Here is a 144,179-nt window from a genome sequence, read left to right on the forward strand (position 1 = left end):
AATTATGAGGAAATATTAATATGTTTAAGAAGATTTTAATATCTGTTTTTACAATTGATCTATTTGGCAGTAGTAAGGTAATTACTGTGTGCAGGGAGCTAATGATTTCAGAAGTCATTTAAGAAAAATTGTTTGATCTTGCACAGAAGCAGATGAGGAGTGCTATAATGTGTTTTCCCCATAGATTTGCTATAGAGACAGTAAAAAAATCCTGGTAGATAATAACACCTTAAAATACAATTAAGTATCTCTTCTCCCTACTATATGACAGATCTCACCTTCATTAATTTTCATACTAAGCTTTATAAACAACAACAATCAGAACTATATGAGATTTTAAAAACAATGTTTCTCATTCAAAATGAATGTGATGTAATTATGTTTATGACACATCACCTGGAAGCTGGAAGGTTTTGGCCAGGAATACATAATAAGCAAAGTCAACACTGGTGCTTTGCAGGAGCATCGCCCAACAAAAACCAGTCTAAAAGTGAGCTACTCTGAGCCCTCCAGTGTCCTCTAACTGCAGATGTAGGGTGCTAGCAACAGTCAACATGATAGTTTTTTCCTGTATTGTTAATTTTTTGTGGATTTAGTTTAAAGCAAATGGCAAAAATCAAAGCAAATGAATCTTCTAGCATGTCAAACTGTACCTTTACTGAAAAGGGAGCAGAACAAAGGTTTTTACTGTCTAGGTCAGAACAATCCAGTTCACGTCCACTACACATTCTGCAGGCTATATCAGTATTTCAGAGAAAGGAAAAAGACCAAAGAAGTAATTTAAGACCGCAGCAATTTATAGGAAAACTCATGTATCTTCAAAGCTTTCCAGGTTGGCAGTATTTGCAGGATCAGTCCTGAAATCTGCTGCAGACTTATTTGGCAAAAGGGAGATAAATCCACTTGTGTGATTGAAATGCCATTTATTCACACAAAAGTAAACCAACCACACACACTTGCAAACCCATACTTAAGAAACACTTAAAAGAATTTTCTTGCAGGGTGGAGAAATTGGGGATTCAAATAAAGAGGTTAATTGTGCCCATTGGCAGGAGACCCTGTACAGGTGCCATCACCAGAGGGGAGCAGAGAATAGCCTCTGCCTAAAAGAACACAAACATTTTTATTAAAAATCCAAACACTAGAGATGGCACAAACAAGGAGAAATAAATCCAGGTCAAAGTCTTCCCAATGTCTGTGAGCTGGGAGCCTCCTCAATGCCCCCACCCAGAACTCTATCACTGCAGTTCCTATGGCAGTTTAGGATCTGAAATATCTCATATCTCAGAAGGCTTTTTTTTGGACCTTTTTTTTTTTTCTGGAAGCCGATGAATTAATTAACAAAATCATCATATGAGCTGTGAGATATTTACTCACTGACTCCTACTAAATGAGGCTTTCCTGCAGACTTGAGAGGATGGCTCTGTTGTCCCTCTTTCCTCTGCACCTGAGGCAGCTAAATGCACCATGAAGACCTTACTGAGTTCCTGCTCCAAGCCTCATCCTGGTCAACACAGAGATTCCTTTTGACCTTCCTGGAAGTTGGATTAGGCCTTTAAAAGTCATACATTTTAAAACATTCCATGAAGGTTATGTTTGCTTTAAAACCACGGTGAAGTAAATGCAAAACTGTATTAATATTTAACATTGGCTTATAAAAACTAGGAACTTGTAGTCAGGACAGCTGGCAAAAGTTTAATCCACATCTTCATTTCAAAATGAAAATGCAGAGGAGGATGAAATATCACATTTTCACTTTCAGAATCTATATGTTTTTCTTTCATATCCAGTTTTGTTATTTCCATAGCCATATCTGTTAAATAGCCATGAAAAATATTTTTCATTTATGCAATTTTTTAAAATTGCTTTTCTGATTTGGTGGTACTGGTTACACATATAGAAATCAAAACAGGAAAAAAGGGTCAGAGAGGAAAAAAAATAGAATAGATTAGTTAAAAGGAAAAAATCCCCACAAATATAGTGCTTGTGGACTGTATTTTGGAGTTAGCCAGAAGTCTAATGTCTTGATAGATGGTTCTGAGTGCACAGTTTTATTGCTGGTACACAGCACACTTTGTTCCTTTTGTTTGACTAAACTTGCCAACTTTGGAAATTAGTGACATGGGCATTCAAACTGTTGGACAAGTGGTCAGACTCTGATATACATATTCATACCCCAGCAGTAAATGATGTCAGGAAGTTTCAGATGCAGGAAAAATGCATTCTTTCGTTCAGCACAGCTTTAATATAAGTTTCATAAGTACTTTCACCATTTGAGCAAGAGTGCCTCTTAGATAGCACACAGGGGACACATCATTTACAGAAATGTTTCTTTGCTTGAACCAGAAGTCGAAATCTGCTCAGTTCATTTAAAATGTTTTTTTCCTCTAGAATAAATGAATAAGCAGTTCCTTTTGTGGTTTTTGCTTGGTGACTTGCTATTATTCTTCTAGCAGAAAAATAATTGGATTCTTATACGAACAGATGTGCTCCTCCTCCCTAGCCCCACACCCATTCTCTCCCTTTGGAAAATAGAGGTGAGGGGCCTGGTGTTTGACTAAGATTTATATCTTCTGGGGATATGCTGTTATATCTTTGCACATAAAAAGTACTGAGGAAGGGAAACGGGTTAAAGAGAAAAAAGTCTTTGTAATAAATCATACGCCGTACTTGCTTTTTAACCCTTAGAAGCACAGGGCTGCTTTAATAAATTGCCAGCGCAAAGATTCTTCTGCTTCTGGGCGGGCGGGAGTCAGGGGCGCGATCGGGAGCTGCCCGCACTCCCGTCCGCGCTTTTCTCGCAGGGGCCGGGCACAGCCAGCCGAGGAAGAGGCCGCGGAAAGCGAACGCTCATCTGGCCGCAGCCTCCCTCCCTCCCTCCGCGCCCGGCCCCGTCCGACCGACAGGTACGGAGCGGGACCGGCCGAGCCGCGGGGCCGGGCCCGGAGACGTGCGGGGCGATGCTGCGGGGCGCAGGAGGCGGCGGGAGCCGGGGGCGGCAGGTGAGCGGCGGGGGCGAGCCGTGTGAGTGTGAGTGTGAGAGTGTGTGTGTGTGTGAGTGTCAGTGAGTGAGAGTGAGTGTGTGAGTGTGTGTGTGAGTGTGTGTGTGACTGTGTGTGTGAGTATGAGTGTGTGTGAGTGTGTGTGTGAGTGTGTGAGGGTATGTGAGTGTGAGTGTGTGTGTTTGAGTGAGTGTGAGGCTATGTGAGGGTGTGCGGGTGTGTGAGTGTGAGTGTGTGTGTGTGAGTGAGTGTTGTGAGGCTATGTGAGGGTGTGCGGGTGGGTGTGTGTGAGGGTGTGTGAGGCTGTGCGTGTTGTGGGAGCTGCCTCCCAGCCCCCGGACGCGGCGCAGGAGGCCCCGCACGGCACCCGGGGCCGCCCCCTGCGCGCCCCGTCGGGGCGGGCGGGCGGCGGCGGTGGCGGGGAGATGGCGGGGCGGCGGCGGGCGCTGCCGCGGCTGCTGCTGCGCTGCCTCCTGCTGGGGCTGCTGGGCGGCGGCGGCGGGGGCCAGCCCGGCGGCGGCGAGTACTGCCACGGCTGGGTGGACGGGCAGGGGGGCTACCACGAGGGCTTCCAGTGCCCCGAGGGCTTCGACACGGCGGCCGCCACCATCTGCTGCGGCTCCTGCGCTCTGCGCTACTGCTGCGCCGCCGCCGAGGCTCGCCTGGAGCAGGGCGGCTGCACCAACGACCGGGAACCCTCGGAGCCGGGAGTCACCGCCCGTGAGTGCCCGGCCGCGGGTCCCGAGGCGGGCGGGGGCCGGTCCCCGCGGAGCATCCCCCGGGCCGAGCCCGGTGCGGGGTCCCTGTCCGCGCCGGCGGGTGGGCTGGAGGCGGGCGCGGCTCCAGGTGCGCTCAGGCGGTGGCGCCGGAGGTGCGGCTGCGGAGCGGCCTCGAGCCGGGACGGACCGGGAGCCCGGGGGGCGCAGCTCCGCGATCCCGAGGGCACCGGCAGTAGGATCCCTCCTGACTGCATGGTGCACTTGTATTTTTAGTTGGCATCGGCAAATTGTGCTGTGTCTAACTTTACTGCTCCTGGAGGTGTGAGTGCACGCACAGCCCACCGTGCTAGTGGCCGTCAGTTTCCCAAACAAAAGGAATCCGGCAGCGCGTACGGAGACTGGTATCCCAAGTCACACGCTCTGCGCTTATCTTCCACCTTAGGAAAGGAAGCGATTTAATAGCATCTGCAGCATTTGAGCTTCACCTGCAGATTCACGCTGTTACACGGCACAGTCCCGGCGATTTGGGGGATGAGGGAGGGGAGAGGAGTGAGATTCTTGAGCTATACCTAACAAGAACCAGTGAAGGGGACACGATGTAGACAGCTTTTACCTTTGGTAACTATTAAAACTGTAACAGAAATAAATTTTTACTGGAACCTACAGCGTTTAAATCTGATTTTGTTTCGATACTAATGTTGCTCTGTCTTCTGAGCAGATTGGTATGTTATTGGGACTGAAATAATGTGGGGCTTCATAAACACTGTGGAGTTTATTTCTACACAGAAGACCTGTTACTTAATTGGGCTAATGTGCATGGCTTTTCTTCTTCTTTCTTCTCCCAGAACCAATCTACGTTCCATTCCTCATTGTCGGATCAATATTTATTGCCTTCATTATCGTGGGCTCGCTGGTAGCAGTTTATTGTTGCACATGTTTAAGACCTAAACAGCCGTCACAGCCAATCCGATTTTCTCTGCGGAGCTATCAGACCGAGACTCTTCCCATGATCTTGGCCTCCACAAGCTTCAGGACCCCATCCAGGCAGTCCAGTACCGCCACGAGTTCCAGTTCGACCAGCAGCTCGGTTCGCAGGTTCTCCTTCCCCCGGGCAGAGCCAGGCTGCCTTGTGGCCTCCTCGCCTCCACCCTACACATCTGGCTGCTTCCAGACAGCCCACACAGTCCACCTGACCCAGCCATCAGGATTTGTGGTGTCTCCACCATACTTTGGGTATCCTCTCCAGCCAGAGCCTGCCCTGGTTGGGAAGAGCTGCTCTGATTTTACTCAGAGCTGAAAAGACTCGTGAAGAAGTAATGCAGCCTTTGCAACCACAGGGGCTGCTGCTGTTGGGTGTCACACTGATGTGCTCTGTGGCTGCAGAAGTCAGAACTGTTCCTGTGGGTGAGCTGCCCTTGAAAAGTGAGCGGTCTCGCTTGAGATTGCATTTCCCAAACTTGGATCACACTTACAAAGGAATTGTAAAACACTCCAAACAGTTGCTCTAAAACTGGACTGCTCTGCCTAATTTGTGCAGAATTTGTTCAGAGACAAGCAAAAGGACCATGTTGGGATGAAGGTACTCAGTGTTATAAATGACATTTTACCCTAATGCAGTTAACTTAGTTAACAAACAGTGGCTGCTTTCCACTGATAATAATCAGACTAGTTCTATAAAGCAGCAATAAGCCTGAGAGGTAAGACAGGAGTAATACTTACTAAAGAGGATCCTTGAAACATCTGACTGTTTACCACTTCCACCAGCAATGAAAGTAAGAGGAAGAATTTTATTAGATATCAAAATGCAGAGGTTTTTTTTTAAAAAAAAACACATAATCTACCTGAACTTACACTGCATATTTGTATTAGTGAACTTTAACGATGGTAGACAAAACTAGTAGTAATTAGGCTAGTTGAAGATCAGACAGTCTCACATAGCCAAATTATATGAGGAAAGCAGAATGTATTCAGCAATATCACCAATAACTTCTCCACATAAAATTCCAAAAATAGGGGTCTACTAAAGCATTCTTCAGAAGGAAGTATTTATTGTCAGCTTATTGCTCAGCAAGTGTAAGTTGGACAAACTGGTAATGAAGTTCTGTTTGTAAAATTAGCCATGTATAAAATGTAAAGACAAATTTGTAATTTAAAATGCATTTACACCATTGACATCACTAATTATTTAGTAGTAACACGCAAAAAAAATTACCAATAAACTGTGTGGTTGAAATGTCGTGTCATCAGTATGACTCTGTACAGGTAGTGTTTGTTGAATTTGGTTGGTGTAACTCTTTTGTATTTTTTTCTTGTTAAAATAGTTTATTCTGCTTTTTAAAATTATTTACAACTTTAACTGCACCTGTTGTGCAGATTTAATATAATACAAAATTCTGACTATATAGAAAATAAATAGATTCATTTATGTTTTATACATGCAGCTGCAGTGAAAAAGTGTTGAAAACGACACTGATTAGTTGGGTATTTTGGATTAAACATCCTGCGCTAGGAATAAATTCTGTTTGCCCTTCTACATTCCTTCACCTAAGTAAACCAACAAACCAAATGGAAGAAGAAAAAAAAGCATCTAAACCAAATACATGCAGTAAGCAAATGGAAAATACACAAGTAAAAAAATGCAGTCATTAAAGGGCTTCTCTGTGTACATATTTTTTGTGAAAAACTGAAGTCATTCTGTTGGTCAGAATCTACAGTATCAGAGGTTGAGCTTTCCTATTTTATCAGCCTCAAACTCCCCATGTGTAGGATCTGTTGAAGTACATTATAGCTGACCTATTTAACAAGTAGTTTAGAAAAACTTCATTGGTTCTTTCTGAAGAGTGAATAATTTTTTCCTAGCAAATACCTAGCAATCAGTAGTTATGACAAAAATTTTTCAAAATAACCCTTTTAATAAGTTTTTTACCACACAATTAACATTATAATCAAGCAAACAATACTGCTAGAAATGCAGAAAGACAAGTTCTATACAATGATGTTTTAAGTAATAGGCTCTAGTTTGAATGCTGTAATCATTAATTACAACCCAAATCATGATACACAGCTGTGTATATGTTTTGCAAGATACAAAAAATTAGGTTTTCAGTATTCAGGAAATGAATTGAAAATTTAGTGTTCTGGCCTGTAATTTTATTGTAGAAACAATCTTCGAGAAAGAAAATTTTTGCTTGCCTTTCGTAAGGTTTCACAGGACTCTTCACTGCATATTTTTAATGGCTATGGATGGGACTGTTGGTCAAGTAACTTTTTGGAAAAATCATTGAATATTTCAAGATGTATCAGTTGTCTTGTTCAGAAGCATACGGTGAGATGTACTGATCACTCCTGTATACAGCAGAAACAGCAAACCAGCTCCACAATTTTTCTACAAATTATCGTTAGTCTCCAATTAGAAGAAATCTTTGTCTAGTAAACCAAGGCAACACAGACCCATTCTGGAAGCAGAAGCTTGATCACTTTAAACTAAGAAGGGGCAATTTATGTACCTTTAAAGAGCAGTTAGTCATCAGAGCTACTGACACCCACTGACACAGGTGGTGAGTGGCTGAAATTCAGTGTTTTCCTGCAAGAAAGACGGTACACAGCAAAGTTGTGAGTTGGCTCAGTCACTGCCCCACTACCATTTGGTGCTGTACAGGCCAGGCTGCTTCGCTGCGATGGTCTCACAGGGCTCTGCAGTCAGTTATTAATGTTTTAACATGGGACAGATTTTTGCTACACTTGCATAGAGCCCTAAATTTTTATTATTCAGCTTAAGGAGAGCTGTGAAGTTTGCCATGCAGCAAGAAACTCGGCCTAGCAGGGAGGACCCCTCGGAGCCTCTTCCTTTCTTCCCCTGATGCTGCATATGGGTTTGTCCTCATGGAATGGTTGAAGAACTTGACACACAGGAATAATTTCATTGAATCAGACTTAGGTAAGTCTGTAAGTTTACAGAGTGCTAAGTACTTCACAGATCAGTAGCCAGACTGCAACAAATCCTGCAGATGTGGCTCCTAGGGTGGGAAAGATCAGTTGTAATGAAAATAGCTGTACTGTGCTACCTGTAAAACAGTCGAGGTGGGGATTATGCACCATCTGCAAATAGACAAAGAAGAAACTATAAACAAGCAAACAAAAAATCTACTATTGTTCATGTAGTTACAGTAGCAGTGACCCACATAGCTGAAGGGAGAGGAAGGGAGGTGGCCAGAATAAAACCCATGGATAGAAACAATTCTGCCTGTGCCAGTAGTTTCCGACCCAGATGGATTTGGTGTGCAGGCGAGAATGCTGAATTTCCTTCCTAATGGAAAGAGCCTTTTGGCACTAGATACTCCTATGATTTATAGGAACAGGAAATTTTCCTAAAACTTGCAGACAGAACAGAAATGACATTATGATAGCACTTTAATGACCAATGAAATGGTTTGAAGGGCTGGATGTATGCTTGAACGGAAAGCAATTGCTTACTATCAGAAGTAACATTTACAGGCAGTGCTTGCTTTAATGCCATGTTAACAAAGTAGATTTAACTATTTCTTTTGGAATTCTGAACTCAGTTCATACTCACTTTTACTAGCACAACAACAATCTAAAATCAAAATGAAAGAATATTCACACTCATTAAATTGATTACTGTCATTCACACACGGTGCCACAAATGCTTTGATTGCCATTAACTGGTAATGACTTAGATGAAACCCAAGCCTTCTGTGGATAATGAGCAACAGTGGCATGCCATTTGTTTTGTGTTTCCACAATTTGGGATTCTGAAGTGTGTATCTCCAAAATGCATCAAGACTTTCCAGTGCTAGGAAAAACATTACAAGTACTTGCAAGAATGTCTGAAGGATTCTGTTTGAAACTAGGTAAGCAGCATAGTATGTGGCTATGTAAACTCATGGATTATTTGTAATACTAATCCCACTGGAATAAAAAAAAAAAAGTGACAATTTCAAATGTATTTTTGTCATTACTGCTCAGTTACAGCTTGACATATGGACATTAAGGGACATTAAGGGACATTAAGGAGTTCAAGTTGGTTTTCAGTGCTGTTTTGTGCCTATTCCAATGTGCTGTCTGGACTTGAACTCATCTGAACAATGAGTCTGCTTTTAAGGGAGCCACTGCCCCACAATATCACATAAAGTTTTTGACTCACAGTTATACCAAGGCTATAATTCCATGCTATCCTCTTTTCATTAGCAAAGGCAGACAAGGAAATGCCTTTCTGTTCTTTTTTTTCTTTCCATCTATGGCTTGTGCAAATTCAGGAGGCTGTAGTGTAAATCAGGTTAGTGAAATGATTTTAACTTAAAAATATTGTTTGCTGTAAGAAAGAAGGGAAAGGATTTGAGAGGGAGCCTGGATCATTATAAACTGGGTTACAGAATGAATAATTTCAATGACCTCATAACTGCCAGTATAATAGAGATGCTAAAATATTATGAGGTGGAATATCCTTAAACCAGATCTGCTACTGGAGGCTGATCTTGTGAAACTAGCACTATCTAAGATGCATGTAATTATAGAACCTACTTGGACAGAATACAAAATAAATTCATTGTCTAGTGTATATATAAAAATCAGTCCCCCAGCTGCTACCAAAACTCAGTTAAAGTTTGGATATATTGATTTTTTTTCAGTGGTGGGCTCTGTTAGAGGAAAGAAATACCAGCTACTATCAAAGCCAAAGGATACAGTATTTACCACTGTTGTCTGAAAAGGGAGGTGATGTTTCCTTATTCCTACTCTTACCATTCTTGTACTACATACTTCTCTTTCAAAATAGGGTATCATCACCAGAGTATGTTAGGGCTTGGCTGGAAGTCACTAAATTGCAGACTCCTGTGCTCCTTAGTGTTTTTTTATTTTTAACTTTTCTAACTTTTTTTTAACTTTTCACATGAGAACTGAAAAAGACATCTCCAAATAGGTGTTCAAAAAAAACCCAAAAAAACCAAAAACCAACCCCAACAAACCTTAAACCAATTTTCTACTTTTTCAGTTTACCTTAAAAAATGCTTGAACTTGATGATATTTGTGAAATAGTATTTCTGGGATGTCTCATTTTAAAGAATTCAAACCCAAGAATATAGTATATGTTCCCTGGCATTTCCAACCAATCCCTAGCTTTTCCAACCAATAAAGTCAATAAAGCTTCTTAATTTAATGGCAAAGTTTATTCATTTTTAACAATTAAATGACAAAACATTTAAAATTTGCAGTTCAAAACATGCACATTCACCAAATGCCAAATGACATTTAACACTGCATAGAACTGAATGTGTTACTAAAAGAACTATTTAAAAAACACAGTGCATTTAACATCCAGTTAAAACTAAACCTGAGAAACTACCATAAACACCGAGTCAAAAAATCTTCATTCATGCAGCTTCATAATTTCCACAACAGTTTCAGCAGTAATGGCTTAGTGGAGCTGTAAAACCTCACTTCATCTTGAATGCAAATTTTGCTGTTTCAGACTGACCGCCTTCTGCAGCGGTTAATACACATCAAACACTGAAAATCGTTATGAAAAATTATGTTGAAGTAGAAAAACAATATTAATGCATTTATGGCTTCTATGCTACATTAAAAAAACACCATAAAATATGACTTTAAAAAAAAAACAACAAACTTGTTCTGGTCACAGCTTTGCAATTACAAATCACACTCTACAAGGAAATACTTTTATTTCAGTATCAACCCTCAAAAGTGCCCAACTTTGCACGTCATTGCTCAGATGAGTAGTCCCTATACTCACAAGCAGTCCAGTTGAACCCTATAAGAGTAGTGGTTTGCATAAGCAGGAACCAGGTTTGGAATGCTAAAATATTCCTTTGTTTAATAAAGATCTATTGGTTAACAGCGAGGAAACTGGGGGAGCGAGGACAGAGAGGGGGAAGGAGAAACTCATTTGTGGAGTTTTGTAACCAGTGAAAACATCCAGTACCAAGGAAGCTGAACTGACAAATTCATTTGCTTACACAGCACTAGCTTCTCAAAATATTATGAGCAGACTTTTAACGAAGGCATTAAAAAACAGGGATCAACAACCACCATGCATCGCCTCAGAACACTTAGAAATAGTGCCTCATGCAGACAGAATGATAAATTCATCAGAACTACAACTGCTTTAACACAATACACGAGAAAAAAAGGGAAAAACTTTTCTCCTTAAATTTAACATGTATTCCAAATTACTCATCATTCAAGATGGGTTCAAATGTCATGATACACATCTTAAGACACTTAATGCTCATCTTTGTAACAAGGTGAATTTTATGGATGCATGTGGACATATAAGAATCTTCAGCTATCTCTTAGTGTTTCAAAATATTTTATTTATCATTTTATACAAATAGAATGATGACTAAGTATAAATCTGTCGAAACTGCTTTGCAAAAATATGTGTAAAATTAGGAAATGGCAAGAAAAAATTCCAGATACAAATTGTCAATAGGTTTGTTAAAATTTTTTTCCAGTTACTCTTTTGAATAATTTCTATATATATGTATGTATATATTTAAAAATAATCAAGCAAAAGTATTTATATAAGATACCCGATTTTTAGTGGCACAGGTTCATCTTCTAGATGGAAATTTTTAATACTAACTTGCAGTGCCCATGAAGGAGATGGAACAGTCCACATGAACTCTCTATTTACTACACTTTTGAATTTTCGAACAGTAAGAACAGAGGCATTTTATGAGCATTTCCACCTTGTCTGTTCTTTTTTCCTTTAAACAAACATCAGCAGAATCCCCTTATTTTAACAAAGGTATGACATACTAACAGGATGGAACTAGATTATATTTCTGTGTACTTAACATGAAAATAAAGTGCATATTGGATACTTGGCCTGATTTAAAAATGGGGACCCATAAATAAGATAATCTTGTATTTTAAAATGGAATTGTATGAGCAATCAAAACCCACTGTTTTTGCCACATTTGTCTTTTTTGCTATTTTTACAAAGTGGTATCTTTCAACCACAAATTATCAGAGAAAGTACAAGACGGGAAAAACTCATCAGCAGTAGTAAAAAAATGCACTTTGTGAAATACTTCTTCAAATTCTGAAAAAATGTAAGCATGAAATGCTGTTATAAGATTATCCTACAAACCTTTAAATTAGTCTGAATTTAGGATCTTAGAGTTGTTTCAGTCCTTTTCTTCCTTTTTAAGGTAGTTAATTTGGGACGTACTGTGTGTTGTTTTCTTCAAACTGTATTACAATGGTAAAACAGAATTTTATTTCATAGGAAGAATAAGCGATCATGTAAATATCTCACTGTATCTATTTTACAGTGTATTCTAATCCATATCTGCATAATTAGCAATTCAACCAATTAGAACAGAAAAAAATTGCCCATGAAGAGACTATGTATAGATTAATTTTATTTGAATTAAGTACACAGAAACATTAAAAAGGAGCAACAGTGTCATGGTTAATTTCAGAAATGCTTTGAAGGTGGTCATTGTCCCTTGGATGACAGCAAATAGGGATCCCTGTTTTAGGAAAGGGGCATGCCCCCGAATTTTTTCTTGCCTTAGGTCAAGTGATTTGGCCCTCCCATATTGATCCATCTATTTATCTATGCCTGCAATGGCTTTCTGAAGGCAGTTCTTGTCTGCATGACTGACTGGCAGTACTGTTCCTAGTTCCCTTTCTCCTTGTGCCTGCTGTTTAAAGATCACTCCAGGCTAGTGAGAGAAGACACTGCATAGCACACACATGAAATGCAGACTGCCTTGCCACAGATAAACCTTCCTAAAGATGTACTTTCATATACTGCCTTCTGTTGGGCTTTCTCTCTGTATTTTTAAGTTTCTCTTAGAATGGAGGATGAGAAACTTGGATAGTGAGATTAATTGCATGTTAAGCATTTAGCTAGATGAAAGGCAAAGAGGTAAAGTCACCTTTAGTATATGACAAATGAAGGAGGGCAGAGAAAAGATGGGACTGGATGACTTGTTATGATTTGGAGAGCAAAGAAGAAATACCTAATTTAACAGATCACTGGGGATGCTGTTGTTCTGCTTTTCCATCTGATTGATCTCCATTGAAAGGAAAAAAGAGATCATTCCTATGCAATGCACAAAAATTTACTTATCAGTAAAACCAACTGCTACTATAGAAAATTGTATTTTTAATGTAATTGTGGTGGACTTTAAACCCAGAATTAAACAAGGACTAAAGAGTGGTAAGGATTAGCTAAATTTTAAAGTTCAAGTAGCCTTTCTTAGCTTGAAACCTGACAGTTGTTGGATGGTAAATTGAGAAATACCAAGTATAACTACTTAAAGCATGTATTACAATGTTCTCATTTAATACCACCCTCTTTTTTTTTCCCTCATACCAGGTGTGTATCTTTTTCTGCAGTCACTTCCTCTCCATTTTAATTAAATGTGAGAGTATATAAGTATTCTGCATGACCAATAAGTTGTAAAGAGACTGCTGCAATGTATTTCACACCTTTATAGGAAGTGACTTTAGTGCAAATAAACCAGTACATACCACAGACTAGCGAAGGGCATGCTTTGCTCTGTATTTCAATGTATGCATTTCAAATAATCCTAGTATAAAAATGTTGAAAATTTGATTAATTTTAAAAAATAAGTTTAAACAAACTTTCTTTTGAACCTACAGTATAAGCAGATACAACTAAGCATCACAAAAATAATTAAGTTTGCTAAAGGGAAGTAAGGCAGAGCAATTCTTAAAAATTGACTAAAGTATTACGTGTACTCCATTATACAAGTTGGCAGCCATATTTGACATACACAATACTAAATGAAAATAAGGGGAAAGCTTGTATAAGGCCAAAGGTGCAAAGACTTGCAGTTTTGAAAGCAAATGCCAAAAAGGCCACTCAAATTAGACTCACTATACCTTCTCCTCAAGTGTGGAGACTGAAGCATGCAGTTCTGAGATCAGGACTGGAGATAGTTTCCTTTCAAATTGTTTCTAACAGAAAACATTTATGGAACTTCTTTGGCAAATGTTTTTTGATTAGTTTGACACAAACATCTATGAGCATCTTGACTCAAAATCTTTCTTAAAGAAGGTGAATTAACACCATTAAGATACTGGGTTTTTTCAGCACTTGTTGAAATCAAAGGCTTGTTATCAAATGTATTTAAATATATTAACACATAAAAACCTTCACAGATGCTAGTTGACCTGTCAATGTAAAGTACATTTAGCAATCTGACCACTGCCCTTCTAGTGTATGACCAGTATTGATCCAATTTCATTGTAAAATAAGCAAGCTGGCAAGATACAAGGTAAATTCCAATCTGTTTACAAAGGCTAAGCAAATACTCGTTAAAAATTTAGAGATGGTGTGTTACAGTATAGTTGCACAGTGCTTATGTCTACTGAATACACAAATCCAAAATTTATGGAACAAGACCATCATAGATCTTTCAATGTCTGATAACTGGGCCACGGTCGCAGCTCCCAGCAAAGATCTAGCAGCCTGTCTCACAAAAGTAACAGCTAAGGCCTAGATGTCCAGCTGTGTTCCTTCACCATTCCTCAGGCCTTTGCTTTGTGGTATCGTAAGCTCTTATGACTTCAGACTGGGAAACAATCCCGTTTTCATCTTGAGAGAAGGCGTAGCCATCTGCAGATACAAAGCAAAATAGAAACAAATGAAGTTTTGACAGTGTTTATTTTTTTAAAGCTTTAATAAAAGCAACTTAACAAAGGTGAATAGAGGGGAATAAATTTCTTTTCAACAGTAAGTAAAATACTGTGCCATTTCTTACAGAATTTTGCAGTTATAAAACAGCAGAAAGAGCTCTGCACAGTACCTTAGGTATGAAGGGCAACAGAACCACAGAATATGGTCTAATGGGTTTAGAATACTGCACTTTTACTATACATAAATGCAATGAAAGGCAATTTTACTGCTGTTATTAATGGATATTAATATTTGTCAGTGAACACTTACGAAGCAAGTTTTGTTGCAAAGAGTCAGAGCGATACAAGTTCACATGGTTCTTCTTAAAAACATTCTTCAGTAGTTGGGCTCTTTCAGTTAAGCTAGAGAGAAAGTGACATGTGAAAAATATTTACTTACTAATTACCCTATCCCTTTATGTTTAATTCTGCTCAATAAGAATTAATTGTTAAATGAGAAGTGTCCACCCTCCTTTTTCTTTCTATATTGTGCCTAATGAATTATTAAGATGATGATTAAAAGCTTGCATGAGGACAGACAATTAAGTTCTGACCCCTGGTAATGATTTTACTTGTCACAGTGCAGGCAAAATATCTGTTTGAAACACTGCTGTGTGCTGACAACACAAATAAATGAATAATACTGTGAACCTTTGAGTGTGACTCCTTTAGAAACACACAATGTAAAGAGAAGGCACTGTCTCCCATAATGTAGCACAGCTTGAATAGTGCCAGGCTGAATTAGTCTTTTTTATCTTACATAGAAAGTGTTCCCAGCCTCTATTGACACAGTACCCCAAAGGGATGGGGAATGAGTGGAGGGAAAGCCATGTTCATGGTCATCAGCTGTGCATACAGAAACATTATTTCCATGAAAAGTGTTCTAGAAAGGAGCTTTCCCCAGAAAACTCTGGGAGGTGTTTTTCTGGAGATCATACCCAAATAACAGACTACTATTGCTGCTAAGGTTGGCCACTTCAGCCCATCGCCTTCCTTCCCAGCACTACTGAGTTTGTTGTGTGGTTGTGTACACACACTTGGGTACCTTTAATGTGACCCAAGGTACTCCCCATTTCAGCCCAAGTGGAAAACAGGAGCATTAAACATTTTTTAAATTGAGACTCCAGAGCAGCCAAATGCTGCAAACTGTAGTGAAACAAGTAGCAAAGGTATATTCTGTCTTTCTTACACTAAAATTCTAATAGGAACATACGTTACTAAATAAATACCAGGTAGCTGAGCCATAGCTAAGAAAAATTGCAAAATCTGACAGTTTTAATAACATATTAAATATGTGCAAGGGACTATATCAAAAAACCCCAAAAAAACTCTTCAGTGTCCTCTTGATTTGATATTCACTGTGAATTACAGCCTGTGTTTCAAGAAATACCAACCTATCACTTAAACACTTCAAATGCTGAAAAATCCAGCCCCCTCTCAATGTAAACTGGTCTAAAATTAGTTCAATTAAAAAAGAGACATATCTTATGTATAATGTGAGTATACAGTGATTTGATATTGCTACTGTTTGGCTAGATTAGCAAAGTTGTCTCTTGTGCAATGATGTAGTAAGAAAAACAGATTTCACACAGATTTCACTTATGTTAGCAAGTTTTGATTACTCAAATTACTTTTTAATATTTTTGTCAATTAGCTCAACAGACTTACCTTCCCAGGTTATCAACCAGACTAAGTGGTGCAAGGAAGGGAACTAGACTGCTTTCCTTACTAGATTACCATTCAAGCCACTACTATGTCCACACCCATAGAGGAATGCTAACTGGAAAATCTACAGGCTAAGGTGATAGGCAGGGGAAACTGCTTCTGTGGCCATGTTTTGAATGAAAAGATGGAATGAGACTTCCTTGTAAGAACAAAAATTAGGTACCAATTCCAGGAAGGTAGCTGGCATCTGCTGACTGAATCAAGAAAGGAGAGGCTGAAGTACTGAAACACATCTTACCCTCAGTGCTTTCCTAAGCTAGCTCTCTGGGGATTTTTTTAAATTTTGCTTGCTCCTCTGTGCGGTGTAGGAGCTTTCTTTTTTATTTCAGAGCTGTAAACTGTTTAAGTGACAACATTAATAAAAAATTAGGGACGGAAATCAGCTATTTAAGTATTAAATTCTGTTCCTTTTCTATACTTGAAATTCTGTGGGCTCTCTATTATAAATCACCCTGTTGCCATTCAAAAGCATATTTAATTATCTACATGCAAAGCCAAGAAAACATGGTTTCATAATTAACCAATGTTAGACCACAGACACTAAATGCCTGTGCTCATTATGTGTACCTATATGGACAAGCAGAATATTAACTATTTTTGAACATGAAATGTATACCTTTACAAGCAATTAGACACAGTTATAGAAAAAAAATTATTATTTTATGAATTTCTGTAACCCTCACAATAAAGAATTTCTTCCTAGTATCTACACTAAGCCTCCCCTCTTTCACTCCTCTCACTACATGCCCTTATAAAATCTCCTGGCTTTCTTGTAGGCCCCCTGTTCTCAGTAAACATTCAGATACACACTTTCTCACTGTTTCCCAGTTACCTTTTAATCATGCAGTGATTTATATATTCTTAGGTTATTTTGGCATTTAATGAGAACAAATCCCTTCTTCTGCTATAGGTACTCCCACAGATATGCACACACTAGAATAAGAAAGTCTCACGTACATATCTTAAACAGATGTAGAGGACATACCTCACCCATTTAGCTACTTAGTCTGTATTGGTAACTAATGAATCTGAGCTTCTGCAATTTAGGAGACTCAAAAGTGTTTACAAAAGCTGAATCAAATTTTTGTAGATGCAAGTAAGTCAGTTCATCAGACCATTTCTTTAACAATGAATACTTTCTCCATAAACGGTAAAGTTTTGGCTCTATCACCTGAATTTTAATACATTAAAAAAATAATGGAGGGAATAAAATCTTGAGAGATATTGACTTGTGTAACATCCAGTGATTTGCATACAAGGTGGATGCTTGTATCCTTCAGAAATACTGGTCTAAAAGTAGCTTCGTGGAGAAGAATGAGATCTAAGAAAGATATTCTGGCAGGTAACTAAACAGCTGTCATGGAGACCTCATAACTATTTAACTGCGGGATAAAAAGATAATTACAAAAGTGGTGGTGAAAGCACCAAGTTCATTTTACCTGTATAAGAAGGGATTTGGAAGACATGCTGTGTGTAGAATGAGGGAAAAGCATCCTGCCTAGACAGCTGAAGTTAAAGTAGCTGAACTGGGAATACAAGGGAAGCCTTGGGAATGCAAGTACGAAATATTAAAAAGGTAGGTTACCTTATTTTTTCTATACCCACAAGATGTTCCCCTTTTAGCACCATCCAGTACTAATGTCTGCTTTCTTTTCTGCAACTCATTCTTCTACAGCTTTTACTGTTTGCAGAAGAGCATACATTGCTTCAAAGCTCAGCACACTGACAGATGAGTTGGTTAATATACTGCCCTCAATCTGCCTTGAACGACCACTGCCACTGGAGAAAAGCATCTGAAACAATCAATTTACACTACCTCTAAAAGCAAGAGAACTTACTCTTGCAAGCAATGGTTAGGTCTGGCAAAGATGAAGGAAAAGTAAGCTTGAAGTAGGAACTGCCACCAACCAGGGGATTCTACAGTACTTCCAGTGTGAAGCTGCTGCCACAAAGACAGCACATAGAGCCCGAGAGGAGACTGCATGCAGGTGTGTCCTCTTCTGTAGCCCACCACACTAGACTAGGTGTTCCATGGGTGGCAGGATGAGCTTCCAGGCCTCTTGGAACCCCAGTTTCTTTTTACCAGGAAAGATGAACCCAACTAGAGACAAAACATTCTTGTGAAAGCTTTCATACAAGCAGGATACTGCCCCATTAAAAATGATGGTTATCACCTCGGTATCTGATGTAACTTGATCTCAACCTGGTAAACCCTTGTAAACTGATTCCCACTGAACTGGAAGAGGGATACAATAAGATTGTTAAAGTATCTTTATGAACAAAAGGTACCTTCTGAAAATTGAACCTATAGTAAAAGAAGTGTCTGTGTTTTTTCTGGTCTCTTTCTGTGCATAGCTGGGTAGGAAAAAAGCCTTCTTGGCTATGCTTTTTGCCATGAAGATACTGAAAGAACAGCAGTCCAAATAAAAGAAAGAACAGGAAAATCAAGTATCAGCAGTTTTGGCTTTTTTTTTTACACTTCACAAAACTCATGAAAATGAAGACAAGAAAAGAAAGCTCTAGCTCAGCCAGATGGCACTAATGAATTGGAAGGGGGGGAGAGGGGGATTTTGTCATCTCATACATTCAGCAACTGCTTGCTACAAGTTCAGTTTGGGGTTAAAAAGTCTGAAATACTTTAGTGAGTGCACACCTTTATGCTGAGTTTACAGGTAGAAAATGTCCAATTGTTCAGTTTTACCTTCTCCGTTTTCAAATTATCTGCCTGGTCCGTGAAAGAGGACGTAACAAGGGAATTCTTGTGGAGTCTTAAATTAAAAATTTTACATACTTCATATAGGTTAATCAAATTAGTTTGCTTTAGACTGGAATTAAATACAAAAGCAGCTTGTTATATTCAATTTCAGAAAATACTAGATACATTTTTTGTTTTTTCCTATGCTACTGAGCAGCTTTTATAGAATTTAATTTTTGTTTTTGTGCTTAGGCCCTGTTTACGGCTATACTAGAAAATAATGCAGATTTAAACTCATTTTGTTCTAAATAATTTTCTTCTTATTTTGTTTGTGAGTTAATTGTTAACACAGGCAAAAGTCACAGAATTAAAATTGCACCCCAAGCTTGTTCTATACATAAGAACCAGAAACCAGTCAGCTACAAAGAAACACATCGGTTAAAGCTTTTGGTAAAACCTCTATGTAAGCCTATGAAAAAACACATAGGTTCAGTAGACCTGAAGGTCCTTCACAGATGCTTTTCATTTGCACAGCTTTTGAAAAATAACCTTTTGTCATTGATACATGTATAAAGTTAAAAATATTTAGCTTTGTTTTTTAAGACAATGTTCTACAAACTTTTACTGTACCTCTTGCCATGCACAACTGCGCCAGGATCCTCAGACTTCGCTTCCAGCTCCTGAACTTCATCTACCAGTGTCTTGTAAGTAGCTCTCTTAACTCTGTAGGTACATACAAAATACTGCCAGACTTACTCTTCTTGAAAGTAGAATAACAGATACTTTTAATGCTTATATAAATATTCAATTTATAAATCCATTTTCCCCGACTTGAAACTAAGGAGAAATATCAAAAAACAAATCTAAAGAACATATTTTATCATCTGTTCTTGCAAATTAGAAACAAAAAATATTTATTAATAAAACACTACCGTTTTTTAAACATTTAAAATAGTAATAACTCTTGTAATAAAGTTTTTAAAAAACAAGGACAGTAAAAAAGAATTTTATAAAATCTCAAGAATTGATCTTAATTTGTTTTTTATTATATTAGTAATTAGAACACACATTTAAAAGTCAGTACTCTCTTCTGTAAACACTGGCATTTCCGTACTCACACTTTGTATACTATATCAAGAAGTAAAGCTGTCATAGGAATACACAGAAGTCCCATCCAAAACACTCCAGAGCTGAACATCATAGCTGCCTGAAGAGAAAATGCACAAAATGTGATGCCATGACAAGAACTAGCAAAAAAAAAATCTTATAAATATCAAGTGGTTTGTGGAGGCTATCAAAAGCAAATTTAAATGAATCATTCTAGTCTGAGTAATGCGAAATAGAACTTGAACTCCTTTCTAAAATCCCCTGAGTTGCAGCATAAATCCAGTAAATAGTAAGCACTATTTCATGTCAAGAAGCTGGTAGAAAGATACACTGCATAGCTCTTTGCATGGGGGTATCACCCCTCCACAATGCTGCTCTATACCACTGATTGCAGGCTTTTCCATTAAAAACAGATTTATCCAAAATTCACCCTTTTCCAACTTTCTCAACACATTATGAGCATAGTTTTTAAATTTGCAATCTACTCTAACAGGATATAACAGTTTCTGACCCTTCATTTGGATACTGGACAGTGTTACAATTATCCTGCAATATAACTTGGATCAAAGTTTTCTCCCACAGAACTCGCTGTACCACAGTTCCCACACTGCCAGAGACTCCTGTTAAACAGCTTGCTTAAAAGAGAGAAATAAGGAAACAACTATTTATGTAATTATGAAAATATGCCACATATTGTTAAATGAAGATCTAGCACATTAATACATGGTGAAATATTTGAAAACCACATAATTATTTTTATCTGTGTATTTGTTTTTTCTGTACACCGCTATATGTAATACATAGGAATTTATTCTGTTCACAACTTGGTTGTAGAAAAACAAAAACATATTGAATGGCCAAAACACACATCACAATATATGGACATCAAAGAAAAAATGTCTTTACCCTTGTAATTCACACTCACATGTCTACATCAATAAGATTATGGATGCAAAGAGTACGATAAATACTTACTGAAGCATATTACTAGAGGTTTGAATTGCAGTCAGTATTACAAATACTTTTATAATGTAATTTGATTGTAGAGAGGTTGCAACTAACATCACTACACAACAGTAGTGTAGTGTAGTTTCAAATCCTTTGTTTCAATACTTGGAAACGAATTTCTTTCACAGGTTAAGCCTCAGCATGTAAAATAAATAAGCCTAAATTTTACTAGCTTTAATTAGCTGAATAATAGTAGTTTGCAGTAGCTGAAGTCTAATTTCTTAACATGCATACATGAACATTTAAGGATTATATACAATATGTTGATAGATGAAAAAATAAGTGAATTATTTTCAGAAAAAAAAAACCCTGTAAGCAAAAAGTTCAATTTACCTTGTTTTTGTATCCAAATTCCTAATGACATTGATTCTTTGGAAAGCATTAGAATAGCATTAGAATGTACTTTAAAAATGTAGTAACCTTCCAATGGCTGTGTTAAAAGGATGTAGATATTGCCCTGAGATTCTTCTAACTACTTCTGTCAACAGCTGCCAGCAAAGGTGTAAACACTGAGCAGTGGCAGGTACAAAATAAAACAATTCATATTTTCAAAAGGGAGAAAAAATGAGAAAATTTTTTATCAGGAGGAAATGTATTAGAGAAAAAAAAATGTATTAGCACTCACTTTATGAGCAAAACCTGACTTGTGACATATTTGATGAAATACACATTTTCTAGAACAGGAGCTAATAGGAAATGTCTATCATAAATGCATTTTGCAAGACATTTTATAATTATGAAGCAATTAGATAGACAGTTCCCTTAAAACCAAGAAAAAAGCATAAAAATACATTATGAACTAATTACGATTATTACTTCCTATTATTAACAACATTTTTTTATTTATAAGAACATAGCAAAGAGCTGTCCTTGTGTTAGCCACCCGGTATTAAATGTTTGCTGGTGAAACAGCAAAAGTGATAATGTAGGTCTTAGGATGTTAATTCTGACCATTGTAATGCTAACTATGAATGAAGGAACAACTGGCGCCTACTATTCACTCCATCCAGCCTTTGGCTTTACAAATGAACAACATGAATTGAGGTAAAAAAAAAAGTTTTTCTGCGTCATATTTGAAAGCCTGTCAGATTTTTTTTCTTTTACAGAGTTAATCCAAACCTAAAAGATTTAAAGCCGACATTCGCATTAAAGACAGAGGCCCTCTTTGTATTTTTTGGATGAAGAGGGGAAAAAATAAAATCCCACAGAGGTATTTCCTTCCTTTCTGTACAAGAAAGCTCCCCCCTCACTCTGTAGAAAACATTTTTGTTTCTAACTTTTCACATCTCTCTACACATAGGCAGGTCATCTGGGAAATGGCAAACCAATCCCTTTCAGACAATGGCACTAACAGGAGCAGCCTGTTCTGGGGACGGACTCTGGCTGCCTCTGTTTGTGGTTTACAAATTGTTCCTAATGTGAGAGATTTGTGGTCTATGCCAAGTCTTCCCCCTTTAGGCCTTGTGAAACCAAATGGAATCTGCCACAAAAGTGGCTCCCAGGGGAATTCAGAAGTAATCCAAAATGAGAGCTGGGAAGCCCAGTTTATTGTAGGACTTACAAATCCTGCAGGGAAGATAAATAATTTGTTGTATGTGTAGTTCATGCTCAATATTAAGAGTTTCTAAAATAAATTAACATTTTTTAAAAAGTTAGATTGTTATATAGGTTCTCATTTTTCAAAAAAGAAAAAATTGCTGAGAAATACTCCTTTTCATGATTTAGTGGCACATAGAAATCCTGGCTGCAAAACATTTTTAAAGCACTGCTGAAGATGTAGTGTTAGGAAATTACATGTCAGAATGAACACAGAATATTCGCTTTTTCCTCATTATGAAATGATCTGCCAAAACAGCTGGCTCAGATTTTAAAAAGCCTTTACAAATAAGAAAAGAAAGTTGAAAACAGTGCTAAAATTCTTGCTGCAGAAAAGCTTACCCTGTTCAGTTTATCTATTTCAAGTACCATCTAGGTACACATTTCCTTCCTATAAACTACAAAGCTATAAAATGCCTCAACAGCATCAAACCAGCAAAAGTTTATCTTTTCAACTTACTGAAAAAACTACATTAGTAGTGGTTATGTGCATGGTTTGCCTTCATATATGCCAAAGTACTTACTGTTGTAGTACTAAAACAGATTTGCATTAACTTCCAGTGCAAAGAAGTTCCTACAAGTAAGTTTGTGTATTGCCTCTAGTCTTTCTTTGCTAATTAGAGTTGAAAAAACACCTTTTAGCTCCTTTTAATTAGGAACTGTGTAATTTAGAATTGCACTAAGAATTAAGTTCCTCTCTATTAGGATCTCTGGTTATTAGGTACATTAACCTAGACAGACCACTAGAAGCAGAGAAGATAAATTGGGCAGTTCAAAGATCAGCTCTGCTGTTCCTGTTTGAGAGAATGAGAATATAACTACTGAATATGGAGAAGGATCTTTGAAGTATATCTGGGAATCATCAATAAATCACTTCTTTTTTAAGTAATAATATTCTCCACAAATGTACACTGAAACTTTTTTTCCCTAAACAAGATGTTCACATAGGTATAGAAAGGAAGACATACAGATTACTGAGTTTTGTTTTGTAAAGACTCACAGGTCTCAAAAGTCAAGCTGGGAAAACTTGGAAGGGGGTTGAAAATGAATGTGCTAAAACTGTAGGATAATGCCTCTAAGGGCCTTCTGCTGAGGATGGGCTTGAGAAATATTTTGGACTGCGAAGGAAATGTCTAGCTTTTGTTGTTGAATTACTTCAATGTTCTTGAATATTTAGTACACCAGTTATTTCCCCTGAAATGAAGATGCAGATTTTGAATAATATTTTAATCCAGACTGGTAAAAAAGCAGTGCAACACAAAAAGAAAACCAAAACAAAAACAACTACCCTAGGTATTAGCCATTGAAGAATGACTATATTCCACAAGTTTTGTGATAATGAAGTGAGAATTGATAGACTTTGGTATTTTCTTACTATACAGAGCTCAAAGCAATTTTGTGAAATACAGATTGCCAACCCAAGTTATTTGCCAGGTTCCCTTAAAAGCATGGCACAGTAATTCTCTTGTTTGGAGGAATTTAGAGGAATCATTACTTCCCAAATTTTAGGGGCGTTATTTATAACTCCCTGCTAACACTGAGGAAAAGCACCATAGCAATTTTTCTTAAATATACAACCATTTAAATTTATTTATTCTGCTGCATTCTGCAAAAGTTATTAAAAAATATTCAGCTGTTTTTTAAAAGTGCAAGAGACAAGTATCCATTAATAGCACCTATTACAGCTGGAGGGACAACACAGCAGGGTGCAAGAGCTCTAACATCCTCACAGAGAAGCTGTAGATGTATGGGCTGGATGAAGAACTGTGAGATACACTGCAAATGGGCTGAATGGCAGCTGGTGATCATGTCAGGCTGGCTGGAGGCCAGTAACTGAAAGTATACCCCAGGGGTCAATACTGGGTCCAGTTTCATTTAACATCTTCATTAAAGATCTGGATGAGAGGCAACGCGCACCCTCAGGAAGTTTGCTAGAGACACAAAATGGGGGGAGGAGTGGCAAATGCAGTAGAGGATTGTGTTGCCATCCAGAGAAACCTCAAAGGGTTGAAGAAATGGGATGACAGGAACCTCATGCAGTTGAACAAGGAGGAATGCAAAATCCTGCACACGGGAAGGAACAACACCAGGCAGCAATATATCCTGGGGGCCACCCAGCTGGAAAGCAGCTTGGCAGAAAAGACTTGGTCCCAATGGACACCAAGTTGAAAATGAGCCAGAAATGGGCCCTTGTGACAAGGAAAGTGAATGGTATCTTTTGGCTTCATTAGGTAAAGTATTGCCAGCAGAGTGGAAGGCAGGTCCCCCTCTACTCAGCACTGGTGAAGTCACACCTAGGGAAGTCTCCAGTTCTGGGCTCCCCAGTACAAGAAACACAGATACACTGAAGTTAGTCCAGTAGTATCTCATACAGGAGAGAAACCTGAGATAATTGGCACTATAGCCTAAGAGAAGGCTTAGGGGGATCTCTCACCCTGAGTGGAGGGTGCAAAGACAGAGCCAGGCTATTTCCAGCGGAGCCCTGTCATGGCTCAAGAGGCAAGGAGAGCAAACTAAAACTTAAATCTGAACATTAAGAGAACCTTTCTTACTAGGAGGGTGACTGAACAGGGACACAGGTTGTTCAGAAATGTTGTAGCATCTCCATCCTTGGTAACACTCAAAAGCTGGCTGGACACAGTCTGGGGCAACTCGGAGTAGTGTCGGAAGTATTAGACCAAAAGACCTCCAAAGACCCATTCAACTGTTCCATGATTGTATTCTATCCTAAATACTTTGTTTTGTAGGCTTTATTCTACATTAGACTAAAACCAATTCCCACTTTTGGATCAAACTTTACACAAACATCCTAATCGAGAAGACCTTTTCATTAGAGACCGAAGGATCTACATTTTCAAAACAATTGTTTGGTGTTTTTGTGTAAAAAAAACCCCAATGTAGTAAAGGCATTAAGGGATGCATATCTAATATCTTAATAAGCATGATTTCATATAAGCAGGATACTTGGCATAATATAGAGAGAAGCAATATTTAAGAAACCAGTGCTGTCAATATAATATATTCTAATACACCTTTTCTACACAGTGCAGCTAAATCTTCCCAAAAGAAATATTACTGTTTTTCACAAGACTTCTGAAAACCTCAATCAAATGATCTTAAATTCTGTAAAATACATGCTTCTACCTTAACTCCAATTTCCGCCAGTAGTTTTATAAATCCCCTGGGTCAGACAGAGCAGAAACAGATGGTGCTCTGGAGAACTTTACAGTGCGTTGTCTACAGTATGACAATAAATTAAAAAGTTCTGTGGATACTGAACTTTTCCTTTAGTATCCATGTCATACTTCTTATTCAAGTTAAGTATTATTATTCTAAGCTATTTTATTAATCATATAGGTGTAAAAAAAAGAGGCTAACAATTCAGAGCACAAAAGAGTAACAAGGGGCATTACTAGTGTGAAATATACAACAGATTGATTTGTTTTTCACCCCTCCTCAATTACAGGTTTGCAACTCAGACTATAACCAGATTTTTTTCAAGAAAGAGATAATCCTGTTAGTTTAGAAACGTATCTATTTTTATAATTTAAAAGTTAGTCTGATTTTTTTTAAGAGGACTTAAAGGAAAAGTAGACCTTTTAACTGCAAGGATGGAAGCACTCATGGAAGGTTCTTACACCTTTACAGCCTACTGACACATGAATGGAGGCTGTTCTCATTAGGCGATGTAAGTTACAGAAATTACATTAGTTAAAGCAATAATTGTAAAAGGACTACACAGATATAAAAACATTGAACAATTTAATCACAGCTTCATTTATTTGTGCAGTCATTATAAATGATATGATAAAACATGGAAACTTCTGGCAATTCCCTAAAGATTAAAAATCCATTTTTTTCAGTGTCACAGAATAGTTTTCTGTGTATTGAAGAGTTTCAAAGAAAAAGATAATACACCTGCAAAGCATTTATCAAATATAAACAGACTTGGCACTGACTTTTAAAAATTTATGCAAACTTCATCTGGCTTAAACAGAAAATACTGTAAATGGTTTTAAATATTTTGAAGTATATTTCAATTGTTTATTTATTAATATTATACACAGAAGTATCAACCTAATTTACATCAATGTATTAGAAAGACCCAGGGAGTTTATTTTTTTCCCAAGTCCACAATAAAAATTTTCTTCTATTCTGTAATGACATCTTTTTCTGAAATGAAATGCAGCTTGTTTAATGCAATGGGTCAAAACATATGGTGTTAAACCTAACCAAAAAATGTCTACAAAGAATTCTATGTTGGTTTTTTTTTCATTTCTTTCCTGTGCATCTATATTTAAAAGCACAGTCTTTACTAGTAAAATATTAAGAAAAAGTTCCTTGTTCACATGCTTCCATACTGGACAGTACCAACAGAAAGCAAATGTATGAATAAACATTCCTGCAGACGTAATGCAAATTTTAATATAATAAAGACTATGCTACAGAAGATGCAAAATTGTTATAAAATCAATGAAAGCTTTTGAAATGTTTTTAGTATTTCTTGCTCATAAGCTGTCCATCCCCATTCCTTCTCACAGAAATAGTGTTTTGCTACTACTACCAAAATCCTCCTTGCAGAAAAGGTATTTTAATATTTTGTTGTAAGTAGATAGAAGTTAAATTCCTAGATTTTTAGGATGCGTGTCTAAGACTAGAAGAATATAGTCCCTAATTCTTAGTACAAACTAAAGGAAAGTAATTTTTAAATGAGTGATTTTAAAGTACAAGCAAAATAATATGAAAGTAAACAGTAAGTTCCTTAATTAGTGATAAAATATTTATGTCTTGATTCTACTAAAAGACTCATGAAGTTGATTTGCTACAGTACCTGAACTAGCTACACATACTATACTACATAATTAATTACTTAGGTTATCACCCCTTTTTATCACATATCCTTCTTAAGTTTTATGGCCTATATTTCCATTTTCTTCAGAGCTTCATAAAGCCCATTGCTTCTCTTGTAGTTTTCATCCATGTTTCCTTCTAGCCTCTGTCTGCCAAAAGACAATGGTGAACTGACAGTTTCCATCTGAACATCATCAATCAGGGAAAATGAATGAAGTTTTCTTCACTTGGAACTTTATTTCTTTAAGAAAAAAACCCCACAACTGGAATAGAAACTGCTTTAAGGTTGGCAAGATGTAACTGGTTTCAGAATTTTAATACGGAAAGCTACTATAACCCAGACACCTACTATAAATCTCTAACAGATAATCAGCTACAGAGCTGCCAGTTATTCATATCAGGAGAACACTTGTGCCAGGATACCTTACTAGTGTGAATCAAAAGTCAAATTGCAACTCTTCTGGTGCACTACCTGTTTGACAACAAGTTATCCTACTTACAGGACTTAGGACTACTGCCCCATGGAGAGCCATGTAGTTCCCACACTGTGAGAAACAGTACTGTACAGGTGGATGAGTTTGCCTAGTGCAGATCTACCAGTCCTGAAAAACCAGAAAACAAAGGTCTTGATGCCAGAATTGTCTCAGCATGCTAGATGAACTGGATATTTGGATCAAGGCGGGGGGGGGGGCTGTGTGTTTTTCTTCTGGGAAAACTCAGAGAGACAGAAAAATTGATTATACTATTAGGAACATGTCAAGGAAGGGGGTATAGTGGCCTAGACAACAGAGAAAAAATGCTGTAACTGTCATAATTTTTCATTTCACTACATTTTCTTTTAGAGCATGGCATTCTGCAATCTTTCCTTCTGTGATACCAACATACAGGAACCTGTATGTAAAGCCAGCTTTGATTATCCTCTGTATAATTGGAAAAATCCACAAAATTGTGGAAACAGTTAGTTAAAAACTCAGAAAAACTTGCAAAAATATGTGATATATTTGTTTCTTTATTCAGTAAGTGACTGGATGATGCCTGGATAGTAAAAGATGAACACAAACCAACTCTTATGCTTTAACTTTTGGCCACTAGCTTTAGGGCTCCAACATTAGAGTATTAGCAGCATGATCTGACTTTTCTTCTGTTACAGCTCAATATTTCTCACGTCATTACCTTACTGTGTTCTCCACTGAAATACATTTATCAGAGTTGAATATTTTATAGGAATGGATATAAAAAATTAGTTTCAAAATATTTAGATTAAACCTTCCTCTGCATCCAATGAATGAATTTTCCATCACCTCCATATGCTTTTTCTCTCCCCTTCAAGAGCAACAGAATTTTATTTTCTTGGAACAGAACCAGGAATAAGCATGAAGAATGTTACTATTTTCAGGACATTAATATGAAGAAAGACCGAATCCTTACCAGAATGTTTCATTAAGTGCTTTTCTATCTCAAAGAAGACATGAAAAATATGCTTGCAGAAGACATCATCTAGCTGGAACTTAATTGTTGGACAAATATTATGTCAAGAATACAGACTGGAAAGACTATAAACCTACTAAGACAGAATTGTTACCAGCTCTAAGAAGAAGAAAGAGAACACCTTTAAACTTTCTAAGGACTATAGTTATGTAACCTGCAACTATATATCCTTATAAATCTGAAGTTTATTAAAAAGAGGGAATTTTTAATGAACACATTTGGGAAAAAAATGCATGAAAATCCCCTTCAGCATAATTTCTCAGATCATACTAGCTAAAATTGACAAAAAGCTAAGAAGCAGACGTCAGCTTTTGACATACTCAAACTTTTGCCAAGTATAGTTGATGAATTTTTCAAGTCTGACTCACGTGTTTGAAGAAATCAGGCAAGCAGTATTTGCACATGCAAGTAGAATTGCTTAAATGGATTTGTTTCTGTCACATCACATTTTTTTGCACAGATGAATCCATGAATTCTTTAAGTTTCAATACTTTTGGAAGGCCTGATTTGCTACAGAGAAACTCAGTGAATTCTGCCCTGCCAGAGACCACTCAGTCAATAGAGGGGCTTCCAGGAAAGCTTACAAAAATCTTGCTTCCAGTCTGAGCAGTATGCATCAACAGGACTTTTAGCCACACAGAGTGCAGCACAAAAAGCTAGACCAGAGTTTTGAACATAAGCTTTAATGGCCTATGATGCTTTCAAAAGACTCTATTCTAACATCACAGACATTGAAATATATTCCTAGAAAGAAAACAGAACCAAACTCAGTCAACAACACCCCCCTTTGAACAACTTCATGTACATACAGACATCAAGACTACTGTATACACACACAGGCATAAGCAAACACACTAACAGAGTAAGACTACCCCTTTCAAGTACACATAAAGTTTCATTGCAATGAATAAATAATTTTAGGTTCATAAGTCAGACTACTTTGGCACACTGTTGAATTCAAAGCCTAAGAGTATTATTTTTGTTGACAGATCTCTTTGATGAAGAACCATTTCTAGAAGATCACAGGAATTACACTCCCTCAAAAACAGGTGTTTTCACAGTAACTTCAGGGTCTGAAAAGGTACTAACTAAAACATTGTTATTTCAGTAGTGAAGTATCCACCCTTATGTCATACCAGGTATAACACACCATTTTGTTTCCATTGTGCTTATCACCATTAAAGTGCTGCTGTCTAAAAAGCTACAAAGTTTTTACAAACTCTCTAAAACCAGAAAATTCCAAAACCATTTTTTCTTCTTTAAAATACCGTATATATGAAGAAAAATGCTGAAGTACAATAGTTTTGATTTCTTTAATTAAAAATAATATACAGAATTAGTTTTGAGTAGTGGAGGCAATGTGGTAATGTACAAGATCTACATATATACATAGGTAAGACATTATGATACAGAGGAAAACCAGTTAGAAATTGTGTAATTTCAAATTCTTTTCCTTAGGTGTCCAAGTATTTAAGGTAGCATCTTGTGCATTCCACTAAAATGTAGTAGTTATAGAAATGCCTATATACGATTTTTTCCTCTAATTGTTTAAATAGGAGGTTGGATTTATGAATCTTAATTACTTTCAAGAGAGAGAGAGATGCACCTACATTTGCCACATCCTACATAAATTTTTAAACTGCTGAATTATATCACAGTGTTGGTGGAGTTAAAGGGACTCACTCTTTTACTAGTGTAAGGCTTGATTTAGTTAATATGCTTTGAGAACCATTAGAAGAATATCTCTGTGACACAAGCAGGTATTCTCAGTTTCTGATTCCCACTGAGAATGCACATCAAACTTCTTAGCTCAGGAGGTACTGGTCATGCCCAGAAGCAGACATTAGTGTCTGGGAAATTAAATCTTCAGATGTTTCTGGAACTGAATGGTATTGAGAATTTGGGACTACAGTTCCAATTAACTCAGATAAGGTACCAAATAAGCATCTTTTACAGATTCAATCCAATCTGGAATATTCAGAGCAGGTTTACACAAATGCAATTAAAAATGAATGAGAAACCACTAATTACTGTCAAAAGGATAAAGATACGTTACAATAATGCATTCCAAGCAGCGCATTAATCAAAAAGGAAGTGTGCACGACAAGCAGTTCATGAAATTTTATGGCACCTCAAATTTTTTTAAGGCATTTTATGGAAGTACTTGGAAAATTTGTAAAACTCAAGATTAGAAACAGCCTTAACCAGGCTACTGCTGGTTACTTCATTATTAAAAAATGCTCCAGAAAAATAAGCACTGTAATTCTAAGAACTGCATTTGGTAAGACTTTTCTTCAGAAAATTAAAGCTTACCCAAGAACTGCAAAGCAGCTTACCTGTCTATTCTTTCTCATTAGACCATATGTTCACAGCCTGTTAGCTGAGCTCCATTTTCACAAGAGTAAAAATTTATTATATTTTAAATGAACATGGCTGCCATATTGGAGATATAGAAGACAGATAACATATGCACCTCTAGTTAGCAGAAGGATCCAATAAAGATTAGGTCTGTACTACAGACTGAAACAATATTTATTTCACACATTTGGATGTTAGTTAAAATATATTTTTACCTCTCCTGACATATCCGGTGCCATAGGTATGACTGGCCACAAAGAAGAGTAGATTCCAAAAAACACCACCCAAAGTGCAATGCTTCCCCAGATTGCTATATGGCTGAACTGTTAAAACAAACAAAAAAAGAACAATTATCACAGATGCATTATAACATAAAATAAGATCTTTGCTACCTAGTATTTATAATGCTGTTTTGATATATTGGATGAAATTTCCATGCCTTGTATTAATTTAACTCTACTACTTCAGTTAGCTATTTCTTAAAGGAAAATTATACTATCAGCAGGACTACTACTGCATTTTAAGTCAATTTAAATTCAGTTACAGTAAGTCCAGAGCAATTTGATTTTTCTAGTTCAAGTATTATATCTGTCATAATTTTCAATATTGAGCATTATTTTTGTATATAGATATTCTGTACTCCCACACAGTAACCACAGTTTGCTACTGAGAAACTCTTAAAGGCTGCAATATAACAAATAAGAAGAAACAATACAATTATTCATCCATCATATTTCACAGAAAATTTGAGAATACGGTAAAGACATTTGCTTACCAAAGTCCAATATGAGGTCTCTAATCCAGCCTTCAAACACACAGTCAGAACCACAAACTTCAGGAGAGAAAGAAAGAGAGATGATTCTTAATATGGGAATCTTAACACACAGAAATTATTAGTTTGGCTAAACTTTCAGGAGAAGACAAGAAAAAGTAAATTGCTCCTAGAAGATTTAAGGATACAACCCAGTAATAAGTTAATAATAGAACATTAAGAATTACTAGCTTCCATTAATAATGGCCACTCCCTTGATTTGGAAAATTCTTCTCTTGCATTAGAAATCTTATCCTTGCTTCTTAGAACTCTGTAAGTCTGGCTCTTACAAAGGTGTTAGCCTCTTTATTGACAGTATTTAGGTTACACAGAAAGGTTTGTGAAAAGTGTAGTAGTTCTCTTCAGCAGAGACTGAAGACACTCTAGTTACAGACAGGATGACTACAACTTTCTACACCAAGACTGATTTAGAAGATTGTTCAAGATTACATTAATCTAAACTTAAAAAGCAACCGAAAGTTTTGTTCACTTCATTAGTAAATAAGTCAGCTGCATCAAACCCTAAAAAGCCCCGGAGTTAAATTTTGGTAATATAAGACTTATGTTCTGCATATAAGTAACATATTGAGTAAGTCATTTTCATTATTCCCTCTGATCTTTACCCTTTTTTTATCCTTGTTATTTTTATAGAGCAGTCTCTGAAAACACCACGTTTGTAGGACATACTCTATTTTAGCTTACAGATGAGCAGCAGGAGAAAGTTTATAATCCCACAGCAAGGACTAGTTGATCCAGGAAAATTGTTTATCTCCTTCCTTTGAAATTCACTCAAGCAAGTTTTCTGTTTACCACAGAAATAGTTACGACATTTTGTAACTCACTCATGAATCTGCATCACAAGTTTTGCTTTACATGTAATCTGAAGAATATAAGGTTGACAAAAGGAGTCACAAAGACCAAGCTCCAACTCTAACAGCTATAGTTTAAATTCTAGCTTGTTGGACAGCTTGGCAGCACTGGTTGTCAGTGAGTCTGTTAGTATTGAACTTCAAGCAGCCTCAGAAATTCAGAAGAAGTGTACTTCAATCAGAGGCCGAAGCTTCTGATTGAACCAGTTTAATATTAAAGGACTAGGAAAATGTTAAATATGCATGACAAATCTTTCACTCTGTCTGGTGCACAGAAGGATACAAATACTGCCAGGAAGCTTTCACCTATAAGTTTATACTTTCAATTCTGAAATTCTGAAATCTCCTATTTCAACTGTGCTATTAAGGACAAAAAAAAAGAAAAAGAAAAAAAAAAGTCACACCACCACAATTTCATTATCTAAAACACATGTGAAATCTAATTAGAAGAAAATCAAGGATGATTGTGAGTATTATAATTTGCTTTGTCTATCCAGTTTGGGTTCTGTAGTTGTATGCATGAAAAAAAGTTATGGAAAAATAACCCAAACAACCTCCTTTGGAACACTTGTTTGCTACTTGGGTGAGTCATAAGAGAAGTAAACATCCTTCAGAATAAGATCAACCATTGATGCTGCATAGACAAAATGTATACACAAAACAAACACTGCAGATCTCTATAAAAGGAGATACACAGTTTGAGTATATAGCCTCTACTGACCTGTGATGGGATCAGATCTCATACCCCTAACAAAATCACCAACTATGCACAGACCTATTCCCTCAAGAATATGGGATTTATTGCTCCCTCCTCTGCTTCATCCAAACTTACAACAAATCCTACTCAAGAAGCAAGAACTCAAACTTGTCTTCTGTATAAAGACCGAGCTTTTTTTAAAAAAGACTCTCTATAATGGTCATACAGATATTTTCACAGCACTCCATTCCCATTTGGAATTTATGTTTAAAGAAATAATTCCAGGACATATTATGAATCATTGCATATTTCTGAATTTTATTTGTAGATCCAAAGAAACTAAACTATATCAACTTCTGAATTCCTTTCTTACTGACTTTTGCAGAACTGATGACTACAGACGTCTGAAAACCACATTGTAAACAGTATGAGGAATGAGAATTACCTTAGCCTCAGAATTTTGGTATGACTGACAACTGTTACTACTCATATACTTCACATGAACAGATTTTAAAAAAATAAAACTCTTCCCCCTAACTTTGAAAATCTCTCCAAAAATCACGTTTGTTCCAGATTTCCTTGCATTCCTGTGCAAGAGCAGGAAAACATCAATTTCAACTTCTGTATTTCCCCAGACTTTTAACCTAAAGTGAAGAAAAATAGTTTTTTTGCGATAAGATAAGATAACCACTCTGCAGGTTAGTAGCAAGAAAATAACCTCTCAAGATGGTCAAGTTTCAGCTCTCCTAGTTGAGAAGCAGTTGCAGAATGTGACATATGAGCAGCATTGCGACCTCTGTTTTAGCACACGTCTAGAATATTTTCCTTTTATTTCAGTTATGGTGTTTCCTTATTCCCCAAATAAGTGATTTTGATGTGAATTCATATTACAGCCCCCTTACTTTAATGGGAGAATTAATTTCTTTTTTGTACCTGCCAACAGTGAGGAACTTGAAAAATTAATTAAATTTTTAACATTGAAGAACAGAGGACAGTAAGCATAAATATAATTTTCTTCTAAGACAGATCTTGGAAAACCAGCTATTGAGTAACATTCATATCTAGTAAGTGAAAAACATATATTTAGCTTTACTAATTTATTCTAGGAGATAAAAGATTAAAAGGAAAAAAAACAATTATGACTACTATCTATGACAGCAACAGAAGTTTACAGTTAGGTATGGATCAGGTGTATTTCTGGTGGTTTGATTGCCTCTGAAAAGGCATCCCACAACCTTTATTCAGTATGGCTCAATGCCTCTTTTAAGGCCTCATGATAAATTAAGAGAGAGAGAACAGGACTGTATCATCAGAAGTCCACAAACCACTTCTATAATCAACAACCTGAGATTTCTCCAATGCAAGTGCTTAAACTAAATTAATAAGCATGCTAATTAGGGAATTAGAAGTCTCATTATTTAAAAAACCAGACAGTTAACAATAAAGAACAAATGTACCTTCTGCATCTTTATTAAACTGCTTTGTTTTAAAAACTGGAATTAGAACACAAAGTGCACTCCAAACCTTCTCAAAGAGTCATTCAAGACCCATTTCTCATGGCACTCTTTAAGGCACTGCACTGAATTAAGTCATCTATGAATAGGATTAATAGTAATAGTAGCAGCATATCTTTAAAGTAGTTAAGAGCCAATGTAGACTTACAGTGTATACAGTGTTACCCAGGAGCAGGTAATCAGAAGTTTTGCCATTGCCAAATACAGTACCTGGAAAAGGAAGCAGGGATAAAAATAAAAACATTTAAACATCCACAACAGGACTATATAATCTTAATTTTTATACAAAAGAGATGGCAGCACTTTCTACAGGGTACTAAGAGATTTCATCTTGAACTGCACTGAATGCCAGGGAACTATGACTTGTATCATGTTTAGTGCTCTAAAACTTTCAGTGACTTATGCAGGAAATAGGAAATTTTTGTGATACCATATACCAATAAGACCAACTTTGTATTCAGTAGAGTGCAATTAGAGTCTCTTTTAATATCAGAGATATAAAATCTTATCTTCAGAAAGATGTGAAATATAATGGTTATAGTACATATTGATTATAATATGTAAGTAAGCAGAAAGCTTAGAATCAGATTTTCATAAATTCTGTTATTTTTGGTATGGAAGCTTATCTTTACTCTTATCCATATTTCTGAATTCAACTTCAGTAAAAATACAGAATATACTCAGTTAAAATTCTTGAGATGCTTGTCATTCATAAAATTTTCAAAATTTACCCAACTCAAATATTTGCATTCATATAAATACATATCCATTTGGCATATATGGAAACACACACACACACACATCAGTTATGCAGAGGCAGAGCTCTCAAGAGACGCATTTTCATAAAAAATCGTATTTTCATAAAAACCACATGTTTCCTAAGCTTAAGATTCTAAAGCAGTGAATTTTCCATTCTTTATCAGAAGTTCATGACTATTTTTACAGCATAGGCTTTTCTGATCCCACTTCTGTCAAATTTATTTTTAGATATGGGATAATCAACAACTGAATTATTATGAAGAAATTCCTCATTCATAATTAAAAGTACTCAGGTGGCTGCATTTTCCCATGTTCAGTTTTGAAATGCTTTTATCATTCAAGACTGTTCATATACTGCAACTAAACCAACAAAATTTTAACACTCTTGCTGTGGAGTTTCTAACCACTGGGATATTGCTTTTTACTGCATTATACAGAGTGTAAGATACAGTGTATGTAATAAGTAAGGATAAAAGTAAAAGACAATAAGAAAAAGAGTAATAAAGAAGGATTTTTTAAAAGCTGTATTGGGGGTAAGATAAGAATGAAGGTATTTTTCTGTGAGGCGAATTAAGGGATGGATTTATAACTCCTCTGATTAGGCTGGACAGAGGAAGGTGACAAAAATGGTGATAAATTCTGATATAAACAGTTGGAAACACTTATTTTCCACTATCTCAGCTGGCATATGGTATATTAAACACTGCCAATTAAGTACATTCTCATATTTGTGTTGAATGTTTTTCCAGCCTTCATATCATCTTTATATATGCTTGAAATTAAGTCCATTTTGGTTGTGGATGAAGAACGCTCCTCTCTAAAAGCTTTTCAGGACTTGTGAAGGCAGTTTAACACTGAAAAAAATTATGTATTTACTGATATGCTGGAAGAGACATGAGGGGACAACTTCACACAAAAATACTAGGATAGAAGTCCTGCTTTAACCTAGCTGTCTCCCATTCCATGATGAGGAGCTCACAATGGCTGCATCCTTAGCTCTAGTGATGCTGGTTGCATTTCTGACATTTCCCCTATTTAACTTTCTCCCTGGACAGACTAGCACACCAAGAAGGACTACAGGAGCTGAAGCCTGAAAAAAAAAGGCTAAGACTATAGCTTATTTTAAAGATTATACAAAAGAGAGAGCACATGGTGAATTTACTAATACATGCCAGTCTGGCTTTTCCAATTTATGCTGACAAAGTTGCATCTGAAGAAGCTTCTGTGAAGATTGATGTGTCACTTTTTGTATCCATGTGACAGTACACTGAGTGTAAATTTTGTGTACTGTACAATGGTAAGGTCCATGGAGCCAATTCTGACAAATAATTCTTACAAATCCATACTTATTCTCTGATCACATATTTCTTGATGGAGTCTACTATGACATATGCAGTTTGAAATTTTCTACTTACAGATAAGAAACAGGTGGACAAGCAAGACTACGAGTAAACAGGAGAATTTGACCAACAGAAGGGTGCCAAGAGATTTTACTCATCTTCAAGATTTGGTTTTCAACATTCTAATAAATACCTGCTAATACAGCCCTGCACTGCTTTACAATATATACCTAGCAGTAAAGAGCATAGTGAGAATAAGACAGAGGAATAGGCAGGCAGATAAGCCTATTTCCACCAGAGTGCTGGGACTCAGCACTTCAATGCACAAAGCTAAGCTATAACTTCCATATTTCAGGATCTACCTGCACCTCTTCTTTGTTAAGAGAAGGTGGAAACAGGGACTTATTCTCAGAAGTTCCTGTCTCTGGTACTCCTTAGGAAACTAATAGCATTGCTTCCCTTTCCTCTTCACACTGCAGACACCAGTGATTTAATTAATAGCATATCTTTTTTTTGCACTTGTATCTCCTTCATGTAAAACTCTGAGCACCACCAGACCCATGCTAGGTACTGATTATATCACCTCATGATGTACACAATTCCCCCAAATCCCAGCTCTGCTCCCTTTACCCATCCTTTCTCTAGCAATGAAAAGGGAAGGTAGCAGGCAATTTGTTCAGACTCACAGAGGCCACTTGGCAGCAAGACAGTTTTAGCCCAGGGTTTGTGGAACGAGGAGGCTGAGCTCTCATAAGTGCTTGTACAGGTATCTCTGCCATTCACAAATGAACTCTACTCTGCATCACCACAGACACTCATTGAACATTTATCCTGATGTAATGCATAAATCTCTCACATGGATTTGCTACAGCTTTCAACAGGGATTTCAGTTTGAATTTGAGATTATGGTTTTAGAGTATGCACTGAAATTTTGGGAATTTCATTCCTCCTGGGCTGTCTAAACCTCTCCAATGCAAACTGTTGCCACTGAACTCACATTCAGTGTGATGTGAGTGGCCTTTCAGACAAAACAGGCGGCCACATCCATCCCTCTACCCATCAGGAATCACAGAGTGTTTTTTTCTTAAGCTTTTAGGGTATAAGCAGCTGTTACTCAGCTGAGCTGAGCTGCTAGTCTCAGCACTTTCAAAATTCCATGAGAACATTTAAGTCCCCTATGCCAGGGCAGACTGCTTGACTACATCGCCAAAACTGAAAAGAGACTAATTTTCAGAAAAGGTGTGAGGTACACAATTGTTTTTTTCTCCCCACAAACTGGACAAAACAAAATCCCCCCTTTATGAGAGCTCTTCCAGCCCCAAACAGTCCCATAAAATGGAAGCAGTGCTTTCAAGTTTCCTTTAATTAGCATCACTTTCCTCTCAACCACCCCATCTCCTTCTGCAGCTCAAGCATATACAACAGTTGAACTAGAACATGGACAGGACTGAGCAGTCCAAGATGTCTCTGTTCCTCGGCCACAATCCCACTCTTAGAAACATAAACTAGCAGGTTAGTATGGCCTTGAACAAACAGGACAGAATGTATACACAGTAAAACTAAATGCTGACAAAATGTAAGAGACAATACAAGGGACCGTGGCGTTTTAGGATTGTGTAGGTATTTACCATGGGAGTGTATTTCATAAAAATTAGCATAATTAATTAGAAATCTCTTTTTCTCCATCTTGTTTCAGATCACATCAACACTACTGAAATAATTAAATGTATATGTACATATTATTATTCCTGCTTTTACACAGATCTTAAATAAAAATTTTATGTATATGGCATCTGGTTTAGTTCTACAAATGGTATATTGAAATTTAATCACATTGAACTGCTATTATTTATAAAACTTCCCTTATAAAAAAGATAATATTTGGAAATTTTTTACTTTTCAGCATTTATATTTTTATTTTCATAATACTTACCATGCTGGAGGGCTTTTAGTGGAAACCAAAACAGAATGAATGAGTGGAAGAGGCCATTTAAACAATGAACCCAGAAAACCTGAGAAAGAGAAAACAGAAAATCCATGAGAACCATTTGCAATAAACTAGCTCTGTGAACCCTGACCTTTCTTTTTATCCGTGTGTTAGATTCACAAAATGTGTTTTTGTTAGGCCACCACTGTGAAGTAATATAACTGACAGGCACTTTCTGCCTCTTAGCTCTTTATGGGTCATTTGTTTATTTTTATGCTTTGGAAAAAAGTGTGTATTATCTCCTCCTTTTAATTTCAATTCAGAAGGGAAATTAAAATATAAAAATATAGGAATATCATCAAAAAAATGAGCCTCAACTAGACAGCTGGAACAATTGCTACATTCTAAGTGGGGAATTAAAAAGAACTCCAGCTTTCAAAATTTGCATTTAGCCTAAGAATAAATTTAGATAGTAGAAAAATGAAAACCTGAGTTACACATATGCCTAACATATATTCCCACACACAAAGGAATTTAAAAAGGACAAATATGAGGTTCTTCCTTAAATTTCTCCTTAGGTACTCCACTTTTGAGGAGCACAATTTGATCGTATTGAAATTCCTTTAATGTATTTGCTAAACAATTGAAGTTTTACTTCCAAACCTATTTTCATTTGTAAAAAGATGCCTTCTGCAAAGGATTGTATTAAGAAAAAACACTCTATAAATGCTTTCCACAATATGTTGCTTAATGACATAAAAAGACTCAATAAAAAATATATAGCCCATTTCCTTCAGTATGGCAACAATGTTTTTTTCACTAACAATGCTTTTGACTGTTATGCCTTTTATTGTAACTGACTGATGTGTATCTTGAGTGTTAAGGTGTTCAAACAATTGAAATTAAGTTGCCTGTCTCACATTTTCCACAGTCTCAATGTCTTTTGTTAGATTATTCAGCTACACTTGGTTGCATGTCCAAGTGTACATGCAATTTACACTTAGTCCAATTTACACTCTAATACTTTGCACATTTAAACTTGTGCTACTCATTAACCTTTGTCTCTCCTTCTTGCTATGTCATTACCAGAAGTTTTTATTTGACAGAAAGCACAGGTGGGTGCAAGAAAAATTAGTTCTACTTTTCCATTTTCCTGACCAATTCTTTTTGTCCCATGCTAATCCTTTAACCTCTGTCATGACCTCATAACCTTTGATCCCTTTTACCATAACAAATATCTGCATCAATATTCAAGGCAGTAATGTTTCCAAATCTTTAACACCAACTATTCAACTTATATAGGTGGGAATTTTGTAGCTGGTGAGTTTGTAGACATTTACTCATAGCAAATGTTGTACGGGAATAGTCACAGAATTTCCAATTAAGTCAACAATACATCTGTGCAATAAAAAAAAATAAATTAAAGCTTATTTTAGAACAGAAAAGCAGCTATTATAATTCATACTTACGCTGTTTATTAAAACTATCACAACACAAAAGCTTCTGTATTTATGAGACCATGAAAAGCCTCATATTTGGAAAGCATTCACAGGGACACAAGAGTCTGTGTTACAGTATCCTTACAACTTTCAGGCTGGCTTTTATAGGTGAAGGGATGAAATGAGGCAGAAGGAGAAAAATCTCATCTGTTTCAGTGAATAAAGATAGTTTAGACAAATAGTTACGTATATATTGGGGTAACTTCAGTTATATAGCACAAGTGGTGCAGATATAAAAGTTAAGTATGCTGTAACAGCTCTGCATATTTACTACAGACCATCACATGTAAGCATTGTTAATTCCAGGATATATTGAAAATGTCTCCAAGTTCAACACAAAATGACATTACTTGAAATATCACAATTATATTTATGAAAAATAAAATCAGAAGAATAATTTACAAAATTTAAATACTCATGAAATCACAGATTCAGGCACAAGTTTAACTTGGTTTTTAAAAAGAGATTTTTTATGGGCAATGCTGTAGAAATCTTCTGTATTTTATTTGTTAAAGAGTCCCACATTCTTTTACTACTACTTATGCTAGTATCTCTAAGATGAATATCACCCATTTCCCACCAAAAGTAGCTTCAGATTCCTTTTGATCCACACTGACACATTCTTGACTCCAAGTATTTTTTCCCAAAACTCAAAGTTAAACCATAAAATCACAACTCCAAATTGACAAAGAATAGTACCACGTCCCTCCCTCTACAAATCTACTGACAGTTCTTATTGTCCACTGCAGCACTTCTCCACAGGCTTCAGTAATCCATTTCCATAAAACAGTACAAATACATACAGCCCAGCAACAGTGAGGTCTAATCACTTCTGCCTACAGAAGACAGCTTTATTACCAGCAGGAAAAAAAAAAGGGATTAAAAAAATGAAATCCTAGTTGTCCATTTCCATACTTGGTAAAAATGAATATATATATGTATATATGTATGATTTGTACCATTCACTGACAAGTATATACCTGGAAATAGTAGCAATAAAAATTCCCTCAATTTTTAATTATGAGCAGCATAGAACAAAAAGGGTAACTATACTGAATTCCTATGAATTTTTGCTTTATGTTTAATCTTTACAAAGATCTACCTTAGTATTAAAGTCCAGTGCATTTTGGGAGGTCTTGTATAACTCAGGGTATTTCAGCATGTTTTCTTTTCGGCAGGATCTTTCAAATATTCCAAGAGTTAGAGGAGGCATTGCTGTAAACATCTAGGTGGTTTAAAAAGAAAAAATTGCAAAATTTTAGAAGTGAGGATTTGCTTAAAGATTGCTTACTCAAGATACATTAATGCTTAAATGTACTTAAAGGCACAGAAATTGTCTTACCACATTGTAAAGACCTATACACCATCTTTCAAAAAGAATTTGTCCAGAAAAGCCATTGACAAATGCAAACCAGACCTGCAAAAGATCAGAACTGTGTATTACTCAAATGTCTTGCAAGGTACAATAAACAGATTTTTCCTGAGCCTCTCAAAAAAGGATACCCCTACAACACAGTTGAAAATGTTGTGGTTTAAACCCATATGAAAAAATTAATTATAAACCCAACTTTCAATCAAGGACAGTGGGCAATCTAGGCAGATATGTGAGCAATTCCATGCAAACAGGAAAACATTCAAAGGAGGTCGCTATTTTCAGAAGAATTGTCAGGTTCTTTAAGGTTTTAAGAGTGATTTAAGCTCACTTAATTCTTAATGAAATAAAAATTCTGAGAAATATGGGCTGGTGGAGGAGGAACCTACAGATGAGCAGTCATCATCTTCCCATTGTTAGCAAACTTGACTAAGAGAATTCATAGACTAACCTGCTGTTTGGAACTTAAAACTACCAATAATCCTTACTCATAAAAGAATTAGGTTTTACCAGAGCACTAAAGTAGAACTACTTAGTTAAGAAACACTAACTCAGCTACAGGGTACTGTAGAAAGGGAAGTGGACATATCATTAACTGCATAATTTTAATAATTTTTTGCTAAAAGGTTAGGTGAAAGCAGATTTAATTTGAAACATGTGATAACATATTTTCTAATGGATGCAGCATATCTACTTTCTCCTATTATTCTCATCCTTGAATTAGTTCAATGACAAAGTGGAGAAGCAGCACATCTGACGAATCTTTATTACCAAGGTACACTGAAACTACATGGTTTACGAAAAACGCAAGCTCGCAGGTAAGACAAGTCAAAATCATCTGAACATTCTACTCCCTTTAACACTCAGGTTTTTCAAGTGAATTTTTAAATGCTGCTTTCTTACAGTTCACATTTCATTGAACTTCATTAAGGAAGCATGAATTACTACAATCAATATGTATGTTTATCAGTATGTACCCAGCCTGACCTTCAGGGGACTGGATTCTATGACCAAAGTCAGATTTTTTTTAAAATCACGCGGTGCAATGTCTGAACATGACTATGACTACTTTGAGATAGAAAACATCCTGAATTTGGTAACTATTAACACAAAAATTGCCAGATAAAATCCAGCTAAAATTGCTGTTTGTTCAACAGATAAGAGTAATTCTTTTTTTGGTGGCCACTTATTAAAACAAGATTGAATACAAAATCATGACTGTTCAAGGCTGAAATACAGAAAGAGAGAATACCCTGAATTTTCCAAAATCTAATAATGCTAAATTTGTTTACTTTGGTAGATTTAAGTGCAGCAAGCACAATTTTCTAACCTTTCAGACTACACACTTAAAAGACAATGAAATTACTTAATTTTAGCTGAATCAGATTTTTAGCAGCTTTTGTATTTTGATTTTTGAATTTCAAAAGATGAATTATGATTTAATTGTGATGAATTTGTTGGCAGCAGTTTCTAGGTAGCTGAGTGTAACAGTGCAAGATGAGTACATAATCAATTGTGCATTACAGAGTAATTAATTATGCATTCAACATCAGTACAACTGATGCTTTTTCCCTTGTTTGTATCAAATACTGGAGTAAATTTCAGAAATACTGATTTTAAAAGGTTAGGGTGGTGGAAGATATGTGACTCAGTAGCTGGTCATAAATATGTGTACATCTCATTGCTGGTAATTGCAAATAGAGTTAAGAAAAGTATCACTCTCTAGGAAGAAAACAGAAGACCACAAATACACATAGAATTGACCCTTCATAACCCAAGGAGTATATGGAAAAGACATTAACCTTCCACTGTGATTTAACTAGCAGGCAAAGTGTTATAAAACACTAATTTTAAATGAAAGGCCTAAATAGATACACTGAATCTATTCCACATGTTGACTGCTCTTACAGGTAAGTGATGTTAAGCAACAGTTGGAAATGTTTTGGAGTGAATTTTAAAAAGCAAGGCAAGCATTTAGAATAAAATTTTACTTTGCAATGGAATGTTGTTTTCAGCTTATTTTGTACAGAATTTAAGTTAGAATTTTCAAGGTGTTTAAACTGAAAGTGGTTTTAGTATAAAACTGTAAAGAAATCCTTTAAGGCATAGTATTGACTTCCTGTAATATTAGCATTTACTTTTTTCTAAAGAAAGCACACAAGTTACAGGCATTTTAGTTCATTTTAGTGTATGAAGGGACTGGAATGTATCTCGGTCAGAGGCCTAGATGCAAACTAAAGAGAGATGAAATCTGGTAGCATCTCTAAGTCCTGAAGTTCTTAAATATCAATAAAAGTCTATGAAGAAGAAATCTTTCAATGGGGCTAAAAGCAGTGGTCTCTGGTAGAAACGCTACTGTTTAGTGGAATACCACATATTTAACTTCTAGAGGCAAAACATCTTTAGTATCTAAGCAGAAACATTAATTTTATATTATTTACAAGATAGTATTTGAATATTCATGTTAAGAACAACTGATTCATGCCATAGTGGCTCAAAATTAAAAGATCTAAAAGGTGGGAAAAGAAAAGACAAAGGACTTTCACAGCCCTCACCTCAAATTATAAGAGAAGAAGGAAAAAACCCACCAATTTGACTTAACTTCTGACTCTTTGGCCCTAGAAAATTACATTCTTAACCCTGTATGAAAAAAGTAATATGGAGCTTACTACATTATTAATAGTCACAAGAAACACTTGCTCTGCAGTGGGCAATTTATTCAGAGACAAGAGTGTTCCATCCTAGTTATGACAGACAATGAAAGCAGCTGTAACTGCAAAATAGGTTTTTAGGATGCTGGACCTAACACTGATTTAGGAGCAGACTCAAACATTCCTCTCTTGGGGAATAGGTCCTACTCCAACAACTCAAATTACTAACCCAGCTCCCTTTTACAGAAGGAAAGATGATTGGTGCTCTTAAAAAGTATTTTAGACTATATATGTGAACAGGCAGCGAAAACTAGACCATTCTGTAGTTCAATGCCTACAAAATTTTCCATTGAAAAGGAAGGATTTAGGTCCCCAGCCTGTCTAAAATGAGATGAACCTCAACAAAGATCCCTGTATTTCTAAGTTTTCCAACCATGTAATGCAAAAATGTGGGCACGAGCACAATCACTTTCTGCTATGTGTGTTTCAAACTGAACTCGGTGCAGTTTGCACCCCTCAAGTAAGCCATGGCACAGTGAGCCACAGCAGCTGACCTGTGCTTGTCTTGGTCTTTTATGCTTTCATTTGATGTTTCATGTTAGGTCTTCTTATTTTTTGAAAATGTAAATCCTTTTTATTTAATATGAACCAGTTATTTTACATAATTACTAGTTATTACTAGATAGCAAAATGAGAAGTAGGAATAGGAAAATTTTGTTCCTCTGATGTCAAAGAGTGATTTTCATAACTTCAGAAAATGAGTAGTTTAATGACAGAGTGTTTACAGTAATGGTAATTACAAAAATAAAACCAAGCCACAAAGGAGTTCTCAATCATGAGAACAATCTCAATCTCAACCACCTTCATAAAATAATGACAGCTCCTCCAAAATAAGTATGAGACTTTGCATTGGCTTATCCTATGTGAGTGTGATGCTCTGTACAGGCTTAATAAAGCACATTAGCGGTCTATTAGAGAGTCAGAGTTTTCACTTGCAATTTAGACTGATACATCAGAATACAACCTCTCAAGTCACTGTGACTAGTCCTATACAAAAGATGAGGCCCATATTTAAATAGCTATTGCATCAAGACACAGAGTAGAAAAACATTATTACAGACCACTTGTAGTTTCTTATGAATAGGAGTTTAAATGTCAATAAGCACTGATCACTGGGCTTGAGTATTACCATAGACCTTTACCATTTTCTGAATTAAGAAACCAATTGACATCAATTTCATATGAGCTCATGAATACCTAGGAAAAAGGCTGTACTGAAGATTAAATGGAATATTTTCCATTATTTTCTTGATTAGTACCGAGCAGATATTTAAAAACAGGATACACATCTATTAAGTAAAGGTAGGTATTTTTAGTTATTGTCAGAATAAAAGGAAACTTGTTTAAAGTAACTTCCAGACATGCCTTTCACAGTACTATTTTCTAAACTCCAAGACAGAGGAGGTGTGGCCACAAAAGCCTCACAGAAGTTTTCCTGATGTAGCATTTCTGCATATTAAGCAGCAGCTTACAAATACTCATTGAGCTCCCTGCTCCCACGCCTGATCTGTACAAAAAAACTGAAAAGAGAGACTCAAGACTGGCAGTTGTCCTTTCTGGAGACATTGAATGATGAATTTCTGCCCATTCACTCACAGTATTGACATGAGCTATTAACATCTCTGAAAAGTTTTCTGAGCTGACAAACATTGGGTATACAGGAATTCAAGGAGACTTTATTTTGTCTTCCAGAGAAGGTGTATATGGCAAAATTGTTGCATGCATTATATATAAAGGGTCATAACAACCCATATCAAAATGATCTCTTTGCCCTTCAATCCGCTCAGACTACCGGAAGAGACTACCTGTTCATAAAATCAAAGCCTTTTCATCTTTAGTCTATCATCTCTGTACCCTGCATTTTACTTTCTCTCTCAAAAAATACAAATAGTGGGATACTTACATCTGATTTGTTAAAAATTTACAATACGTTTGCAGGTGACAATGACGGAAATTTAAGCAAAATAAGTAAAGCCAACCTTTGTATGCTTTCTATAAGCAAAGCATACATTAATACTGTTTTTTTCAAATTCTTCTAGACCTACTGCTAATCAGTACTTCTGGAAGTCTGATCATGTAAGTAGATATACAGCCTTTGAAATACAGGATCTAAAGTCTGCCACTTCTACACAATAAAGGACCTTTAGTGAACTTGCTTTTTCTATAGCTTCCTACTTTATATTTTTCTAAACAGGCTACAAACTTGCTGCCACTTAGAGAGAAACAGATTTGCAGTAATAACACAGTATAACAGAACGAGAGAAAAAAAAAGAAATTTAGAAAATGTAAAAAATGTGGTAAGAAAAATGAACTCCTTTAGCTACAACATTTGTGCATAAAAAATGATTAAAGTATTTTCAAATATTATGAGTAAGGTCAAATAAGTAAGCATCAAAATTGGAAATATGAATCTAATGTTTACATCAGGTTTAAAAGATATAATGCATTTTCTTACAGTAAAACTGAATACTTACTTTGCAAGTTTAAGATACTAAATTGAAAATACATTAAAAAAAACTATGAAAATTTAAAGAGTATCTGTTAACCCCATTAACACAGAAATATGTAAGACTATCAGTAAAATTTATTTTATGGTCAAGATTTTCAAAAGTTAAATATTTTTTCCACATTTTTAACCCAAAGTTTCACTGTGAATGTAAAGTTTGAATTAAATACATATATATATATATATATATATATATATATATATATATATATATATATATATATATGTACACACACACAATTATAAAAGATGCAGCAGCTGTCTGAAGAAAACGAAGGGAAGGGAGAGAGTAGCTTAAAAAAATGATTTAAAATATGTTTAAAAATTGTTATGGTTGCTGTGTGGTCATGAAGGGAGTGAAAACTACAATTATACATTCTGTTCTAACCACATCTACCAATAAATGTACATTTATTACAACAGCAATATACAGCAAGATTTCACTCCTTAAAATCCCAGGTGAAAAAACTAGGTCAGCTACTTTCAGGAAAGTATCCCTGTTCTTGAACAGGAGCCTGAGGATGCAGGGTCACCCCATTCAGCAAGGGAAAGGTGTCCAAGAGTGGAACTAAGCCTGCCTGTAAAAACCCTGGGCACTGCTCTGTACAGAAACAGCCCTGCAGTGCAACAGAGACCTTCGAAAGGGCTTCAGCCTCTGAACCCGACAGTCCCTGACACCAGCACAGAGAGCTGAAGCACACACTTCTCTGGGTAAATTTAAGGCAAACTTGTAACTGGGGTCCTTAATTACCGCAAGGATGTTACATGTACAGCATTTCAATAAGCTAGCAATATTAGAAACATATTTAGTACTAATATTTACCTTACATTTTTAAACAACTGCGGTTTTTTAAAGTACCAAAAAAAAAAAAATCAGATTAATTGGTTTATTAAAAATTTCAAGATTCAGTACTAGTAGGCATTTATTTACAGTTAAAATACTTTAAAAATACTATGTCATAACCAAAAGCTCAAAATTCAGGTTTTACTTTCAAGAAATAACATCATGTGCTGTAAAATTACCTCAATAATATAAAGGACTATATTCTTGTAGAAACAATATAAGATGCATTTAGCTACTCTGTTATAATTCCAGGCTCCATGAACCAACAGCAAGTTCTTCAAATACTTGAACTGCAAAAAACATGAAAAATGAACAAACATACAATTAAAACATACATACATAAATATTAATAATATTTTAACTTTTTTATTGTAGTATTTTGCAGTGTAATGACTTACCTGAGCAATTGAGTAGTCTGAAGAATTAGCAGCCTGTAGACCTTCATTCCCACTGATACCAACACCAACATGTGCTGTTTGTATCATACTAACATCATTTGCTCCATCACCAATTGCTAGAGTTACTACCTTAACTTGTTTTTTAACCATTTCTACAACTTCAGATTTTTGAAGTGGTGATACCCTAAGGGATAAAAAAATCAAACAGGTTTAATACAGGAGTTTCGAATGAATGTACTTTTAAAACATACTTTATATTCCGTGAAAAGCTAATAGACCCAGGCCAATTAACATCCTGGTGAGTGATGTGGTCTCATTATTGCCCTTCAAGGGTATATGCCAAAAGCACATTCACAGAAAAATTCATTAAAAAAAAAATTATGAACTTTGGACTACTTAAAAGCCAAAAGAGGATTCTATGTCGAGGATGTCACCTTACCAATTGTGTTAGACAGAACTGTTTTAAAATGTATTTTAAAAAATAAAGGAAAGAAAAAAAATACAGGCTTCAAATTGAAAGTGGCTATGTAATCACATTATTCAGTGGTCAGCCCAACACATGCACAACTATTGGACTTCTAAAAAAGCTGTGTGGGATGAGTCCACAGCCTTGTGGAAAACACTGGGTCGAAAGTTTCTAGGCAATAGCCCTTCTGAAAAATTCTGCGGTCCACCTATATGAAAAAAAATCTTTCTATGATCTTTTGGTACATGTTTTATTTGAACTCTGCTGCTGAGAATTGTACCAAGACTTGCTACAGCCAGCTTCTACAGAAGATTCCTGACCTGAATACTTCTTTTTCATCTCTTTAACCTCTCAGGAACAGTGCCTTAATTCCTTTTTAGACAATGTTATAGGGGCAGCTGGAAGATGGCATTATCACTGCCTCAAGTTCATGGTGAAACCAGCAAAAAATATTTTTCCTTCAATTTACTCACTCTTAGCTGTACATTTTTATTCCAGAATAACCCATTTAACATTCTTCTTGCATATATTACTCCGAAACCAATATAGAGTTGGAATTCAGTTTGTGAAAGTCTTAAAGCCAAACATCTGCTTGGAATTAATAACATACACAGATTTTTTTTTTAAGAGAAATGCCTACTGAGTATTTGTCAGCATCGTCTGTGCAACAGCTAGTCTTAGGAAGAATCCAGTGGCAATAAATGCTTCTGCACAAGTCAATGCAGCCTGCAAACTTAAAAGAAAGTGGTGTAATTTGTACTTTTAGAATGAAGGAGAATTTAAGATGTTTACTGCCTTTATATGGATGAAGAAAGAACTTATATTTTTGTTAAGTCTGGATTTTATATATATATAAATAATTTTTTAAACTGATTTACCTTAACTAAAAACTACCCCTTAAAACTTTTTATTTTCAAGATCATAAACAAGGAAATTAAGTTTTTTGGTACTAAAGACAAAGCATTTAACAGAAATAAATATTTTGGCAGAATTTTGACTTTTGGGAAACATGGGATGTTAAATATGTTCACATTAAAACAGTGATCATTACAAGCAAGTATTTTAGTTTTAAACCAAGCCAATTTTCAAGCAACCACAAAATATTTCAGACATATATCTAGATATGCATTGAAACCAACTGACCTAGGTAAATTATGGAAGTGTAAAATGAAGAAATGGCAGAGAGAATACTACTAGAACTACTAGGAACTTTCATTTTTCACTTTGCTATTTCTTTACAAGAATGCCAATAATAAAAGACAGCTTTTTGTACAGAATACCTCTCAATGGTTCCCCAGTTCAACAAAAACAGAAAAATTATCTCTTCAAATGGCATAAAACATATTTTGTAATCAAGGAAAGAGAAGAAAAAGAAATACAGCTTTAAAAGATCAGTTCTACATGCATCTCCTGCTTGTTACTGTACTGAGGAAACTCAACCTAGCAGAACAAAAACAATACTCCAACTTATCTGTCAGAAAGACTACTGCCATTAGGAAGGTGTTTATGCACAGTATAAACTGTTCATCAGAGAAACTTTTTAGTTTAGAAGATAGTAAAAACTTAGTTTGAAATTCAAACTGAGTCAGGCTGAAGCATGGCTACAAAGCTTAACCACAAAAACATTAATTTAAAAATCCCTTGGTAGCATGGCATTGCTTTTCAGTAGGGATGGAAAGACTAGAAACCTTGTGATTATTTGGATATTGTAATATTACTTCTTTTTCTGTGTCCTTTTGCAAAGCAGAAAAATAGTTCCATTTTGAACAGATTTTTCAGATGAATCTGACTTATTTTAATGGAACAATGGAAGTTTCTAGCTGTAACAGCTGATATTTACAGGAAAGGAAGAAAGCATTCATGGTATAAACAAACCCTATAATAATTGGGCACAATAATGCTTAAGAAAGGCATTCCCACCAGCTTCGGGTAAAAAAAGCACCCTGACTAATACCTTTAACATTTTTGAGAACTTCTTAAACAGTGTAATCCACATCTACAGAAAAGTAGCCTGTGGAGAAAGATCTACAGATGACTCTAGATATGCTAAAACCTGTGGTTAACTGTAATATCAATTCAAGGTCGAGATTAGTGTCTCAACCTTATTGAGACTACTCTTAATGAATTACAAATTATGTTTCTGGAAATATGCAATTTGAGTGACACTGACAAGTACACTGTATTGCAGACTGCTCTACAGTGATATTTCACTTGAATGACTGTAGTTCATAACTTCAGTTTATTTTTACATGTCAATAAAAATAGCATGGAAAGAGAATAATGTAAATCTTACCTGCAACAAATAACAGCTTTACATGACAAAGCCAAATCTAGGAAATACTGTCTTACTCCAAATGTCAAAGCATACTTCAGAGATTTACCATCAATGATGAGAGCAAAATCATTTTCCTTCCTTAAAGCATCACCAAGAGTACTGCAATGATGGCTAAGCGTCTCTCTTGTTCCCTGTTGCACAAAAAAATGACGTCCATTATTTTTAGTTGTTAATATTCTTAAATCCAAATTTTTCAGTGCGATCAGAAACATCGGCACTTTGGTTTTTGAGGAAGGTGCCTTTTGATTCTGCTATCAAATATTATAAAGTGAAAAGAATATTTGCAATAGTTGCACTATTAAAAACACAGTAGAAATGTTGTGACTTGGATGGGTGCACTGTTTACTGGGTAAGAAGTGTAAAACCAGCATCTGTAGGTGCTGTTTGACAGCCAGCTGAACACGAGCCAGGCCAATGGCATCCTGGCCTGTGTCAGCCACAGTGTGCCCAGAAGGACCAGAGCAGTGATTGTCCCCCTGTACTCAGCACTGGAGAGACCACGCCTCAAGTCCTGTGCTCAGTTCTGGGCCCCTCCTGACAAGAAAGACATTGAGATGTCAGCACATGTCCAGAGAATGGCAACAGAACTGAGGAAGGGTCTGGAGCAGAAGGAGCTGGGATTGTGCAACCTGGAGAAGAGAAGGCTCAGGGAGGACCTTACTGCTCTCTACAACTCCATGAAAGGAGGCGGTAGTGAGATGGTGGGTCAGTTTCTTCTTCCATGCAACCAGTGACAGACAAGAGGATATAGTCTCAAGTTTTTCTAGGGGAGGTTTAGATTTGATATAAGAAAAATTTCTTTACTGAAAAGGCGCTCAGACATTGGTACAGGCTGCCCAGGGAAGTGGTGGAGTCACTCCCCACAGAAGTACTCAAAATGCTTGTGGATGCAGAACTTGGGGACATTGTTTAGTGGTGAACTCTTTTGTTTAAACTAACCTTAATTTTTTATCAGAAGCAGACATGCCATGAGGTAGCTCCAAGAATACCATATTTTAAAACAAAAACCCTCATACCCCAAGACAAAAAAAACTCTAATTGTAAAATTGTCGTATTAAAATTCCTTTGTGGGCACAGTCCCTATGCTGAAATCACATGCCTCAGATTAAACGCAGCATAAAAATGTCCCTTATGAAATATTTGCATATTTCAATGGAATATTTTTCAATAAAACTGAATGGTAATCAAACTATTTTCCAGTTCCAGTTTAAATTCACAAATAAAAGAATAAGGCTACGTTAGGACGTTTGTCTGCGATTACCAGTACTGGAGTGAAATTTAGCAGTCCATGAGGTCAATATGAAGGAAGGCAAAAAAAATCCAGTGCTCTTGTACACAACTCTAAGGACTGACTAACAAAACCCACATTTGGCTTGTGAAGCTAAGCTAAGATGTTCATGGGACTAGAGCCCCAAAACAAATAACTTTCTAAAGAGTTGAGATACCTAAATACTTTCAGTTCTAGACCAGCTAATCTCTACTGGGGACTGAGGAGGTGCATGGGGTTGAGATATTTTTCTTATAATTTCATGAATAAGGTTATTTGTTCAAATTAAAGTGGATCTTTTATTTTAGCATATTCTTTGTAAGCTCAGTTCACAGAGCTGGGATACATTCTGAACAAAATACATTTTATTCTAACTTCCTCTGTCTTGCATGCTTAAGTCGTAACAATGACCAAATTGTTTGTTTTGTTTGTTTGGTATTTGTTTTGTTACATTTTTTTTTTCATGTCTTTGAGACAGGGGAATCTGCATGTCCATAAAGGAAAGGGATTAGATTTGAGCAAGCTGTGTTTTAGGAAAAGTCACTGGTATACAATGGACATATACTACTATTTTAACAACAAGGGGAGGAAGCATTCACTTAATGCCACTGTTCTCAGTGCAAGGTTTCAGTGTTTTTCAGAAGAGTATGCAGATCAAGAAAAGCCAACCTCCCTAACTCCACTGAAACTATCAACATTATACAGCCAAGAGGCTATACTTTAGAGACAAGGAGGAGAGGACTGCCACAGAGCAACTCTTAGCAAAGATCCCAAATACACAAGTGCCATGACACTGGGATTATCTTCTTCAAGCTCTTCTGGCTGCTCAGTTCCTCTCATGATGAGGAAACTGGCAGAAAACTTCATAAATAGTCTCTTGTTAAAATATTTGCATAGAGCTAGTTTACTCTTATTTTTTGAACTGCCTCTCAGATTACATTCACCTGCACCTAAAAAAACCATTATATACCTTATCACCAAAACCAGATTTTCAAGTGACCAGTTTGCATGTACAAATTCAGCTGGCATAAGATATTTGCATGTCCATGCACTCCATACTTTGGGCATGTAAGGAAAGGACCTCTCAATCTCTATACACTCCAGTCTGAAATAGGGAGTACAATGCAGCTATCATTGCAGCTACTACCTTTTATTCTTACACTATATTTATAAAAAATTACTATAAAAATGTATTGCTTGATAGATATTTATTGAGCTTTTGAATCACCACACTATAAGTGGTTCATCTGCAATGCTTGTATAATGTGAAGCTCCTGGCTTTGAGCCTGCATGGCTACATGGAATTCATTTGCTCATAGTTGTGAAGTTCCTTTGTGTAGTGGCTGCACTGTGATTTCAGAAGGTGTAGACTGTTTTCCAGTTATTCAGTAACATTCTGTCACAAAGATCATACAGTCTTCCAAGCATGGAATACTAAAATTAAGAAAGCAACCCCCCAAAACAAACATAAATAACATCCCCCCAAACCATGGTTTTGGTAGAATTTTCTATGTATGTCCAGATAAATAGACATTCCAACTGATTTTTTACACCACATTCACTATGATGTCTGGATATTTTAAGCAATAAAATAATGTTTCATTAAGAGAGAACTTTAAAGATTATACTTACATCAAGAGAGCCTTCATTTATAACAATTAGTCCCATGTTCTTTCTCAAAAGTTTACAAGAGTGACCTGTTAGAAAAGATTTTGTTTTTAAAAATCGGTTTCCCAAAGTCCATTATAATATAACAAGGCTTTTTTTTTCCTATAAAAGACCTACAGATAGAATTAAAAATAAAATTTCCCTAGCTGAAATAAATGATAAAAAAATTCCACTTATTTTATATAAGTACATACAGTTACCAAGTCCGAACAGTTAGAATTTCCCTTGCTGCAACTTGCAGCTGTTCTGCCTTATTCAGAAGTGCTTTAAACAGAGTTACAGAAAACAACAAACAGATCTCCCTAAGCCTTGTAAATTTTTAGAATGCAACTTGCATTTCCTTCAAAACTTGCATATATACACCTTTTCATTCTTTCTTTTATTCTTTGATGCATTAAAGAGGAAGCATTTTCTGTGCTAATGATGTAGGCTGCCTAGTCAAAAATATGTATCACCATTCTTAATATAGTGGATATATTGGTATTATGTGTATTGCCTCAAACCTGAAGGTACTAAGGAAAATAACCTTAGATCAACTGTATCATGTGCATATGGAGAGTTTTTAAAAAAAACTCAAAATAATAGCATCCAATAAAAAGGATCTAGATGACTAAAGTCAGGCTTTAGTTTGGACACGCATCTACACTACAGCAGTAAGTGCTGTTATGGTCATAGGCAAAGAATATTAAATGTTAGGAACAGCTTTCATGTATAACTATTTAAAGATACAGATTTATCATTGCTGAAATCAGTCTTCTTTACCATCCTTCATAATAAAAAGGAAAGAATAAAAATTAACCTTTGTTAAAAGGTTATAGTACTTTAGTTCACCTTTCTTGGAAAGGAGGAAAAATAGAGAAGGGAAACTAAGAATACATACATTCTCTTGATATGATTCCCTCTCACTGTCAAAAGTCAATATATTCTTTTAGATTAATTTCATACGCTGTAAAAAAGTACAAGTCCCTATTTTTTCTCTAACATAACTTTTTTGTGCTCTTAGTATTTTAACAGAGGCAGAATTCACCATTCCCAGTCTTCCCCCTATCACTGACTAAAAAATAATTTTACATTCAAATTAGCTGGAGTGACATATGATATTACTACTTTTTACAGGACAACTTTCCACTCTGAAAGAAATTTTACTCTATCAACTGCCATTATTTTTAAACCCATAACAAAGACATCAAATAAATACAAATATAATACCAATATTAATGGCAGTCTCTTGTTTGTCCCCAGTAAGTATCCAGATTTTTATGTCTGCTTTCATGAGGGTCTCTATGGTTTCAGGCACTTTGTCTTGTAGTTTATCTTCAATTGCTGTTGCTCCGAGCAGCTGAAGATTCTGTGAATACAAAATATTTCATACATACAGGTTTTTTTTTTTTTAATTTAGATTCAATTTCAATGTTCCATTTATTTTATTTAACTCTCTGCATTTACAACAAGATTAATGCACTCTAAACTCATTAATCAGATTTGGTATCAACAAATAAAGAACTTTCACTTTATTCCATGAGCTTAGATATCTGTGTGGCCTGACAAAATTGCACAGCACGCCCACTCTAACCAATTATTCTCTCAGTAGCTCAGCAGCTTGTCAGCAACAGCTACCTTTTCCTGAGGACTAGCTCTGATTTCAAGGCTTCAGGAGAGCTAATACCACCCCTTCTCTCTTTTCATGATTTCTCTTCACTTTGTAAAAAAACCTAAAACACCTGTAAATTTATCATAGTACTTTATGTTTGATTCTAGCTTCCTATGGAGCAAATCTATACAGTTTTTGTAAATGCAGCCATTTTTATATTTCCTATTTATATACCTTTAAAATAGCTAAATGTTAATTATACATCTAATAGTGTGCAATGCTGGTAGCAGCATGGCTGCATACTACATCCTGAGGAAGTACTTGTGCAGCTTATGCACAAAGGCAGTGGGGTTATAGTGGCATTAAAAAGTAACATAGTTTCAATTCTGTTTTGTCACATCCAGATAAACCGCTCAGCAATGTTTATTAGTGACTGAAGATATATACCCTCACCTTTCTTTTTCATGAATTAAACACCACAGATTTGTGAGGCTCTGAATTTTAAGCAGCTTCATCAATCTAATCTCTTTTATACTTTCTGAGGGAAAAAACCCCAAAAATAACCCCCCCAAAATTTAAGTATCAAAACTTCAAGCACCATTGGTCTCATGCATTCCTTTTTCTTATAAATTTAGTAGTCATAGGACCTTTTTTTGTTGAGGCAGGGAAGTCTTAACCTCATGCTTGGATACTCCAAGAAGCAGAGTTGGCAGAAACTTAAGGCTCTGCTCTTGTGATGCTCTTTCTGGGTACAAGCTTGTTTATGGGCCTTCAGTAAAACAGAGGCTGACAAAGTGGAACAAGTCCAACAGGGGGACACAAAAATAGCTTAGGGTCCAGAGCACACCATATTAAGAACACCTGAACAAGTAGGATGAGTTTAACATGGGGAAAAAAAGAAGACTAAGGGAGGGATTCCTTCTGCTAACTGAAGCTTGCAGACCAGCCATCCTTGTCCAAAATGTATCCTGCATAGTGAAAGAGCAAGAGGCATCAGACACATTCTGCAGCAATAAAAATTTTAATTCAGAAGAAGGAAAAAAGACTAAGTTGAGCATCAAAAAAAAAATTACCTGCTGCAGTTGGGAAGACCTCCTCCTTGTGAATACCCTAAACTTCATCAAAGTGCTGGGCAAGCAAAACTAGCCCTGCTTTTAACAGGGATTTGTGTCTATATGACTTCCTGAAGTCCCTTCCAATCTTGACTACTCCATTGTTCCAAGATCATTACATAATGAAGCAGATGTTGTTTATCTGCTATTACAGTTTTTTACACTCTAGAAGAACTCTGAAAAAAAGCTTTCCAGTAGTGCAACCCATAATCAACACTTTCCAGCAAGGTAGCTTACTTGCAGCAAAAACTTTGTCAGATTAATTGTTCCTTCATTTTGATTGTTTAAGCTGCATGGATTACCTGACACAGCTGCCAGTATTATCTCTAGATTTTGTTTTTCTATCTAAGCGTTATTCCTCAACAGTGATTCGCTTTTCATGGTATAGAAAGTAAGGACAATAATTAAGAACCCACTCTTCTGCTCATCCCTCTGCCCACCTCTCCTCCCCCCAAATGGCTGGTCTGCAACCCAAACCCCAAAGCTACAACAAGCTGCACCTACTTTTTCAATTAGTTCATAGCTCTCCTCAAGTTTGAGTACTCTGTTTTGTATAGCTGTAGAAGCACGGTGATAGACATCCAACCACTCTTGATAATCACTTTCTGAAATCTCAGCCACAGCAAAACACAGAGTTCTTAAGCCTAGAGACAAAGCAGATAATGATTCAGTATTTCTTAATCCCTTTGCTGATATACCTGCAGTGAGTATCTTTTGAAAGCTGAAATTATTCTGTATTTTATGTATGCTTATGCCTGATTTCAAATTACTGCTGCACATCTTGAAGAACTTTTTAAATATACATAAAGTAAAAAAGAACTATAAATAGAAATTTATTCAGCAGAGTAACAGTTTCAAAGAAGCTGAATATAATACAGGTGATGTATTTCACTGGAAAAAAATAGTAAATTTTTATGCAAGATTTTACTTAGTTTAAACTGTAAAAAAACATGAAGAAATCCCAACACTTGCTGAACAATATGTATGTTGAAACATTTAAAATGTAAAATTGAATTGTATTTCTGAGAAAAAGATTTATAAACTTTGAAGTTGCTACGCTGGAAAGAAGTAAAGTTAAAATATATCAGCACAATGTTACAACTGCCCTTTTCACCCCTCCTCAATATTCTTAGGGAATTCCATTTTGAAATTTATCATCTAGAAGCCAACTTTGAATCCCCTCATTTAACTTTCCCATCTCATAGATTGTTTTAGCTTTCCAAATTCTTAAAATAAAATCATTTTGTACCATTTGGCAATTTTACTTACCAACCTTTGAGCTGGTTGATATTATTAACAGATTTTTTTCCTTCAGCAAAAATCTGAATTAAGCATTACAGCAAGAATTTGAGACGACATGATTTTAAGAAATATCTATTTTTTGACAACACACATTTTACACTCAATTTAAGTAGCTAGGTGTGAATTTTCTAACAGCTCATTTTCACATATTACCAGATTTCTAGAGAATTAATCTAGTAACTCTTTATATACCAGTCACAGTTTGCAGGCTAGCAGATTTAGAAGGGGGGCAGGCAGGATTAATGTAGTTACCCTTTGGTCACTTGCCCACTCTGCTTTAGGAGACAAACAGCACCACAACCAGGATGGTTAAATGCAACCTTTATTTGGTCACAGGTTTCTGGAGCATACAGCTCAGCACCAGTGGCACTTTTGCAATTATAAGAGGTTGGGCATGAAATAATACATGTGTGTTAGATGTAAGAGTAATTTAGTACCTTCAGGATAAAAACCATGTGTAATGTGGGTATTCTGACAACTAAACAGCATTAGGAACACGGTGTCTCACCATCTAGACTTAGAAGAATAAACTTGAGGCTGACAACTCAACTGATTTTTCTTCTCTGCATAATAAGGATATGCGAACAAGGTCCAAAGCAATGAATATAGGTGAAGGGGAGGAAAGGAATCTATGTCTGACTAACAGTGATACTATTTCCACAATGCTTTCAACATATTTTCTGCAGACAATAAAATAAAGAAATCCAAGCGTATGGAATGTCAGCAAATAGTTTTTTCCAGGTATTTGCTTTCTCTTTTTAAATCACTGCCTAAATATATACATTTATTTTTAATGTTTAATATGCTTATTTTCATTGTGATTTAAAAGAATCTTCCAAATAAAATGTGGAAAACAAAATATCATTAAACCTGGTTGTTAACAGACTGAACAACACAGGAAAATTAAAGAGGATTTTTCTATTTATCCAAGCAGGCATTAACACTCCAGCTTAATAAATGCTTACATATAAATGCCAGCCATGCTAACCACTTCATTTTTGAACAACACACCAAGAGCAGGCAGCAAATGCCAAGGACATACTGTCCTGCCACATGAAAGGATACTCATGAGAAACTTTGCAACATAGTTGGCTGCAATTTAAATCTGAAGTAAAAATAAATACCAAATTTTTAATCAATTCCAGAGATATGTGATTTTTTTAAAGATTGAATTTTATCCTTTTTAAAAGGCTAGATATTCACTCTTCCGAACAGTAAATCTTTTAATCTGTTGGAAAGAAGGATACAAAAAATATCTGAACAAACTTCTTAATCCTATTGTATGTACAGTGGTTCTAAAGACAAATGGAATTTTTCACTTTTGATGTTGATTTATTTAGTTCAACTTGACTGCTAAGGAGTTGTACTACTGATGTAATGAGAATGTTAATTAAGAACTGGGTTGAAATTTTCCCATCAATTCACACAGGACAGAAGACAGTGATCTAATTTGGTCTTTTCTGTAACCAAATATATACCTTAAGAGCCAAACTAACTTCGCACCTAAGTAACTTTTTCTTGACTAATTCTGGTTAAGCCTTTCTAGAACCCCAGTGTGTATCTGAGCCTCTGGGCTATACCATCAGTCAAATTTTTTTGGGTATAGTTCTGCTTTCAACTTTATTGTAAAATTTATTCTAACTTTTTTACTTTAAAATTCTTTAAGACTAACCAAGTGCTTCCTGCAGGGATCTTGATATGAAAAACTAACAAAAGAAACAGATCTGTGACTTGTTTCTGCTGTCACTGATAGTACCAAGAGACTGAAGCTGGTAATACACTAGCCAAAACTCTAAATTCCATGATAAACCAGAAGACAAAAGCTAGAGAAGTTGTATGCATAACAAAAAAAAAAAAAAAATCCTTCATGATAACAAGAATATCTGGCCAGAGATTAATTAACAAAACATAAGCATTGGTTTTTAGTATCCTTCCCAGTGTGAGTTTATTTTTAAGACACATTAAAGATAATTTTAATGTTCTAGTAGCAGCGTATTAGAAAAATAAAGAGGTAGAAATTCTGCAGTTCAGATTCCCATAACTCTTATAATTCTGTTTCCAACTCTTCTCTACCAACTCACTGATAAATTATAACACTATGATACTGCAAAGTACAACACTATAATCCTCCTGAGATACTAAGTGGGTATGGCATTGAACATCTAGGAGCTGTGCAGAAACGTTTCTACATTCTGCTTTTCTCATCACATCTGTACTGTGAAATCCACTATAATTAAATAACTGACTGGCTGCTTGTATCAATCATCCTAATTTCACAGTCTTTTAAATTTTACTTACTATTCCTACTTCACAAACCCTCACAGAGAGGTTCCCCACCTCTGGCAACTGTTTTGTAAAAGCGATTATTAAAACTGCAGACACCAAAACAAACCCTACGGACACTGGCAATCCCCCTTACTGGGACTGGTGACAGAAACAATACAGCTAAAAGCTACCTTAAAAGCCCTACACTAATAATTTCCAACCATCTTTACTTTGGCTACTTCTTCCTGTGTGCCCATCCCTGCAGCATCACTGGGTATGGGACATGAAAGCAACCATGGGAAATGAGATCTTCACAGAAACAATGTGCTATGTGTTCGCTCTCTGGAAAAATATGTTTTGGTTAAAAGATTCTACTGTATACTCTGTGAGTGTGTGGGATGTTTCTCAGGGTTTTTTTAAAGCATGAAGTTATTACTAAAATTTCTTAGGAAGAGGAAGACTTTTCTTAAGGAGACATTGCTAAAATGTAATTTTCAAACATATCGTGAGTAAAATACTACAGTAAGACAAAATTTAAAAAATGGAAAGTTGAACAGTAACTGAATTTTGTATTTATTTTTATACTGAATAGTATCACTCACCTTCTGTAGCAAACTGCTCTAGATGTTTTAAGGTGATTTCTTTGTATTTTGAACTTTCAGCAAGACGGTCATAAATGACAGTATCCTACAAAACAATTAAATATAGCTCAGAACACTTTAATAGAAAAATTATTTCTGTTTTGGATAGACAATACAAATCATGCAGGAAAATGGCTGACAAAAAGAACTGTATTATTTAAGCATCAAAAATTAATAGACATAATCTTATTTCAAAAGTTAAAGAAGGACTTCTTAATCCTCAGATTTTCTAAATTTAAAAATTCTGTTATAATGCAGTCTTTTTCGTCTACATTTTTTGATGTTATTTCCCCTTATTTTGAAAAGTGCCATAATGCTGTCCTCCTCTTTTAATATTATGCCCACAAAGTTAAATTAGTGCTTCATAACTGCCATTCTCAGATTTTTTGTAGCCAGCTTAATACATGGAATATTAACAACAGGTTTTGGTTTTTTTTTTTTTTCCACAAAAGATGACAAAGAATGGACATTTATATTCAAAAAACTTATTTTCCTTAAACCATTCTGGAACTGGATTTCATCTCCTTCCCCCTCAAACTTGACTTGACATACAGACTGAGAAGTAGTGAGCAACTCTGCCATTCCCATATGCATTATGATAAGGATACCTTCTCACAGGTCCTGCTTTAGGAAAATTTACTTCTGTGTAGTATCAATGGTTGGTTAACACTCCCATCTAGTCAGTTATGCTAGATTACTATCTCTATCCTAGTGATCCATGGCCTGCTACTCCAGCAAGTAATTAACACATGTTAATCCTTTTCTTGGGAATACAGAAGGAAGTAATTATTAAGAAACATAAAGGTATTCATTCAGTACAAAGAATAGGATGAATAGGTCTTTCATACCTTCATAGGCAGTTAGGAAAAAAAGACATTAACTAGTTCACAGTGAACAGCTACAGAGCAAAACAATGTAAATTGAAAGAGGTACATCAACATTCCTTCCCCCACATTTTCAGTGTTTTCACTGCAGTTATTACAATCTTTTGCTTTCATATTTTTATTGGTAGCATGCATTCTCTGTTACAGTGAAAAAATAATAAAACTCACAGCTCCTTTGCAGTAGAGTCTTAACTTCCCTGATGGTGTGCGAACTATCACTGACATTCTCTTCCTAGTGCTGAAAGAGAAATAAATTCTCCATATAAGGTGGTTCATAAATATAAGCATTTACCAATATTTTACCTAATAATATCAATATATCTCTTATATTATACATAGAATTAAAAGTCAGTGCTATATATTCTGAATGATGTTCTCAGCTGACTGGGATGGAAAACAGTTTTAATGTCTACCAATTAAAATTAATGCTATATTTCTGTGCATACTTCTGTAGGCCTTTTTCCCATTAAAATGATATAAAGAATTTTCACCTTCATCTAAATACTGTATGGAAAAAAAGCACCTTAAAGCACAAAGCACTTGTCACCAATATCATTAAGAGGCAGTGTACCATGGACTGCTTCAGTTTTTTTCTTCCTTCCTTCCCAGCCAGAGTTGCTCATACACTGTACTGTGCTGCAATCCTATTACTCTTATCCCAGAGTTTCTTTTATCATGCACAGTTTTCAGTATACTGAGAGCTGGAAAGGGGCTGGACTAATTTTAACTACTCTCTGGCTCTCAGTTGTTATTTTTTCTCTTTGTCCTCATAATTGAGGTAGAAATTGGAAAAAACATGGAGAACACTGTCACAGTCTGCTTTCTGTCTTCTTCCCTTTGAGGTTTGCCAACAAGCATTCTTTAGGTGCAAGATCATGTCCTGTCAAGATGCATATTTATATCATAAGTCTTTCAAATTCCAACTTTATAAATAAATCTACAGAAACTATTCAGGGAGCAAAACACTTCTCATAGAAAATTTCACAGTAGAACAGAGATGGAAATAAATGGTCCTTTAACAATTGTGGTTCCTTTTGGAACTGGATCCCATTTATACATCATCAAAGAGTATTACTGTATGAATGGTTCCTGAAGTTCAGACTCCCTTAGAAAACATCGTGTAAATGGAATGTGGAAATACGTGAAGGAAAGAAATTTAAAATTATAGGTGAAGTAACGGGCTGAAGAGTATCTTCAGGAAAACATTTTCTAATTCCACCTGGGCATGCACTCTGATTCAAGTAAAAATTTCTGAACAGCAATATTAAATGACATTGTTACTGTGAATACTGCACAAAAGTGCATACAAAGCCATTAACTACTGCAACTTCTTTTCCATTTCACCTCTAAACCTCAGATAAGTAGAATTCCAAAAAGCTTCACACAGTGTCCAGTTGTGAATCTACTTAGACAACACTGGAGAAATTAGGATCATCTAAACTACAGTTAAGCTGCCTAAAATAAAAGCAAGTCTCAGATTCACATTGATTCCAGCCAAGACTATCTAGCTTCTGCTACTTGAATTCATTACACTTGCCTGAATGTTCAATTCAGAAATAGTGAAGGAATTACAATAGGTTAGGGGGTGTATAAAACAGTAATTTGACCTATTTACCCTTGACAGGTAAAAACTCAGCAGTTTTGTACTTGTCTTGCAATACCAGAAGATTGCAACCTTGAAGTCCTGTATGGAGCTGCATATCATTCTGCTGAAGATGTATCAAAGAATAACTCATGACTTCCTGTAGCATTCTGAAATTTTAGCTACACAGACAGATATTGAATCTTGACTGACATAAACTTTCATACTAAAACTGCAATAAAGCTAATGACCAAGAGTTACTATCAAGGACTTCTAACTTAAAAACCTTTTAATGGCAGTGACAGTTTTATTTCCTTTTCCTGGTGAACTACAGTAAGCCACTAAAACCCACTACTACAAACTGTCATTGTGAGACCACTGTTTTGTTCTGCTTGTTCTCTGTAGAAGCAATGTGAGCAGCCATAAAGATGACCTGGTTACAATGGGAAAAATACTGAACAGAAGATGTTTGCTGAATTAGAAATTAGAGACACCCTGAGACACCATCAATATGCACAAAACTGTAACTAGAATTTTTTGTCTGGAAAAGGGAGAAAATGTAAGAAACTAGGAATAGACAAAAATCTGGAAAAATAAAAACTGGTCTTTGAGAAAACAATGCACCATCATCTACTGGTGGTCCTAAGTGAAATACAGAAATTAGAAGCATCTACTGATTACTGAATGTGGCTGTGTCCTGCATTTCCTTTAGTCTGTGCCCCACACAAATTACTTACCTGTATCCAACACAGGGCCCCTCTAAGAGCCAGCCCCAAGCAAATCCTCCTCATCCTCACCCCTAGCACACCCTCAAGGGTGTGCTTGTATACATTCCTTTGCTAACAGTAATTTTTAATAATCTGCAATTAAAAAGAAAAAAGTAGGTAAAAAAAGCCCCCATGTCCTTGTGTGCCACGGAATCCTGCAAACCCACTGTTGTGATCTCTATGGAGTGGCAGGCTGGGTAACCCCTGGGGCTGTTACTAAGAGGCAGAATAGCTGGTCATTCCCAAGGAGTTACAGTGGAATTAAAAATAGACAGAAGCATCTTAAAGAGACAGAAATACTTCCCTCAGTCACAAGATTTGCCAAGCAGCTCTTGGTAGGTCCGCTTACTCTGAAACCTGACTTAGGATTAACCAACCACAGAAAACAAACACTGCTACAGAGGTTTTAGTGCCTCCTGTCAGCCACTCACTCTTTTTTTACTTTTAGAAGTATCACGTCTTCAGTCACAAAATGAGCATATTCTGGAGCTCTCTACATGGATGAGAGGAGGTAAGGCCCCAAATGCTCTAGGATGCCTTCTGTCTGCTCAGTAGAACAGCTAAGACAATGTGGATGACTCATGAAACCAATCACACAGGAGAGACTAATCAAGATATGAGTTACAGGTAAATACTCCCCTTTTCACAGGCACAAGTGAAATCACTGGAAAAAGAGAATACCAGAAGTGAGAAGTCTACCAAGTATTCCTACAAATTTTACTTCTGTAATATGCTTCTCTGTAAGACTGTCCTATCAAATCTTGATGCTGTTGCACTCTACTTGCAGAAGAGTCTTAATCTAGCTGGTACTGGAAAGTGGTGAGGAGCTCATTGGCATTTTTGCTGGGAAAACTTGCAACACCTGCAAACTCTTAAGAGTTTATTCAAAACAGATTACTTCTCTGAAGTTACATGCTCCTACCCATACAAATAGTGTTTTCGAGCCAAAATTTCTCTTGCTGTGGAACACGGGTGACCTCTAGTGCTTCCAACAAGTCAATTCCAAGCACAGCTAAATATTGCAGAATAACAAAAACATCTATAAAAACTGAATACTTAAAAAAATTGTGGGATCAGTATCCACCAAAAAACTTATACCTCCAAAGGCTGAGATTTAAAAGCAATTCTCCCACCTCCATAAATTATCACTGTTTAAATTACAAGTTTAGACTTATGCGGAAGTTTAAAAAAAAATCTATTGAATCAAGACAAAGATCAAAACCAAAAACAAAGTAGCAATCCTTCACTGCTACTCCAGAAACACAGTACGAACTTTCACAGAAGTCAAATTAACGGCAATGCACTTGGCACTTCATACTTGCTAACTTACAAGAAAAATAAAATGCTAGCAATGCCTGCAAAAAAAATGAAATCATGACATAAATCTAAAAAATTCACCTATGTCCTCTACAATATAAAAAACCCCCATTAATTGCAAACAGACATTAAAACACATTCAAAACTATAAAAATAACTTTCTGTTGAATCTTTCATTGTTTCATATTATTATTGCTATTACTATAGCTATAGGCAACTACTCTGATTTCACACAACTTATACATCTTCAGTCTGTCTCTCATGCATTGGCTTGTTTTATTTTTTCTCCTTTTTTTTTTTTGGTGTTTGTTTTGTTTTTAGCTAAGCTTAAGGGAAATATAATATGGCAGGAAGGAAAACAACAATCACTTTCCATGGGCACAATTAAAGTAATCATATTTAGAAAAAAAAGGAATTTCCTCTACAGGCAAATGTCTTCCTTATCCTGTGCCAAAGTAAGCAATAGGCCTACACAACCATTTAGAACACAGGCAGCATACACAGATACAATATAAACAGCTCTGCATAAGAATTGAAACTGCATCCATAATTCTTATGGGTACATTTATAACTCCAAGAACTTCGCCATAAAATTTTTACTGAAAGCAAAAGATGTGATAAATTCATATCCCAAGTAAACCAAATGGTCAACTACTGTAGTGATGCTGCTCAGAAGATAATAAATCTCTAGAGTCTAGAGTATTCAAACAAGCCATAATTATACAAGTATATTTAAGGTCAAATGCAAAATCTCATTTAGTAGTAATGATAAATACATTTACTTTTTGATAAATCATATGGTGTCAGGGCTTTCAGAAATACATTTAGAAGTTTGAATACTTTCCTGTATTATTTTCCACAGATTTTTTAAAAGTTTTGATATCAAAGGTTTTTTTAATCTTTGAGCAAAGGCAAAAGTGAAAAATATAAGTCATAATTAGACAACAAGAAAAAAAAAAACCTCCAAAAAAGTTTTAAAATAAACCAGGCAGCGTAATCTTAATCATGTACTCTGCTTTGTCTATAGAGTGTTTACATATTACACAGATACAAGCTACACAACCTGCATACTTTACCTGCAAAAATATAAATAATGCAAGCATTTTTATCCATGAGAGAAGTCGCTAAATATTTTCACATAAAGACACCAAGTACAAATTTACCTTGTAAATTCCAGGACATTTAGCAGTTCATATCTCTCTTCCTGTCCCAACTGAAGAATAAAAAAAAGCAAACCAGAAGGGTAAGAATTAAAAAAAAAAAAATTCAAGCAAAAGAACCAAAACCAACCCAAAACCAACCGAACAACATGTCAATACAAATGTTTCATAATGCAATTATTCAGATTATTTAAACTAAAGCATAAACAAATTCAGTAAATTGTAATGCTACTCCAAAGTACTTACAGATTCAATGATTACTGAGTCAGGTGTCCTTCCAGTGAATACAAAATGAAGATTCCTGGCTGCTCTGACTAATGCTCCTTCATCTGCAGCAAGTTCAACAGTTATTTTACAAATGTACCAGAAAACTGTTAATCATGATTTAATCAACACAGTCCAGGCTTTTCTACTTTTCACTTCCTTTTTCCTTTATGGATTTTAAGATTAAATGTGGTGCTGGAAAGAACTCTTAGTTTCTCCTGTGAAAACTGATGAAATGAGTTAACAGTTCAGAGAAAATAAGCCCTGAAAACAACACACCTCACAGCTCAATAATGAGAGCACCCTCCTCAAAGCACCTAGGTTAGCACATTCCTCAGGTCACTGGACAATATACAGTGTTTTTTGTTTAAGTTCTGGTTTGGAAGAGAAGAGTGGTAAGTCATTGCTGTAAATAACAGATACTTCAACATCTACATTCAGGAAATCAGCACCCCCATCTCCAACAGTGATCAGTTGTCTCCAAGTGGCTCAGGATGTCAGAATGGAGTTTGCTTGCAATGCCCAGTAAAACACTTCCATGACACAGTTAACTTTATTTGTGGCAATACCTCTGCCCTTGTCTTTCAACTGTTGAAGAACAGGATTCACAGAGGTAGCCACCTAGAAGCTGGGGAGCCAAGGAAGAACCTCTGCACTTGAGGCAATTTTTCCCATCATAAATTGTAACACATTAGCTCAGCAGAGCTGAGCATATTTTCATCATTCTGCCTTGCTTCATCATTTCCTGATATCAAAAATTGTCTATGAACCCCAATAGGCTAGCCTTGAAACAGACCTTCTGCAAAATAGTATGTTCTCAATCCTTACCAGAATTTATCACAACTTTTGTCCTATTAAAAGCGTTCCTGTTTTGATGATACAGTCTCTGTTTTAAATCAGTATCATGGTTACCAAGAACAGAATAAGCTTACAGAATAAGGAAGGAGAGACATTTTTTGTACTGATTTGATTTTTATTTACTTCTGAGCACTTCCTTTACAACTCCACAGTGATCTGACCTTAGCAGTGCTGTATGGTTACTGATTCTTTGCCCTTACACAATCCACATAACATTCAAATGTATTTTCTAATGAAACTAAAAAAGTCTAAATCCTTTTTTACAAAACTGATTTTAGCTGATACCAATTAGTTTTTGAGGGGTAAGTTTGTTTTTTTCTTTAATTTTGGAAGATTCTTCAAAAACAATGAACTGAGTAAAATTTGCTTGTTGAGTTGACAGAAGATGTTCACTGAGTTATTTGAGTCTCACCTGGAGATGCTGCTTGATATATAATTTTATCACCTTCTCTTTCTGGAACTGCTGTATGACATACTGCCATCATTGTCAAGAACTCACATATTATAGGTGCAGTTGGCTGAGAAAGAAAATAGGTCAGAGTGTGATTAATCATTTAAGCAATAAACAATCAAAATGTAATAGATATAGACAAATAATAGTGCACAAAAATTTAATGAAAGGTACTTCTTTTCTTTAAAAACTACCTGTTAACTAATTTCAGCATGCAGGGTAACTTCTTTCTGCTGTACTTACATACTGGTTATATAAACAGAATTTAGTGGCATTTGCTATCATAACCATCAAAATTAGATATCCAGAAACATGGAACAGTTCAAACAATAACTTATTAGGCAAGGTAAGTAGGAATGATGTATTGAAAGAATTTTACTTTATTCAGAGAAGTCTCTTTGGATGTCATAATTTTTACTAAAAAATAGTGTCTTTTACTTTTTGTCTAGTACTGTATTTGACAACACTTTTTGAGAACCTTTAGAAAGATGTAGCAAACAAAAATCACACAGAAAATGTTGCAAGATCAGACTCCTTTTAAAGATGAATATATCAGGCACTTCAAAATGTAAAAAGTGGAAACAATTTTAAATTATTTAGTCAAAAGAGGGGAAAAGAAACATATAAGTAGAACAGTCGATTGGATTTGACAAATACAGCTAAGAACTTTATTACTACAGCTGGCATTTTGCAAAAAGAATGAACTGGTTTAAAAGAAACTCCAGCATTCCCTGTAAATGAGCTCAAAGCAGCAGCTGCTACCTCAGCTGAGGGTTTCTTGTAGCATACTTACGGTATTTCAGTGTTGTACTTCAGACTACGAATAACATTACAATTACTCTATAAAATACAATAATCTCTGAAAACCTAATTTAATTCTGTAGTGCAGAAACACTAATGGCAGCAGGTTCTTATTCTCTTCCACTGATGGCCCCCAAATCCTCTAAGATGTATTCACAAAGCTGAATTACAAATTCTTTTCCAAAGCACTTCAGAATAAATTTTAAATGCAGTATTGAAACCTCTCTTTCAAAGTGTACCTGAATTTTTAAGCTGCATACAAACACATTTTTATAGCATGCTTATACTATATATACTTAATAATACATTTCTACCAGAAAACTTTGAAGATTCAACAATTGGACACCAAGGACACTTCAACAACAGCAGTAATAGCTGATGCCTCTCCCCGTTACTAGCACTGTAAATAAAAATGGCCTGCGCAGGTAAGAATAAGAGTCCCCTTTACTTTAGATGCACTTAAGAATTGTTCTCAGATGTCTACCAATAAAGACTGCCCCTCTGGTAAGAAAAAGATGCTTCACTGTCTGTCATTTAAAGTGGAACTAGCCTCCTGCAAGGACAAAATTTAAGAAAAAAAAAAGAGCAATTTAATTTTACTCTTCAAAAAGAGAACAAACAGTTACACTGTTTAAAGTAGGTGTTTGTTATGACTAGGCAAAAAAAATCTCTTGCACAAACAAAAAGCAGGAAGTGGTAATGATGGTACTGTTTCTTAATCAGATAATAAATAACTTGTTATTTTCCTGAGAAATGTATTGTCTCTTTGGGGCAAATATAAGTCTCCAAAATGCCTCCTTCATGTCATCATCTAAAGATCTAAACTTACGGAAACATGCACATAAACCCAATGCATACAGTTAACTCCTGACTCCTGTCCAAGCCCAAGTAGTTAATGTCAGGATGTAAATTAACTTAGCTTATCCTGAAAGCTTTAATGGCTGTCATGATATCATCTGAACAGCAGGAGTACCAGAAAAACACCCAGAGAAAGAAGAACACAAGACTACATCAAACTTGTAACATCTGAACCAGAGCATCAAAACAAAAAAGGAGAGGAGAAAATAAGGGTTGGATCTAATTAACATATATCACCAGCAATTACAAAAGTATTCATGACCTCATGCTGATTTCGTATAAATTTATTTGTTTTCCTCTCAAAGGACATAATCTTTTGAATCATTTTATATTTGGAAGCAACGGCTTCATGTCACGAAACAATGATAATTGTTTCTATAGAACTTACATGGTTGTTCTGAAGATTCTCCAGTAATGATATGTCACTAAATGTTTTTTCTTCTCCATTCTGTGGGCCTTGCCTAGAAATAACAGAGCAAAAAAGAGATCACTCTTAGTATGATTTTAACAGTTTATATATAAATCATCCAAACATAAATTTTGGGCTATAGCTGCAACAATTAAGGCTTTGATCACATATTGTGAGAAAAAGAATTGAAAAGGTAATTTTCTCACATTTCCAAAGTTTATTTAATTTAAAGAAACCTTGGTTTATATAAATACACTTAAATCCAGCAAAGTGTTTCTGCTGAATAAAAATATATCCACAATGTAAAACTGAGGCTTCTTGTCTTCTGATCTCTAGAATGAGATTATAGAAGGGGCACAAAAAATATATATGCCCAAAGAGATCACAGTTCATCAAGAAATTAGCAGTTTTGGGTAAGTTTCTAAATGTCTGCACAAAAGTTTGGAATCCGAAACAGGTAAACAAATGAGTTCAGATATCAGGGAAGTCTGCATGCAGAGAATTTGCTTTTTATTGCTTATGATCAAAAATGAACAGATGAAATTGAAAGATAAAGAAGACACAACAACTGTGATGAAGTATGGACTTAAAGATGCAAGCAGGAGAGGGTTCTAGAGAAATACGGTCATACAATAACCTCTCCCAAACTGCACAATGTTTTGGCTGTATGTGAGAGCTCAGATATGTAGATACTTCTAGGAAGATTTGTTACTACAGCTGACTACAGCTACAGTCTTAATACTACAGCTAAGTATTAAGACAATCTAGATGACTGAATTTGAGTAAAACAAAAGAGTGCTGAAAAGTGAATTCAGTTGAAGGAATTTTTTTCTTATTTACTATGGATCTTGCTTTGGATTACATAGTCTTACAAAAGAATAAATACATTTGGTGATTTAACTTGAAGAATAGGCCATATCCATCAAAGGCAGTCTAAAGACTCTGTATGAAAACCAAAAGTGAGCTGTTTCAGTCCTGCAGTAACTACCATGGAGAATATAAAATGCAGAACCTCCTCTGTACACCATGCAAGGACTACTTTTCCTAACTTTGTAATTACAGTGAAAAATTTGAAGCATTCCTCTTCACCAGGACTTCTCTTTTGAATGCAAAGCAAATAGATCTTGAAGTGGCAAATATTAACACCTTCAGAAATGTTGTATTTGTTTAGAGTCTAAGCTTTAAGCTTTGTTTGCTTAAAGCTTTCTGATATAAATTTTCCAGATTCTCAGTGCTAAAATACAGAAAAATATTTGCAGGTGTAAGTTTCACTGAAGTGGAAAACAATTCTTTCTAACACAAAAAAAAGATATAAAAGATTTGGGATTTAGTATATTAGTCATGTTAGGGCTAGAAATGTTAGTGGCACAAAGAGATTTTATTAATTGCAATAGATTTGCGCACCAAGAAATTTCAAGTATCATATTTTCTAAGTATTTCTAATATATTCTTTGCCTAGAAGGTTTGGGTTGTTTTGTTTTAAACTTCAGATATCAGTTCAGAACAGTTTCAACAGTTTTAAAGTGTTCCGATATCAGTTTACCATTTCAGATCTGTTCATAGAGATATTTATGTGAAGAAATATTTATTCAAAACCAGTCTTTTCTCATTAATGGTTTATAAGCAAGCATGCTTAATTTCACATAAGCACTGCATTCTTTTAATGAAATATCTTGAATGCAGTTAAGCAAACTTATGCATCTTTAGGAAACATTTTCCTTCTACATCAAATGATATTAAGGTCAGGTAAGATTTTGGGGTATGCATGTCTACTACATTTTATGTGTTGCAGGAGGAATTTTTCTGGCTTTGTTTTTTTTCCTATCTAAACCAAGAATTATTCATTCTAATTTAGTCAAGACTTTTTTTCCTTCAAATGTTTTTAACAAAAGATGATAACACATTCCAATTTTGTGTGACATTGTCTTGTTGTCACTTTCAACAAATAGAATAGTGATAATTTAAAGACTGTAAAAGACATTTCTTCCTCTGATATCTGAGCTTACTTTGAATGGTATTGCAAATATTTAGTGTCAGAAAGTATGATGAAGAGGCACAAGGCTTCATGTAGATGACTGCAGAAAGGAAGCCAGGACTTTTTTTTCCTGAAGTCCCCATTAAGACATTAATGTTAGTCCCAAGTGTATTTGGGTGCTCTAACCTCAGTTCCAGTTAAGAACTGTGTAGTGCTAATATTCTAAAACTATCTGGAGGAAGTAAAATAGCAACAATAACATTACATATTTTTCACTCTCAAATATGGAATTTTTTTTCTAAAGATAGTATTGATTATTACTAACATATTACTGACTACCAGTAGAAAAGTTTGATTAAAGTTACCATTGTACCAGATATATAATAAAAGACAAAACTTTCTCTCCAATAAGTAGCTTTGAATTGCACCAGGACTGTCAGTATAATGACTGCACTATATTTCAGGGACCCACTAAGAGATTCTATTCCAGAGTATGAAACCTAAAGCCATAGAATTTGGATGGCATAACTTTGTGTAAGATGGTCAGTCTGCCTGAATTCAACACTGAATTAACTTCTGAGCAGTAACCTAGCTCACATTTAGCTCCATCTCTAAATATATTGCTCAGTATTTTTAAACCTGAACCTTCAAGAAACAGCAGAAGCTAAATGACTTTTAGAGCTTACCAATCATCTGAAGGAACACTATAATCCTCAGGCTCAGGGCAATGGCTGCACAAGAAGCAAGGGAAAAATAGAACAGGGAGAGGAGAAAGAATCACAAATGCTAAAAAACTGGATCATGTGTTTTAAAAGTAGTTAGTTAATAAAATTATCAAAAACCACTGCTTTGGAACTATTTTGCTATTGCCTAGATTGCAATGATATAGCAATAGCAAAAATATGGTCTTTCTATTGAGACTTCATAAACTATAACAAACCAAGTTTTTGCAAGTCTCCTTCAGGCTTTTTTATGTAACAACATTAAACAGGGTAAATGATGGCGAAAACATGCATACTGAAGTTGCCTTATGGCAGAAAGCCTGTGGTATCTCAACTTTATTTTTGTTCCTCTTTGCAAAAAACAGATGTCGTGACAGAAGTGATCCTGTCTCTTATAAGTAACATTTTATAGTCACAAAAAGCTGACTGAGTTGCAGATATTTTCAGGTGTAAGTTCATTTTAACTACAGTATTAATGCGTAAGTATAGACAGGCAAAGGCAGACAGATGAAGAAACATATAAAAATACCTACCCATATGCAATTCCTGCTACTGTACACTTCTTAAACTGCATGACATTGCATGTCAGGGTACCCGTTTTGTCAGAAAATATGTATTTGACCTAAAAGAATGAAAAAATCCATTATACATCAACATTCAGTGGTTAGTGACATACCTAGTACAATCATGACTATTAACATATGAAATATTTTTACCTGTTCTGCATTTTTCCCAGTTTACAGGAAAAAAGCCAACAACAAAATCAGTACATAAACATGGCAGATACATAGCCTTCATACCCATTTCCAAAGAAATCAATCAACTGAGATGTCAGGAAACCTAAGCTTTCTTCAGTGCACAGTGGTGTAATTAACCATCCTCTACATTAACTCTACATTTTGTTGAAGTGCAAGAAACTTGTGAAGACCAATGAATATTAAACACTGGACAGAAAGCAATATGCTAAGAAAAGTATTTATATGCATTTCTAAACTGATCTTTTTTGACATAGAAATATCTTCTTAAAGCCGAAATGTTAGTAAAAGCACAACAGTTCAGAAATGGCAAATTACAGGAAAAGGAGAAATACATTCCTTTTTACCTATTCTACATCTTCTATTCCCCTGGCATTATAAACTTTTCTGTTCTAAAATCTACTAGGTAGAACATTTTAAAATTCAAAGCTGAAATACATGAACCTGTGATATTAAGTTTTGTTTAAATCTAGTCTTATGCAAAAAGTTAATCTATGAAGAAATTAGGTCATCTATGATGAACCAAAAGTTCTATGAGTCACAGACAAACTTCAATTCATTAAAATTTACTTCTAATTAAAAAAAATATAAAGATTTTAAATTAGGAATTAACTACATTATACCTAGGACTAATAAAGCTATGTATGAGTAAAAATGTTTCTGAGGAACTATGCCTTAGTAAAATCAGCAGTAATAAGGAATCTTTCTGTGTCAGGTTTACGCTGCAAATTGTTTTGTTTGGTTTTTTTTTGTGTGTAGGCACAATGGGAAAGTGGGAATTGCAGCTAAAAAAAGTCAACCTTTTTTCCCAACACCAAAGTTTTGTCTTTCTTAAAACCTGAAGATCTCTTGGGGGAAATCTTCTTTTCATTACATGTGCAACCCCTCAGGTACTTCGAAGAAGAAACCTGCTCTTTTTTAGTAGTCCTTTGGTCTCTGTACAAAAATCAGCTCAAATTAAGAATATTTTGAAAAAATGAAAGTGGTGATCCCAAGAAACCTGACTGGCTCTTGATGGTGAAAGAGAATTTGATGAGAATCCTAAGAAATGAAGACAAAAACTACTGAAGTCAAAAGGAAAGAATGTGTCTCGGAATGTGAATAACAAAGTAGCTGCAGAGATAGATAAAGCAGACAGTGTAAAATGAAACAGAAGGAAAGCCAAGATTCAACAAAGACTCTTCCCCACTAGAGGAGCTAGTACTCCCTCCCCTTCAAAGCCAGGAAAATAACAAAATTTTCTGCACATGCATATTAAACCCAACAGGCAAAGGCTCTGTACTCCATGTAGACCAGCCATAAAACATGTTAACCTTCAAGTAGTTTTTCCAAAAGGCACATATTAGTCCCTAGGACTGCTTTACTATGTGGCTAAATCTGAGTTATTGGTTTTGGAAAACTAGAGACAATTTGTACATGCCCATGCAATAAAGTAAAGAATTTTAGTTATGAGAACTTCTAGGTTAAGAAATGCAAGAACATGCATACTTGTGTTCATTATACAATTCAATTAAATGAGCATGTAATTTATTTCCCACAGCAAGAGCTGCTATCACCAATGTACCAGAAAGTTCAGCATGTTTTTATAGCCAGACTGCAAATACAACTGACTGAAAGAGCGAATACCATGTGTAGTTCTTCTAGAAGCACACCCTCTGCCCCAGGCACACTTGTACTAAGTCATACTTCCTAATTATGAACAACATATAACAAGTGAAAAGTCAAACTGATTTTACAATATTAAAAGAGAACTCCAAAGCACAAAGAATTAAGCTCAAATTTCCAGGGTTTAATTCAGGCCCCATTCCATTCATGGCTTCCAGTCTTTAGTGGCAAGAAAAGAGGACATGTATAGAACTGATTCAACCCTAAGATACTTGCTGCCACTTCTGAGGAATGCAGAGAATGTGAAAAAAAAACCACATACTGAAGACACACATTATCATAAATTTATATACTGAGGCTAAATTTTATGCCACTGCTCAACCTTAATGCTCAAAATTCCTTTGATTTTGTAACTTTATTGATGCAGTTCAATCTTCTGTGATTACCACATGCACATTGATACAGAGATTGTTCATGTAATACTGGTTTTAATTCATTGATACTGCAAAGTATTTTTAAAAGTATCTGACAAAACAAAGAGAATAGAAATAAGCAAATACTTATGCAAGAGTACATTTTTAAAAAATAAATCCTCACATGAATAATTTCAATACAGAGTTAGAATCAGTAATTCTTTTATCTACCTGTCCAAGTTCTTCATTGAGATTGGAAGTACGAGCCATTGCAGCAGTGTCCGTAGGTTCATAGTGCATGTCTATGTCCTGGAGATAAGAAAAAGTACATGCATTTAAAAATCACTCTTCCAGAACTTCTCACAAAAAGTCTAGCACATAAATAAAACAGTTAAGTGTAGAAGAAAAGACCACACATGAATAGGCCTACCTAAGATTATTTCAATATGGGAAGCCACAGACACTATCAGATCACTTCCAAGAGTCCCCAGCAGAAGTAAGATTTTCTCATGGGTGATTTTGCTCAGATTATTTCTAGTGAACAGTATATTGAAAAACTGTTGACCCTCACATTTAAAATGACATCAGCAACAAGCAGAAGTGACTCTTAGGGAGAAGTGAGTCTGACTTATTTCTATTGTATGCACAACCAGTCATTTCTAAATAGCAAGATAAATATATCTTGAGATAAAAACATGAAGATAAATTTGAGAGTACACAATAAATGTAAGATACGATTCATCTGGTGTGAGTTCTCTTTCTCTTACTTGTTAAATAAACATCAGAATTTGTTTTTAAATACAGTAAAAGATTAAAACATTGTCAAACATGGTAATGTAGTGCAACAGATTGCAGATGACCAACTTCTCCATGCAAATATAATCTACACAAAGAGAGAAATAGTTCTTAAGATGAATGTCCAGAGTCCCAGACTGGGATAAATTAAAGGCAACTAATCCCTCATAATGAGAAACTGGGGCAGGAAGAGAACTTAAAACTGCTTTTCTGATTTCTTGCATAAACAGCGGCAATCTACACATTCAAGATGGGTCTTAGTTGAATATTTATTTTAAAATACAGAAAATTACAGAAGAATTTCACTGCATCCTCCAATTTGTGAACAGTTTGTTTTACAGCACAAAAAAAAACCTCAAGAAATTGAAACCAGCTGACTGCTCACAAAAGTATTTAACTTTTAAAATAAAGCATATGATTCACCTGCTACTTCACATGCATTCTTATCTATATCTCCATAACATACCTCACACATACAAATCTATTTCACACATTTGATCAAGGAATCAGATTAAAGTGTTCAGAATGCTATGATAAATTTACATTTGGAAAAAAAGGAAAAATTGAAGGCATGTTTACATGGCTTTAAGGAAAACAGCTCACTCCCACTTGAAGTAAACCCTTCATTTTCCCCACTAATTCATAAGGAAAAAAAGAAAAGAAAGGATTTCAAAATTATTTTTATACATTTCATAAGGGATAATACTAGCAGACACTGCCTTTGCACAATGAACCCCACTCCATTAAACTGGGGTTGTGCTCAGAAAAAAAAGAGAAAAAAAAAAAAAACAACAAAATGCCAGAGCAAAATGCCAAAGTCTGGAAAGAAACTGGACAAAACATGAAACTGGACAAAACTCCCCAGTATTGCAAAACACATTCTTCTGATCCTTCTGAATGAAACTGATACCTGAATACCAATAATGAGAAAGTAAAAAGCAGAAAAACACTCTCAAGAGACTGAAATGTTATATAGCTCAGGGCTTAAACATTGATGTGAAAAGCTGCACCACCAAAGCCCACCTTGAAATGGCCCCCTGAATGAAACCTTGGGCTGTGAGTTAAGCCCCACAGGAGAATCTGAGATAAGATAAAAGGACACTTTTGTTCAATCATCTCAGGTCTGTCAAAAAACAGATAAGGCTGGGAGAGCATCCACAGGAGGGCCAAGCCCAGCAGCTGTCCTGAAAATCATCCCTCCCTAGTTTTGGGCTGGGGGAAGCCACAGCTCCCAATCTTATCTCCTGCTGCCAAGTTTGCACAGACTCCTTCCCCACCAAGGGAGGAGGAGGAGGAGGAGGAGGAGGGCCTTGGGTGTCCGGTGCAGCCTCTGGTCAGAGGTAGTGAACACCCATCCTGTGTCCCACAAACTGGCTCAGCTGTAAAACAACCCCCTCCACCCCAGGAAAGCCACATCCACAGGACATTCATGGGCAACCCAGGGGGTGTCACAATCATCAAAGACCCCCAAAGTGCTCCCCAGACTCATTCCTGAGGCCTTGCCTCAGAGCACTGCACGTGATGCAAAATGATGCAACCGATCCAGAATCTTGCCAGAGACAGCGTCAAACTTGCCCTGGACATTTCCACATGGCCCAAACCAGGCTGGTTAATAAAATATTGAATTCTGTGCCTTTCAGAGGGGAACCCTCACCACCAAGAAGACCAGATGGAGAGGATCAATGACACGTGGTTGGGACCCACAGAGGGGTGATATATTTCTATTTAATCTCTCTCACTCTTCCTGTCCCCCCACCCCCTTTTTCTATTTCCTTCTTTCTAATTTACTGTTAAATAAAATTTATCCATTTTTTTGGTATCAACATTTAAACTTTAACAGCATTAAGCCTTAACCATTTTTTGGGGAATACTTGAACGTTAAGTTTCTATCTGCAATCCACAGAAGGCTCACTTTGCTCCTCTACGATTAGTGAGTGGATCACAACAAATATCTTCCAAAAATCAATCTGGTGCAGCTATAAGAAACACTAAATGAAATAATTTATTATTATCTCCTCAGAGTCCACTAATAATAAATAAACAGCATTTAGAAAAAGTCTGAAAAAAATGTATACATAGACAAGCAATCCATCATTTCACTTACTTGTGAACCAGTTGATTTTAGAAATCAATATTATAAAAATAATATTTACCCAATTTATGAAATATGCCTGGATAAATTTAACGACTTCAAGTGTAACCAACAAGCTGATTGGAATAAGATTATTGAAGAGAATGATAAAAGTCAAGAAATTCAATCCAAAGTTGCTTGCTCCACCATCTGCCAAAAAACAAAGTAATCAAATAAATATTTGAGACTGTAGTTAGAAGTATATATATGGATTGTATTCAAAATATTGCATTAACAGCTTATTTTTATTAAAGTGTCTAAGAAGAAGCTTTGTAATTAATTACAGTATCACTTGCCTATGGATAAGACCTTCCTCAGAGTTAAGGATCTCAGTTATAATAGCGGAGTTCAATTTCAGCAATCTTTGCAATCATCTCCAATTTGTGAAGAGCAAATTTACCAGCCATTCCCTCCTTTTCTACATTTTAAGATCAGAAACTGGGAATATCTATATAAGCAACCAAGTTCTAAACTCAAAATATTATAGTTTAATATTTTGAAAGGGGAAATATACAGTGGAAAGAGTTTCTTCTCCATCCATCTTCACACAATCATATAGTCTCCCTCAACAGAGCAAAATGCTTTGAAAGAGGTAAATTCATACCCAATGGAAGGAAGATATGAAATTAGAGAGTTTAATGAAAGTTCTAAACAACTGGAAATGTGAATATTAACATTTAAAACAAGTAGTTTTACACTCCTTTTTCCTTTAAAGTTTTAAGTTTTTCTTTTAAAAGTAACTCTGGCAGTAGCACCTCAGAGAGGATGAGAATGGGAAAGTCTGCTGTGCAGTACAGCCAAAGGGTAAATGATGGAGCCTGCCTAGCTGTATTTAAGGTATCTCAAAGAAAATCAGCCTCAGATATGTTTCCACTGTCTGTCCAATGTAGATTTGGTTGTTACTATAAGATCCAGGAAAGAGGTTTTTGGAGACTTTCATTAATATCAATTCCAGCACCAAATGATGTACTTGCCTAAAAGATCAGGGAACTAAAAAATTAAATAACTAAGGGGAAAGGGAGTTAGAATGCATTTACATATAAATTATAATGCTTCTTACATACCTGGTATCAGCACAACTATATGCTGAATACAGCTTTAAAGGACATACCTTATAAAACCCAACACAATTTCATTTAATCATGGGACATACATCAGAAAAGAAACTGACATGAATACTCTGTTTAGAACACACAAACCAAAATATCAATGGCCACTATTTCATATTTCGTTTTTCAGGAATAACAACTTATGAACTGCTTCACTACTTTGCCAACAACATATAACCCACCATATTCTTAACTTTTATATTTTCCAGAAAAGAAAAAAAAAATGCACAGATGAAGTGCATCTAATGCCCTTCTTTGATATTACCTAAAATTGTCAATATTCTATGAACTAGTTCACTTTTTCTTACCTCACTAGGAAAACATGAAAGTTAAGTTTCTTAATTAATAAATAATGAAGTTTCTTTCTCAGCATTGAAAAGAAGGGAAGCAAAGTTCATCATAAATGCAGAGACAGAAACTTTAGGAGTGCCTTCAAATCAGAACTTCAAGATTTTCCTTTAAGAACTTACCAAAACCCCCAAAAACCCCTCTTTGTTGACTACATTCAGAAGCCTTGTACTCAGGAGCTTTGTTTTAGTTCTGGTTCTGCCTAATTAAAAAGGACCCTAAGAAATTCTGAAAACATGAATAATTGACTGCAAAGTATATTCATGAAAACTTCTTTTAAATCCTGTTTCCTCACAGAGGGTCAGACTGTCAGTATGTTGCATGCTGCTGTGAAGGCCTGTGCAACATCGCACTGCCCTACATCCACCTTACCCACAGCTGCCCAGTATAATATGTTAACAGAGACCTGTGGTGTCTCTTTTATCTTCTTTAGGAGGAGTCTATTAAGTTCTGATATTGATTAGTTAAAGCCCTGTAAAAATGATAAAGCCACAGCATCAGTTCCTAAGACAAAAATTCAGAAAAGTCACTGCAATCTATTACTAACAGCTCAAAGAGGTTTCAGACTGACGTCTAGGAAGCTGACTGTTTATGCCAGTGGAATGCTGATGCAGACCTTGCTGAGCTGCAGAGATGGAATGCCTGAAAAAAGTAGAGACAAACAAATCATCTCACCCTTCCTGAATTTAGCAAGAGCTCTGATGGCACAGCAAGGCAAATTTTATACTTGCTGTAATATACCCAGCCTAACGACTTTGGTCAACAAAGAAAGAAGAGAGATTGACCAAAAAAACACACTGTGCAAGGGAAGATAACTATCCTCCTTTCCAAATATGAAAGGCAACCAAATACTAAAATATTAATAAAATGTTTTGGATCTTACAATTTAGATCAAGGTACCAGTCTCTTCCAGTATGCCTTCGGTTCCATATAGCTGAACCAATAGAGCAGATCAAAGACATGGCAATAAGGATGCAGAACAAAATCAAAATCTGAATATTCGTAATTCGTTCCACATTAGACATTTTAAGAGGTGGACTTGTTGAATTCTGCAAAAGACAAGATCCAATAGTGGTTATTAAATATTAGATGAGGTAACATGGTTCTTACTTTTCAAATTATGTGTTACTGTATAATTTTCTAAATATTCTCCCAAATACATCATCACTAAAACTGCCCTCTTTTAACTTAAAAAAACCCAAAACCCAGCAGCTTATACATCTATGAATTGGAGCTTTAGAATTGTGACACAAGAAGTTTAAACAATCACACAGAACACTGGTAATGCCAATAGTTAAAAGCAAACATTAAAAATGAATGTGAATACACCTTGTCAGTGCAATAGAAGACAGCTGCTAATACAGACACACTTTTTCAAGTAACTATTTTACAAATTAGAAAAGCAATAAATAATGCATGAATGACCAATCTGAAATTATTTTTTCTCAACAAGTGCATCTCAATTCTGATACTTCAAAACACATTAGGCAAAGTAATTTCAGTCTCTTCCCTCCTCATTTTGTTTTCTGACAAGAATGATAATCTTTGTAGTGGAAAGAAAGCCCCACAACAGGACAGTTTTAGGAGCCGTCAAAAATAAAAATGACAAACTATGATAACAGAACTTGTTAATAAAGAGTTTTCAAAGCACAATTTACAAGATAAAAGCAATGAATAAGCTTTTATCATAGTGGAAAAACTACTTTGGGACTAAGTGACTAAAATAAAAAGAAATTGCTTTATTTTTATTGTTTTTAATTGATATGAAAGATGCTCTATTACTGACATTTTAGTACTGTATTGAACCAAGTCTTGTTTCTGTACCATGGAATGGTAAATTAAGGTAATAAAACAGGCTGGACAAAATCCAAGGGACAAACCTGCATAAGTTTTGTGTCATGTCCAGTATAGACAACTATCCCGTGAACCCACTGAGTATTTCTCAACTGAGCTCCTCGTAGAAGAATCTGATCAGATCCCAATGGAACAGTACTAGAAGTAAGAAGTTGTAAATTTTAACACTAAACCAGTCAATGTCAATGATTAAACATAATCAACATTTGCTAAAACTAATTTATCAAAATTCACATGATTATTGTAAATAGGTTAGGAACCTAATTTTAACATTAAATTTTTTGGGAGTTTTGACAGAGAAAACTTGAGAGATAAAAAACCAGGCCAAAAATCTAAGGTTTCAAAAATATTACTTACCATTTAATTTTTATTATGGACTACTAATTTTGATATGGTACTACTAACCAAGCATACTGAAAGCAAAAATATCTAATTCACCTGTGATTTATAATTATCAATTTTTCTCCTAAATTATCTCTTACAAAATTGAATTTCAAAGCAATTTTCAAATGAAATAATTTTGTGAACTCTTTGCCTACTTTTCTAATGAAATAACAATCCTTTACGAACAGTCATTTAACATTCACAATAATATTGCACACGCCTTCTTTAAACTGCAAAATCAGGTATATTTTGTTCTGTGATTCTTTTAAAACTATGTATAGTTAAGGAGCAACACACCCTCAAAAGACATAGGAAGCATTTAATTGTCTTAAATTAAGACAGTGTCTTTATACATATAATTAGTTAAAGCCCTGTAAAAATGTCAAGTTTTTCTTAAAATACAAAAATTTTAGATAATTATTACTCTTTTCCATGGATAAATATGCCATGATTTGGTACTTTTCTTTCTATAAATACCAGCTGGCAGTTCACACCTGTCAAAAGTGCTCTAGTGTTTGGAATTCTTACCTAAACTACTATCTCTACTTGTTTGAAAGCAATGCATTATTAAGATCCCAAATTAACTGCTTAAGGACAGCAGCTGTATCTCTGATATACAAAATATAAAGCATCTGAAAAACTCATTATATTAGTAACATTTTGGGTAGCTCAAAGAGTATAGTCAGGGTATGGAAAGCCCAGATCTGTCAGGTGTCATGTGACAAATACTCAACATTGTGATCACACTCCGCTCTAATAAAGTGATGGTTTGACAGACATCTCAAGTGTCTTATTTCCCAGCCTCAGCCTTCTTCAAACTGATTCAACGCATCTCATTTCTCCTGCATTTTACGTAACTACTGACTGTCACCAACGTGCCTGGGTTGTATTCAGTAAAGGATGTTCTCAATGGGGGAAGCTGCTTTTAGAATGCTTTCCTGGCAGAAGGTATATTGAGAGCTAGTAATTTCTGAGACACATGTGAAACTTACAAAACAAAATGTTTTTGTTAACAAGTATACTTCATTCTTTTCCAAAATTTTAAGCATGTATTCAGGAAAACATATACTTTAGGCCTGGATAACCAGAATTTGACCTTGTTTTGCACAATCACCAAGCCACTGTCTAGTCATAGGTTCATATAAACCAGGCTACAGAACTTTTCTCCTTTCTCTAGCTAATTGTCTTCATGGACTAAAACCAAGCTGACATGCTTCTGTATACTCATAAGAAAGAGCTGCACACTTTGGTGATAAGGGCTAGTTCACTCAAAGGCTGAGGATAGCCAGAAAACTTTTACCTCTTTTAGTTCACAGATTTAGCCAAAAGGCAAAATACCTGTAATGGTGTTCTGTCTCTTGGAATACTGGATATACAAAAGAAAAAAAAGAAAAAAGAAAACCTTTTTTTTTTTTTTTGAGCTCCTCTCCCATGAAGGGCAAAAGAAAAGACTGTAAAGGTCAACAAGATAAAACATTTATAGCACTCCAGTGACTTATGTTAGGTGAAAGAAGAGGGAGACACATTTTCAGTATCCTCTACCTCTATTATTTTTGCAAATATGTTAAGATGTTAATGAATAAACTGTAAATCACAACTGCTGGACCTACATAATGTGGTAGTAAGGTTTAAAGATCTGGACAAATAAATATTTTTTGCACTCCCTCTTTAACGGGCAGAAAAAGAACAGATCCCTGATTTTTCAGGTTGAAGTAAGGCCATGATCCAAAAAGAGTTACTTACCTGTAATTCTTTCTCACTGAAGGTAAATATTATATTAAAGCCACACTTTTGGAACTATCCTACTGCACAGGAACTATAGGCAAAATAGTCCAAAATATAATTTCACAAATGAAAAACTTCTTGACCAGCAGATGGCAGCCTCTTACACATGCTTGAGGCATAACAGCCATCAGTGCATACAAAAGTTATTTTTAAATCAAATTTTAAAAATTAAATTATTTGACTAAAAAGGAAAGTATGTTTTTCCTCCTAGCCAGTGAGGAAGAATGAGTGTGTGGACCTGCTGTAACTATTACCTTCAGAGAAGAATTACAGATAAATGTTTTTCTAGTCTTAATGACAAGTATAGTGAAATTATAATAGATCCACACTCTTGCAACTGAAAAATCCCTGATTGCATCTGTAAGAAACCAGTAAATAAAAAATGGAATATGAAGTGGAAAAAAAAGAGTTATTTAGTAATTAGTACTGTATATATCAGTCTAAATCCACAAACATGGACAATATTGGATATGGAGAAATAAATACCTACGAAATAAATAAGAAAGACTGTAAATCTTTGGGAATGAAGGATCCAGCTATTTTGGATCTAGCAATAAATCTTCTGTGAATTCATAGAGGACCCTGACTATCAGTATTTGGTATTTCAGTATTTTAAGAATTTTTTAAGCAGTTGTACAAGTATGTGTGTTGTAAGTGCATATTTTCTATTTTTAAAGGAACATACTTTCAGTAAACTAAGGTATTAAACATTCTTCAGCTACCAGATTAGAAGAATTTGAGGTATATAGCAATGGACTCTGTTCCACTCCACATTTCGACAAACAGAAGAAAAGAACAATTAAATAAATAAAAAAGACAAGAAATTATTTCTATTCAGCTTCTGTAACAAATGACATGCCTAAGAAGTGAGTTACTAGGTATATATTCCAGAACTGTCAGAATTTGATTAGTAGTCTCTCCTATTATTAATACTTAATGCTTTCTGAAGGACAACTAGTTAAACACCTCAAGTTGTAGACATTAGAAGTAAGGTTTTATGCTTCTAGTTTTTCAAAAGAGTAAAGTATAGCAGACAATACCTAAAAGATTTACTATTCATATTTTTATTTCAGTAGTTTAACACATAGCTGTCTACTGTATACACTGAATCTCCCAAGGTCTTCTTCCTGGTATTCACATACCCATGCCCATCCAGTCTGATGTTTCCAACAAAGTCATAGAGATGTCGGTTTGGGCTCTCACACTCAATTCTGCCAGAGAGTTGCATCAAACTTTCTGTGTCCTTGATGTCTGATGTTAGTGGCAAACCCTGTAAACAAAATTAATTTGTCATGACATTAAAAAACACTACCCAATAACAAATTTACATATAAACCTAACAGCAAGACCAGAAAACAATCATCCCTATGGGAGCAAAATGGACCAGCTACACTTTGCCATTGCAGTTGGGTGCTACAGTGAAAAAGTCACCTTGGCATCTGAAAATACCATGACCAAGACAGGGTCATAATCCATCACAGGGCTCAGCAAGAATGTCCCTGCAGAGTGACAGCACACTCAGTCAAAATGTGCTATTCCCTACCTGTCCCTGAAGGACAATACTGGCCCCATCAGCTGCTTTCTGCAGGGCTTCTGCCCCATCATCTGTTCTCTAGAAACAAAGCCAATACCCAAACCACTTATGTTTCTACCTATTCTCCCAAAGAAAAACCCTAAAACAAAGCACAAAGAATGACTTAGGAGTAACCACTCACTCCTCCACTCTTATGATGCCAGTAATCTATAGCTTTTTATTCAAACCACTAAAACTTCAGTCTTCTAGAACATCCATCAATGTAATAAAATGCTTTTATAAGCATTAATAGACAAAAATAATATTAGCAGCATTCCCAAAAATGAAATTCCTACCTGTCGAATTTTTAAGTTTGTCTCACCATCTAAGTTAGATGTTTCAATGTAGCACATGGCTTGTGGTTCACTATTAAGAGAAAAAAAGTCCTGAATTCAAAATTATAACGGCAGAATCCACAAACTTCCTGTAATCTTGTAATACTTATTTATGCAAACAGGTTTGTCTTATCAAATCTTCAAAACCAGAATAATTTACAGCCAAATCTATAAAAACTAAGAGTACTTTACATTTTCAGAGAAGTTTGCCAAAGCCCATTTTCTTAAAGGAAACATTGATAAAATCACTGTACACAGCCAAATTGTTCTATCTTTACACATGAGATTATAACATAGGCACAGTGCAGTGCATTTGTAGTGCTTACTAGAGCAGGTAGCAGGAGTTTAAGACAGAAACAAGATAGTTTTGATTCTGAAAAGGATTAAATAAGTCATAAAAGCCCTGTAACACTTAAAAGAAAAAAGGTTTACTCTCTACATCACTTTAATGCTTCTAGTGTTTTCCTTCATTCCAGCAGGAAATTGGAGCATCAATTTTTAAAATTTTATTAATGGAAAAGTGGCTACAGATAAGTGACATAAATTATTTGCAGGATTATGTTAAGTAGGTTATTTTAACACAATTTGGTGAAGTACAAGCATTAAAATGTGAAAAATTATAATAAGATACATTCAGGCAACTGTTTTATTCTTGGTGAACTTCTCTAAAAATATAAACAACTTTTATTTAGCCTGCTTGGATGGAACCACCTGTGAAAGACATTTTCAAAATTCTTATATTTCTATTAGTCAACAATAAAAACCAAACAGTATTTTTGTAATGCACTTTTAAAACAAACTAAGGCAGCAAAGACATTTCAAGTGAGACACATGCTTAATTGCACGGACTGTAGCAGATTACAGTGACCTCCAAAGTAAGTTACTGTTAGATCAAGGCAGGCCCATTGATTGGTTAGGGAAAAAACAAAGTGTGGTAAGAGTGCACACAATAGCATAAAGCTGACATGTCTAAGAAACATGCAGTTTGTCACAATACACAAGAACAATGCTGCTTTTGCCACCACATGCAGCAGAGATTGTGCAACATCCAAGTTTGTGCAGAGGGTCCTCTACCAGTCGTACCAATGTTAAACTATACTCTTTGCTGAAAACAGCAAGTTGGTAGCAACATGTATATTCCTCTTAAACATATATTTAACCTGGTGTTTAACTGTGTTTATTCAATGACAACTTGTTTGATAAAATTTCATGGGGGTGGTGTAAAAACCAAGAGGAGTGAAACAATTTTAACTTCTTGAAGTGTTATTGCGCATTTTCACTTTAATGATCTATATTTGATAAAAGAACACTTTCTAATTTTGTAAGTATGTAGATTTTGTTGGGGAAAGGTGAATAGCAAAGCAAAGATTATCAACATGGCAGTGCTATTTATATTTGGTATATGAGGACCCACATACACATATCCTGTGCAACTACTTTATTCTAACCTTGATGACAGACTGATGAGATCAGCTGGGAGATGTTCCCCATTGGTCACTTTCACTACTTCCCCTACTGCCACCTACACATCCCAGTTTAAAATGATTAGAACAGAAAAATAAGTGACAGGGAAAAAAAAAACAACAACAAAACAAAACAAATGAACAAAGACAAAAAGACAGAGTTTGAAATTATTATTCAAACAATACATGTTAATTAAAATGTCTGATGACAATTTTTTCAAAATCTATTTTAATCAGGTCAGAAAGAAAAGAGCTAGAACACTTTCCTTTTTACTCAAGTGGTTTATTTTACTGTAAGGCACAAACTTTAAGCTGCAGAACACACTGACATAGTATGTAAACATAAAGAAGTGTTATGCTTATTTCTCAACTCACCAAGTTTCCAGCCACCCCATAGATCAGTTAAGAAAATAAAAGCCACAACAACCAATTTTTCAACAGCTTTTCTGAAGAGCCAGGTAACAAGTACGTTTTCTATGTAGACATGCTGAAAATTATTTTGCATTTTTTTCCAGTTTTGCAAATTTCAGTGTACACTGAACTAGCAAGAACCATACAGATTTAAATCTCAGAGGTTTATGTCCTTCACTATACGAGATTACAGTTTCCTAAAATAATTAAGATCCTCTTTTTCTCCAGAAACTGCTATTGATGGTAAAAAAAAAATCCAGTATTATTAGTTTGAATTAAAACCAGGCCCACTGACTCACATTGCTTTTGGAACCTAAAATGTAGCTGGGCATCAATAAAGACCTGAAAGCAAAATTGATGAGAGTCTTCCAGAAGAAACATGGCCACATGGAGATGAGAGATGGAGGAGAGCACGTGACAGTAGGCAGGCAGAATTAGAGGTCTTTTAGTAGTACAGGGCTCTCTCCTGGAGGCAAGACTGGAACAGGATCCTAGTAATTTAACCAGGGAAGATGTTTTAGCTGGAAGAAATGTCTGAACTGGGCCTAGAAAAGCAATTGTGATTCAAAGAGTCCCCACTGCAAACTGGATCCTAGACAAAAAGCTGACAGGAAAATTCAATGTGAGTAATAGCTGGACACACATAGTTGGTCACACACAGTGTGTTCTAATAAGGGCACTAAAGAGGGGTTAAGCAAAGTGGAAACAGTCCTGACCAAGTCCAGTAGCAGCTTACTATTATTTTCATTGTCAGCTTGTGATACAAGTTTCCTTTAGGGGTACAAGGATTGCAAAGTAGGCTTTTCAGGCAGTTGGTATTTTCCTGTGTGTAAACCACAACTGTGATGCAATGTCCTCCAAATCTGAAAGGGCAAAACTGTGAAGACATCTCAGAATAGACTGAAATGTAGGGCCTTACTCAGGAAGATTATGAAGAAGTTGCTCTGAGAGGATGTAATCTCTTCCACCTGCAAGACACTATGGTTAGCATGACAGAAGCTATTATCAGGCCAATAGAAAAAGTGTCCTTGCTGCTTGGTGTATTGCTTGCAAAGTTCTTGCTGGAGAAGCAAAGATCTTGGTGGACAATTTGTAAATGCTTCTCAATGTACTGAAGTAAAAGGTTTACAAAGGACGCTCAACACAAGCTAAGTTAGGAATAACACTTGCACTGAAGACAGACTGAGGGAAATTTACAGTATTTTCTGGAAACTACAGTTGATAATAATTTATTAGACGTGTTTTAGAAATAGCTGCACTTAATTTTGAGATATAATGGAAGACAGAGAAACAATGTACTACTCTAAATCCCAGTCTGTCAACAGAAATGCATAAAATCCTAACTTTATTAATTGTAGGCATGAGTATATTAATTAACTTCAGTGGGGTCATAGAGGGTTTATACCTAAATCATTGTCATACACATAACACTTCTGCTTGTGCCAGAAAAGAAAAATTACAATACATTCACATTTAGGTAAAATCCATTAAAAAGGATTCTTAGAATATGTTGTCTGTTGACCTGATCAAATAGATGTTGAAAAATGTGCATCTCCCACTTAAGATGTGGAATTCTTAAATAAAACTGTCCAAGGAAATGATGATAAACAATCTCTGATTGTCCATGTAAAAAGGGTCACAGCACGACATGCTAAAAATTGTCTTGCTTCCAACTGATGAAATTATTCATAATATATATATTAGATAATAAAGTGAGTGTTCAGACAGTACTAATTTGATGATTCACCTCTCATGTTCACTTTTTTCCCTGATTCAATTATCAAACTGGAGACTATATAATTTAGAAACCATTTCTGTTCCCTGCAATACATCAATTTCGATTTACTTATGGGATGAAATTTGTTGGGTACATATCAAAAAGCCAACATGGCTAAATATGGCAGTTGAGGTCCAATTTTTTGATAGAGAACCAGACTTTTTTGTAATATATCCAACAATAGAATTAACATACTACATTTTTCTTAGGAGTAAATTGAATTCCAGTGTAATTTGAAAACTGCAAATGTCACAGTTAAAAAAAAATCATTGCTTTAAACGATAAATGACCAAATGAACACAAAACTACACTTCAGAACAGCAGCACTTTTGTTTATTCTTTATTTCCTTGGAGCAATCACAAATAAATAAATAAATGCAGGGTAGAGAAACCAGCCTCTACACTATAAGTATCAGTGGGCATCTCTACCTTGATGAGAGCAGTACAGTGTCAGCAGGTATATACTCTTTGCCTTTTATTATAACTATATCTCCAACATCTACCTGAAAGAAAACTGGGAATTGGTTAATGGCCTCAAACAAATTGTATTATACCCTCGTTTTAAGCACAGTAAATATTTACCTGCTGAATTTGCTTGCAAGACTGTTAGAAACACACTTAGAGAAGTTAGATTGTACAGCTGGAGTTCTGTCAAAAGTTACTGCAACTCTTTGGAAATCTAATCTTCAATAAGCCTAATTAGCTAAATAAGCCTAATCTTTAATAGCCTTCTCTATGCAGTTCTTTAATTTTCCTGGTTTTGTAAAATACTTTACTGAAAGATTTGAGGTTGAGTTAAAGAAGAAATTAATCTCACCTAAGACCACAGTTCTGTTGCATCACATTATATCCTTGCTTCTTCAAAGGTATAAGCCAATTTCATCTGAACCTTGCCTCCAAATTATGGTGGGTCAAATTTTCTTCAAAATTTCAGGGACAGAAACCATTAAACTAAGTCACTAGATGATAGCATAACATTTAGTTCTTGAAAGACACCTTTAAGAGTCCCTTCCTAACCACTGCATATATGCCTTTAAAGTTCTCATGATTTAAGCTGATGAAGTTGAACAAATACAGGAAGTAACTAATTTCCATAAAGAAGTTTCTGCCTTGGCAAACCACATTATACTAAGGAAATGAGTAATTTTGCCACAACCATCATATTATTCAGCTTATTCCCACTGACCTTGACCAGCTTGAACTCATGCCATCAAAACTGACTTGACTTCAAAAAAGTACGTTTTGAGAAACAAAGATCAACAAAGAAAAAATAAAATACAAGAGATTATACATTTCCCATAATACCAGTTATTTTTTTTCATTAAAAATTACATGGAGAAATAAAACAAGTATTAAATATGTATTATGCTCTAAAAGTGACCAATAAAGACACACACCTTTTCCCAGTGGACAATCTCCCATGCACCATTTCGTAGTACTAAAAGAAAAGGAAAAAAATAAAGACTTTTCCACTCGTACAATCTAACTGCAGTATACAGGTATGTGCTAGATTTCTTATGAAAAGCCATACAGACACATCTCATTTACACAATATTTCAGAGCATGCTTTGTTTCTATGAATTCAGATCAAGCATTTCAAATATATAGCACATATTCTTGATAATAGTTTTTGTGCCATTGAATCTTATTACAAAGTCAATGAGAACATTTTACAGGGCTTGATAATCAAATAAATCTGATATAGATTTCATGCTAATGTGTTTTTCAAAATAAATCAGTAAGTGGAATAAAAAGTTCTGAAGTTGAAAAGTTTTGAAATTATTGGGGGTGGTGACAATAATATTCATTAACAGTGCCAGGAGGCTTACTATAGTTTATCTCTTCTGTTGTTATTGGCATATCAGACAACTTAAGGATCACTACAGTCACCTCCTCCACAGGTACACTGAAAATACCCCATGCTATTTAGAGTAGTATTTAGTATAGTTTTACCCTGGTAGTAACAATTAATATTGTAACCACATTCCCCTATTCTAGTTTTACGTGTTACTATGATGATACAAAACCCCTGCTTTGTGTCCAGTTAATTGCCAAGATTGTATTTTCAGAGAATAATAAAGGTAATGGTTTTTTAGCCCCAGTTACTGAAGATGGATGTGCAAAAAAAAAAAAAGAAACATGTTGCTATGTATCAATACTCAGATAACTTTGAGAGACTGCTCCCTTTCACTGTGTTTTCCAGCTTTCAAACCATCAGGAAGCTTCAGTTCCCCATCAGGACCAAATTCTTACACAAGAGCACGCTGACTTCAAAAAAGTGAATCAAAATGTGCGACTACACATGGCCTTTATATTTAAAGTCTTCTTGGAGGTTATGTCCTGACTGACTCCTCTTGTGTATCTCAATGATATCTGCAATCATTACTTAACCTGCTTAGTAAGTCTTCCCCTTCCTTCCCCCAAATTGATAAGTGTTGATATGCTCAGGGCAATGGTAGATGGGGCAGACTCCCTTTCTGACAGCAAGCAAGACATTTTAATGACTGTCTCACCAACCAGCTAATCATTACACAAAATCTATTTTGACAAACCATTTCCCTCCACTGGTAAAATTACAGATTCAGCGTGATTACTGGTTGTAACACTGTCCTAAGGAACCCAAGACATTTGATAATTGTGCTGCCAACTACCTATTTCCATCCCCTTGTGTCAGCAATACAGCTTATAATACAGCAATACTGATGGGGCCATGGCACCAATCAGATGAAAGAAATTACAAGAATTAAAAATATACCTTGCAGCAGTCCAGACAACTGCATTTCACAAACAGTTACAGTATTATAACTGCTACTGGAGCTCAGCAGGTCTGAAATATAAGCATGCCACCAGATGTGGCCAGGGGCTTTGTGAGAAGGGGCTTCTGGCTGCAGAGGGAATGTCCTGTCCTGCTGTCACCCCATGCCAAGGTGCATGCCCTCACTGCTCTGTGCTTGCTGCCTCCAGGCTCTGCTGGGCCCTTTGATGAGCCAGTTTAATCCACTCCATTTGTGTCCATAGGACAATATAATTTTTTCTTTCTGGATTTGTTTCTTGCTGGTTTAACTGGTTAAAATCAGCTCAAAAACAGATGAGTCAGACTCATGAAAACATGCTGAGCCACCTGAAATCTCCAGACTACTCTAACCCTAGCTTGATCTGGTAAGCTTTTAAGGACAATTAACACACACTAACATTCAGTTGAATCCATTTTCTTATGGGAACAAAAAAAGAAGTGGTGTTATGCACCTTTTATATAATGGTTAGAGAACATGCACCATAAAGTTTTCAGCAGCCTGACTTTCTCATTTTTATCTCCCACTTTTCAGGTCTCTCTAACAAAAAAATTTCAAAAACATTGTCCATCTGCCCTACAGAAGGCTATTTCACCACACTACAGAAATGCAGATTTCATCCTGTCAGAATGTCTGATGGTGTCCTCCTGTATCATATATGTATGCAGCCTGAGGCAACAAAAAATTATCCCAATTGCAGCCTAATACATCCAAATCCTTTGCAAAAGGTTTTTTACAGTAAACTTTTAGAAAGTTAATTACTTATGGCTGACTGACATACAGACCATCATTAAGGAACAGAAAGTCAAATGGGGACCCATATGCAGAATCTACACATGCTCATGCCATTTCACTAACAATTCTGTGTGTTTAAAAGGCAACCAAAGGTGGAGCTGCATATACAATGTACTATGCACATTGCTGCTTTTCAAAGTCACAGAACTGCTGAATACACGAAAAAAATGAAGAGAGTACCATACTGATTAACTTTTTAATAATTGCTTTGACAATAGATTGTACTTGACAATACATTTAAAAATTGATTTGTCAGGATGCTAGGATCAATGCTGCACATATGTGAATCTTGCATGAGCTTAAGAAATGTGTTTCTCAGTGTGAGCAATATTTAATTTATCCTCATCACACATTTAACTTTCCAGATACTCTTTTGCATGCATGGAACATTAAGGGATCCTAGGAACAATTACCAAAGACCCTGATGAGAGGTAACCAAGAAGTGTCAGAAAATAGAGTAAAATAAGCCTTTTATTAAAACTTTGTACACTCTGGACAAAAAGAAAAATTGAAAAGGCATTTTAAGATTTCACTGCAACCAAAACTGTTGTTTGTAATCTCAATAGCTATGAGTGGTTGATGAAAGAATTTTGGATGTCAATATTAAGTCTTCCTTTGTTTTTTATGTATTGCTAATAGGTTATCTGTTTCTCCAGGCCTCTGGAGATTTCTATTTCTGTGATTTCAGTCAATAGATTTTTTCCCCATCCTAATCTCTCCATACCTGCTATTGAGCTCAGTAGTCTCTACATGCTCAATAGTTTCCTAAGCTATCCTGCCCTCCCAACCCCCCTAAATTTTACAGTAAAGATTTACATACAATTTAGGTAGGCTTTAAAATTTATGTTTCCAGTATTTAGCAGCGCTACACAATTTTTAAAGTGATGACTACATTTCTCCCTAAAAAAATAATGGTTATTTTTATTATATATTTCAAAGGATTCCATGTAAGATTTTTCTTCTTGTAGTATTTTTCATATTTTCTGGAATCAAATTCACATCACCCTCATTCCTCCTCCTGTTTACAAAAACAGGACTAATTCCATCAAGAGAGGTCTACCTCAGAACAAGTAACATGAAAAGCTGAAGAGCAGCAAAGCAGGAACCTAAATTTTGACATACTACCTGACAAGCATGTTTAGGATATACTAATACCTCACTCACTTTCTGAGCTAAAATAATCCCAGTTTTATAACACTTTTCTTTATCAAAATATGTTAAACAAACCACACGTGAATATTTTGGTTAGGGTACACTGGCTAAGAATCTTATAATTTCTAATCAAACCGGTACATTGATTTAATAAAAACCCCAGCAAATCAAACCCAAAATAACTCCATCAGTCTTTATCCACAGTTTTGAAGCAATACAGAAAGACAGTTCTATTTTTTTGATGCTTCCTTCCTATCGCTGGCTGAAAAAAAATTGTATTTGTACTCAGAAATGCAGACTTTTAATTATAATGTAGGTTCATTAAATATACAGGTGATTATGATCTCCTAATAGTGGCAGCATCACCTGTGCTAAATGAATAAATGCTCAAGTTTCTTATGAACCTCACAACCTTAATCTAGAACATATTCTATTCTGTGGAGCTAACATCGCTGCAAATTATTAGTTCAACTGTTTCCATTAGAAATTTTGAAGTAATCTGCACATGTGATTTCCCACTCAATTATGTCAGCAGATCAAGTTGCATTACTACCATGTGCTAAAATTCAACCCCCCCCCCCCCCCAAAAAGGTTAAAAATATTTCCTACCTTGAGTTTGTTTCTTGTTCACCGCATTATCAGCTTTATGTCTTTTCTAAATTAAAAAATGCAGAGTGGTTAAAGACTTTTGTTGATAAGATAAAGCTTTCTAATAAAAACCCCATTTATTAGCCCCTACTCCTCATCTATTCACTAAACCACCTAAGTATTTAAACAGGACTATTAATTACTTGCACAGTTATGAACACCAGGAAAGTCACATCCAGTTCCAGGCTAATTATACTGTACTAAAATATCCTTTCATGTGGGTAATCTCTATCTGGGCTAGTTCCTTACATAAAGAATGGATGCATTTCAATGCTGTAACTTTGCCTGTTCCTGGAACTGGGAGATGACTCTACTACAGCAAAGATCATGGAACAATTCTCCATCTGAGGGTCTCATACAGCCACCTGAAGTAAGGCAACGACTGTGTAAACATAATGACTCCAGTTCCACAAAGCTGCCTGCAGACTTCAACAACAGTAACAGACAAAAAAATCAACAGCACCACCCCCCAAGGAGGCAATGATGCCCCTCAGTTTTAATATAGCTGGGAGACATCTTATGACAGTATTTTCAAGGTACAACCAAACTCAAGACACAAAAAGCTTAGGAGAGTACTAGTTTAAACACACTGTTTAGGATTCATGAACTCAGTTTTTCTTGAGCAGGAATATGTTTTAGAAAATTAATTTAAGTAGAATTAACTGGTTTAGGTACACTTTTTAAACAGATGTTCAGAATTCATGCCTCTGTGATACACACAAAATCAGAAGCAATCTTGTAAAATGGAAGAAAAATAGGTCAAGATGCTTGAGTGATTTATTGCCAATAAAATGTTGATTTGACTCTGAGCTAGCAGATTTTAAAGGCCACCTTGTAACTTTCCAAAATTGAAGTATTATTTTTACTAGATTTTCATAGATAACCAGCAGATTCTCCTTTCAAAAAGATGGCTGACTATACAGATAAAAAACCTTTGATCAAAGGGAAAGCCTAACTTGACCATAGCATATGTCTATTTGCCCACAGGGTGAATCTCCTCCATTTGAAAAGGTTAGTATCCAGTGCTTTCTGAGGTGTGACAAATGAAAATTATTGGAAACAACAATCTAACACTGCATGTCACAAATCCTGCTAGCACCGTTGAAGCATATATGGAAAACACATGCTGTTCATGAATAGTATCTTCTGCTAACATCTTTCTCTTGCTATTTCGTTCCAGAAAGAAAAACATTTGGTTCTTGAGCTTAAAGTATTGTTTTGACAAGTGCATTTGTTGTTATCAGTATAAAAGGTTCCTATCCAAAAGCTTTAATATTAGATGAAGATTACCATTCATGGAGATCCTAGATATTTCACTGTGTAAAAAAACTGAGACATAATGAAAATTAATGGTTAAGGGAAAACACTTTGAATATTTTACTATGCAGAAAGTGGTCGGCTTTCTCAGCAAAACAATGGTACAGCTGTGTTGGTTTTAGGTGTCTCTGTAGCATTTGGTAATGAGAACTTTATTTAGCTGATATGTGCAAAACCCACTGTACTTGATCCCTGTCTTTCTCCCCTGCCACACCAAACTGTACACTTCAAGTTACAAAGAGCAAATGGTAGAAATAAATAACAAAAGAAAAGGGACTGGATGAGACAATTTTAAAAAGGACACTTTGTACAGTAGCAGTAGCTTCAGTTTTATATTTGCCTAGACACTGACAGATGGTGCAAGTCTGTAAGCATTAACAGCAGAATGGTTAAAAATATCTAGAAGAACATGAATTGATTTAATCGCTTTTTTTTAAAAGGGGTTTTGTTTATGTAAAGAGAAAGCAACAAAGGCATTTAAGGAGAAGCTGACTGTAAGGCAGAAAAAACTAGAAATGCCAAATAGAAGAAAAATATTTAATGTAAACCTCATTGTGTCTTGCAGGACCACTTAACTCTGATCTAGGAGCTTCATACAACCTAGGGAGCCTGTATCTTGCCCACCATCCATTCATAGAGGTAACTGAGGCAATAAAGGCAGAATGGGACCGACCAACCACTCTCCATTCCAAACCTCCTTTGCAGCTCATCACTCTTCCCCTTGGTCATGTTTCTGCATACACATAGTAATTCTGCTCAAACACAATAAATCTGGTGCTCCCAGGCAGCTTACTATTTGTATGCCAGGAATGACTACACTATACTACAATACCTGCAACCCTTTCCAAAACTCAAAGAGAAGAGCCCACAAACAGGAACACTACTCCTCTAGTGGACAAGACACTGCTGTATCATGACATATCTGAGGTCTTGTCTAACATACCTGCAGAACTAAAATAAAACAAAAGCAGATAAAGAAATTCTTAGCATATAGAGTGATGTGGTAAATAATTAAGACTACTTTAATTCCTTAGATACCAAAGACATCAATTAAAAGACTCAATCATTTTAAGGAAGTTAGAGAGACAGATTTCTATTGTATATTTTTAGTGAAGAGAGAGCAAGAAGGTACTCAGAAAACCTCAACATCTTCTGTATAAAGTGAAACAGAGACTGAAATTCCTTTCTCTCCCTCAAAATAAAATAAATCAGGATGGATGCTTCTGTGATGAGAATGTCTGACCTCTTTTAAAGTTTTCTTTCAATGCAAGAAGAAAGTTTTCTTCAATGCAAGAATGAAAAACAACCACTACCACATACAGGGACTAGAAAGAGCCTGGGAAAGCCCAGAATAAGTGCTTAACAAGGACCAATTCTATGTCTGTTCCTGGCCATCAGGAGTCAGCAAATCACACTTAGCACCAGGAAAATGCTAGCATTTAGGAAATGCAAACAGTCAATTGCACTGGACTGGAGCAACAGGAAAAAAACTAAAAAGGCCTATTGCCCATCTGTTTAAAAAAACCATGAAAAGTCACAACAGTGAAACTAAGGATTTTATGCACAGGACATTAGAAATAAAGAGGCGCATCAAATGCTTGGACGTGGATTTGACAACCAGGAAACATTTTTGTAATATTATAAATGAAAAATATGATAGCTATTTACAAAATATTGCCACTAAATACTTACAATATCCTCTATTATCTCCTTCACTGCAGCTACAGCTAAAATAAATAAGAGAGGAACCAATGTTGTGTAGCGGCCTGTTGGTGATACATCTGGTATTTGCTATTAAAAAAGAAAGAGAAAAAAATATTTTGCATTGCTGGTTGAAAACATTTTTAATACAAGAAACAGTATTTTCTGTGCAAATAAAAACACGTGAATTCACTTTTTAGACATAGTGTTAATTATTTCCAAGAGAGCTTTACAGTCTTTAATTCAAAAGCAGCTGATACAATAAAGAAACATCTACACTTTAAAGCAGTACAGTGTTCAACGGTACTGTTTCCAGAGGTTTAATGTTTGCAGAATATTCACCTTCCTTTTCTGTATTTCAAATTGAATTCAAATACACATTTAGAAAATATAACTAAACTTTCCAATTTAGATTTTTGCTCCTATAGCTCAGTATGTTTTTAAACATTATCCTCTAGAAGAAATGCCAACTACAGGTAACAGTTTTCTGTATATGCCAGATATTTCTAAATGGAATTTTCTTCTCCTAAGTCTTTCTGATCCAACAGAATTTCAGCTTTACTTAACCTGTCTTACAGAAAAATATTTCTGTGCATTTTGTTATCTCCAAGGAGCAAGAAAGCCACAAACCCACACATTTTATTAAAGATATATCTACATGATACAGCTGTTCTGATAGGCCAGCTAGCTTGGAAAGAACAGTACAGCAACCTCAAATATCTTAGTATCTCTGTCTATAATATAAATGGTCTCTTAACAAGTTTAAAACATTAGAATCGTTTGTTGATCTTACCTGAAGCAATGCAATAAAAAGAAAAAATGCATTAGCAGCTCTTCTGAACTGGGAATAAAGGAACCGTGGCAGGAATGTGATTATGTTGTACTTTGCAGTGCTGAGAGGAAAAGACAAAAAACACATGCTATTATTACAGAACAAAAATTTCTTCAAATGTATTCTTTCCCTCCCAGTTATACAAGCTTTCAAATAAAACTGTTTGCTTTTTGATTCTAAACTGATAAATATTGGATATTAAGTGTGCTTTTGCTAGGCTGGAAGAAGAGAATAAAATTTATCCTAGCAAAAAAATCTCTGCTAAGCCATCCTCACAAAATGTTTGAGCACCCATCTCTCTGTCAGCCTTTTACATCTGTTTAAGTACAGACCACCAACCATCTAAGGTTCTAAAACAATATATGCAAAAACAATCATGCCAAAAACTTTTAAGCAAAAGACTTGTAGGAATATTTTAACTTATTTTTAAGTCAGTCATATTTACTTTGACCTTGCATAAAACTGTCAATATAAGGGGGGAATGAATGTATCCTGCAAAAGCCCTCTACTCTTTAAGCAAGCAAAAGACAGAAGGAGAAGCTATATACACTAAGAAATAGCATACAAAGTTTCTCAAGGTCATGGAAGATCCCCCCACATTAATCTCAATATCTACGAAATTAATGCACATTTTCAAAAGGTACCTTCAGAAAACACACCTACCTGGGACAGAGGTATCATTTCCTTTGAATTTTAACAACAGAAGTGAGGATGCTATCAGATCTAAACACACATTACTTATGAGTATTTACTGTATGACTTAAAATTCATCAAAAGCAAACAAAAAACCTAGCATAAACCATCAACAAAGTCCCTAAAGCCTGAACCTGAAACTGAAAACTAGTCTCACAGGCAACCACAGCATCTTTGTAACTAGCTGACTGAAAAAGCCAAGTGTTTCCAATTCCAAACAATGCTGTGCTCAAGTACAGTGCATCTCCATCAGCACTCAGCTGCCAGGAATAGGTTCAAAGATGAACTGAACTGAAACCTGAAGAACAAATCCATCCTCTAGGGGCACATTAATGGTACAGCTGTAAAGCAGCTGAATCTTCCTCACTCCATTCTTAAAAATTCAGAAGGTCAGATTTGTAACTGAAACAGCTTACTAGTCTCCTCATTTCACTTCATTCCTCCCTCCAGTTTCTGAGACTGTCCTTGGTGGCCAGTAGAAATTACAGAAATAGAATACATAAAACCTTTTCAATTTTGCTATTCAGCATGCAATGTTCTAATGTTTTTGTTAATACCTGACATGATTATTGCAGAATTTGGTTAGCTGAGGCTGATTGATGAATATAGTTCTCACTTCCTCTTGATCAGCTAGGGAAGTCTTCTCTGAAACATCCTCTGTCTTCTCATAGCCTGTAAAAACACAGCATGATTTTCCATATAAATACATTTACTTACACAAGATTCAAGGCATTTCATCAGACAAAAGGACATTTATTGTGGATGTGAACTCAATGTATTTGCATTTCTCACTGGTAATGACCCCTGAAAAAATAAAAAAGTCTTTTTTATATATTCAAGATGCTCAGTAAAAACCTACACTCCCCACAGACCATCCTTACCTTGCAAAGATCACTGAGAGCAGCATAACTGTGACACCTGACAGACAGCTCCCTCTGCATTCCTAATTGCATCTTATTGGATCCACAGATTCCTGTATTGCCAGTTTGTTTCACTGTTCCCTAAACTGATCATCCTCCACCAAGGTAAGTCTTTTTTCTTTCAGACTTTCCAACTGGTATCAGGAACCTGGGTTCCTGAAAGCTGATCTTATCCGTAGAGACTGAGAAGGGGAGAAGACACTGTTTACTGCATCCTAATCTGTCTTTTGTTTCCAGGTTCCCTGCAACACCAGCCTAGAGAAACCACCCTTCTCAGTCATTATCTTCCTGCTGTTACATCTGAAGGAGAGTAAGAATGGCATCTCTAAGGCACTCACCAGGTTAAACCCCAGGTAGGCTGTGACTTTGCCACTAAATCCATCTCTCTCTACTCCTCTACAGCCAACTGTTGCTGCTTTGAACTCTTGTAGGTTCACCTTTTTATATGTGAGCTTTGTCAGGGACTCCTTGCTAATTCACAGAATGGTTTGGTTTGGAAGGAACCTTAAAGCTCATGTAGTTCCAACCCTCCCATTATGGGCAGGGAACCTTCCAGTCAATCAGGTTCCTCAGAACACCATCCAGCCTGGTCTTAAACACTTCCAGGGACAGGGAGTCTGCAACCTCTCCAGGCAACTTGTTCAATGCCTTACCATCCTTGTAGTAAAGATCTTCTTCCTAATACCTAATCTAAACCTACCCTCCTTAAGGTCATTCCCTCTTGTCCTACCAATAAATGCCCTTGTTAAAAGTTCCTCCATAATCTTCTTGCAGGCCTCCTTTAGACACTGGAATGCTGCTAGAAGGTCTCCTCTGAGCCTTCTCCAGGCTGAACTCTCTCAGCCTGTCTTCATGCAGGTGCTCCAGCCCTGTGATAAACTTAGTGGCCCTCCTCTGGTCTTGCTTCTGTATGTCCATGGCTTTCCTATGCTGGGGCCCCCAAAACTGGATTCAGCACTCCAGGTGGGGTCTCACAAGAGCAGAGAAGATTGGCAATAGCACCCATCTGCCCATCAAAGTGCTGACACCTGGACCTGCTGGTCACGCTTTGAGGCAGCCCAGGCTGTGTTTGGCTGTCAGGGTTCCAAATGCACATTGTCAAATCCTGTGAAGCCTCTCATCCACCAACACCCACAAGTCCATCTCCTCAGGGCTGCTCTCAGTCCATTCTCCACGCAACCTGTATTTGTGCTTGGGACTGCCCTGATCCAGGTGCAGGACCTTGCACTTGGCCTCGTTGAACTTCATGAGGTTCACACAGGCCACCTCTAAAGGTGCCTCTGGATGGCATCCCTTCCCTCCAGCATGTCAGCCGCATCACATAGCTTGGCATTGTTAGTGGACATGCTGAGGGATCACTCAATCTCACTGTCCAGATCACTGACACAGATGTGAAAAAAGTCAGCTCTCATACTGACCCCTAAGGAATGTTAATTGTCACTGCTCTCCACTGAGCTGTTGACCGCAATTCTTGGAATGCAACCATTCAGCCATTTCTTTATCCACTGGGTGGTTAATCCATCAAATCCATGTGTCTCTAGAGACAAGGATATTGTGGGGGACAGTATCAAATGCTTTACTTCATTCCAGTGCTTCTGCCACCTTGGCTTGATTTTGTGCTCATTATGATGGACCAATCTTGAGCTAGAAGGATGTGATCACTGGAAGTCAAGACCATTAAGCTGCTTAATCTTAAGTGGTTGGTCTCACTGGTTAATGAAATTCTTTCACTTGGTCCAGATTTTCTTTGTGACACTAGCCAGATTATTCCCAGAGAATTATTATTAGACTCACTGACATTCCCAGCACCTGCCTCCACTAGCCAGTGAAAGTTGAGCTTTCTGTATATTCTTCCCTGGACTATGAGGAATCTTGTGGCAGCCTGCATCCCAACTTTCAACTGCAAAAGGGGACACCAATGTATTCTTCTCTCCCAAGGCTTTTCACTAATGTTTTGTCACCCAGTCTGCCACTACATTGCTGACAACAGGCCTATGCAGTCTTCAGGCTGGAGCTTGTAAAGTACCAACAGGTATAGCATAAATCTATCAGCATAAAGTTTTAACGTTCTACCAATAATGCGTGTATATAGCTGCTTGTTAAATATACACTGTTCATTCTGTATGAGAATGAGGAAAAGACACCGAAAACCCTTATGTTATAATGCAACTGAATACATCAGAATGTATAGCATGTCAAGGATAATTAGGGCTTTACATGAAAACTTAATGCTTATTTCTAGCATGTTCTATAAATGCTTGCTAACACGTTAGGCAAAACCCAAGCCATTCACCAAGTCCACTGGCCCAATATATTGCCTCTTTCCTATTCAAAATACATTTCAGACACTACTTTGCAAGGTTAGGTCTCCACACATTGAGAAAAGGCTCAGCAGAAACTTTTTATTTCATTCCATTTCCTATTCATAATTCACAGGCTCTATTATGATACAGGAAACCCTCACTACTACATTCACCCTTGTCAATTTCTCTATTTCCTTCCTTACCCAATGAACATACATTCAAACATCAGTATTTTTCTCAGGAAATCTCTTCAGAGGAAGGACAGCCAGCCTAACAGACTGGCCCATCTTAACAGGTGCCAACAAAATACTCAAGGAACCACACAGACTCATTTGGCAGGCTAACCCAGTGAAAAAACCATAACATCTTCAATAACAACAAAATGCAAATAAATAAGTAACAAATAAAACAAACAAACACAGCCCCCAAATCAATTAGAGCTTCTTTCAACAAGAGCACCCACTGAAAATCATATTTTGATCCAACAATAAATTTGGAAGAAGCATCTCTCTTCAAACACTCAGTATTTGCAGGAACTCCTCCTAAACCAGTCTTGATTAAAAAGTTTCTATATTAGTAAAACAACAAAAGTAAATTCCATACCCCTAATTTTTCCTTGAGGTAGGGTACTTTAAGACTTTCAGCTTTTATTTCTGAAAACAGTCTCATTTTCATTACAAGACTGCAATGCTACATACACATATACTACAAAATGGAAATAAAGGGAATGAAAGAAAACCCTCAACCAAATTGCCAAAAGGATTTTAATATACTCCTCTTCATCATAAAAAAAATTCTTTTTTATTCCCTAAGTAGAGCTTTCAAAATGTTTGAAAGCTGATGCTGTAGCCAAGAACCTCTTATACAACTAAGTGCTGTGGTTTAACCTGGTAGGCAGCTAAACACCACATAGTCACTCACTTGCCTACCCCAAGTGCTGGGGCAGAGAATCAGAACGAAAGGTAAAACTCATGGGTTGAGATAAAAATGGCTTAATAGGATAGAAAAAGAAGGGAAAATCATGATAAAAGAACATACAAAACAAGCGAGGCATAATTGCTCACCAACCGCTGACCAATGTCCATTGGGGCTGCCAACCCCCTGCCAACTCTCCCCAGTTTTACTGTTCAATACCAAATATAATACCAAAAGGTCCGGGATACCCCTTTGGTCAGCTGGGAGGCAGCTGCCCTGGCTGTGTCCCCTCCTTTACCTTTTGAACTCCCAGCCTCCTCCCTAACAGGGAGGTATGAGATGCTGACAAGTCCTTGATTTAGTGCTAAGTGTTGCTCAGAAACAATTGAAACATTAGTGTGTTATCAACAATATTCTCAACCTAAATCCAAAACACAGCATTGTATCTGCTGCTAGGAAGAAAACTAAGTCTATCCCAGCCAATGCCAGAATAGTTTGTCTGCTAGCTCATATTTCTGAAGCATGTGGCATAGTTCAAAGATGGAATCACTATGAAAAAGAAAGCGTCTTCAGAATTATCTGTTGCAAAGCCATGACAGACCTTCAGTGACAGAATAGGCACTGGGAACCTCACCCATCAGTCTGCCCTCCTGTGGAAGAGCACAGAAGGAAATTTAAATGACCTGCTTGAACTTTCTGGTACCACTGAGATGGCCAAACCTGTCTAGAACTAAACCAAGATTTCTCCCTGATGTGAAACACTGGGATCAAAACACACTTGGCACAAATAGATTCCAGACACAAGTAACTATAATGATCACTAAATCCAGTAATACCTAAGGGTACATTAGGCACTACAAAAACCAATAGTCTGCTGAAGACAATCTGATGACCATTACAGAATTTCAAAATACATTCTCTCTTCATGCAAAAGTCATCTCATCTTACCCCAGTTCAGCTTCACCTAGATTTTGTACAAGAACATCAAGAAGAACTAGTTATTACCTACTAGTTTTGGTAGGCAGCATCACGGCACCCCAACTCTCTACCCTTTCTCAATGACCTGATATAGTTCCCTGAACTCCACCAACACGCAGAGGAAAAGGATTAATGCTTCAATCTTCAGAGAACCCTAGTAAGACTTGAGAAGAACAATTCCGCTTTCCCAGAACCTCTCAAAAGAAATATAATTACTTGAATGATTCAATTTCATATTATTTAATAGATGCATATATTAACTGTGAAGCTATATATAGCTAAAATAACCACAGTTAGTTACTGTATTTAATAAAGCTTAATGTAGGCCACACTACTCAAAGATTCCCCTTGTGTTTTGCAGCTGCAGAATACATGACACCAATTTCCTGTACTTGTTTAAGAGGGTCAGATCTTCTGTGCCTTGAGAGAGACTTTATTGATACCCATACCACTTCAGAATGGTATGCAGCACCTATTTCGTGCAACAGGGTAACAGACACAAAAACCTATTAAAACATGGTTATAAGCATGCTTGGTTATCTTTCATCAGCCATGAAGAATTTGCAGAGGTTTGGAAGAATGGCACAAAATCAGTAGTTTCTTTTTCTCAAATTCTTTTCTCTGTGCAGGTAATATGTTGGCTTACAGACCCTAGAACACCTACAATTTTTATACTGCAATAATTTACAGACTGTAGTGTCAATTCTTCTGTGCAACTGTTGACCACTTCTTGGGAATGCTTTGTGTGCACATCATTCTGACAGTTCTGATTCAGTTTGTTTCACCTGAGCACAACATCTGATTTTTTCTAATAACATTATCACTATCTCTTCATGTGAGAGAGAGCTTAGTTCTTTCTGAGATGGTGTTCAAGACAGTCCAGCCTGGTAAAGTAATTCATGATCCATGGAAAATGTCTCTGAAGCAGGAATTAGTTGCTGCAGTGACAGGAGAGAAAAGTGAGATTTTAAGCCCAAAGATACAATACAAAAATTCTAGAATAAGGCAAGTAATAATGTCTGTCAGACCCCCACAAGTCTTAGGCTAAGGAATGGTCCACACCACGACAGAAGTCATGGAAGCTGTTGTTTGTGATTACAGTATTAGCAGTGTTCCAAGAACACAGAGGGACCCAGCCAGTAACAACTCTGCACTGGGTAAGTCTTTGGCGGAGTTCTCTGAAAGCAGCTTTATCATCACTTGGCATAGTGCTTATCTAAGAGACTTGGGCTGTTGCCAGAACTAGGGTTTGACAGTTCCTTTATGTCCCTGTCAAATACACGGCAGAGTGCTGGACTTCTCTGTTTTAGAAAACAGTAGCATTTATGAAGAGCTGTTTAGAAATGGCAACTATGTAGTCTAAAGGTAGGGAGCAACTGGACTTGGAATCACTCATCTCAAAAAGAAAAAAAAGAGACTAAGTGATGTTAGTTTCACTGTGAATTATATGTAAACAAAGACTAACTATAGATCAAATTAATCAGTGTCACATTAATATAAGACTAAGGAAACAGATTTCAAAATTTTTTGAGTAGTACTATATATACAGTAAAGTACAGTATGAATCATATAGAATCAACTTGATGGGTGTAATGAAAAAAATTATGATGTCATTTTGCAAAAGGTAAGTTTCTTAAAAGATGCTTTATACTTACTGTCAGTCCTAAAGAAAGTGGTTTTGAGAAGCTTCTTAAACCCGGTATTTAACTGCTTCACAGTCAATCAACCTTGAAAAATAAACCAGACTTTTTTTTCCCTTTTATTGCAATTGTAAATATTAGATAGCCAGTTACCTTTGGGAACACCACATTTATTCCGTTAATAACCATTAAGAGTTCTGGCATTAGATAATTTTAAAGAGAGCATCAATTTTCCCAATTTATTTATGCAATACTCAGCCTGCAGTGAAAACCAATTGTCTGGAACAGGGTAAGTGAAAAGGAATTGAAATTAAGCACTGAAAAATTGGACGTTTAACTAGTCTCATTATATGCATCTACTAATCACTACGAGTATACAGGACTGCTGCTCTGGTTGTAAACACATTTCAGAAGTGTTCCTGAAAGGATACACTTTCTCCCTTTCTTCTTAGAAAGATGCATCCTTCTATTTCTTTGCCACTAACATTTTCTAGGCAGAGGCAGAGCCAGACCTCCTACAAACCTACTTTTGGTGGAGGAAGGCATAAAAATGGTAAAACTGAAAAAGAACATCAATCCAACAGCCCACTTCGAATCTATGATTCTTTGTGCTTTTCTTTGCGCTTTTCTTTGCACAAAAGTTAAATAAAATACTCTTTGTTTGGAAGAAGGAAGAAAGATACAGGGAGGAGGGTTCTGCCTCCCTACACCAAACAAAGCACAACAAAGCTAAAAAAAGAAAAAATCAATGAATATATGGTATAAGCAAGGAAACTTACAGACAAGGGGATAAATCCAGCATAACTGCCTCAATACTTTTATGCCATTACCGGGACATTGTTATTGTTACCTACAGCAACCAAAAATCACAGGCAGCCCCAACATCCTGCTGCTTTGTGGTCCACGATTTCAAATGTTACTTTTGCATAAGAGCTTATAGCAATGTAATTCCACTGCAATGATTCTTTTCACAAAGCAGCTGCTGACACGTTATCTGAGGTTACACAAATCCACTTAGGCACGAGACTTCAGCGCTGTCCGAAGCTTCCTGGCACAAGCCGTGTATCAGAAACGCTTATTTCTGATGATCAGCGCACACGTACGTGTTACACACAAAAGAGGGATTCCGGCTTATACCCGGGCCGAGGACCCCAGGCCATGAGCCCCCGCTGCCGCTTGGGGCCGGCGGGCCGAGCTGCCACACACCACGGGGAAAACGAAAGCACAGCTGCCATCGCTGAGGGGCAAAATGCTGCGCGGGGCTCACCGGATATAGACAACCATAAATACGAGGCCTCCCGGAGAACACCGGCACCGCTCACGCCCCAGGCTGTGGTCTCCGCCGCCGCAGCCCCACCGGGGGCGCACGGCACGACAGGAGTCGGGGGTGAGGAGCGCGGCGGCGGCGCGACACCGGCTCCCACCGCCCCCTCCCGGCCAGGCGGCGCAGACCCCGCCGCGGCCCCGCGCCGGAACGCCGGCCGAGCTCCCCCGTCGCTCCCTGCCGGCGCGGAGAGGCGGGCGGCTCTTACCCTCTGCGCGGGAGCGGATCTCGGACACCGTTTTCTGCACCGCCGGCATCGCCTGGGTGGCGCGGCCGCCTCCCTCCAACGGCGCGCCCTGCACCTGCCGCCCGCCGGAGCGCGCCCTGCGCCGCTGCGAGGCCCGGGGCGAGGGCGGCGGGTCCCGACGGCGCGGCTCCTCCGGGAGCCCGAGGCGGCGGCTCCGGCAACCCGAGGCAGCGCCTGTCTCCGGCTGCGCCCGTCCCCGCTGGCGCCGCCGCTGCTCACTGACAGCCGCGGCGCCCGCGCTCCGCACTCGCCGGCCCCCTCCGGAACCTACCAACTCCGCCCTCCCCCCGCGCCTCCCTGTCCCGAGGCGTCCCGCCGCTATCTCCCTGTCTCGGCCTTGTCGGGTCACCGCGCCTAACCGGGCACCGGCACTACGGCGGTGTGTGTCCCGCCTCTGGAGCGAGCGAAGGGCTTCCGATGCGCCCCCCACCCCGTGACGCGGGGGGAATGGAACGCGCCGAGCCCTGGGCCGCTGCCCGGCACTGGGGGCGGGCGGGGGAAGCCCCGGGCAAGGTCGCCCGGTGTCTCCGGCAGCCCCGGCGGGCGGGACCCGTGACGGGGCGGGGAGTGCCGGGGGCCAGGCGGGGTGAGCGGGGCCCCGCAGGCGTGTGCAGCCCGGTGGCCTTGCCGGAGGGCAGGGGCGGGGGGCAGCAGGCCCGGCTGCGCGCCGGCAGAGCCACTCAGCCGTGGTTATGAGCAGAGCGGACTCCCCGACTCCCTCCCTCGCTCGGTTTCGTACGCTGCTGAGCGAGGTGTATATGGAGCGAGGGGCGCGGTGGGGGCCGGGAGGCGTTCATCCGGAGAGGGAATTGAAACGGTGTTCCATAGCCCTCATTCAGGCGAGGAGAGTGTTTGTGCCACGCTCTGTTTGACAGGCAGCCTTCAAACTCTCGCCCGACTTTTTATTTTTAATCTCAGTCAGGATGCCGCAGCGTGACAGCCGTGAGTCAGTGTGAATCCAAGCGCTGCTCCCGTGTGGGCTGTTGGGAAGGAGGTCCCAGCCGCAGATGCCTCGGGCGGAAGCAGCAGCAGCACTTTCACTTCGGCACTGCGAGCGTGACACCGGGGTGGCGGCAACAGGCTGAGCAGTGCGCCTGCCGCATGCTGCCCCCGTGCCTCCGCAAGAAACAGCCACGGCAAAAACAGGATACAGAGGAAAATAGGAAAGGTGATTTGGAGACAGGTCTGCTTGGCATAATTATGTCTTGCATCTGTTTCAGTCAGGCATAAAGCATACTGGCTGCCTAGAGGATGATGGAATGGAATAAAGCTACTGTTGTCTCATGAATCTTGAGAGGATTTGAGCCTGACGTGTCCCCTAAAGGCCACCATTGTGTCCTCAAGAAAGTACACAACACAGATTACAGATGTAGGATTGCTGCTGTTTTCACTACAGAGGATATACACCCGCTATAAGAAAATAAGATATATATATAGTGCTTCTTGACAGCAGCAGAGTGAATATTTGATAAAATTAAATCTCTGTAAATGGATCAAGCAAAACATGTAGATGTTGTTGGTGCTTAGGGTTTAGTGATGGACTTGACAGTATTATGTTAATGGCTGGACTCAGTGGTTTTAGAGGTCTTTCTCAGCATTAATGATTTTATGATTTTACAAAGCAGTGCTTCATTCATGGAGAAAAGTGAACCAAGAATTTGTTTTTCTTAAATGCTGAGCTCAGATATCAAGGAAGAGGAATACTTTGCTTCAGAGAAGACTGCATTAGGAAATAAATACTGTGGGTTTCTTTCAAGTCAGAGGTCAGAAAACCTGCTCAAGAGTGTCCTTCAAAAGACAGTGCTCTTCTGCATCATCCTATGCAGCAATCTGTGTGGGTTGTTTGTGTTTTTGTGGGTTTTGACTTTGTTTCTTTCTTTTCTGAACCAGAAACAAGGATTGTAGAAAGATGCCTCTTCATGCATTTTTCTGGTAAAACAAAATGACTGGAAACAGCATGCATTGCTCATCCAGTTTTAAGAAATACTCAGTGTGGGTCAGTCTGCCGTGGGCAGTCTTGGCTGGTGCAAATTACTTTCAACAAGAAACAGCTTCTAGTTTTCTGTGACATTCCATTGAAGCCTAACAGAAGCAGTCATTTAAGGGACTAATCTATCTATCTATCTATCTATCTATCTATCTATCTATCTATCTATCTATCTATCGATATAGATATAGATATAGATATAGATATAGATATAGATATAGATATAGATATAAACCTCCCAGCATCAATAGGGCCCTTTTGTGAAAGAGAATCTTGAGGGGGGTGGGGAGTGGTGGTTTGCAATTTCTAGCAGCTTCAGTATTGTTAAAAGGCTACAACAAAATTGTGAAATTCACTATAAATCAATATACATGCCAGTCAACGTGCATTTCCCCTCAAATTACTGCAGTGCTGGTGACAAATAGGATTGTCACTTAAATCCACATTTGGATGCTGTTTTATGTCTAAACTGGTTTTTTTGGCTGTAATATCCCTGGCAAGTGGTGCTTATTACTGATACCTTTGGGCAGCTGGAAGTGTACCCTCTTGAGAACAGAAGATACTATGAAAATGCTGCCAAGTGTTATTTAAAAATGTGAATAGTAATTTTACAAATAAGGCCACTATCCACCTCACAAAACAGCACAGCAAAAAAATTACTAGCCTTAATCTTGCTATACTTTTGTGTACTCTGAGTTACTGTGAAAACTTACAAGTCTTTAAAAAAAAACAAAAACAAAACCAAAAACAAAACCTTTTTTTAAGTTATAGCATGACTAATATTGAAAGAACGAGTAAGGTTTTTTTAAGTCTTGCCATCAGTTAAGAAATTCTCAATTTTTTCAGTTTTTATTCTACAAAGTCTCAATGGTAAGATAAACATGTTTAACCATTTAGTTACACAACAGACAGTTAAACCAGATGTCATCCAAATGGATGAAACTCAGCTGCTATATTTCCTAACAGTCCCCATCCACTTGCAACATTACTCCAGGAGAAACACAGTAGTGTCTATTTCTTCTACATTTCCCCTACATGGTCTGCCAGCAAAACCAGCTGGCCCTTCTATTTATTTCTTTCCTTTGGAAGACCGCTGTATGAGCTCCGTCCTTTCACCTCTTCTATGTAAATGGAACCTGTGTTACTCAAGGCATTTCCATCTTCACATGCCACCCTTCCTGTTTTGATACAAACAGGTCAGAAAAGGTTTCTGCAGCTTTTTAAGTTGAGAGTATGCTTAGTTAATGCACTTGAAAATGTGCTCTATATTTTAAGGAATCCAGTATTTAGCTTTGGATCATCACTTGTTTGGAATGTACATGACAGGATTGCAAAACAGAAGCAAGTCAGTCTGCTTTCCAACACAGCTATAAATTAAACAATATGCCTATATTCTGCTTTAAAGATTAGATGACAATCTTAATTGAGTTTTCTCTTCAATTTCAATGTGTATTTTGAAATATCTGGAAGCTCTGGTGGAAGAGATAGAAATTTATTAGCATTAATTTTTTAGCACACCCTACCTTTTGGAACAAAAGATGACAGAAATCTCATTTTTTAAATATATGCAGAAAAATTGCATATTCATTGAGAAGAATAAGTGATTTCAGACATAAAATGTCTTGCAATGACAGCTGAAATGTTGAGCTAGTAAAAGAAAATTGTGATAGGATACACATTTATACATATGTCAAAAATATCACCTTCACTATTCCATAGTTTGATGATTTGACTGAGCTATGATGATCCAGTCTTACATCACCATTTCATCTGTAATGGCTTTTGGGGGTATAGACTACTCAAGCCAACTCAAATCTGTTCCTGCAAATGGTGTAAACACTTACTTTATTAGAAAGTATAGAAGTTTCCATTCTTTCTGATATACTAACTGTGCACTGTAGTAGCATACCAGAGTAAGAAATACTCTATATAAAATGACTGCATATATAAAGCAGGATAAATTAGTTCTGCAGACTTGAAGTTTTCACAAACTTGACATACATAAAATTTTAGTCTAGATTTTCCCAGTAATGCTATTAATTCATATGAATTTTTAGGGTGCAATTTCCCTTTGTGATATTTGATAAATGGCCAGGTTTCATACAGTAGTGGAAGGGAAAATTAATACTGTAACTTTTGCTGCTTTTCCAGAGCTTTTTGGAAAGGATTTCTGGTATATGTCTTTTTCTGCTTCATAGGATAATGCAGCAACTGGTGGCTGTGCAGTTAATCTCAAACTCTCATAATTCTGAACCATTACTTTTGTAATTGAATCTACAGGATACTCCCATAGCATGTGTCTAAGGAAATTTTATAAATAATACATCTAAAATGCAAAAGGGTATTAGATCAGATGAGTCTGTAATTTACTAGAAGGCTACGTGTGGTGTTGCTGAAGACAACTAGTTCTGTGCTCAATGGAGCAATAGCTTATTTTTTCTTTGCTTTCTTTGACCCTCTGAAAGGTTAATACTTACAGATTTTGTGTACTGATTTTTAAATACATTGTGCATATGTTTAAGCATAAGCTTCTGCTAACTATTCTATAAGTAGATCAGATTAAGTGCTTTAAAATTCTTCCTGAAACCATTAAAATGGTAATTAGTTTTACTTACAAAATTACATGTTTACTCATTATTTTCTAAACTTTGGAATTTCTCAGGTTTTATCTTCTCAGGTAAATATATCTCCAAGTTTTTAAAAAATATTTGACTTTGCGGATATTTCAAATATTTCTAGTGAAATTCTTGACAGTTATTTTGGTGGTTTAACAGAAAACAGCAAATCTTCTGTTTGCCCACATGTTACATCTGTGAAATTTTTATTATAGAATGTGCTTTTTTCATACAAGCCTGTGTAAATTTATGTTGATCGTATCCATTATGATTATGAAATGCAAAACTTCTCCTTTTCTGAGGCAAAACATGTTAATAAAAGAAATCTCAAGCCCCTGAAGTGGATATTTAGACATACAGAACATGCCACAAATCACATTAAATAATTCAATCTCTAGGCTGATTTATAGAAACCTGTGAAGGCATTCCTCTTAGTTTCTCCCTCAGCTGCTGTAGCCGTACCTGACTGCATAAACAAATCATAGGACAGCCAGAAAACCCCAGACAAACAGAAACAAAGCAGATCCAGAGTGTAACAGATGGTACATCTGTCTATCCTGTTCTTTGTAGATCAAACTCCATACCTGAGCCTAAAAATCCTTTACTCAAATTTTCTTTATACTCCTATAAATTCACATTCATGGCACTGAAGAAAAAAAATACTTACTCATATATAATTCCATAGGATAAAATCAAACTCATGTTTGCTTGCAATGGAAGTCTGCAAGAACATCTTCTCTGGTGTGCATCCTGTAACACTGTGTGGCAGCATCATTTGCTGCAAGCACATCAGACTTGCAAGTTCCTGAAAAGGTATGATCTCACATGCTAAAAGGAATTGTGGTAGTTGGAAGCAGTCAACCTAGATGTCCACAATGGTGCAATACATTTATGGTCAGTTCTTAGTCTGTTTTGTAGCTTGGCCTTGAAAAGACAGTACTGTTAAATGTGGCATAGGAGCATTCCTTTTGGTCAATAAAGTTAGTGTATCAGTACTTCTTTAAATCTACCTCATTATCCTTTCCTTTCATAACTTCATTTTTTCACGTGGAGGGAAGTAACTCTTTATCTTTTCCCAAAGTAGATCTTGCTAGAACTCAATTTGCAAGAATGAGGGATGGATATAGACAGAGAGAGAGGCTATGTGGGAAGAGATCTTTGGGGACCTCTGCTGTCCTTTGTCTATTGCGACATGTACTTTAAGAGTTGTCATACATGACTTCCACATTTTCAACTTTGGAAGCTTTTATTTTTCTTTTGAACAGATTTTTTTTCTTTTTTTTTTTTCTTTTTTTGTTTTGCAAAGGGATGTAGTAATAGGACAAGAGAAAATTGCCTTAATCAAGAGGGGAGGTTTAGATTAGATATGAGGAAAAATTCTTTTCTGTAAGGGTAGGTTGCCCAGGGAGGTTGTGGACTCCTAATCCCTGGACAAGACCAGACTGGATTAGGCTCTGAGCAACCTGGTTTAGGGAAGGTTCCCTGTCCATGGCAGGGGGTTTGGAACAACAATATCCTTAAGGTCCCTTGCTATTCTCTTTTGATATTAACATGAATAATGTCAGTCCTATTATAATGAGGCCTGGCCTCAATATTGCTAAGAATAGTACTTAGCCCTTCAGAGGAAGTCACAGAATCAAAGAATCAGATAATAAGTTGAGTTGGAAGGATCATCTGAGTCCCATTTCTGACCTTCCCCCCGCCCCCTCCCCCACACACACAAGAGTGGGCCTGAGAGGATTGTCCAAATTCTTCTTGAACTCTGTCAGGCTGGGTGCTGTGACCACTTTTCTGGGTAGCTCATTTCAGTGCCCAATCAAAAAACCTTTTTCTAATGTCCAACCTAAATCTCCCCTAACACAATTCCAGGCCATTCCCTTGGGTCCTGTTCCTGGACGCCACAAGGAAGAGATCAATGTCTGCCCTTCCCTTCAAAAGGAAGTTGTAACTACAATGAGGTTCCTCATCAGTCCCCTCTTCTCCAGGCTGAACAGACCAAGTGACCTGAGCTTCTCTTCATGTGGCTTCTGCTCAAGACCCTTCACCATCATTCTTGCCCTCCTTTGGATACTCCCTAGTATTTTAATATCGTTCTTACATTGACCAAAACTGCGCACAGGACTTGAGGACAGAGCAAAGCGGGACAATCCCCTCCCTTGCCTGGCTGGTGATGCTGTGCCTGATGCCCCCCCAGAACAGGGTTGTCCCTCAGGGCACTGCTGACTCATGTTCAACTTTCTGCTTACCAGGATCCCAAGGTCCCTTTCTGTGGCACAGCTTTCCAGCATCTCATTCCCCAGTCTGTACATCCAGGGTTGTCCCGTGCCATTTGCAGAGTCTGGCTCTTTCCATGTGGAATTTCATTTGGCTGGTGATAGCCCAGTCAATACTTCAGAACTTAATACAGTGGGTGATTGCTCAGCTTCTCAAGGTCTCTCTGCAGGCGTTCAAGACCTTGCAAGGCTGGGCTGAAATGATCATCATCTTGTGTTTCTATGGTCTTAAGTCATAAATACAGGTCCACAGTAGAGGCAGTTTCTTACAGGACTGCCAGTACCTACCTGCTGGACCTCACAGGACCTTGTCATGATATAACCAGTTAACTGGGTAAACAGGAAGAGCAGTCATACAAGAGAAGACAGTTAAAGGGGAACATGAAAGCAGAGGTCTGCATGTGACTCTCTTGATAGTCAGTCACAGCTGAAGAAAATAAGAGGAAATTCATCATGCCTGAAAAAAAACCCAAACCAAAAAGGCAAAGATTTGAACCCTTGCCAGACTACTTGGCCTTCACAGTGGGTTCAAGGCTATTGTAGCATTCTGCAGGCATTCCTTGATGTTTGTGAAGCTGTGGCAAACACACAAGTACTTATTGCTCAGCAGACAGAAACTGAAACAGTCATGCTGGTAGTTTGGATATAGTGTTGTGGCGAGCAGATTTATCCACAAGGAAGATGGCACAGGAGCAAGCACTGTTGGCACATAAAGAAAATGGCTCAGGGAGAGCGTGGCCAGCCAGATGGCCTCTTTGTGGCTGATCACATGCTTATGCAAATATTAGATTAAAACCACAGAAGAGAAACAAAATGCAGATGTTTATACTAGATTGGTTTCTTCTGTGAGGGCAAATCTTATAAGAAAATGCTAAAAGGGTAATGACTGGTGGCACACACAGGTCTTAATTACACAGCATGACCATTTAATTCTGCTGCTCAGTGATTACTTTCACTTTAAGAAATCAGTGCAAATTAAAGTTATATAATTTTACATTGATAAAAATAGTAGAATTCGCTGCTATTTTCCTCCATTTTATGCTGGCTTTAACACTTCCAATTTTAAAGATGTTAATACACTGCGTATGAAATAACTGGGTGGTGAGGAAGGCTGCTGAAGTTTAAACTGAAAACAGCTGGGATACTTTTCCAAAAAACACTGTTAAAATACTTGTATCTAATTAAATACATGTTTTTGAGAGAACAGGGAGGGGGAATAAAGAGTACACGTACCACAATAAAAGCTTTCAGTTTTACAGGTAGTTGGTTACCGACAGCACTGATAAGAGATTTAAGTATCTATCCTACTATCTGGGTAGAGATAGTTAAGAGCTCTGATAGTAGGCATATTCAAATATGAATAAAGAGAAGGAAATCATAAACCAAAAACTCATTATCAGTCTGAAATCCACTCACAAAAAACCTGTTAAACAAAGCATTGCAGTGCATGAGTCAGCTTTGTGTTCTGAGGAGACTGAGCAGGTGTCACTCTCTGTAGTAGTAGGGCAGTACAGTGGGCACTGCCTGTAGTGCCCTCCTGCAGTGTAGCAGATTTGAGGTTGGAAACTGCTCTCTGTGCCTTCTTGTCGCTTCCTGATTTCACTGCATCCAAATATGAGCAGCCAGCCTTTGGGAGAGAGAAAATGGTGTGGTGAGGGATTCCTGTTTTAAATGTTTACAGATTGTTTAGTTGAGGAACTGCAATAACTTTGCAGATGTGCAGCTGATCTGCCCAATTGTCAGAGGAATGCTTTATGACATTGCTCAAAAAGAGCTGAGAATAAAGTCAGCTTGAAATTGGGCAAGTCATGACTCCAAACATCTGAGCTTGCAGATTCTCAGTGCAAGCAGTACTTGACAGCCAAATCTCTGAAGGTTACACCATTTGCTGGGATTTGAAGGACAGAGCAGGATTCCCCTCTGTACTAGCTTTTCCCAGTGTCTTTCCCAGATCAGGAGGGAATGTACTAGATTAACACTGAATGACTAAAAAAATTAAACTTCCTGTGTTTTCCAGTGTCACTTTTGGAGAAAATTGCATGCAAGGAGGATGAGGTGTGATTGCAGCACTGAGGACTGGAGTCAGGAAATAGTTGTAGATAGGGAAGGGAGAAGTAATGAAATATTGTACAAGGCAAAGGAAGAGAGAGGAGTTAAAATAATGAACAAAGTGTCTTAAGCTATCCAAGTACACCACTTTTAGGACATCAAGAAACTCATGCTTTCTACACACTCATGGGCAAATGTCTGGTATTTGGCACTGGGGCTGGTACTTGTCCTAGTCCATGGTTGAGAGCTTCAGCTCTTGGGCTGTGGATAATAACCAAATGTCCAACTCTTATGACAGGTCAGATTTAAAACTCAGGAGTGTCAGAATACTCATGATATTTATGGCACACTTCATCAAGCCTTTCCAGGAGAATGTTAGTCTGCCTGTAAAAGAATACCTTTGACATTAAAGTTGTCAGATGGTTTAGACTAAAATCTAATAATTTTAATGAAAACTGAAAATAACCTGCAGGATGATTTTTTTTATCTTTGGCTCTAGAATGCCTTTAAAAACCTAAAGGTGACAGAATCAGTTTGTCCTGAGTTGATAGTCACAGTATCCTGGCTGCCTGTTGAACCTTACAAACTTTAATGCACACATGAAGCCCTGCTCAGTTTAGACTTTGGTCACAAACCACTTTTCCCAACTTCCCAAAGTTTTGTTTACCTATGGCTTTATGAAAACTTTCTTTTGATATATTCCACGTCCTTCAGTAAAAAGAAGATAACCTCAGAATTAAATCTTGGACATGCTAAACTTGACAGTCCTTTTTGCTATGAAGCTTAGATGTGCAAGGATACTGCCCAGATCTTTTTTTTTTCAGTAATTTAAAACCCATTGTGTTGTTTTGTAGTCGGTAGAACAAATGAAAAACCTGCTTCTGCCTAAAAAGCATAGTACCAAATAATACTAGGCTATATATCAGTATTATTCCTCAATGATGTGACCTATTGCACTACCCATTTCCTTTCTCCCCATTTCCTTTCTCTCTTCTCTAGAGTAAGGTAATGTGGCACAATTAAAAAAAAGATGAAGAGCAGAAGGGCATTCTCATGTAATCTTTATAAGAATGGCACTCCTAAATGAGGAATATAATTATGACTGTTTCTATGATGCTGATGACATGGTATTTTACTTTCCAACAAAGTCTGTCTTCAGCATTCATTTAGCTTTGGAATATCACAATGAAGAGAGATATAAAACTACCTCAATAGAAGGGCAGCTGCAATACGTTTAAAAAAAAGAAGATTCTGTCGTAACTTGTTTCAGGAACTTCAGAACAGCCAATGTAAGGAACTAAACCATCCAACTTTCAGTGGGACAGTACCTTATTGTTCACACACACTATATCTAGCCTATACTTAGCTGTCCAGAGGTAATATTTACCATTATAGAACAAGATTATTTTGATCTGTGTTGATGTATTTGTAAGTATTTACAATGTCTGCTCCCTTTTATGTAGGTGATAAATACAGACTAATCTGGGGAATAAGGTCATTGCTCACATACTCAAAATATTGCAACACTGGACCCTTATGAAATATTCTAACCATGTGTATTTATGAAATAGTTTTGTAAAAGAGTGTACTCAACCAACGTTTGCATGACCTTTAAACAAAATGATGTCCTTGTGCTGGTTTCATTGCAAAATGAAAACAATGCAGCATGATGGGAGTCTCTGAAAAGCTTTGAAGGAGGTTCTGATACAGAGCAAGTGAATGTGTAACATGACAGATGCCCCTTCCTCTGTATTAGGCAGTGAGAATTCATGTTTTATCTTTGAGATGTTTGACATGTCAAAAAATATCCATCTGTTTTGGGTAATCAGCAGTGTAAAAAAATATTTAGCTCATTCTTCTACCCCTTTTTATTTGTGTATCTTCACACCACAGCAATTTTCCACCATTCCATTTCTTATTTTCAGAAATATAACTTGCTACTGTTAAATCTCTATATGCATGTCCTCTATTTCTTTATTTATATTTTCACAAACCAGATTAATTCCAGATATACCCAAATAAAGGCAATGGAATGAAATCAAATTAAATGAGCATTGACTAGCAAGTGCAATATTAGAAATGTACACAAGAAGCCAGGTGTATATCTTCCATTAGTCCAATGCAGTGCCTGTTACCTGACTGGATGACTTGACAGAAAAACATGATCACAGCTGTTATTTACTGAGCCCTTAGGACAAATGGCTGTACTTTATGTACCTCTCCCCAGCTGTAGCAGGTTATCTGCTCTAAATCTGAATTTAGCTGAGAGTGACAATTTTAACATAAGAGACCTTAGAAGTAAATACAGGATTAATATTTCTGTGCAAATGGCATCACTCAAGGGTGCTCAAGCTTAGCAGAGTTCTTGGGATTGAAGCTTAAAATGTCAAGCATTATCTGGGTCTGTGCTTATGGTAACTCTTCCCCAGAACTCCGAATTTTATAATGGTCTTTGGAATGTATAAAATGCTTTCCAATCTTCTGCAGACATTCAGATAAATTCCTGACCAAATTTCTGGTATCAAATGAGATCTATTTCCTTCTGTAGTACAACTGTGTACTTTTTCAGCAGGACCTCTAAAATCTTTTATAGGCATTAATGGTCTTTAGTGAGGCTGCAGAGGTGTATTACTGAGAGCAAGGAAATAGGACTTTTAAAAATCATCAGCAAAGAGGTATTTATTTTACTTTTTTTTTTTGTGGATTTTTTTTTCTTACTATGAGGAAGGAAGCATTTTATTTGGTTATTTTTTGTTGTTGAGTTTGTGGGTTTTTTTCCCTTGTTTATTTTACTGTCTAGTTGGGAATTTTGGGTTTCGGTTTTTCTTTTGCTGAGTTAGGAAATGTTTTGTTTTGTTTTTTTACTGTTCAGGAAGTGAATCTTTTTTGACAGGTCACAGCTACAAACTTCTGCTAGTACATGTTCCTCATCTTCTGCAATGTTTTTCCATATAAGATCTGAAAAGGTCACAAAACTTGTAAAGTGCATGTTGTGGGCATTATGCCTGCAGCATATGCTCTACATAAAAATTTCTTTGATTTCCATCATCTACATTGGAGGGCTTCTGTGTTGTAGAAATCACTAAGAGGGTAGCCATAGAACCTCAGTGCAACATCTCACTCAGAGTCAGGGCATAATGGCATTACAAGGTCTGCAACAGCTGCTGCAGAGATATATCCGTGACTCATCTGAAATCCTACTATGAATAAAGCACTAATCCAGCATCATAACCTCTTCTGCTAGCCAAAGAAAAATGCTAAATATAAATAAATCTGTTATAGAATGCAAATGTAGGGGAAGCTTGGTAAGATTGCAAAGAAGTCAAAAAGCTCTATTCCAGAAAAGGGAAACTGATGGGGAAATTAAAAGAAAATTCTTTCCAAGTCTTCTATTTCCATTTCTCTTCTAGATCTTTAGAGTTACTAGCATTTGTTTAGACACCAGGAAACTAATCTAATGTTTATCTGAGAGAAAAGGATTGTAAAAGGCAGACTACCAGGTGAAATCACTATTACATCAGATGTTTGGAAATTAAAACAGATGATTATTCAGGTTTTGAAACATAGAACAGTATTTACCATGGTGGGAGTTTAACTAGTTCATCTAGCTGCTAAACCTGCACCAGCAATACCTGTTGTACATTTTATCTCTCTTACCAAGCTGAATTTGATACAAGGATATAAAGATAAGCTTCCTCTAAGAAAAAAAACCCAAACAACTGCTTTATACATTCTTTTAATTCTCAGACAGTAGCCTGATGAAAAGTAGCTGTTCCTACTCAGAGAAATACATACTGTAAACTTAGATCCAGAGACATCACTTTGATTGTCACCTTTCCATGCAATTCTAGGGAATAACTGAATGGAAGGATAATCATTAACAGGACTGAATGCAGTTTGTGCAATGTCTCAATTTTAATAAGCTTATTTGTAGCTTTAAAACCTGCTGAGATGGTGATCTATTTATATCTCAGCAGTACTGCACACAGCTGCAGTGTACTTAGGACCCAGAGAACTGAGTGGTCTTGAACCCAAATGGAACTCCATGCAGAGCGGATTTAAGGGGAAAGTATAGTTTGCCAAAGCAAAATACAAGAAAAACAAGGGGAAAATAATGTGGTTTTGCTAAACCAAATGCTTTTCTGGGACATAAATGGGAGAAAAGTAAAGGTGCTCCATTGTGGAAGAGAAGCATGTGTCCAGGATCCCTGTTTTATTGTTTCCTTCAGTGAGCTAGAAGGCAAATATAAATACAGCTCCAGATAGCACCACTTGTTTCCTGCAGTGATTTCCACAATTGTCTCTTTACCAGTAAACTGTAGCCGATAATAGCTTTTGGAAACAATTATTAAATACTTAGTTTAGAAAAAAGTGAATAGTATTGCTTACTTTTCATTCTTCTCTTGTAAAGGATCAAATATAGAAAATTAAATAGGACAACTTTTAAAAATAAAGGCCATAAAATTATGTGTTATTTTACAGTCATGCTAAACATTTCCCGTATATTTATGGAGAATTATTTTAATTGTAGAGATAAGTTGACTGTAATAGTTTGCAATGTCATGTGATTACTCAACATGCAGGGATAAAACACAAACTGCAATGAGTGCATAAATCAAAGCAGTGACTCAGCATTCAGCACATGACCTTTGCCTTAGTTTCCTAAAGGAAATGTGGCAATGAAAAGAATTTATTCCTTTCTCTCATAGGGAAGGAAAAACAAGGAACAGAAACCTGTTCAGGTTTCTGCAGGTGTTCTACCCAGTTCTCAGTTCTTGTGTGAGTGGCCAGCAGTTTCACTCCCAGAACTTTCACTCTTATTGCCTTCCTCTTTCCCATGGGAACTGCCTGTTACCACCTGGAAAGAAAACTGGAGTCTCTACTAACAATGGCCACAGAGGGTGTCAAATATTATTTGGGTAGTATGATCACAGGCCATGGAAGGCAAAGATAGAAGCAGGACCCATCTGAAGGGGAAGCAGAAGTGTGCAAGAGCATTGCATGCCACAAGTGTGTTGGCCAGTGCAAAGCTCCTCTGCTCCAAGAAAGGTTTGCTTGCACAAGGCTGAGAGAGGCTGCGAGGGCTGGATCCCTGTAGTAATGCCTGAAGAGTGGAGATAAAGCCAAGGAGACACATGCACTAATTGGATTCTTGTTGATTGCACAGGAACATTATCTTTACTTGGCTTTGAAATTAAATCATTCTGGGGATAGGGATGCTGTCACCAAAAAAGCACCTGCTATAAACTACATTTGACAGGTAATAAAATTGATATTATCAGTTGAAGTCCCTGCTTTGTACAAATAGCTGAGAGTAAAAGAAGCAGTCCTGAGTTTAAACACAATCTCTTACCCAATCAGCTTTAGCATGATCTTTTTTCTGTAAAACGAGAATTTGGTTTCAGTCCTATGCGTGAACATCTTCTGCTTCCATGGAAAACAAATGCCCAATTTTAATGTTGCACTATTTTTGAAAATAATACAAACTGCAATACCAAAAGGAAAAAATTAGCTGGCAACAGCATATGTTCCATACATAATGATGGCAGAAGGAAAAAGTTCTTGTGAGTGGTCATTTATGAAACTGAAGTAAAACATCCATTCATAGTATAAAAGGGAGTACCTGGCAACCCCATGCAATGCTGATAATCACTTTCACAAAGATTAGTATAGCAAACTCATTCATTCCCCATCTGCAGCACTTATGAATTATTCAGTTAATGCTGTTTGAGAAGATAAATGTTGGATGTTATAGGAGCATATGCTGTGATATTTTTTAATTTATTTTGATATTTGTCAGACTTCAAATTTGCTTTTCCAGAATGCCAAATATTATTGCTTTAGTTCCTGTATTTTGCTTCTTACCACTGAGTTTACAAGAACCCCCATATGTGTTTCTACTTGACAAGACTTCTGAAAAGAATAAATTTAAAAAGGTTTGATACTTTAAGAGCTACTGTAGAGATTCTGTCTCAAATATTAAGAGTATTTGTCAGCCACCAAATAAACACAGCTTATTTGGACTTTCTTCCAGGCCTTGAAACACTTTCATTCATAGTCTAGGTGTTTTGTCAAGAGTGTAGTAAAGTTCAAACAGAGATCTGTTTATGAACTGATAAAAATCAATGCAGTTTGATGAACAGTCTCACAAAATACCGAATAAATACTCATTATGTCTTTGGGTAAAGAAAGTTTGGCTGAGTTTAAGGTGCTTGCCAGATTATCATGCAGTGATTTATAGCACATATAGTTACTCCTACCTTGTGCTTTGTCTCAGGGCTGCAGTCCTGGTACTTCAATGCATTGAAGATTCTTTTAAAACAGTCCAAGTATTTTACAGAACACTCATTTCAGTTCTTATTTCATCATGAAATGTGTAGCATATTGGTTCAAAACCACTATTTATATAGTTAAAGTGAAGGTGTCACTGCTCTGCTGAGTGCCTTGATTACAGTAGGGACAAAAAGGTTGGAGCGAAGAACTTTTATTACACAATTGAAATGAGAGATGCCCTTCAAATGATGTGATTTTTTTCTTTTGCAGTCCTGTATTCTGCAGCAGACAGTTGAGTGGCTGAAGAGCAATGCTGCCATGCTGGGAGCTCCTGTGCGCCACCGCAGCGCCGGGATTGCGCTGCCTCTGCAGCCACAGCCAGCCAAGCAACCACAGTTGCCAGCTGCGTGCTGGGATCAAGAGCTAGCCTGCTGACAAAAAGCCCAGTAGTTTTCCTAAGGACTTGCCTTCCAAGAAGAAAGCTGGCCTTTATTCCCCCCTAGAAACATCTCTCATTCTCAGTGCTCATTTTCAGTGTGTGCTTAATCTGTCATCGTCCTCTTGTCAAAGGAAAAAGTGAGGGTTGTTTGACCTGACACAAATCCTGTCTCTGGAACAGCAAGGCAAATTGGCTGAAAAAAATCCCTGTCAAGAAGAGCTTTTTGATACCATTGCAATGTGAATGCACCTGATTATTCTGAAAATATAAGGGAGAGCATGCATATCAGGAAAGTGCTTGATAATTCTGCCACAGATTTAACTATATAGATGTATTCAGTATCTAACTGAAAATCCACCTGAAAATCACATAAGTGCAAAATATATGTTTATGAATGAATTTTAGTAATCATAGAGATGACTACTGTATTAATAACAGACCAACACAGTTTCTCCACAATTCTTTGCTTGGTGCACCCACAGGACAGCTAAGCTTCCGCCCAGGGAACCACTGCACATACACCCCAGCAGTCCCTGCCCTGCCAGGCCTCCCCAGCCCCACTTCCAAACTTACATTGTTCTCGAGAGCTTCCTCTGTCTCTGTAGCCTGAATGCTCAAAGTGTGGTATAAAATGGCTTTTGTGTCTATGCATTTATGTGTCTATGTATGGAGGACACATGGGAAAAAACAGGCCCATATTTTTTCATGATGACAAAGAAGGAAATAATTTCAGATGATTTTGTGTGTCCAGGTCCCAGATATGTTAATTATTAGAGGTAAAAACCAAGAAATACATCTTCAAGTAAAGTACTGTTATCTGAGATATATTTTGTAGGAATTGCTATAGCTACATCTGTGACGCTATATTTATATGCTATTCTCTGGAAATTCTCATTTCTGTGGAGAAGAGGAAGAGAATGATAGATGCTTTAATACAGTGATAGTTTTTCCTTTTGTGTTCATGAGTAGGTCTTGAATTCTACTTCTGGGGTTTACATCATTAGAATTCTACTTGACCTGAATCTTCCTTGCATACTTTGGTTTTATGACACCATTAGGTTTCTTTAGCAATGGAATTACTTTCATCCTAATTACTTTTCCAGTCTGTGTTGTTTTCACAAAATGAGACACGGACGAGAAAGCAAAAAAAGTAACCACATAAGCCCTAATACTTTCCTAATGTTTTATTTCCTTAATTTATCAACTCTCCACTGTGAGGCATGCTGGTGAACAGTGTAGGACCTGGCTAAAAAAAAATCTGAGTTACAAATTATGTGACAAATTAACAAAGGTGCTTTAAGAATGTAAGAATGTAAAAACTGCCCAGCATCCATGTAGGTTAAACTGTACTTTTTATAGAAGAACTGAAATATTCTTAGGCTTTTTCCTACTTGTTTAATTTTTTTCCCATCAGAACATCTTGATGAATGAATTTTTACAAAACTGCATTGCTTCAGTTACCTTTCTTGGTTTTTTCCTGCCATCCCTAACCAATATTGGATACTTCCCTTGTGTTAAATATTTTAATATGAGGTTGACCCTGCATTTTCTAACCTTGCCAAATTTTTATTTGTCTGTGTCTTCTTTTCTTAAGAATTTTGTTTTTATCCCTTCTTCTAGAACACAGGGAAAAATCTGGTCAAATGTGCCAATTGTTTTGCTTGGGCTATTGACTCTGCTTCCTTTAGAGGACCCATTTGATATTTATATACTATTGGATAATTTTTTTTCCTCATTTCCTGAATTTTATGTGGGAACTTTTCTTTGCTCTGAAAAAGCATTTTATTGTTTTTAAGTTTCTGCTTTCTTGAAACATATTACACACTATATCAAAAGGGAAAGCAAAAAAAAAAAAAAAAGAGACAGTAGTAAGTGAAAAATGTAAGCCTCAGTCTAGAAAGAGAACCTGAATTCAAGTAGTGATTTTGCCTTATCTCCTGGCTTTGCCTGTTTTGCTTTTTTTTGACCCAAGAAACTAAGATGATAGAGCAGCATGTGTTTGTCTCTCAGACATAATGGAATAGCCATAGCAATGGAATTCCATTGCAATTTAAACTTTTTCTTTTAAACCAGCTACTAAATGACCTTAGAAAAGCAATATCCAGGGAGCACTGGGAATCTGGCTGTGTCAAATTAACTGACCAAATTAACTGCACTCAAGAGTTCCAGTTTGAAACATTTGATTCTTCTTCCTACCTCCTTCACCCCTCCTGCCCCTGATTTACCCTCTCTTGAACTTATTTTAGCAATTCAAAACCATAGAGTATCTGACATAAATAATTATGCACAGAGATTGCAGGAATTATATCTGAGATTTTCTCCTCCCCTTTCTTTTTAAAAAATATTGGTTTTGCACTCCTGCTGTTTTGAGTGTCTAGCAAATGATTACTTTACTTTCTTGAATTTCACAAGGGAATAGGATATAATCTGAATTCCATCGTACATTGTTCTATCAAGACAAATTCCAATTTATAGTTAAATTTGGTGAATGGCAGTATAAAACAAGAAAAGAAAAAAAATAGATAAGTTTAAAAATTCTGATTAAACTGTTTTTTTAATGGCTTACATGTCAAGAGAGCAGAGTAATATTAGACTTACTCTTCTATTTTTGGCTGCCTAGTTTCTAAAAATACAGAAAACTCTCTTGACGATATGACAAAGAATTGCTGTTACATTTACATACCATCCTTGAAAATATGTGGGTTGATTTTGTGGTGACTTTAAAACTTTTTTAAAACTTTCTTGCATTAGGAAAGGTCTTGCTGCTTTCACAGATACATGGCAAGCATGTAAGATACAGAAGGTGTTCTGGTGGGATTGTTCTGCCCAGCAGAACAGGAAGAAAGCAGAAGCAGACCTTGTACATTGCACAGACTCCCCTGAGAATAGAAGAGAAACATTTCACTAAATGTCACAGCAGCAGATTCCTATGGCTTGATTATAGAAGTTTTGAGCCTTCTTCATTCTTTTGGGCTTATTTTGTTTTCAGGGAGAGTAGTAGAATTTGGCTTTGGTGTCCAAACTTCTTCCAGGGGTCTGTGTATCACATGCAATGCTGGACATCTCTGCTGTGGAGATAACTGGAATCATTCAGTTCTCTTAAAAGAACGAGCACAGGTGAAACTATCCACAGAGGAAATGATATTTAAGCCTTTGTATCCATATTCCAGATGAAGGGACTACTACAGATGTTCAATCTCTAGTGATCAGCCCATTACTCTCACTGCAGTCTGTTTCTCTGATGGGTCCTGCATAGAGAACAGGGGAAAAACTGGTACAAGCTGTTGTACTTCCACTTCCTTTCAGACTTTTCTCTTCAGTATCCCACCTGCAGCAACATGGTTACAGATTTTTTTTAACCTTCAGAATAATTTTATACTGCTGGTTCATTTAAGTAGTTCTTTGCATCTGGAAGATGGCAATCTGCTTCAACTGGTTCTTGAGGAGACAGTAAATCTCTGTTACAAAAATAACTAGAAAGACTGGAAGAATTTTTGCGTTTGTGCCCTCTTTTTTATTTTTTTTAGAAGAGCCTCTTCTCTGCTGTTTGCCCCCTGGTTTTGCTACAGGCTCTGGTAAGAACAGAGACATGATGTTCTAGGAGAGGGATCTCAGTAGCTAAGAAATTCAAAATTATACAGCTTGGGTGCAGAATGATGCCTCTCTATCTTCTGAGCCAGCAATAAGGTTGCTGACATTCAGTTCAAAAATTGTATTTCAAAACAGTAGAATTGTCTGTGTAACTTTTCCACTCAAGCCAATAAGAACAGTTGCTTTAAATCTGTCTTTTATATTGCTTTGACTTTCTAGATTAGCTGTTTCATTCTAACCACCCAGTCATTGGCATCACAGTCACACTTCCTCCCTCTCCCCTTCCCTGAGGAGACTTATATCTAAATATTAAATTAGTGTTAAGTGAAGAATAATTTGAAATGTCTAGGAAATTAAATTTTAAACACTGATCTAAGCTATTCCCTCTATGTCAGACATTACCCACATTACTTGAAGCAATTCTGTGCCATCTCACATCATGCACTGCCACAGATTACTGATTTGAATGTGTGGTCATTAAAGACAGGATGATGGGAGAGACAATAATGCCCCTTAGTGCTTTTCTCATCTGTCAGCTCCCCAGCCAATATGACACAGGGACTGTACTCCACACTGCACGAAGACAGACTAAAATGAGTCTGTGGTCAGTCTTCTGTTACTGTCTGTGGTATTCCAGCTACCTCTTTTCTCCCCATTCACAGTCAGCATGCAATCTTAGGCCTAATATTGTTTGGTTTGATGTAGTTGTTTTGCTCACAGATGCTGTGAATTTCATACCTGTAGACCTGATTTGTGGAGAAAAGATCAAATATGAAACAAAGCTTCCCATAACAGGGGAAAGGAGGAATAGAATCTAGCAAGCGTTGTGTTACTGCTAAGGTTGTGTTATATGTTATTGTATTATAGCAATGTCACCACCATACTAACCTTAATTTGATTATTCAGATATAACTTTTCCTTCCTGGAAAATTGCTGCACCATTGCATGTAAATATGTGTGTACTTTTTCATAGTGGCTGCTGTTAAAACCTCACTTTGTTTTACTTTTGTGTATCAAAAAAGTAACAGTAAAGTAAAGATTAAGGGTACTCTTAATGTTTCTCCTCCCGTTATTTGTCTGGAAGTAGAATTTATGATTTATGATTAACAAAGCACTGTTATGGCTTTGAGTAGGGAGAGGCTTTGATCCAGGGAAAGGGCAGTGACCACCAATGACCTGACCCAGATGTAAAGTGTGGCCCTTCAAGCAACTTGGCAGGAACACCTGAGCAGAAGAGGTGGCATGCTTTCCTTCAATTAGACTGTTTGTCTATTTCAGCTGTTTAGGATAGCAATTCTTCATTTGTGTTTGGCAGCACAGAGCTACAACTAGTTTTTCCCAGAGAAAAACTAAGTACCCTGCACACCAAGTGCAAAGAAATTGTACCAGGCAATGAGTGTCACTGTGAAGGAACTTTGATAAGGTAATGTGCTATAATATGAACCACTCTAGACTGATAAGATTTTTATTTCTAGGTTAATTGTCTGATTTTAGACTAAAGGTTATTCCAGACAAACAATTGATTTTAGACCTTTAAACATAGCTGTATGTTTACAGCGTACTGTTTAACTTATAACTTACATTTCCACTTTTGCCTCAGTTTATTTCCATACCTCTAATCATACTGAGACAACCTGTGTTTTCAGGGGTCTAAAAAAAACCCATACCTGGGAATTTTTGCATCTTCAGTACGCAAACTCCTTTAGATGTCTAAATAGAATAATCATTGACAGAAAGCTGACTACTTTAAATCCTCATGCTTTTTCTTTTTCCTATGTTTACTAGATCAACAGAAGGAATCAGAAAATACTACAAGATGTAAACAATTCCAAGACTTTCTGAAGAGCCAGGTCTAGAAGTCTGCATTTGCTGTGTACTCTGGAAACCTGACCTCAGTCAAATATTCTGTTAGTCTGCAGCAGATCGAACAACTGCATTGCTGTAAACTGAGTTTGCTTCTTGACAAATCAGCTTCTGCAATTTCTAGTCATGCTTGTTTCAAGTGGAGGCTGTGCAAGGCAGGGTCCGTCTGCTCTGCTGGTGTTCAGAAACATGCACGTAAGGTAGCTCAGACAAAGATTTAACTCTTCAATTTCAGTTATGACTGTCTTTTGAGAAGCTAGTCATAAATGGTGGGGTTTTTTTTCTCAAAATCCTTTGAAGAGCAGAACTTCTCAAAATGTATCCTGGAGAATGGAGCTTCAGCATGGGGCACAAAGCTCCTGGCACAGCTCAGAGCAAAAGGCACACCGGGAATTGTGCAAACCCAGCATCCTTTAGCACTGAGGGTTGTGAACTCCTTGATGGACAAAGTAAAAAGAGTACAGTGATGTAGCTGGTAAAAGCTGTATACCAAACAAAAAGGAGAATGTCACATTGTAATGCTACTTAAGTGTTTGCAAAAGTGGCAAACAAACCTGTTATGTGGTGTGCACTACTTTGGAGATGGGGAAAATGTTGAAGGAGCTTTTATTTCTCCTCTAAAATTTTCTGTAATATATATATATATGTTAAGAAAGGAGTGGGAAAAGAAAAAAAATGTCTTGTGATATTCATATTCAGTAGTTGCACAGAAAAAAATCTGGTCACTGACTTTCAAAATGAATTTATGGTGTCAACCCATATTAATATAGATAAAATTAATTCAGTTCTGACAAAGATTATTCACATAGAAAGAAGTTTTGCAATTTCAAAGAGTGGACTACATTCAAAGAAACTTCAAATCTCAGTTTTATTTCCCGACTCAAATGAATGACTTTTTTTTGCAATTGAGTGCATTCCCTTGATAACCACAAGACAGAATTAGGTGCAAAAGCAATAGAAAAAAACCCCATGTGTTTACTTTAAATTTTTTTTGGGAGGGGGAAATTGAAATTGTTCAGTTTACTTACACTGATACACAATAAATAATTTCCCTCTCTCTTTTCCTCTGCTGTATCCCCTTATGCTTAGCTAAAGAAAAGAGAATTAATATCTCAATAGCTAGTTCACTGCAGCTTGAAAATCTCTGTGGTAAGGAACTTCAAGAAAAAAACAATGTTTTGACTTTGCCTGTTGCTCCATGTACTGATTGAGCTTAGGAAAAAATAAATGACTGTTTTTGAAAGATTAACATAGCTAGTTTCATTATTGATTTAAGTCATTAATTAAATTCTGCTCAAATTTCCCTGGGTTCATTTGGACTGCTAACCCTATTTGTCACTTACATGGCTAATTCAAATGAGAGCTTTATGTGCTGCATTACATGATAAACCACTTCTCTGTTTCTGCTAAGCATGCAGTAACACTTCAGAGCAGCACCTTCTGCTGTGTGTTGCTTCAGAGAGGACTGTCTTTTTCTGTGGGTTTTCAGTGTCTGGAAGACACTCAACACATCATGAAAAGAAAGAATGATTGATTGGACCATTTTCTACAAAAAAATACCTTTCCCGATTCACTTCCCCATTCTTTTCTGAGATGTTTTTAGGTCAGATATTGTTTTTAGGTCAGAAATGTCTCTCTCACCCGTGGCTCAAGGAAATGAGCTGTTTGCAGGGAATCTGCTGGAAATTGCATTAGAGGAAGAAATGTTCCTATAAAACTAGAAAACAACTGCAGCCCCAGAATAGCAATGAGCTCCATGAAGCTCTTTCTTAGTTACCAGAATTGCTCACCTTCCTACACTAGTCTATGGCAAAACCTGTGTATGCCATTTGCTGTCTCAAACCCAAGAGATGCTCCCTGTGTGGTTAAAAAGAGCCCTCCTTGGACATGGCTAATCTTCACCACCACAAGTTTTTAATACAGCTATATTCTATTCCTTAACTATCCGTCATAAGGAAAGAGCTGCAGAATTCTAATATCAGCTTATCATGGCTCTGTGGTTTCTGCTGGGAAAACAAATATATCATGTAAAGAGAATAAAGTGCTTTTCTCTGGTTATCATTCCACTCCAGGCTTTTGTGTCACAGATTGTCTGGCAGACTCACAATTATTTCCTCCTGCAGCTTCTGGAAATGATCTCTGCACTAAAGAGAAATATGCCCACAGCAGAGATGGGTTTCATTTGTGGTATTCTTTTATATTTTTCCATTTTACCATTAACTGATTTTTAGCTCTCAATCTTTTTAATGCGTAGGAAAATAATTTCTGTCAAGACTTGTACCGTGCTCCAGGTAATTGTTGATATGCTGAAATCTCTGTCCTATTAATATATTCATATTGTTTTTGATGAGCACACTGGACCTGAGTCACCTCACAGGCTGCACTGAGAAAATGACAGTGCACTGAGCAAATGACAGTGCACTTCAGTAGAGCAGATCTGGCTGCCTGTGAGGAGCTGCAGGAATGGGTGGAGTGGGTCCCAAAGATGCTCTGTTGCAAAGGTGCATACACGGCTGAAACGAATACTGCCTAAATGGACATTACTGTTTGATTTGTTAAATGTCATCTCTTCAGGCTATCATGAAATCTACAATTTGGGGTGGGTTATGAAATAAAAATATCCAACACAACTGCTTTTGACTTCGAATCTGATTATCTTTCTAATGAAAGAGCACTTGAATAGGAGCAGGCTGGCTGGTCCATGCTCCGAGAGTGCTCTTCCCCCTCCCCCAGTCCTCGTCCTTGGTACTGCGGCAGTGGCCGCAGCTCTCTGAGGCGGCTCCCCTAAAGCTGTTCTCTGACGGACTGCCCTGGAGCTGTTCTCTGAGGCGGCTACCCGAGAGCTGGGCCCTGAGGCGGCTTCCCTAGAGCTGTTCTCTGAGGCGGCTACCCTGGAGCCGGGCTCTGAAGGACTCCCCTAGAGCTGTTCTCTGAGAGACTCCCTTGGAGCCGGGCTCTGAGGAAGCTTCCCTGGGGCCGGGCTCTGAGGAAGCTTCCCTGGGGCCGGGCTCTGAGGGACTACCCGAGAGCTGTTCGCTGAAGCGGCTACCCTGGAGCCGGGCCTTGAGGCGGCTCCCCTAGAGCTGTTCTCTGAGGCGGCTCCCCCTAGAGCTGTTCTCTGAGGCGGCTCCTCCTAGAGCGGTTCTCTGAGGCGGCCCCCCTAGAGCTGTTCTCTGAGGCGGCTCCCCTAAAGCCGGGCCCTGAGGCGGCTCCCCTAGAGCTGTTCTCTGAGGCGGCTCCCCTGGGGCCGGGCTCTGAGGGACTCCCCTAGAGCTCTTCTCTGAGGCGGCTGACCTAGAGCTGTTCTCTGAGGCGGCTCCCCTAGAGCTGTTCTCTGAGGCGGCTGCCCTGGAGCCTGGCTCTAAGGCGGCCATCTGGCTCCTTCCGGCTGCCCAGCACTGGGGCACCTCCCAGACACACGAATCCCCCGCCTGATATGCTCGGCCTGAGGGCTGGCTACTGGCCTCTGAATTGCCGGAAATCTGAGTAATTCAAATGTCTATCACTAAAAATAAGCCTTTTTTTTTTTTCCTCCCCCTAACCAATGTGACTGCAGAGCACATTTCCTTGAGAGCTGGGGAAGAGCACGTCGAGCCTGACACCTGGACACCTGATGAAGTGGTTAGTCTCTGGCTAGCATCCTTCATTCGCTGAAAAACATCACATGGAAGGTGTACAATTGCTAGCTGTTTTCCTTGCAATTCCTCAATTAAGCCAGAGTGAACAGGTTCAGAAATGAGCATTTCCTGCCTCTCCATCACTTCCAACACCACCACAGAACATGTGTATTTTTTCAGTTACTTTTTTGAGTGATTTCAATAGCTTCCTGTGTATGCATTATGTCTGTGCTTGTGATTCATTGCATTGCTTATGGTTGTTTAGAGTGTGGAAGTCTCCTGTAAAACACGATTTGTAAATACATCCTCCATGTGAGGGAGGGTGCAAGAATGGAAAGGAGGAGAGAGGACTCTAGCATTCACTGCCTGCTGCACTGATAAGTAGGGAAGTAGAAATAAAGAAGTCTGTTGAAAGAAATTTATTCTTTATTGAAAGAGCTTAAAATGGAGGTTTGAAATTACAACAAATTGTAAATTATATATACACGTGAATTTAACAGTAATTTTACCAACTGTTTGGTGTTAAATCATACATGCAAAAAACAATACTCCCCCTACTTTTGAGAGGGAGCAAGAGCCAGGTAAATTGAAAGATGCCCAGGCTCTTCCTCTCAGCCCGTTGTAGACTCCTGGTCCTGTTTGTCTCTGCTGCAAGCATGTAAGCAGAATTTGGCAGCTAACTGCTGTGAGAAATTAAATGGATCAGTCTCATGTGGCATGTGATGAGAAAAACAGAGTAAGTCTTTAATCTAGTTTTATAAATGTGACTTGGCAATTTATGTTTTTATCCTGCCTATATTTTAGATCTAACCACTCCAAGAACTGAGGAAACCAATGCTGCTATAGAGGAATCATATTGACTATATTAACATGGCAGGGTCACAATCAACAGGACTGAGTATTTCAGTTCCAATACATAAATCTCCATCACTGGGTAAGAGAACTCATTCTGTTCTCAGAGCAGCCATATGATGAGGACAATATAAGCTTCTGCTAGCAGGGAAAGGGTAGGGAACCTGGAGATCTCTGTCTCCAACAGGGTCTGAAAAAGAGACTGCTGTCTGGTGCAAGCCCAAGGCTGCATTACTCACTTCCCCTTTGCCTTCTCCCTCCCTTTCTCTTTTCCTCCCTCCCTTTCTCTTTTCCTCCCTCAAGTGCATATTCTTTCTGTCTCATCCCAATAGTGTCCTCCTTCTCCACTGTGAGATACCAATTTCTCTCTAAATTGTTAGAGCTAGCCTCTTTTTCTAGCTGAGAAAGAGGCACTGAAACAAAAATGGAGATATGAAACATGATTTACTCAAACACATCTGTTCCACAGCAATTTTCATCATCCAGGTGTTTTTTTTCCATAGTCACACACACCCAACCACTTGATCAGCTGCAGCACCTTACAGGGGCTGAGGAGAACAGTGGTAAAGCAGATTCCAGTTTAGTTAATGAAACTGTTTTGGTAATGTGGAAAAAGCAATGCATTCCCCTCCTCCAACTCTGCTTTCTGACACAGCGGAGTATTTTTTCCCTGCAATGCTTCCAATAAAACCCAGCCTCAGGCAGAGGACCTGGCATAGAACATTTTAGTCCAAATAGTTAGGCAGAGACAACCAAAACAGGGTCTTTCAATGGAAATGTCAAGAGACTGACAATAGGTGATATTACCAGCTTTATCCACTGCTGTGTACATCCAGCTCTCCGGCGCACACTGTGCTCACAGGGCAAACTCTGAGGACAGGAAGATTTGAACAAGGGAGTTGAAGTTTTTCTCTGCAAGTTGCCTACAGCTATTCATCTGTGTTCCATTTTAGCAGCATCTGTGGCAGGATACTCATAATGAATGCATGAGTATTATTAAACAATTAGCCAGGTGACATTTTTGGACTTTTTATTACCTTCTAGTAAACCCGTAACACTCATACTTTAGGAAGTGATTGAGTGTTTTTCTGGGTCTTAGGTAATTATGTGCCATTTTAAACAGCCAAAGAACCAATGTAAAATGCTTAAATGAAATGGGAGAAAGTAGACACAAAGGCAATTCCCAAGACAAGAAAAAACTCATACCAATGACCTGCACAAGCTTAGTATTAGAAAATACTGATGTAATATAACCTCAAATTCATCAGTATCTGATATGAAAATATTACTATCCTTTTAGTTTAAACCAAGAAGAAAATTCGAATGTTTGAGGGGTACACAAATTCTTCCAAACGTCTTCCACATGTTTTTCAGAGTTTAATCACAGAACTTGTCATGGCAAAGCTATAAGTAAAAGTGCCCTTCTTTATAGACCAAGCGGTAATTAATATCTCCCACCTTTTAGTCAAACAAATACAATTTTTAATCTACTCCGTTGTACCAGCTCAGCGTTTTTCCCTTTTTAGAGGGGAGTTTTATCTCATAAAACCCGTTTCCCTCCTACAAGTACTCAGGGAAATGATACTTGTTTGTTGACTTGAGACAAGCAGAGCTGCCATCTTGCCCTCTACCAGCCATTTGAGTTTTTGCCATGTCAGACTAAGTAGATTAAGTGTCCAAAGTTTACATACAAATGGAAGACTAAGTAGTGCATTACTGTAAGAATGAATACTTTTTACCCTTCACTGTTTGATAGTGGTGAAGAGAGATGGAAGCCAGTTCCATCACAAAGTCCACGTGCAGTTCAAGGATGTACCAACAGCAACGACAGTGAGAACTACAGGTGGTCTTGTCTTGTACCACCTCTGTTCTTCATGCAGGTTGCATGTTCGTGAGAACATCCTGAAAGACGACTGGTGAAGTGATGGCCAGCACCCAGGCTAGCTCTTAGAACTCCAGCGCCACACCAGGAGTGGTGAACTGCCTCAGTATGGGGATTTACCAGAGGCAGAACCTTCAGAGCCACTTCCTCTACGGTGCCAGACACAAGCCACGACAGGGACCAGGCAGTGGGTTGACATCAAGTATCTGGGGCCAGTTGGGGTGGGAGGGTGGAAAGGATGGGTCACATGGGCAAATGGGGCTTCCAGGAGTAGGGGAATTCCAAAAACCTGTTGCAGATATGGATTGGCCCGAGATTTAAGTGGCAGAGAAGGTTCGGGAAGCAAGGGCTGGGTTGTCTTGACAGGCAGGGAAAAAGCTGGAACAAGAGGCGGGGAATGGCATGAGGGACAGCTTTGAGGGAGGGTAAAACCCAGGGGTAAACCAACTCGGGGAGAACATGGGGGTACAATGACAAGGAATCAATAAAATAAATTTGAACGGCAACAGACAGGGACTGTCTAGAAATTATCTGGGACTCCATAAACATTTCCCAGTGGCATAAGGCTGGCAGTCCCAAAACCAGCTCACAGAGAGGCCAGGTAGCAACAGAAGTCTCAGGAGCTTACCAATTTCATACAACAGCTGGAGTCATGCCAGAGTCCTAAAGTGAGAATAAGCGTGAGGCTTCCCTGCTTGGTGGAGACTGTGGGACATGCTCTTCTGCAGCTGTATCTCTTCACCTTTCCTGCCTGGCCTCTGATCAATCTTCCTTGTGTATTAGTACACAGGGGATGAAAGGTCCCATGTCACTTTCAGCAAACACAGAACAGGCTTAGCTGGAAGAGTCTCAGATAAATTTCAAGGTGGATTTTTTATAACATTGACTGGAGGAGGCTCTGTGTAATTGATCTGTACAATAAAATGAGTCCTGAGAACATTTCAATTTAAAGATTATATTTGCTGGCAATCTAAGATTATTGCTTCAGTGCTGCTGGTTAGTTGCATTTGCCTTGCTCTTCTTGCTCTATATGTCCATTCCCACCTGTGGGCTGCTTAAAGTAATTTTTCAAGCAACACTAAGCCGGACTCCTGGAAACTAATCCTTGATGGATGATGTAATTTGAATGATGGATTCTCGTATCTCGTAGAGTAGAGGCACTTCAGCTGTTGTTCCTTCAGATATTTTACAACCAGCAATAACAATAAAACAAAGAAAGCAAAGGCCTTGAAAACTAGTCAGTTTTCCTATTGCTATGGAAACGAAATGTTTTTGGTTTTTTTCCCCAGCCATCAGAATATGCTATTATGCTTTATTACAAAACTCTGTTAAGGCTTATCTTCTTATAGTGAAGAGCTTTATGTAGCTTATGCAACCTTGATTAAATTGTTGCAGAAGTGATAAGTCTAGACTATGAAGTAATGTTCTACAGCACAATTTTAACTTGAGATATTTTGCATACCAGCCTCTGTGGTCACAATTACAAGGGTTTCTCTGCCTGCCTGAAAGAAACTTTGTGTGGGTTTTTTGAAGGCATGATAAAAACAGCTGTAAATGATGTCTCCAGGCAGCCACTGGAGGTACAAGACAAAGATCTGCAAGACATCTCACTATATTCAGGGAAGACAGTGCTATAGTTATCTCCTTAGATACAGGCATCCCTCTGGAGATCCCATTACACCCTAAATAATCTCACTTCTCTGATCTACTATGCAGACTGCTCGTTTCAATATCCATACATTGACTGTCTGTGGAAGCAAAAAACTTTTGCCCTATAGTATTAGGTAGGCGTTGTGTCCTGTCACCTACTGCATGAATAGATATTTTGGAAAAATCTTTAAATTAATTTATCCTTATTTTTTCCGTGCTTTAAGTACTGACTTATCTGAAGTTCTACATAGAACATAATTTTAACAAATCCTTGCCATATGAGGCAGCTCTAACTGTCTGGTTCTATTTTTAGAGCTGGTAAAGCCCAAGTGTATTGGGTGTTCATGGAAAGGTGTTCATAGTGGGTGGGATGCAGAGTGGCCTCTGAGGAGGAGCTGAGCCTGCCATCCTGGCTGTTGATGCCGTGATGAAAACATATCTAAGAAAAGCCTTATTTTCTGCAGGAGAGAAAAATACAAACTGATCAGAAGTGCCTCCTTTTCCCATGTATGATACTCATCAGAAGAAACACACAATCCACCATTAACCCCAGTACCTCCCAGGAATTTTTAGGACCTTGAGAATCTTAGTGCCAAATCCCAACTACTTCAGGATGCTCAGCTGAATCCTGCTCACTCACCTGCCCTAGAGGAGTTTCCAATGTAATTTAGGCTCTCTCTTGGAACCTGAGAGGCATCAGATTTGCCAGAGAGGTCACTCCAGCCCCACTTCCCCCTGAGACAGGTAGGTTTGCCCAGAATTTATGTCATGTAGCTTTCACTGTAAATGGCAAAAAGTAAATGATGGCTCGGGATCAGACCAAATACTCCTGACAAATAGCTCTCACAGCTGCTCTCGATCCAGCTCTCCCTGAGGGCTCATAAACCAGAAACTACTGTTGCAGGGTGGCTGCTGAGAAAGAACTGTTTCCCATTTCTGGCGCTAGATTAATCTAATCTCTCTGGTACTGGTGCCAGGCCTGCTGAGTCAGCTCCCTTCTCTGCTGGACCAGCGTCTGTATCTCCTGACTTTGCAACTCCTGTATGGTAGGTTTATCAATTTTCCAGCACCTTTAAGCGCATAGAGAGTGGGGTCAAAACTAGAGACAAGATCTTTGTCTTGCATATCTGGAAGTCTTTTGCAAAGCTGTAGAGGTGAGAAAATAAAACAATTAGCACATCACAGCTTCCTGGACTCCATGCAGAAACTGCTCTGCAACCCAGCCATCTCCTGTCACCAGATGCAGGTATAAGCTTGGGGTTTTTCTTAGGTGGTACATATATTTGCTGGACTGGTGTTTACTGATCATCCATATGGGAACATGCAGCTGGGAGGTTGCACTCCTTTTTCTGACGTGGCAGAGTTAGGGTCTCCAAAACCTAGTCTGCCAGAAGGCTCAGCTTCCTTGCAAATAGATAGTTTGATGACCTGTCTCTATCACCCCCACTTCTTACTGTCATGGAAATAAGCTGTCTTGGAAACCAGTATCTGCAATCCTACTTGGAGGTGGGGGTGGACTGACTGTAGGTTTTAGATACTGGGAATAAGCCATAACTCTGTGCCATAACTATGTGTGTCACCCCAGGACAGTAATCGAGCATAATATGGGTACTAGGACCATGATTCTGGCTTGGAGACAGCATTACAGGAGAGAAATTATAGGGTAGATCTGCCTATATCCATATTATCAAAAGAATAAACACCTCACATAGTTCATATTTGGGGTGGAATTGCCAAATGTTGGCCAGTTCTGAGACAGAGTGAGAAAGAGAGGGACATAGTGCTATGGAAGTGTAGCTGTGGCTGGAAGATCTGCTGTGGAGAGCTCAGTCCAGGTCATCAGGCTGAAATTTTCGAGAAGTTGATTGAAAATAAAACATAAAGTAAGGGTTTTAGAGAGTTGCCTGTTTGATGTAAATTTCTGTTCAAATTTCTCTCTTTTTGTTTAATGGGGAAAGACCAGTTAATTAAAACCACTGACTAATTTCTAATAATACTTGGTGACTAATTTTAGCATATTAAAAAACTATGGTGCTATTGAAGTAGAAAACTTTGAACACTAACCATTTTGATTTGTCAAAATATTGTAATTTCACAGTCTTTAACTTAAATGTAGTTCCTTAAATCTCAGCTACACATAAGAAATGAGTCACGAATTTAAATGGAACAGATTAAAGTCTAACCAAAAATATGCATACTTAACACAGTAGATATTGATGTTGTATGTCCTTTCTACTGAAGCTATATGTAATACAACATAGCCATAACTCTCAGCAGGGCCTCCTCACATGAAAGAGAAGTGATTCCCATAAAAATACTGTGTTTCATGGTGAAAGCCCATGCACCTGCAGAGCATATATTCTTTTTATAATATCTGTGGTTCCAGCTCCCATGTTTTTGTGTCATTTGTAGGAGGGAGTCACTTTGTATTCTTTGCCCAGTATACATAGCCTGGCATTTCTGAAAAATACATTAAAATAAGACATGTTAGGTACGTGCTAGGTAGGAATACAGAAGCAAACAAAAGGGTACTGTTTCAAGGGAGAAAATGTCCCTAAACTTAGGTAATTGAAGTGGCATACTTACCTGGACACACCTAGCTCCTACAAATCTTTCTCTTCCATCTCTGTTACTGTAAATACCTCTTTGTACAGACCTCCCACTGATTTCAAATTTGTCAAGATCTCCACTACCTGGGTAACTCCATGCTCCATGTTTTGTTTGTTAATGGTAATATATTGCAAAATAAGTAAATCTATGTATGCTCCTGGTGTATGTAAATATATGTATGTAAGTTCCAACATCCTGCCCTTTGAAGATTTCAGTAATACACTGACAGGATACTGGCTATAGGGAAGAAAAAAGGGCATGTTTCAGGGATCCTTCCAAGCAATCTCCTACTTGCATTTACTCTTCCATGGTGCAGCATGTCTCTTCCTAAGAGCTGGTCTCCAGTCTCTGCACACACCCTGGGGACATGGATAAGCAATAGGCAGGATTTCAATTACACCATGCTCGTAAGTAAACCTTACCACACAGAAAGAAGCTGCTTGCACATTCATTCCTATACTTACTTTTTAAAAATGCTTATAATATTGCAGAAATGCTTATGTATAATTCATTATCTTCATTCCTTAGGTCTGCTTTTCCATTTGTTGGCATAGTACTTACAGATAGAGGATTTAATGTTGAGCTCTGACCCATTGGTTCTATATTTCATACGGTGAATCATAAGCTTTGTTTCTCTGAATAAGAAGGGATTATCTCACTTGTTTTTCTAGGACTTGTCACCCTCTGAGCAAATTATCGTTGTGGTTTTGCCACTGACCTGCTGTTATCCTGAGATCTTTATATGGTAAAATATTTTTCTCACACAACTCCCATGCTGTTCCCAGAGGAGTCATGTTAGCATATGTGTATGAGCTTTTGGGGATGTAAGTTGATTCTCATAGTCTGTTTTAACATTGGTGCTGAGTTTTCTTTTTTTAGGTTATTTGGTTTTTTCACTCTCTTTACTTTTTTCTCTTATTTCCCTTAATCTGAATCATTTTCTCCTTAATGTGTCTTATTTTGACTAATAATTTTTGTAGTCTTAGTTGATCATCTTCTCTTTCCCCCACCCATTTCACACTTGACTAGTCTTTTCTATTGGGCAGTTTCTCTGTTGGCCTGAGATGAAATCTGCTGATGTGAGAGTCTAAGAAAAGAAGGAATGTTTATCATAAAATGGCAGAGCTGATGCTGGTTGGAAAAAGCCACAGGGATAAGGAAAGAAAAGATATCATTCTGTATACATGGCAAGACTGAGAAGCTCCGCTGCTCATGAAAATATTGTAACGGGATGAAATCATATGGAGAATGACTGTAATTCCCACTCTAAGGCGATCTCCTGCTAGGTAAAGATATAAAGATGAGCAACTGAAAAACATATGAGAGAAGTCTGCTGTGCTTTTCACTTCAAGAAAAAAAACAACATTCTTGCAGAATATCCAACTGTTTTGTTTTGTTTTTAAAGTATTGTTTCTGTTTGCTGATGCTCTCTTACAGCTTCTATATTGTGTGCAATAGTTAGACTTGTACAGTTTTCTTCCAGCATGTTTGTAGACAGTGAAGAAGGGCAAGTGATGATATCAAAGTCAGCCTTGAGGTCCAACAGAAGGTGATAATGGATTACCCCAGCTGAGCTGCAAGGACACAGTCAGGAAGGCACTGAAGTGAGGTAGTTAGCAAAGTGCTGTAAAAAGATGGTAGTAGTGAAAGTAGGGCTAGAGACACGCCCTGATGCTTATTTGGCCTGAAGCAAAATTGGTATTTTATGGTGGTGACCTTTTACTGTTTCTGTAAAAAGAGGGGGAGTGTGGAACATCAGACAGCTGCAGAAGCTGAGCTGGGTAGCGCCACTGACCTCTTGGCCCTGGTACAGTGGAAATCATGGGAGAGATAAACTCAAGGCAAGAACAAAAGGGCAGACATCACGTCTGGTCACTCTGACCACTGATGAGAGAAGATGGAACAAGGACATCACCGGCACAACAGTGTAACAGGGACTTGATAACCCAAAAAGATTGTGTTGCTACGGAAACAGGGGCAAAGGGGTCCAAGTGGGAAATTTTGTATGGAAATTAGAGAACTATAAATACTGGTGACTAGTGTAATAAGCTGGCCTTGCTTGCATAACATGGTCTGTGTCTCTCAATCCCTGCAAATGGTGCCCTGTGTGAGGAACGACAGGGCACCATTTGGTGCTAGCAGGGAGCCCAGTGGAACTGAAGGGCTGCTGAGAGGAAGTGGGAGCCAGATGGCAACAATCCCTTCAGGCTTTGAAGCAGCAGCTTTCAGTGACACAGGTAATTCAGTGAAGGACTTCTACCTGCCTTGTAATGCTGAGACATGCCCTGTAAAATGAATGTCAAGTGGAAACTGGAACTGGAAAAGGGATTTAGTGAAGTTAGTAATTTAGTTAAAACATCAGCTTAATACTTTTTTAACAGAGAACAGAACTGGTGAACTGGTGAATGATTATTGATGGCAACAGCAGATCTAAGTTTAAGGTCGTAACAGGCATCTGTCCTCTGGTATGTTTAGTAAGCTTACTCTTATTCTCCATGAAACATTAAAGTCCAAATGACTGCCCATAAAAAATAAGAAGCAGTATTTTCATACCACCTACCCTGGTACATGAATTTATTTACTGTGGCTTTTAAATCTGAAGGAGGATAGAGATTATTCAATTAGGGCTGATAGACTTTTAGTCTTTGCATAATCTTTAGTAACAAATCCTTGCCATTTTCAGGTTTCATAAGAGACATATTAATGAACCTTTGCAAGTGCTGGATGATGTGATCTTAAAAAGCCTACCTTACTAAGGCATGTCTCCATCCATTGCTGTGTTGTTCCTGCTACTTGCTATACTTTCTTTTTCCCTAGTGTATGTGAATTTTTAGAACAAATAGGGAGCCTTCATGGACAACGTTTCCTGGCACACATGAGCAGAAGAACCATGCTTTAAAAGAAAAGTTATAAACAGTACTGCTGGTGTTTTTCACTGCTGTAGGACACTTAACTTAGTGAGTAAAAGTTAGCTGAAATGCTTTCCAGGGTAGCCAACATGTTTATGTAGTGTCATATCTTGCATGAGACCTCTGCTTATGCTGGTCTTTTATTTTGGTTGCCTGAAAGGCAGGGTCTTGAAGCCACAAGGCAACTGAAAACCCAAGGATAGGCTTTCATTTTGTTCAGGTAGGACCTCAGCCCTGGTTTAGCAGGTGTCTGTCATGCCAAAAATGCGTGAAGGACAGGGTAAACAAGAGTATGCAAACCTTGTGTGTCTCCTTGCAAAAGTGAGGTACGGAAACAGCTGAGGCATCTTCAATGAAGATGCTGCTGGGGTGGGTGGAGGAGCATCACTGAGCCTGGGGAACTGGCAGAAAGCTGTGTGATTCTACCAAAATGCAATATATACACAATCTATGGCCAGGTCTGGTGTCTAGATAGATTATCGTGTCTGAACAAGCTGATCTTTAATATGGCATTTCCCTTTCATTGAGCTTCCAATAGGAGGTTGAATACAGTGCTTAAGTGAAAAATGAGCAATAAAGCTGTTGGTAAACAAAACAGAGCCAGTCTTAAAGCACCATTAATCTTTCATGGACTACCTGATTAAAAAAAGAGATTAAATATATATATAAGCTGCAAGAGGCTGTTGTTCCTGTGTTGCAATGTGCCCCACTCTAAACTTAAGGACTTAGATTAACTCTTTGAAAACAAGTTTTTTGTAGTTCAATGACTAGAGGAAGAGCAGCAGTAGGGACAATAAGTTGAATAACTCGAAAGTCCTGACCAGAAGGACTTCCTCCCATACTTGGAGAAAACTCTGTAGATCCCTCTCTATAGTGCTCACTGAGGGAAGCAGTGGTTAAGTACCTGGTGAGTTATTACTGTGAGAAGTAATCTTTTGTCTAAATTTGGGACTTTGAGTTGTCCTTGCTTACTTTGATTTTTACCATAAAAGATTGTCATTAATTTGGTGGCAAGAAGAAGCTTTACATCAAGGGCTTGAAAAAATGATCATTGTCCCAATTAATTTTGAACTCAATATTCATCTCTAGAACAGCCTCCAAACAGTAACAGGAGAACAAGATCAGTTAAGCCTTCCAGATGGAGGGGGCTGCCTTTCACTTTGAGCTTCCGTGTGGAAGCTCCTCTTTTTCTGTGTACAGTTTCTTGCAAATTTCTTGTAGTTCAACAGGCATGCATCACTTCCCTCTTCACCTTGTTTGTTTTCACTTCAGTAGAGGGAATACATACAGTGATTTCTGTCAGTAAGGTCTCACTACAAGAACAAAAGCAGATCAGACACTACAGATATCACACATTTAAAATCAAATCAAAATTGCATTCTGTTTGA

The 144,179-nt window shown here is 37.2% G+C and overlaps 2 protein-coding genes across 2 annotated transcripts; one reads left to right on the plus strand and one right to left on the minus strand.

The window, feature by feature from the left end:
• Nucleotides 1-3,427: 3,427 nt before the first annotated feature.
• Nucleotides 3,428-5,018, plus strand: SHISA3 (shisa family member 3; the record flags this gene model as incomplete). Its single annotated transcript, XM_084204974.1, has 2 exons — nt 3,428-3,722; nt 4,567-5,018. 2 exons carry the CDS (start codon nt 3,428-3,430, stop codon nt 5,016-5,018), a joined length of 747 nt encoding a protein of 248 aa, XP_084061100.1.
• Nucleotides 5,019-9,964: 4,946 nt separating this feature from the next.
• Nucleotides 9,965-109,284, minus strand: ATP8A1 (ATPase phospholipid transporting 8A1; the record flags this gene model as incomplete). The annotated part of the gene is made up of 37 exons (XM_084203998.1): nt 9,965-14,357; nt 14,688-14,779; nt 19,467-19,559; nt 19,955-20,043; nt 31,460-31,567; nt 32,020-32,076; nt 35,284-35,345; nt 39,168-39,246; nt 41,763-41,885; nt 42,003-42,077; nt 48,273-48,383; nt 48,492-48,675; nt 51,251-51,423; nt 54,192-54,256; nt 55,437-55,575; nt 57,435-57,574; nt 61,100-61,184; nt 62,191-62,260; nt 66,852-66,901; nt 67,095-67,177; nt 68,383-68,488; nt 70,469-70,541; nt 73,720-73,808; nt 76,191-76,268; nt 78,908-79,035; nt 81,226-81,391; nt 82,223-82,334; nt 85,508-85,635; nt 86,235-86,304; nt 87,722-87,795; nt 91,322-91,362; nt 95,273-95,318; nt 98,321-98,419; nt 99,123-99,222; nt 100,412-100,526; nt 108,143-108,921; nt 109,223-109,284. The coding sequence occupies 37 exons, from the start codon at nt 109,282-109,284 to the stop codon at nt 14,260-14,262; spliced, it is 4,242 nt and encodes a 1,413-aa protein (XP_084060124.1). The 3' UTR covers nt 9,965-14,259.
• Between the last annotated feature and the right edge of the window lie 34,895 nt (nt 109,285-144,179).

Source organism: Fringilla coelebs (genome assembly GCF_963513975.1).
Source record: "Fringilla coelebs genome assembly, chromosome: 4".
NCBI classification, from domain to species: domain Eukaryota; kingdom Metazoa; phylum Chordata; class Aves; order Passeriformes; family Fringillidae; genus Fringilla; species Fringilla coelebs.